This window comes from Platalea leucorodia (genome assembly GCF_965183815.1).
Source record: "Platalea leucorodia genome assembly, chromosome: Z".
In the NCBI taxonomy this organism is placed as follows: Eukaryota; Metazoa; Chordata; class Aves; order Pelecaniformes; family Threskiornithidae; genus Platalea; species Platalea leucorodia.
The window spans coordinates 46,451,161-46,595,339 of NC_138858.1; the positions used below are offsets into that span (position 1 = coordinate 46,451,161).

Here is a 144,179-nt window from a genome sequence, read left to right on the forward strand (position 1 = left end):
CGCTGAGGTTTGCAATGCAGCAAGTGACTTGAAACAGATGTTGCCACCGCCAACCTCCACCCCGCTGCCCGCAGCAGCCTCCCCTCCTTCCCAAGCAGCACCTGCACGGGCACCGGTGCCCTGGCCTGCAGTCAGCAGCACGCCTCCCGGGAGGAGTTTTGTCCAGAGCCTCCTTTCTTAGGGAGCGCTGTAGTTTCCAGAACTCCGCATTTATTTTTTGTTCCGCAAAGTGGGAAAAACAGACTATTTCTCTAATCCAATTCAGGGAGCAACCACAGAGATGGAAAAAGACAAAGGATTTCCTCCCGCTTCTGAGCAGAAATAACTTGTACATAAACGGCTTTACCCAAGGGTTCAAAGTCTACACAAAATGTTTCGTTCAGAGAGAGAATGAAAGGTATAATCTGGTCCTAAACCTATCCCCCGAGACATTAACAAGGGCAACAGAATCAACGGAGAAGCACCAGCGTGTTACAATTTAGACAGGATTTTAGAACTGGCTCCTGCTCCAAAATGGGCAATCTGAATCTCCCAAACATCCCAAATACTGAAACATCCCAAATTCATGCTCCAAATCCGAGTGATTGCATGGTTGTACCCATGCAGCTGACCAGTAGTACATAAAGAAGCATTCTATAAACAACCAAATCCGTAACCAATAAGTTATAATATTTTTTATTCATGTTAGAATTTCTATCAGTGTTTGAACATTAATATTTAGAGAGTTTGTACAATTTCCATTCAAAGTTTAAAATGAGAACCACACTAGATCACAAATGGTAACTAAAACACAGTTCAGAATTGTATGAATACTCACACTCTCTTTCTCTCTTAACACTGTTAAACACTTTCTTTTCTGCCAGGGGGTTTACAAGGAAAAGTGTGCACCGTAATCATATCTCAGCAGTGTTCCAAAACATAATGGTATCATCATTACATATAAACTCTTTAAAAATATACTTCTGTCAAAAGACTTGATGACTACTATGTACACTACAAAAATAAATTTTCATATAAATAAATTATATGGCATAATTTTATCTTTGTAACTGAAATGACACAAACCCACTCCTACCAAAACAGGCAGGCAATGAGACCCAGTTTGAATATTTTTTTCCTTTTAACTCCTTACACTAAAAGCTACGACGAGTCCTTAATGTAAATGTTATATACTCTTTCCTATTTAACATTAGTAAGCACTCTATACAAATAAAAATCCATTAAACAGTAAAAACATAGCTGTAATAGTGTTTCCAATAGAAATAAAATCCCTGCATCTTGTTTGTTATAAACTGGCATGACAAATACTGTAAGAAAACATTCTTATGATACAAAAATATAAATATCACCCATGATTAAAAGTTAAAAAACAAAACCAAAACAAAATAAACGTTGCCAGCCACTGAGTTCTCCCCTTGCCAATGTGACCATCGGAGAAGGCGGCCTACACTGTGCACGAAGCAGCAGGCAGCTCACCCGCACGCAAGCACGCAGGAGGACCCGGGCAGGGGCAGGTGGGAGACGCCACGGCTGGCCCCGGCCCCCTTCCCTCCCGAGGAAGAGGAGGGCGCGAGGCAGCCGGCCGCGGCGGCGGTGTCAGCGGGAGCCCCGCCGACCTCTGACACGGGAGCGCACACGCTTGGCGGTTGAAGGTAGCTTCCAATTAGTATCATACAGTTTCGTTGCAGAGTTTGTATGATCTGAGGTCACTATGCGGCTAGTGCTAAATTGGGGCCCCTCGTCTTTTTGTCATTAAGAGTTTTCATGTTAAACAGTGAACTGGACCAGTAGGCAGTTGCGACATTAACCCTTAGTGTGCATTGAAACAGTAGCTTATGTATCACGGGCATGACACCAGGCTCTCGCCACCTGCTCTTCGAGCGTTCACATTGGAGATCTGTAAACAAGTGCCTCATATCAAAGTGTTTTCAAGTGAGCAAAAAAGGCATGGAAATTTGTGCATTCTAATTATCCCCATTTGTTATGCTGGCAAGGTCTGTGGGCAAAGATAGACTCCCTGAAGCCACTGGAGAAAAACACTTTCCCATCAAAGACTTGGCCGCTGCGGTTCAGGCATCGTACTTAAAGAAAAGCCCCACCACTGCTGTGTTTAGAAACTGAACACTGGTTGTGCTCGTTTGGCTCTGAATACACAACTGAACATCCACCTGCTCTAAAAAAACAGCTTGGACAAGGGCAGAAAAAAGAGGAAGAAAGAGGAGCATAGAGATAATAGAAAAATTTTGTTCTATTATTTTAAGTTAAGGTTCTCCACTCTTAGGGCTCGTTTCCAACTGGAACACAGACTGTAGTGTTTTTTTCAGACCCTTCACCTGCAGCAATCCCCTTTAGTTTACAAATAATAATACAAAAAGCTAAATTAGTTTCGCAAAGAGATCCCAGTTTAGCTGTTTTAATTAAAAGTGCCAATGCAGCATGGGAAAACACGAACAATAGAGAAAATAACATCCCAGGCCTCACATGTCATTAGTCCTGGACCCATCAGAAAGCCATTTATATTTAAAAAGTGAAAATAGATTTTTTTTAATCCTTCCATTTGATTTTTATCACTTACTATTAACTTCCTTCCTGCCATGAAAATAAGGTGACCAAAGATACTGTTTTCAATGCTGTAAGGATACAGCTGAGCTGTGGCTCACCATCAAACCACTCAGTTATCCAGCTTCTAATGCCACTCATAGTTAACAGTATCGATATGAAATTAGGCATATGCTCATTGAATTTCTATAACCACCAGCACCTCTCAATATCCAGCACCTTTGGAAGTGAAAAAATAATGGTTATAGTGTTTGCACTTACCTGGCACCTTTTGCAAAAAAAAAAAAAAAAAAAAAAATCAAAGCACTACATGAACAGTAATTAAGCCTCACAACATTCCTGGGAGGTAGGTAAGTGTAATTATACCCATTTTACAGAATGAGAAACTGAGGCATGGGGCAGTTAAGTGACTTGACCGAAGTCATGTGAACCAAGTCCTTAAGAGTGTGGGAAACTGAACCACAAGCCCAAACCTCGACTCCCTGTCTTATCTTCTATTTCAGTTGGGCCTTTGATGATGGCAGTCTATGGTATATGTTGGTAAACACCAACTCAGTTTTCACTAGTGCCTACTAACAGGGAAAGCCAGACTCGCATCAGCATCAGTGGGTTTATAAGCCCACTAAGTGTTACCATACAGTAAAAGAGAAACTACAGTACACCAGGAACATACACACAAAAGCATGCACACTTCCAGATGCACACATGGATACACACAGCAAAACAAAACCTGCACATAGCTAAATCTATTTAAGCCTCCCAGATTAACTTGCTTTTCTTCATATCTGCTTATTTTAAAAATTATCACGCATAGCGTGTTCGAAAGTTAACAGTAACATTTCATACTACCACAGGGTTGTGATACGCAAATTTAAAATATTTTAAACAGACATGTACCTTTAAAAAAAAATCCTATTACATAAGCAATATTTGCATAGAATTATACAAGTAAATTATACAATATTTAAGCAGCAGCAACTTATGCTGAAATTTAAAACTAGATTAAGCTTAGTTGTGGCACAGAGATCAATGTACAAAAGTACAAAGCGCACACAATATTGTCCCCATTCTATTGCCCAGAGGCAAATGACTCCAGATTATACTACTTTACATTGTTCTTTTGTATATTACATATGTGTACATCTTTTAAATACTTAAAGAAATATTTAACAAAATAATACAATAGGTTACAGTAACAGTGAACTGTTGTCCTGATGCAGCATGTCCTCTTCTACAACTTCAAGCAGTTCTTCTCTTCAAGCAGTTCTGGAAATACAGTTTTCCATCTTTGGCCTCTTCTTTGCTTCAGTTATTACCCTTTACAAATAAAAAGAGAAGGAAAACAAACATTCATTAAAGTTCAAGGAAAACAAACAAATCAAGCTAACCCAAAACTCATTTCATGATTCTTGTGGTTACAGTTAGCAGTCAGGAAACATGGACTCCGCTTTCATCTCAGTCATGAATTTCCTGGTAAAGATATACTGATGCCAATTAAAAAAATGTGGATGCTTTAATTTCTGAGTTTCCAGCTTTGCATACCTGCTACAAATTCAGTCAAGATCAATGAACACTTCAAGGAGAAATAAGCTACATCAAACACTGTGCACAGTCAAGAATCTCCTATTACCATGCAGTTCAGCTTGAAAAAGCTGAGCCCAAGTATTTCCTTATTCGGAGGACACTATTACTTGCCATATTTCTAGACTGCAACGCTAAAGGTATTCGTGTCTATTTGCACTTTGAGATGTTTGGAGAAACATTTTACAAATCAGAAGGTAATTTTATTATGAGTTATCAAAAAACCTCTCCATGTGCGTATGTGTGCACGCGCATGTGTGTGCGTGCATGCATACATGTCAAATAGTTCTACAACCAAAATAAAATGGTTTGCTCTAGTCAAACTGTTACTGAAAAGCTCTGAGAAGCAAAGAGAGAAAACAGGGATCCACAGCTAAGTAACTATTTTACACTTCCTCTTTCCTCCAAAAGAGAAAAACAGAGTTAAAATAGTGAGAAATGGTTTTTCAGGCACAAGCCCCAAGAAGCTTTCAGGGTAAAAACTCAATTGGTTTCTCCCCTTCAAAGTATTCCCTGTAAAAGTAATGGAAGATTTTCAAGAAAATGAACAGCTTTATTCTTCCCCAAACATCTGCTAAAATATCCTGTCTGTTCTAAACAGCACTGTTTCCTGTGACCTTCTTCTTGCCAGCCTAAAGACAGACAACGATTTAGGTATCAAGTCTCACAAGTTCTTGGTTGTATCTGTTGTTTCACAGGAACACACTAAATGCCCTGCTAGGTCAGCTCTACCCCATGCAAATCCGCAGCAGTCACTGTGGCTGCCGCTGGCAAGGGAGAGACTGGCCCAAGGACTCCTCCAGCACGCGAGTTCGCTGGGTGGGTCTCTGAACGCCCCCCGAAGCGCAGGGGACACCCTGCCACGCAGCAGCGCACTAGGGGCGGTGGGGCCTTACCACCTCTCACTCAGCCCATCTTCCAGGGGGATTCAGTCCTCACTACGGACTTCAAATTCTTTCACGGAGTTTTACTCAAGAGAGGACAACTCTTAAAGTAGCTGGCAATTTTACACTCTGCTAGGCAGCGTCGTTCTGTATGATGTTTTAGAACGTGCTTGGTTCAGGGATCAGAAGACAGGACCTATCAGCAGTAAATGCAGTTGCACAGCTTTGAAGATGTTACGCAACATCTCTGCTTCACTCTCCTCATCTGGTAAACTGGGATTGTACAACGTACTTACCCACTTTGCAAGGCTCTTGGAAGTAGTTCATGTCTGAACCTGCTATAACTTCTCGGTGTTGGAAAGTACTATCTTATCCAACCTGATTTCTAGTGCAAAATGTACTATATTCACAGTCAGAAGGTTTAAGATGATCAGGGACCACTAAATAAACCTACCTGAAGGAAAGGTACCTCAAAGAAATTTTATCTTTCCCTTTTCTTTTGATCACAGCATTGCCTGGCACAGGCAAAGCTTGCAGCTACAGGAGACGGACCTACCTTACTGTGAGCTGTTGCCAGGTATCCTTTCTTCACATTCAACATCTTGCAGTTCTATAACTTCTACTTTAGAATTTCTTCTTTCACACCGCACATTAAAAGGCACATGGGGGTCCTCAAATGGCCCATGGTCAGCTTCATGGTATCCCTCGTAGGACGGAAAGCTCCCTCCCCGAGAGCTGTGGCTGTGCACTGCAGGGTGGACAGCAACAGTCACTGAAGCTGAGGCAGTCACAGTAGTGATAGGCTGGCAGTACGCTGGTCCCACGGCGCCCATGGCGCCGAACGCCGGGCTTCTCATGTTATGAGAGCGAGCCCTGTGGCCCAAGCGATCCCTATTACTAGGTCCTGAATGCCCTTCAGTAGAAATTTCAAAAGCGTCCCTGCGAGGGCGGTAAGGAGGTGGTCGCAGCCCTTCCCTCGCTTCCCGTTTGGGTTGCCTGCCCTGGCGCCACGCCTGCTGCGTGCTGGACTCTGGATTCGACTGTAATCTGGGACTCGACTGATGCCTTGTCTCTGGCTGTACCACCTGAAAGAGAGATGCACCGTCAGGCCTCTGACAAAGCAAGGCAAACAAATAGTACGCTCACTCACTGCTGAGAACAATTATAATAATGCTGTCCTGGCTCTAACTCTACAAAGGTAATGTTCTGGAGCCTGATAATTGTTGATTTTTCCAGATAGTTTTTGTCTGAAGTTATTAAAACCTAGAAAGGATGCCTTCAGAAAAACACAGGATGACAGCTGAAAACATTATTGTAAGATTCCTACATACGGGTCCATCTTTTCAAAGGGATGGGGACAAGCACTTGATCTTAACTCGTTCAACAAGCAGAGTTGCAGGCATTTGCAAAAGGCTCTATTCCATGCAGGGTACATACACAGGATGTTAGTAGGGTAGTTTGTATAGACTATAGGAATCTGTTTTCTGATTTCTGTAAAAAGCGTGAAGCGCAGCGGCCACATCAGTCAATAAACCGTGACCAACTTCAAATGTGGCTGTGCTTGTACCTATTTCTAGGCCTCTGCTGAACAAAAACAGATCCGCATTGCAGCTCAGCATGCAGCATCAGCAGGGGTAGGAGACAGAGCTTTTTCACTTTCCTTTGAAATGGCAGTTATGCCAACCCAATAGAAACATGCAACAGGCCCAAGATTTGGTACAACCCTGAAACTGTTCTACTCTGGCTCTATCAATCTTTCTCCCCAAAATGTGCTGTCAGAGAGAGGTGTATGAGATGGTGATCCACAAGAAGCTGTGTGGAAGAGGCCGGGATCTTTTAATCTCTCCCTGTTCTCTCTCTGAGAACAGTCATCAAACAGACTGAGAGCTCTCTCTTGTGGCTGGTGCCAATATGATGTAACAGCAATTATACATGCCAAAGACCTCTGTTTTTGGACCATCATTTTACCCCCAACTTGATTCTAAAGGAGAGGACGAGGAAAGTCCTCACTCAGTGCTTACAAGTTTTGGCACAAAGTCACAAAGCATAACCAGCCAGAAATATGAAAGAGCTTTCCACAAAACCAAATAGATTTAAATTTAAAAAAACCCAAACACTCTTCTTGCCCTCCTGTCAGTCAATATGCGAGCTACTTACAGTGGATCTTGCAAAGACAGGATTCTCAGTGGCTTCCACTATTACTTGATGGACTGGTGCCCCAGGGCCTTGGGTGGCCTCATACTGATGAAGCTCTTCACTGATGCCGGACACTGTGGTTTGAGAGCTGTACTCCGAATCAGAGGAATCTGACCCATTATTTGTGTGCCCGGGTGGCAGTGCAAACCTCACGATGCTGGGGGGCGGCTCAGGAGATGGTGTGGGCAATCTGTTTCGTCCATTGGCTGGAGAAACCTGGTAATGACAATACATTCAGTAACATCCAATAGCATTACCCTTTTAATCATTAGTGCTTGACACAAATGTTCTTCTGCCAAATACATCCTCCCATGCTACAGAGACCTTAGCACCAGTTTTCTGATGAACATTTATACTGAACTGAAAAAACTAATCAAAGAAAGAGAGACATGATCTCCATCTGTGGATATGTATGTAAACAACATTACACAGATTCTTCTGGGTATCGTCTCCAGAAGTGCATGTATGTGTGTGTGTGCATGCACTTGCACTTATAAATACAAAAATAATATGTGGACCTCCCCCTTCAGCATACATTAACAGTGATTTCATAAAATTACCTCAAATGTGTATGTATAGTATGGTTCTGGGTCTATTTGCAAAGCGAGATGGACACACACATAAAAGCAATGTCTGTGGTGATTACACATGCACATATACATTGCTTGAGTAAGGGTCAGGTCATGTATACTGTCAGGAATATAAGAGATTACACACTGTTGTTAAAACTGTTCTACTAATACTAAAAAAAAATACTTCTTGTACACACGCATACATATATATATATAGACACGTGAAGCATAGCATGCTGATTCTACTACGGTGTGATAAAGACAGCCCTACGTAACACAGTAATCGTGTTAACTATAGAGCAGGTAATGAATAATCAACAACCAAATACAAATTTGGTATCTATGAATCCTTTTCTGCTGGACTGGGGCTTTATACTGCAAAGTCATCAACATCTAAGTCAAGTGTCCCACCCATCAAAAATGTTGCTTGAGCCAAGAGCATACCGCAGCGGGGGACAACAGGATAGGGGGGACCTTCCGGCAGACCGGTCATGGTTATCAAGGTGTGGTCTGTGGACCACCACTGGTGTATGTTGGTCCACACAGGCCTTCCTGGTGGTCTGCTCAGTTAAATATTTTGAGGAAAGCAACAGAGGCAGTGAGGTAGGAAAGAAGGTATGTGTACAAAACAAACTGTCTTTTGCAAAATATTGGGGAAAATCCTTATTTTACAGACTAGTTTGCATATCACGTTATGCTTTTAAAACCATAAATAATCCTGCACTTGTAGTAAGTTTGCCAATTGCAGCCTCTAAAACAATACTTACAAAAAACTCTTTAAAATATAAGTAGAAGAATATCAACTAAATAACAAACAGCACATTTAATAAACATTAAAAAAAAACTAGAGCAAGAAACTTGAACACTAAAAAAATCCAAGAGAATTTAAAAAATAAAGAGTTTCTAAAAAGAGGGGTGATCGGGGGTGAGGGGCAGGGGTGCAGAGACAGTACTATTTCTTCTGTTCACCATTAATTTTACTGACCTCAGGGTACGGTCCAAAGAGTGAAAGAAGAACAGGAAGCAGCACCAATCCATTGAGAACTCCCAGAATGGTTAAGATTGCCAGAACAGCAAAGAAATACCTGACATACGGTTTAAGGTGTTTGGGGGAGAGAATAGCCACAAATATTGTTAAAAATAAGGGATTACAGATCACTCCTAAATATATTAAAATAATACATGTACCGAATTAAATCTAAAGTATTACTAACATTGTACTAAATAATTGTATCACTTTCCATATATAGATATAGGGTTTTTTACCTTTTGAATTAGAGAAGCTACATTCCACAACCCAAAGTGTTAGTTGATAAAGGAAAGAAAAAAAATTACATTTGTTAATTTCCCAGAATCTGGAAGCATGTAATGTTATTTATGAATGTGTTACACAAACACAAAAATATGGAATGTGCAGTGAATAGCTGAATGGAATGAAAGCACAAATACAATGAAAAGGGGCCCCCATTAGTGAAAACCCAGCAGAAGCAAACAAATGAAGTGAAGGGTGTAGAATTTAAACAATTTAGCCTAGAAGGAAAAGAAGCCCTCTTCTCCCAGCAGCTAATCCACTGTGAAATGCTTCTGCATCTTACAGCAGAATCTCTAATTAAATCTCCAGTGTATCAGGTAAGGGTTTCCCTTGCTGTTCATTAATCACAACTTTCCGCCTAGAATTCTGTGAGTTCCAGTTTTACCAAATAGCTCGAATTGCAACCTTTTTACAACACAGGAACCCGCTTTCTGCAAAGAAATGCTGCCCATTCTATAGTAAGCTTCAGCATTGTACTGAGTAAGAGCACTCCACAATGGCAGAGCTGCATTGCAGGCTAATCTTTTGTTGAACAATTTAGCATCTCTGAATACTCTTGTTTTGCGTCAGCCAATTCAAACATAAAGGCTGGAGTACTATGGAAGAAGAGGAAAGTGCACAAGTGGTTGTCCTTTCCCACCACTGAGGGCTAAGGTCTGGGATCCTTCATGAATACCAAGGTAAACCTGTCAGTAAAAGGAAAGCCTTGCTAGTTGGTATTCGGCACAGCTGGGGCTCAGACTAAACTTAGGGCTGCGTTGTAACTAATGATTTCAAGGACTCAGTCTTGGTAAATTCCTGGAGGAGAAGGCAAAGGAGAAGAACAGAGGGCACGTTTGCTACTAATGGGTCTGCTGATTACATTGTCTAGCTGGCAACAAACTTTACTGCCTCCCTGTTTCCACATCTGATCAAATATATCAGACTCCTGTAAAACTACAAATATCCTGCTATTGTAAACATTTGGGAATTTCTGATCTGCATTAGCAAAAATCAGCAAGCCAATCTACTCTGCTAACATAAACCACCAGAACTTTATACTGGGACAGAGATCAACAACAGGCATTAAAAACATTTGCATCTCATCCATCTAACACTAGGATAAACAGGAGGATTATAGCTCTGACCACTTGGTGTATACAATGTCTGTTAATTTACTTAATCTTCCACATTGTTGGACTAATCTATCGCTTTCCGGAAGTTTGGGATCTTCTTCACCCACTATAACAATGCTCAGGCTCCCATAGTTTATTTTATTTTATTTTTTAAACAAGGCAAACTAAAGTCAGATTGTGCTAGAAAATGAGAAACTGATGGCCAAAAAAAGGAAAATAACATAAGTTGAAAAGTTGAAAGGCTCATTTTATAAACTGAGAGAACATCCAATCCAAATTTGGTGAGAAGGGCTGCCTACAATCTTCCATTTGCTATGACACAAAAATATGCCTGCCAAAAATCTCATCTGTTAAGTAGGAAAGTAGCATACCAAATGTACCCCTGTAAATTTAGGTTAAAATCTGTAAGTAACCTATATGTCAAAGCGTTCCAACCCTTACAAGATCAGGTCCTAAAAGACTAATTCTACCTTAATTCTTCAACTCCAATAAAATAAAGTAAAAAATACTGACTTTGGAAAAAAAATACAAATTCTATTTCAGGACATGCAATATCTGTATAGTAATAATCCTCATATAGGTTTCATGAGGTCTAACTGCAAACTGCCTGCTTTCTTCAAATCTCTTACTCACATAAACAAAAAAATCTTAATGAGATTTGGCAGCCATTCTCTCAGTTCCTGCCTCTGACATTTTGTTGTTCTTGTTGTCAAATGGCTATCAGCTAAGCGTAGTAATCTATCCAGTTTATGTCTACCTAAGTAGTTAAGTCATCTTTCAGAGCATTTTTATTTGGCCCAGTTCTACCTCAGTTCCATTTTAGGGCTTGGATTATTTTTCTTTGTGCTGTAGTTTGCCACAAAGAACCTGTGTTACTTCTAAGATTAGCCATTTCGCAGAGCTCCACAGGTTGTTTGGAATAGAATAGGATCTGTTTCACTACACTTCTCAAATTCCCCTCAACGAAAAACTTGCTTTCCTCTCATACTTGACGAATTCACATTCTTAATTAAATTCACAAGAAACAGTCTGCCTGTAGTTCTAAACAGAAGGGCCTTCAGGCTTTGCTTTACAAAATTTTAATATGAAGTTCTGTGTTCATACTTATGGTTCCCCAGCTCCCCAACAGGGCTTTTTTCCTCTCCCTGTTACACATCGCTGTAAACCTCACATAACGATAGAAAGAGAAGGCCTGGAGAAAGTCACTTGCAGCACAGTTGCAGCATGTTTGTAGGTTCATGTGTCCTTTGCACGAAAATTGTTGTGCATACAAGAAGTTGGAGGACCTAAAGGTTAAAGGTCAAACCCAGCTAATACTGGACAATACCAGATGCTTTGAACTGACTCAAACCCAGAATTAGCAAAATTTGCTAAAGAGGGCCATTTTTGTGTTCTTTCATGCTGGGAGTCAGATTTTCCTGGAACAGATTTTAATACCAGCAATGGAAACACTACCGCGTCTAGCATGTAACAAGGAGTTAATAAAACAGAGGGAAAGCAGGACCATGACGTAAGCATGCTTGACACACCATGCATAGTAATAAAATGGCAGATACACTGAAGTGACTAAAAATTAAAAGCATACTTATTTTTATTTTAAAAAGAAAGTCAAGAGACACACAAATGCTTTACCTGACAATGAAATCAAACTCTGATCCTGCAAGCATTAACACTCCAAGCAGAGTGGACACGGCCCCATCCAGCACCGGTGCAAACATGTGTTCCAATGCAAGGACAGCCCTGTGGTTCCTGTCTCCTATGGCAGTTAAAAATGCCTGTAAAACAACAAAATCCATTTCATTAGACAGATGCATACAACCTTCCAAACAGCCTCTCCGATAGCATGCACAGCTTTTCACCAGTTCATTACTTCAAACTACAGTTTATGGAAGTATCTCTGTAGCTGGCTAACCCTCCAGAGAAGGCTGATTTTGCAGCCGTACCACATAGCTGCTGCTGAAGTCACACAACCAGAGTAAGCACTGATTACAGAGTCAAACCACAGGAATAATTTTGGAAACAATGCCTGCTTGCATCCGTAGGCTTCTGTCTCCAGCTTTGCTTACTATTTCCACCTGCAAAGAATTCATTTCACAGTGAAAGCACTTTGGGTGTCAAAATTACGGGGCTACTCCTCTCACTCTCATGGGGCCACAGCTTCCATGACCATCATGGGAAGTTTGCTGTAAAAATAGCCAATACTGATGCAGGCTTTCCCACACACTTGCCACAGACCAAGGACTGGTAGCTTCAGTTCAGGTACACGGTGTTACCCACAGCAGCATTTATTAGCACATCAGGTCCTCCTGTCCCTTTACAGAGAAGTGCCCATTGGTACAGTGCATTTCTTCTCACTGGTTCAAGGCTCCAGACCATCAGATGTTACACTCAGTAAGCTCCCAACTGATGGAAAGTTGTCAGCATACTCAACAGGACTGGTATGAAGTAATACTAGATTGTGTACTGCTTTTCTGTTTTTTTTAACACTTCTATTTCACTCAAAAGAAATGTTTTTGCAGCTTCTACTACTTCAAAGTTAACGGGCCTATACATATAACACTGCCTTAGGAATAGCGCTGAACACGGTAGTGCCTGAGCAACAGTGTGACTAGTGAAATGTCTTTCTCCCTCCAGCTCCTTAGGGAACACGCGGTACCAAGAACACCCAAATGCTGTTGTTTCGTATGAATTTGTCTCCTCTCTGTATGACTTAACGGTTTAAGAAGACGAGAACCTGCTTGATCTTCCTGTGATTCATAAGCGCTCTCTCTTTGGCAAATTCTCTACTGCCTATCAAGATATGAGCTCAAGCAGCTATCTTCCTCTTGGTCCTGGAATTTAGGTCTCTCTTCTCTAGCCGTTTATCTTCACTTATCTGACAAATCTGGGGTGAAATCAGGCAACACATTAAAAAGTTATTTGGTGGGACAAGCAGACCAAAAATGGGTATATGTGGAGTGAGATTCCCAACCCTCACTTCTGTAGGTAGCCAAACCATGTATTATTAATCTTTAGTACAAGATTAAAAGTGGTCTATGGAAAATTAATGTATCCAGGACATTTTACATTCCCATATACATAAATGGATAAAGAATCCTCCTTAGGGTAAAGGCAGCTGTCAATGAGAGAACTCACATGAATGGGAGCTACGGGATCTGATCCACAAACATATTAACAAGTTATATTAACACATATATATGTGTGTAATTAAACGATGCATAATACAAGAGTCTACTATCGATTCAGAATTTATTTGCAGAATTAAAAAAATGGGGTCACAATTCACAAGTGATACAGAGAACTGAGCCACAAGTGGATTGCGAATCACCTTAAACAAGTTCAATTAAGTTCTGTATCAACAGCTCCAGCATTGCCTGTTTAGTTTATGCAACACTGGTTTGACTGTTTATATGCAGTAAGTTCTGTGAAGGTCAGTACTGCTGCTATCATCAGAGGTCTACTAGGCATTCTTTTATTTAAAGCTTACGTTTGAAAGTTTCTGACTCCAGAGTCAATGTGAAAAAATGCAATTTTCAGTTTGCTTCACATTCTACCTTCAGCCACGGGTGACTTTCACTTTTTTTCTCTCTCTCTCTCTCCCCCTCCACTCCCCCATAAACTAGATTAGTTTCTTCCCATTTAGAAACAAATAAGTGTTTTGTCCTTTTTTTATTCCAGTTTTCCTATTTTAAATCTTCACTTCTAAGAAACTGTCCTCTCTTTCTTCCTCTTGTACACCATTAGTTTCTGACACTTCCAAAACTACTGCAAGTCCTAGCAATCAGGTTGACCTCCAGAAGCCTAGCTATCCATAGCAGTAGGGGAAAAAAAGATGTCACCACTTCAGGGATCCAGTTACTGCTCTTTAACCTTACTGCCCCTATGATTTTTCTTAAAATTATTCTTTCCATCCTGCCACTTTATGTGCCCCAACTTTGTACATCATCTAAAACATGTTCCCAGTATTTGGCCACCTCCGGCATGCTAAGATCCCTGTTAGTTCTCTCTTCTTCACTGTCACCAGATCCTCTTAGCAGTCTACCAGTCCTCCTTTTGAGTCTAAAAGGCCCATGACATTCCCATCCAATCTCACCACCACTTACCAGCCCCCTCCCTTCACTACTTTTTGGATTGCTACGGTACTAATATACTAGAGATTATAGCAGACTACAAGCACCTCCTCCCTGAAATTATATTACATTGACCACTCATCCTTTCCTACTTTTTAATACAGCAATATTCAAATCCATGAAGACAATGATATTCTTAAACTATTCTGAAGTATCAACTGGAATAGCCTTATAGGAAAATGACCTATGCTGAGTGTGCAAAATGTTGTAGAGATCAACGCTGACATTGTCAAATGTGAACACAGAAAAATAGCCCTTTATTCTTTGTCACCAAATAAAGCAAGATGAGTTTTACGTATCTTGAACACCCAAAACTGCCCCCTTACAAGCGCACTGTTTTTTCTACGCATTTTTGCACATCAGGTTGACTAAGCTGGGTGAGTAGGTGCACTCTAAATTTGGACCCTTAACTTTGAAAATCTTTATACAATTCCCCCTCTCTGCTCCTCCTCATCACATCGGAAAACTGTTTTCCTGCAGACTGCATGTTTGTGCCCACTATTAATAGCTGATGGGTTCTGAAAAGAAGGTGCAGATTTTTCAAGTGCAAAATGAATCCAAATATATTCCAATTTTAGTGGTCCAGACAGATCATATTATAGTATATGTCATTTTGAAAAACTCTTTTAAAGGCTTCTCTTCCACAAGATGCAGAATCTATACGCAAGAGCAAACCAACAGCTACAGAGCATTGAGGCAGCAACAGTGAGGCTGCAGACAAGGACCTGGAGAGTCTGGTCTGAAGTAAGGTGCATCAAAAGCTCTGCTTTGTCTATATATTTGCATCACTCGGACAACGAGATACCACAGGTAATGTATCCCCTCTTATCTCCTGGGAGATTGACTCAATAGTTAGGAACTACTTCATCAAGATCAACTCTGCTCTATTGAGACAAATCAAATGGCACCCAAAACTGTTACCAATTTCCTTCTGGGAATCACATCACCGACTTAGGATACTAAGTAAGGATTTGTGATCCTGACATTGCCACCATTTTATTTTAAAATGTTTTGAAAATGCTTCCTGATTTTACGTACCAAAGCAACGTGTACAGTGAATTCCACTCCAATGCCAACAGAAGCAATCAGGATAACCACAGGCACTGCGCTCAGCTTTATTCCAATTAGACCCATCATGCCAAACAGCTCCACAGTCATCAGAGCCAGCACCACCACCTAAATGATTTCAAACAGCTGTTAGCAACTTCTCATGCTCCAGACAAATGAAGAGAAAGATATTTCAAAACAACATGGTGACTATAACACATATTCCTCAAAGCCACCCTATATTCCCAAAGACAAGCCACTTTTCCTTGTTTCGTTGTGCTCAATGGCAATGACCTGCTAAAGAGCCACTTTCAATTATACTCATAAGGACCAGTTCACAGACCAAGCATCGATTTTGTATTTGTCACAATTTATCATAAAACCAATTTATTCTTCCTTATCATGGATACCCCCCAAAACACGCATGTTCTCTTTTTCACCTGTTTCTTGGACAATCCTTCCAGAAAAAGTAACTTTCAACTACCTGTATTGGAATTCTTTTTGTAGAACTGCAAATATAAGTGAGGATGACTTTTGAGTAGGTTTAAAGCCCCGAAGAAAGTCAATACCATAATCAGCTGATGAGTCTCAGGTTACAGGGGGGCTCTGAGCTTTTAAGATACTTGGAGGGATTGACATGGACAAAGTGAACAGTTAAATCTAATGGAAAGCTTTTATTTTTCTTTCATCTACCTTGTAAAAAAAAAATTGAGGAAAAGGGAGGGGAGGAAATCTGTAGAATCAACTTTAAAAGTTGCTAAAACCAAGCAGGAAAGAAAGATAGACATAAAAGCAATGGTGGACTCAAAAATAAACGCCTTTTCCAAGGGAAAAAGTATGCACTACAATAAATGATTTTATAAGCTAATGAATCAAGAGTAATAACATAAATTGCTTGATTAAGTGCTATGAAAAATATTCTAGACTAAACATTTACCTTTTAACATACCTGTCGTATAAACGTACATTACAAAAACTAGTAACTGTTTTACGCTTTTCTAGTTCTGGCATTTTATAAACCATAGGATAGTTTATGGAATTTAAACATAGGAACATCATCATTCAATTTAACTTGAATGTTTACTAAGAGGCTTATGGTGCCTTGCAGAAAGCATGGAGGAGTATTCTCTTCAGCTTATAATTTTATGGCTCTTTCTCCTTGATAGCTCAGTTATACTCTTTCCACAGTGTGTACCATACAACCTAACCATTTCAGTTTTTCCAGAAAGACTGCATTCAGAAATCAGTGGCAATATTTACAGGCAAGTTAGTCACAAGCAACTGCCTTGAAAAATAACGATGTCTGATAAAAGGGGAGAAAGAATAAATAACAGAAATAACTTTAATAAAGCTCTTAATTTTCCTCTGTGTCTTTATTTCTCATGTTAGGGTGCATCTGAGCAAGGGCAAAAGTTTATATACCTTTCTAAGAAACCTTTAAAGCTGCAAAAAAGGTGGCCAAAGGATTAAGGTTATTAAGGTTTGTACTTTTAGCATGAACCCTACCCCCTCAAGTTGAATAAATATGTAATGAATGATGCAATATACATACTCCACCAGAGGCCCAGACATAAACAAAACCTTCCCGACTACAGCAAGAGCTATGCTGAAAGGAATTTGACTTCAACAAAGACCCTTATAATAAACTTACAATGATCCCAGCCGTCCAGGGGTTTAGGAGGAAGAGGGCACACACCAGAAACGTGCAAGCCAAAACCACGCTAATGGATAAGAGGAGCCAGTGACGAAGCCCAATGTACTGCTCCCAAAACAGAAATGGGTAACCGTTTGGGTAGCTGGCGATCCCCAGGCTGGTGTAGTTACTACAGATAGCTCTCACTTTCTCGATAGCCTCCACAAAGTCAGAAGTTTCACGCAATCCGTTGAGGTAGAAAGGAAACTGAGCGTATTCTATGGGCTCAGCTGCTGGAACTGGGAAGAGGATAGCAGTGTTAAACCACATTTGGAAAGAAGAAGATACACAGAGAGCATGATTCACAAAACACTTTGTTCTCCACAGCAAAATGCTTAAAGGTGCTGAATTCAAATTTTACTTCTTTGGAAGAAGTGGCATTTTAAAAACTCCCCAATAAATTGAAAGCTGAAGCAGTACAGAGGATTACTATATTTTATCATGCAGGACAATGGGATGAACACAGTCTACATCAAGTTGCTAAACAATTCTATATAATTTAACAGATATATTTCAATATATGTATTTAAACCTCATCAGTGCTATAGTGGTTTTTACTGAACACCTGTCCAAAAATCCCTAACTGCTATATGAAGTAGAAGATCACATCATCTTAAACATTTTATCCAAATGCTCTTCTTTTATGCAAGTGCAGTTCCTTTGAAATCAAAGGTCATTTCCCTGAGATTAACTGAGGTCCACTGACACAAAACTAGAGAAAAATTATGCTCAATCAGGCTGGTTGGTTTTTAAGATTTCCACTGAATATTTTGAAAGTCAGATCCAGAAATCCATGTTCTGTTACTGATGCAAAAAACCAGGAAAAAAACCCTTAATATAAAAGTAATGGTTTCCTGAGGAAATAAATACATAACTTTTTATCCTTTAAAATTCAACAAACCAACACTTGCCATACTTCCTTTTGAGTGTAATGCTAAGTCTACTGTATGACAAGGAAAAAAAAGCCTCCACAACAAGCATTTTCTTACTGCCGTTGTGTGTTCCAGACCCTGCAGGGTCATTCAGTTGACTTGCTAAACATGATTTGCCCTATTATAATCTCAACTATAAATTTTCATTAAGACAAGACTTGGCTGACTGCCACAAAGCTCTAGGGTTCGGATACACTGAAGCACAGCTAGCTGGTTACCCAATCACATTTCCAAGCACAGTTGTCCTCCCCTATATGCCCTCTCCCCTTCCCCACTGGTGTCCAACTAGCAATCCTCCCAATAAATTGCAAGCTGAAGCAAAGCAATGCGAACTGGTGTTGGTGCTCAGGAAAACAGTGAATGGCACCAAATGGGACTGCTCCCCTACCTAACTAGCTCTTGTACCGTATCAGTGTTGGTAGCTTAGCATATAAGCTAACTTGATAAAACTCCCTTAGGTATTAAGAATTGCGGATGAACATGTTATAATCTTTGTGACGAAATTTCAGAATGACATAGGCAGGTATTTCATGCAATCTCCAGGTTCCTCTCACAGACGGAACTATTAGGTGACACTAAAAAGCAATGCTTACTCTAAGTTTTTAGAGCTTTAAACAGTTGTAAAACTCATTTTTCAGTATGATAAAACCCTGCAGTGGTGCCACATTTGCAACGGGGCATGGGTCTCCTGAGACTACAGAGTAACACAATATATTGTCCTGTTTATGCTCCTGAGCCCTGTGCAGCATCAGCCAACTACAGAGTTACCGGTTCTTGAAGGAAGGAGTGCGGGCACTTATATAAACTGTACGACATTAAGACAAAATGCTACGTACTTCTCAGCCTTGTTTCTGGCATATAGTCTGCTTTGTCGTGGACCCACTCCGGGCGGTGAGGCCGGATGTTGGCTTGCGAGGCGGCATAGGCCACAGGGTCATTGCTAACCCAGGCTGTCAGGTAGATGTAGAAAGCATTTGGGTTAATGATTCCATCCGCATCCACCAGACGCTGTTTAGTCAACTGCAAAATGGAAAGAATTAGAAGCCTTTCAGAATGAGTTTTGCTTTCGGGGCTCTTGCCGTAAAGCTTTCAACAAATGGCCTCGAGATGCAACACACATATAGGAGGGGAAAAGCAAAAGAGTATGAATCTTCACTTGAAGTCATTTATCGGTAAACTGTTGTTTGACAACGAAAAAAAAATGTAAAAAACTACAGGGACAGTAGAAAGTGGTTATTTATAAATTAGTACTTATATAATATTTACAATAACCACTAAATCAGCAGACGGTTCCAGAATAGACTGAACCAATTAAATCCGAATTCTGAAAGCCTGCAGCCAAGACTGAAAAACAACCAAGTTGGAGAACCATATTTAAAGAAAGGGAAAGAAAACCTGGCAAGAGTCCCTATACACGTCTGTGTGCAGTTAACCTCTGTTGTTAACACTGAAGGAAATGCCACCCAGTAAATGGAGGAGAGCTATAAAAATAAAACAACATCTGTATAAATTTTGCTAACACTTGCCTCCTATGACCTATGTATTCAGAAAATGCCCAGCGTCAAGAAAGCAGACGAGTGCCCTGTGTTATTTGGGTCACTGTGGGCAAATGCATCTGTGGGGTAAACAGCAGTGGTACACTTCTAGGGCTCTGTAGCCAAATCCTGCACAGCCAGAGCTCTGACAGAGGACTCTGTGGGTGAAAAGTATTACTGGGGTTTTTTGTTTTGTTTATTTAAAATTCTGGCTCAGCTCCAGTTTCAGGTCTTTTTAATGAAATGAAAAACAACAGTGACAGCCGTTAAAAAAAAAAAAAAAGCTGGATTCCAAGGATCTGGATTCAATTAGTCCACAGGATATGCAACAACTGTATGTCTTCAAGCTGTCTCTGGAACTGCACAGTACAGCGCTCAGCCCCTGTGGGTGCACCGCACTTTTCTCCCTCCCAGGCACAGGAAATTATATCAGCAGCTGCAGTCCAATCGCATTTGTTCCACAGCGTACCTGGTACACTCTGCTAAACAAAATCCCACTGAAGGTTTTCTCTTCAGCTCCCTTTCTTTGCTTAATTCATAGCTGAAGCTTCATTCAGACCTGACAGCATGCTGCATGTTGCTATACAGCAGTGTGTTTTACACACCATAGTAACTTTGAACAATGTACTCTGTAAATCTGTCACCTTTAATGCCAGGAAAAAAAGAAAGACAATAAGCAGATCTGCCAAGAAGCTCATTAGAAAGACTATTTTTCTGCCTGAAAGCACAGGGAGTCAATGATGACTCTAGGAGAGAAGTTAGGTTATTGCAGAATTTCTTCTTAGAGGTTTGAACTCTAATTTTAGTGTAAGGAGTCAAACCTAATGTGTTTCCACCTACCAATGGCTACAGCAAACGCAGGCATATGCGGTGATAACCTTGCAAAAGAACCTCAGACATATTTTACTTAGGCAGCTCAAAACAACTGCCATTCTTAGTTCTACAACATTATAGCTGTATTTAGTGATGATGGTACAAGAATATGATACAGCGTGTAACGATTTCAGTTCCCTTCCACTATCATTCATCAACATCTTTTTTTTTAAATGTTATGTTTTGCATAAATCAGTAGCAACTAACCAAATAATTGCAAATGCTAGATTCAAAGCCACAGCAGAAGGCTGAGCAAAGGTCAACCCTATGAGGCAATCTGATTCAAACCAGAAACAATGCCACTTAGGGCAACAAGTCTAACATCGGCTCTGTCTAGCACAGGAGCAGACTCCATCTACCTATGGATGCAGCAAAGCATTTTTCACAACAATTTCAGTGGAACCTGAGTGTGTCTGACACAGGAGCAGCACTGAACACATGCCAACCAGTCATAATCAAGGGCAAGCATTCCCAGTGTTGATTTTGAACACTTCGCAAGACAGGCCAGACTGCAGCTAACAAGCGGCTTCAGCAAAGTCAGTGAGGCCACGCAGTAAAGTGTAACTCAGGCACTCAATTAAGATAAAAAAGAAACTACGACATGCTCTTTGCATCTCCTCCCGCTCCTGACAACTTGTGTATTCCTGTATAAACCAGTATGGACTCTGATACAGTACCTGGTTGATGTCAATGGGCTTTGCTCGGTTGCCTGTTTGTACCAAGAGTTTGTAAGCCAAAACAGCATCATCAGATCCATTTTTGTAATTGTTGTAAGTGATCTTCCCCGTTTCCCAGTCGCTATCAAATGCATCCTGAAGCCCTGAAGAGTTAAGGGAGGTAAGGGGAAGAGAGAACAAGCAGGTAAGCAATCACTCTTAGAAACAAATTTCAGTAGGAAGAAGTAATGACTCTTTTTCATAGCTGCATCAGGAACAAAATTATCCACCTGCTGCTTCCTACATTTGGGGCTCCTCATTCCCTGTCAGTCTGTGGGAAGGTAAAGGAACCAGTTACATGTCCAGTATTTTGCCCAAAGGAAGGCAGAAGAAGCAAGAAGGTGCAAGGGAGAAGCCTCAAGAGTCTTCCCATGTTGTGCAGACCAGCAAAGCTGAGCTAGCGAGCTGCAGATGCAATGTGCACTAGTGTAAACCAGCTTCCCCTCAAGGGAAAGAATGGATCTTGCATGCAATTAGGACCTTCTGGTCCTGCAACCTTCTCAGAGCCTTTGAGAGCAACCTAGTGCTCTGCTTGGAAAAGTATATGGGAAAGAGTTAAGATTGTCCATAATAAAAAGTGGTTTTCCTCGTGAACCACAATTCCAGAATCATCACGCTCAAAACTCCATAAGTATATTTGCATTTATCACCTCTTTCATACACACTCTCCTCAAAACAAAGCTGAAGTCTTGCCCTGACCTGGATGGTGGCAGAATAGGAAAGGGCTGAGTTCAGCCCTGATCCAACTTCACCACCTACCACGGAGTTAAAACTGGAGGAGGCATTTAGTCCGTTATCTAGAAGGGAAACACTCTCCATGCTCCCCTCTGCCTCACCAAAACCCTGGCTGAGAGTACTGAGCCACAGAGGACACACACTGCTGTGATTAACTGCTCTGGGCTACTGCAGAGCACTGAGGCAATAGCTTCTACGATATAACCAGAAATTCCACTACAAGGGGAAAAAAAATCCACACTCAAACTTTCAACTTCAAACAGCAACTCAGCTGCTCCTCGAGCACAGTGTGAGTGAACACGATTTTGTCAATTTGTTCCATCTGTTCAACTTGTGCAGCTAATACAAGTCGTGGGATCTGCTGCCAGCACATGTAAAGATCACAGCCAACACCTATTCACTCTCAACTGTTATTTTCCTCTTTGCCACCCTTCAAGGGGGAGGGAATACCTCACAGCACAAATTTGGATCAGATTTAGTACAGGAAGCCACAGCCCAGTACAAGGAGGCTCTGTGCAAGCAGATGACAAACCGCATGTCCAGGGAAGGGAAGGAAGGGCCGGGGGAGCGGCGGTGGAGGAAATCGCTGACCCACCTTGAAGCTGTGCTGAGGAGCCGTAATGAAAACCGTCATTACAGGTCGGGTAGGTTAACTACAGCTGTACAGAGATAAGAGCGCTGGAAGAGAAAACACACCCAGCCAACACCACCTCTGGGCCAGAGTACCCACTCCCATTTACAAACTGATGCCCCCTCCGTTAGACAACTGCCTTCCATGTTGTCCTGCCAAATCGTACCCACTCGTGAAGCCAACAGGCTGAGAACCAAGCGATGAAAGAAACCTGCCAGATCTCCACATGCAGCACTCCAGCACCTGCCCAGGAGGACAATTTGCCATCATCTTCTCTGGCATCACCAAAGGACTTTGAGGCCCCCTTTAAAAAAGCACTGTTTGCTGGTGCCCTTGAACAAGGGAAAACATTGCTTCGGACACGCAAAAATACCAAGCTATTCCTCCTGTGCCAAGTTCAGCTCCATGTCAGCCTCTCAGAAAGTGGCCAGGTGAAACCATTTGTGCTATGGTACCAGTCACGTGAAAGACGACTTTGGGAGCTTAAGAAGGAGGCTATCAAAAAAAGCACGTGGGAAAGAAGGTGACCACCAAAGAACAGCTTAACTTACAGTAAAAATGACTCCCTGCAGCCGGAGGAGCACACAAATGGCAGGACAGACAGCACATGGGGGCAGAGCTTTCAGACTAACATCCAGCCCCTGTCAGGGGGCTCCACAGACACACAATAACAAATATACCCATTGGCATGTGACATTACCAGTTTGTGGTTGCAAGGTATGTCAAAAAAAGGCATGTACATTTAACGTTACTGCAGTGGGTGAAAACTCAGCTCTCTCACATCTCCCTCCCTCCCCTGTTCTCACAAGTTTGATCATCCCTCAAACCCTGCTCACTTTTGTATCTTTATTCCTCAGCTGGCTTAACCACTTTACTCTTTGGGTTATTTTACTACTGACCTTGCTGAAACTGAAAGGCTGTGGAAAGAACACCAAGAAACCACTATCAGTTGTGCTTAATTTCTAAAGAATGTAAAATTTCAAAACTTAAAATTTCCCGTAACACTTTGAAATTAATAGCAGAGTTGCTGCTTTCAAAGCAAACAGTACTTCAGCTATAAATTGTCCATACCAATGATTTTACAACACATTCAATCTTTTATAAAGGGGATTAATCAAATGTTTCTGGGCAGAAAGATAAAAGTAACTTGACCTCCTTCTGCAGAAAAGTTATAAGAATTAAGCGAATTTTTAAAATCTTATATATGGGATTTTTTTGTATCAGCAGTCACTTTTGCTTAATGCTTCAGAAGAAAGTGAAATCCTCCAAAACTAGGTGGGATGCAGGAATTGGGGTGAGGAAGGAACTCCTACTGACTCATGTGAACAGCTGGCACCATGAAACACCAGATAAGATTACCCTTTGCAAAAACAAGCCTAATTACAAGCCATCAGGGAATTCAAGCTACCTCATTTACATTCAGTCACTTACAAAAATAATGTTAACATTTCCAGTTTAAATGAATGATTAGTGTTAACTCTTCTTCTGTTGCATTTTCAGTAACAGAAAATATGCTAACATGATATGATACCAGAAAGCAAAATATAAGGGAACCTCTGAAAAAAGAAGCGCGTTAGGCTGCAGGCACTCCACTGCTCGTAAATGAGGATAAATGTACAGCTACGACCAAGGACACCTTCTTGATAAAAAATGCTTTTGTTCACATGCTGCTGCTTCCCTCATTCTGCCAGACAAATGTGTGCATGTCAGAAGGCCATCTCGAGCCATTCATCTCTAGCACTGAATTCCCAGTCAAGTCGGCAGGAACTAGCCATGAAGTTCAAAGTTGCCCCTACTTTGATGGCCCTGCTCCTCCAGCCTGGAAAAGTACGCCAGTAGAACTGTTCGCACCTCAGAGAGGATCCTCCCTGAATCCAGCCTAAAACTGTACCTTGTTTGTAAATTCTGTTTTCACCTTCCCTCCCCTTTACTCCCTCAGCACCAGCCCCAGGTGGTAATGATCAGGTATTATTCTATTAGTGTCTGCACCTTGAGATAATTCCCTAACTATGACAAGTGTGTCAGCTTTTAGTATAACAGTTTAGTTCCCCCCAGTTACATCAGTGCCCTGTACCATTTGAAAACATAACTTCTTTCTTTTGATACGTCTCAATATGCTTCTCCTTTACAACTTTGTGAATGCAGTATCACCCTCTGCAAAGACAGCCCTGTGCCTTTACAAAGCAGCTGGTTTGTATTAACTGTGCCCCTCTTGGGGAAGGTGCAGAGGAGGGGTAAGGACACAGACCTAAATGCTAATTAGTAATCATCATGATTAATTCTAAAGCTGTGGGTGATCAACAGGCCAAGCAACATGCCCTCTGTCACAGGGCCACCGCATCCACTCGATCCACTGCAAGTCACTGCTGCCTGGGAGTGTCCCTGGGCACCCCAGTATCACATTTTAGCTCCATGCACCCCGTCAGTATATCCAGGGTACCAGGAATACTCACAGCTCCTCTAGTTGAAGAAAAGTGGAAGACAAGGAAGAAGGACAGGCAGCCCAATGTGGGCTGGAAGGGGAAATGTAACCACGGGCAATAAGAAGAGAACAGGCACAACCCTAAGAGAAGAGCAGATCCGGAAAGGCCCCGTATGAGCATGGGCATACAGCACCGAGAAGCAGATGTGCGGGCCCTTGGCACTGGGCCAGGGCCACACAAACAGTCCTTAGCACAAGAAGGTGATTACAAAGAGGACAGGGAGGCATCCAAAGTGGAAGAGGTTCGGTAAAGTATGTGGTGGGCCTGAGAAAGGGGGAATGGGAATGCGAGCACCCCTGGGAGCAACACCAGGTGGGCTAGCCTCCAGCGTTTCACTTTGAGAAGGGAGCAGACCCAAGGGTACCTCTTCCCGACTTCACCGCTGGCAGACTACGCCGAGGTTCAGCGCTAACATGTGAAGATCCTGAACACGATCTCAGATTTCCGTCTCCCTCACAGGTTTGGGGGCAGGGGGGGAGGCAGAAGGGGGGACAACACACGCATTTTCTCCTACTGTTTTGGAACCACAACAAAAAATACCCACAAAAGAAATAAAACAAACAGCAGAGTTAAAAGAGAATTTGGAAAAGCATGTAGAAGGATGCTTGCTAGGAATCTAGAAAGTATAGTAAGGTTCCAATCCAGCAAAACATCTAAGCTATGTTGATTTTTCTTCCTGCCAGTAATACCTTCCCTTACAGCTCAATATGCTTATGTGAGCAAAATATTTTAAGTAAAACTTCCAGTAAGTAGACTGTAATGCATGGGTCCAATATATTTAAAAAACATTAAAAAAACAAAGCTAATAGCTGAAATACTGCTTTGTATGATTTATCAGTGCATTAAACACACAGGAAACTTGATGATTTTGTTTAGATGCGTCGCTTAGATGTATCCGCTTTCCTAATATTGTGCCCGACGGTATTTTCAGATGGAATAAAATACCCCAAATACTGGCAGTTACCTACGTGTTCTCTAAGAATCATTGGCTGCACTGGTTGTCTGTAAACAGTTAAGGTTAAAATTTACAGGCTCACTAGGTCAGCACAATTTATTTTTCTCTTGGCAAAAGCTTCCTGGAGATTCTCCCAACAGAAAGACAGAGGTGGGACAGAAGTGCTCCCAGGCAGAATATGTTTGCTCACAGCAGAAAGATGTTAAATTTGCTGAGATGTAACAGTGCTATTTATTTTAAATACAAAACAGTTATTTGTCTCAACATGTGTAATTATAATATCTTTAATAAGCCGACTTCAATATAATTATCGTCATAGTACCTGAAAAGCCATGCCTTCTCTTGTCTTCCCCCACCCCGTTACAATTCGGCACAGAAAAAGCAGCACCACAGAAAGAGTGAGGATACTTGACTGGAAATCTAGAATGTATAGTAAGTTCCCAACCCAATAAAACACATAAGCCACACAGAGTTTTCTTCATGCGAGCAGTCCCAGCTGAAGCCAAGAGGATCACTCATGTGGTAAAAGTTAAGCCTGTGCCAAAATACAGCGCTGGATGGGGACTTTTCATTTACTGTTCTCAAAACACTCAGCAAACATTTATTTTCCCAAGACAGTGGGCCATATTTGGCCATTAATTATAAAGAACTCCTCATCAGCTGCTTAGAAATTAATGGCATGAGATGGCCTCGCATGGATATTATCTCTTAAAGCTTCAAAAATGTCTTACTGGGAAGTAAACTTAGCCACAAAGAATTTAAGTGACCTGTTGGAGAAACAGTGAGTCAACGTGTGAGTTCGGATCAGCACCTAGCTGTTCTCCTTCCTGCTCGTAGTCTTTAACCGTGTGACTATGTTCAAACAGGGGAGCATTACTAGCGTGAACAGATGGTTACTACTGTAGAATTAAGAAAAGTTTATGCAACTTGTTCTTACCTTGCAGCCAGTCTCGAAAGTAGTGCAACCACATTTTGGGAAGCTGCCTGTCCTCTTCCAACAAAACATACGTCACATTGCTGAAACTTCTGTGAAGTTCATAAAGTAAATGCTGGACATTTGGATAGTCCGCTTTCTGTGTCACGATATACATGTTGTAGAATGAAAAGTACTTGAACTGTGCGGCAATAAAGTCATATTCCCGTGTTTCCCGTGGTACAATATCTGTGAGATCTAGTCCATCTCTCACCCGCGTAGTTCCATAAAGGCTGAGCCCAAGTAAACCCAGAAAAAGAAAAATAACCACAATCTGCAACAGAAAATGGAAATGCATTTGATTTTAGGTTTCTGAAGAAACTACCAATTCATAATGGCACACTACAAAGCCAGGTTCAAAATTAACACCCATCAGTCTACTTTAAAGCTTTTATTTCTTCTTTTTTTTTTTTTTCCAAACACATACACACTAGAAGGCTAAGCTAATTCGTGCTTTATTGAAGGGGCTCTGCATCATGGATGAGAAATTTATATCATAATAAGTTTAAAAGTGGCTTTAGTTTCACTATTCACAAGATTATGTTACTGAAAAAACAAAACCCTCACTCATAACTTACATTTGAAAAGTATGTCTCTACAGCACTCACAAGATAAAACTTTTAAACTATGAAATTAGCTGTAAAATTATTAAGAATTGTTATTTCAAAGGAGTTCTACTTATTCCTTCAATTTAATAACACTGCCAGGATAATTTTATTACTGGGCAAGGCAGAAATCTATTTTTGAAAAACAGGTAAATAGTTCCCTGATTACCTTAGCTTTTGGTTTTAGGAGGAACGGCGCATAATGTTTTTCTGCAAAAGATGACAGTGTCCACTTCGTACAGGGTGGCTCAAGGCAATGCATACTGGAGTCTGAGAATTGGGAAAGCAAATCCCTCGTTGAGCTTGTGCTTTCTGGGCTCTGGCAGCTAAGATTATCTTGCGTCACTGTCACTGGCTGCACAGATATTTCTGAGCGAGGCTCTGCTGTGGTGTAGTACACCTGCGTATGAGGATCGTATTCTGTGCGCAACTGCACTGTGGACTGCATTGTAATCTGAGTTTCATGTGCAAAACTGTGACTGCTGTATGGGGGTGGAGGACTGTAGCAAGTATTGTCATTCTCCGCATATGCTTGAGGCTCAATCTGAATCACTCTAGTGACACACGGACTGTAAGAGAAGAGAAAAACATCTGTTTGTATTTAGATGGACCTTTATTTTAATCGGACTAGATAGGATAACCTGCTTCCATCTGAGACTGCTTCTAATACTATTAGATTGTTTATATTAATTAAGTGTAACGCTTTGATGTGAATTTTATTCTGCACCTTTAGGAAACATTTCTCAGACATGGTTCAAAGTGTAGGCCTCTGATAACGTGCATGTTTCTTGAGCTCAGGAAAGAAGGAACCAGCATCTGTCTGAAGACACTGACATCTATCCACACCACTCCATTAATTACACACGCTAATCAGGTCAATACCCAGGTAGCTGCACACGGTCTGAATGTGCAATATGTGTGTGGGTTTGCATCTATGTGCCCTTGCTAAGAATTAAGCTATTTAGATCAAAATATAAACACATGACATACCTAGTTCTTCTGTTTAGAGCTATTGAAGTAACCGGTAAATAATATTTGGGCCTTCTGGATAAGATCTCAGACTTTTGCGAGGCAGGCTGAAACCACTTGCCATACACTGACTGAACATTTTAAAAATTAAGTAAACATATGCAAGGATTAATTCCCAGGAAGGATGGGCAACATGAAGAGACAAAATTACAGAAGTAATTGAAGCATTCCCTTTATTTTTGTCTACACAAGACCCTAAAAGATACCTAGTTTATAATAAAAAATTATCAGAAAGAAACCTCTTTCTGTAAATGAGAAATGACAAATTGATGACAGAAAACAGTATCAGACATTTTTCACCAAGTGGACGTATTGTACAAAAACAAGAGGAATTCAGAATGTTGCCTACCTAAACAAATCAAGCTCTCATTAACTGCATTTCTTAATAGGTAAATGGGCCCGAATTCTGATACATGTTTGGTGCAATTTTAGATGAGGGAATAAATGGAAGGTCTGACTGCCCTGAATTTCTGAGAATCAGGGCTCCAAAATTCAATCAGATTAGGCCATCCACTGAAACTCTGACTGAATCGGAAATAGAAAGTAGGAGTCCTGGCTTAGGATCAATGCCCTGTTCTAACCACTCCCTCAGAAACAAATTTAGGAAAGTGCTTTCTCTCTTTGACGTTAAAATTAAAATGTCAAACTATGTCAGCTCCTAGGTGGGTTAAAAAGGCTAAGATGACACAAGGTGGATTCTCCACATCCTGGTTATGACAGTAAGAGTACATGTGTAGAAATGTAGCTGATCCTCTTCATTGCAGACAAAAACAAAAACTAAGGTAGAAAACATGCTTAATTTCTAAGTAGTGGCTCCGCTGATGACAGTAGTCTCTTCCTAGCCCTGCTCTACGCTCAGAGCTGGCTGTGTATGAAGTAGAAGTCTGTATACACACTCTTTAGAATGGCAGTATTACCATTCTAAATTACTATTGCAGTGATAACGGAAACTTTATCAAGCATCATCCTGTAACGGTACTGATCATCCTGCATTCCTTATAGTCCTATGAAAAACTCAGCTAAGGGGAAGTAATTTTACAGTTTATACATGATGTTTATGTATTTAAGTTTAAATGCATAAAAAGCATAAAAATTAGCACATAGCGATTAACTTTAAGTAAGGCTTCTCAGTACCCTGAGTTAGGTACAGTCTTTCAAGATTACCCAATACTAGCACTGGGCACCTTGCAGTACCCTGTAACATTCTAGAAATACTTGAAGATATTCCTAACGTGTGGATCTTATTATCTGCTTTCAAAAAGTTGTCCTCCAACAGTCAAAATGAACATATGTATGAATGAAGGGGGGGGGGGGGGGGGCGGGGAGAGAGCGAGCAAGCGAGCACACGCTATTTTAAGTTTTCCCCTCAGTCAGGTAAAAATCAAGGTAGCAAATGTACATCAGTCACTCGCAATGAAATCGTAACAATAACATCCTGACCCTGCTGCAACGAAGAACTCTCACTCTTGACAAGGAATGGTAGCACTGATTGGTGACCACAAAAAGGACGCACCTCATACATCAATCACACATTCTTACCTTGTAAAACAGCAGAATATATCCAGTCTCCTGTCTTCCCGACGATAAAGGTCCATGCTCAGGATAGCAGGAAAAATCAGCAGAACCATAGCAAAGTTGAATACCACCACAACTGCTGCCTAGAGATCAATCACAGGAGAAGTGATGTCGTTACTAAGCTTCGTGTAGGGCATCAGCTTTACAAAGCATAAAACTTCCTTTCAGTTCTCATCCGTTCACCCATTTATCATGTCAACCTGTCAGATGCTTTCAAGGTTTTCCCTGAGGAAACTGGGAGATATACTTTTACATTCCCATTTCATCATGGTAGGCCTATTGTAGTTAATTAATTTATTTTAATAATAAACTTCATATTATTTTAATACATCTGTGCCTGGAGATGTGGTGATGATTTTTAAATGGAAAAACAGCATCAACAAATCATACTTTTGCATGAGATTCTGCCATATGTAGAGTCTCACAGTAAAAAAACAGAAGGAAGCAAAAGCAAACCTGGAACTAGAACTGAAGTTCTCACATTTAAGGGATCTGAAGTAATTTAAGCATCACGGTAACAATAAAACACATTATTAAATCAGAAATGAAATAAAGATTTAAGTAAATTTTAATGAAACTGTTCTATTTAGTAAAATACTATGCACATCAAGTACTTACTTAAAAGTCTACCCCAAAAGAGCAACATTTTGCATTTATCAGGGATTATTTTTAAAGGAGAATCAAAATTAGTCCAACACCACATAATAAATCTGCGTATTAATATGCTTGTGTTTAACAGAACTTGATTAATGAGCCAGTCTACTGAAATGAGCCTTAAATTGGAACAAGAATACATCTTAAATTGGAACAAGAATACTTGGTTTAATTTGTAAAGCGAACATTACGTAATGAAAAAGAACAACCTCCCCGCCCACCCCCTTTCAAACCGTACTTCAAACCCTTTCCCACACAGAGATTCCCAGAGAATCTCCATAAACATATGTGGTGCAGCATCTATCATTATTATTAATAGCATTTATTTGTAATGCAGAATTGTTAGGAGCACTAGTCATCACAAAGGGAAAGCCTGGGCACAGATGGGGCTGGAAGATTGTTATAAGAGTAGGAGAGACACTGGGAAAAATGGTTCAGCCATCAACAGGTGAAAAAAACCCTTGAAATCCTTATATTATACCGCTTAGATAAGCAGCAGCCATCTCAATAGCCCAGTTTTGTGTTAAGGAAATCATATAAACTATCAAGTGCCTCCACCTGTAACTTCTGAAGTAATGACCACTTGGGTTAAAACAGTCACAAAAAAGAACAAAAGTTGGGCTACAAAAATGAAGTCACTGACCTATAAACAGGCCCTCCTTTTTCCAAAACAAACAAATGCCTGCTTTTGATGTTGAAAAATCAGGCCTCAAAACGGGCAGCTCAAAACATGTGATATCCAAAATCCACGTTTTAAAAATTCTTGACTTACATGTCAAATAAAGAATATAAATTGCCTAAATAATTCAACTTTTATTTTTGTGTCCCTTTATTTGTGAAAATCAACATACTAACAAACACACTGAAAGATTTTTAGGATTTTGAAGCTGTCAAAGTATACTAAAAAGACTAAATATTGGTTTTACTTTTCTGACAATGACAGAATCAACTAGTTATGTAAATATTTTCTAGTCATTTCAATCATAAATATCTTGTATACAAAAGGGGTTTTTATTGGTGTTTCTCTTTTGTTGTTTCCAGCCTGCTTGAAGTAAGATTTTGGTCCTGCTGGTTGTCTGTAGACATAACTACTAAAACAGGTTTACCTAGTACTTAAAGCCAAATTAGCATTTAGCCACCTTTTAGACAAAAGATCCAATGACTATTACATGATTTATAAATATCCACACAGAAAGGTACGTAAGGTCATAGCCAAGACTTTAAAATGAAGTGATTTCCTTTTGATCCTCTCTAGAATTAACTGAAATCTGTCAGAAAAACAAATGGCTGCTGTTGCCATCAAGGTGTTTGTTGGACCTAGTTCATACAACTGCTTTCTTTATTGCTGCTAAACCAGAGAAGACTGAATCACCCATGTAACATGAATAATTAATTGTGTCTAACCAAGATCTTCTATCAAAGATCAGCTAATATTTACTGAAATTTGGAAAAAACAGCTGAGGCATGACTCAATAATTCTTACTCCTCCCAGCATGGCTGAAAAACTAACATAAGTCCTCTCCATAAACTGAAAATACTTCATGCTTTATCAGTTCCCTTTGTAGACCCCAACATCCTTGAATCTCAAATACCGCTAAACCTGAAAACTAGTACTTAAGTGTATGGTAGAGATGCCATTAAAGTTAGTTATATTAGCATTTGATTTTTTAAGAAGCATCAAAACTAATCCAACAACACATAGTAAATCTGCATATTAACATGGCATTTCTTTTTAGAACCAGATTTTCCACTGTGCCATCCTGGTGTTGATGTACTAAGCCTGCAAATAAAATATTTTTAAACGATCCTCTCTGTTCTGATTTGTACTTAAATAGATTCCTAGAGCTTAACACCACACTTCCTATATAACGCACAGTCTCTCCCTCACCCACCTCCCCAGCATTTCAAGGATGTAACAGTCCTCAGTTTCCACAATTAAATACAGAAAATACTTTTCTTGTATCGATTCTAATTTGTTGTACCATCAAAAAACACCCCGTGACTTGATAAAGGGAGGGAAGGAAGAACTGTTGAGCGGTGACTCCATCTCCAACCTGATGCATCAGCCACCACTTCCCCTCCCAACACCATTCAGACATCTGGTGGCTGGGAACAGGAACGTATGAGAAATGTGATCATGGCAATCCCTACAATCTGTAACAATTACATTGATTGGAAAAACACCAACCAAAAACTGTGGTAGCAGAGCTTCCAGAGTACAGGCAATCTGTTAGCAGCACCCAAGCTGAAAGCACGCTTAGGATTTTTGGGGACAGGGCAGAGACGAATGCTCAAATAGGACAGGAAAGGGCCTCAGACCTTTTCCTTGAGAAATCAACAAAGGTAAGATCAGTCCTAGAAGGGATAAAATGGGGCCTATTAAAGGGTGTAAAATGAAGGCATTCAGTGAAATGAGATCAGAGAGTAGTAAAAAAATTCCATTAATCAGAAAAAAATGTTGGTGACTTTCTGAGAAAAATGCTCCGCTTTTTGCATCTTTTCATAATGCACAGCCTAAAAATATTATTGCTGCTGCAACTGTTAACGTAGCCAGAAGAATGGCAGTCTGTGCTGGAGGCAGCAAGGGAGACGCGAGCCAGGCTGGTAGGCTGGGGCCCCACCGAAGGTATGTGCTGCTATGTGCCATTCCTGGCAGCCCACCCAAGGAGAACGGGTGTGCTGTATAGCCAGAGGTGATGAACAGACGAGGAGGTCTGTCAGGGAGACTTCCACCCTACTGCTGCCTATCTGCAACTCCCTCCTGACAGCGCACAGACTTGGGTCCCCCCCTTGCCCCCCCTTTTCCCTTAGGCTTTAAATTTCCTTGTTAAATTCTCGTGTCAGGAGCAGGGAAAACGTGAATGATGTGGGTAAAAGGAGGGGACAAACCACTTCAGCAGAGTGAGATAACTGAATGCGCTTAAAAACTTACGTTCTTTCTCCCCACAAACACACCACCACCACCTGGTAATGCACTTCTACATTTAGGAAAACAACTTGTCATTCTTATGGTGAGGGAAGGAGCTCCTGCTAAGGCTTAATGGGAAAAGTTCCCCCCCTGCTCATTAGTGAACCCACACCACTCCTCTGCTGTTAGGGGAGGAAGCTTCTGGTGTAAGCAAGAAGAGGTAGATGAATTTTTGTGAAGCTCTACCTCCTCTTTCCTGGGCAGAATTTGTTCCGTAACGGTGTCCCAATAGTCTGTCTGAGGAAAGAATTCAGCCCAGTGGTAGTCACGCTCTGCCTTCCCTTCCTTCATTTATACTCAAAACAAAGGGCCATGTTTAAGACATTCCTACTGCAAACTTCAAAACCTTTCAGTGGATTTCTCTGATAACCTCCCCTGCGTCACAATTTTAAGAAATGAAACACATCTGGAAACTCAGGATGTACTCCTTCGAAGTCCTGAGCACTCTTCCAGGTGATTCTTGTGACTGACTATTTGAGACATGTTCAACTTCTCAAAGCCCTAAAACTGCTTAAATAAGGGGATAACAAGATCAACAAATGAAAAAAATTAAAACAGTGAAAAAGCTAAAACAGTCCCTATCTGCATAATGGAATTAATTTTAAAAATCTCACTTTCAAAAGGACTGATGTCCATTTCATAAAACTTGGCAGGAGCTAACCCTAGCAAACTCCCAAGACAGCATCAGATCTGCAGTGTTTGAGTTCCATAAAGTAAATGAACAACTTAGAGGTATCAGTGACCTGCTTTAGCTGGTGGAACAGAACAGAAGTGGAGAAAGAAGAAAGCATTGATATGCAAAACGTGAGTTTCTAACGAAAAGTTGGGCTTGCAGACGCAGGAAACCATTTATTTTCCCTCAGCAGCTGGATTATTTTACAGATATTGGGCCTCAAAAGTTATGGAAACTTTGACAATTATCTTGCAATGTCTTAAGAAAAGTGAATGAAGAGCAAAACAAGGTCAAGAGCAATCCTTTTTTTAAGCCCATCCGTTAAAAATTCACTATCTAGATGAGAAGAAGGCAGCATCTGTGAAAAGTAAATGCAGTATTTCATTGCTTTCTAAGTCTTGCTAGGAAGCTATCAAAGACAGCAAGGACTTCTTGTTTAAACAAGCCTGAGTAAGAGGGAGAGGGAGGAAGAAGACTGTAAACAAAGAAATCCATATATAAATATAGACCACCCACGAAAATCTGCCATGGTTATCTGATTCTGAATGTTGTGATTAATGTATCACCTGATTTTGATTTTACCTGGTGAAGCCAGACAAAACAAGTAATAGATGTTACTTTCTAACAACAAAGGATGTTATTTTAGTGGTTCCTAACTTACATACATATCAGTTGTATATATTGCTCTAGCACCAATAAATCCTCGTTACAGGTCTCCAGCTGCCCTTTTTTTGCACGTTTTTCCATCTCTCTTATACATATAAGGGGTTACTATGTGCAAGCAAAGACAAATTACAGATGCATGTGAGAAAAGATTGAGCAACTCAAACATTAATTTCTGGACACTCAAACATTCCTACACATAGATTCCATATTAATCACTGCCTTAAAAAGCACTTTGAGCGTGATGTTTTTATTCTGAATAATATCAACATGTTCATACATGAATATGTTGAAATCGCACTGGAAACTTTTCGTTTGTCATTTTGCTATGCAGACTACGTTTTCTGAACTTTCAGTGACTCAGTCTACAGCGTGGCAGCAGGCAAAAAGAAAAGACTTTAGGGAAGATATATTTAACTTATACTCAGATTGCAGTAACAATTACAGCTGTTGCCTCCATGTAGGTTCCAAAGGCAAACTGTCATGTCCTGATGTGAAGAGTGAGAACAGAGAAAGGCTGAGGAAAATTTGATCAGATAAGAAAGAATTAATTTTCATGGCTCCCACTCAATAGGGCGATTAGGACAAAATGGCCCATCTCTGTTGAGTACTTTTTATGAGATGCATTTAGGCTGAAGTAACTTCTGTAAAGCACAGGTACTACAAAGCCTGACAAAACAAGACTTCTCTGATTCCTAGTGAAGATCTCCAGTACCCTGTTAGCTGCTTAAGGTACATGTTGAATGTTTGAAATTGGGCCACTGATTTAGGAGACATAGATAACATCTTCCAATAGAAGAAGTGTTACACTTCAAAAAATATTTCACACATTGACACTGGTCTTTGCCATAAAATAAAACAATTCACTGTCACATCACCTGCAAGAAGGGACATCTAGGTTTTGGCAAATCAGCAGAGCTAAATACTGCTAACCATTCCGGATGAAGGATCTAGTTTTAGTTGCCACAGACATCTGATAAACAATGCAGAACACCAATGAGACCTTCACCTTCTCTATTATTCACTACCAAATTGCCTATTGAGAAGGAAATGGCAAACAAATTATTAATACTTACTGGTAACGTAACTGCAATCGCAAACAGTTTACCATTTTACAGCTTAATGCAGGCATACTTAAATCTCTGAAAACAACAATAATTGCCACACGTATTAAGAAAAATTGCAGCCCTTGCTCCCTCTGGGTAGCCAACCAGGCTATAGCAGAAGAAAAATACTGAAAAAGTACAGTTTGCCTGTTGTGCACCAAGGCACCATAGTGCTATCAATTGCTTGTGTATTAAAGCAGTGTCAGGGCAGAAATTCCCAAAGCTTTCTTCAAAGGGCCCTTGCTTATAGCAGAAAACCTTCTCTAGCATCCTTAATATTTCATATTCCTGAAGGTATACTATCACAAACAAATACAGGAAGACAAAGAGAGAAAGGGAGAGCGAGCGATACATGGTTCAGCACATAAAATTCACATTTTCTCTCAAAGCAGTTGGAATGTAAAATTCTTGAAGTTTTCTTCAAGTTTGCTAAAATTACATTGGGAACAAGGCAGTACAAACTGCTGCAGTAATAATTAATATGGCAAATGCATATTCACTGCTGTCATTGCACTTTGGTTACAGTTTTTAAGAGCAGCAAATTGGACAAACGTGAATGACAGGATTAAAATCCTACTGAGGAATGTTACAGTACACACTACAGTACAGTCTACTCCTCTTGACTTAAGAATGCAAATCTTTCTGGAGACTTGTTTCTGCTTAGTTGCATACATCTTGGTTTTTGCACTCAACCCAGCTGTGATGGGGCAGGGTATTCTTTCACCTGCTAACAGGATGCGAGAGACTCCAGGCATGAAAAATGGGAGGAGCAGAATCAAGGGCAGACAGCAGTTGTTATTACCCAGATCTACGGTAAACAGTGATCACATATTGCTTCAGTGAACTGCAGCAGCACTGAACGCAGACTTTAACACTACCACTAACAGGTATCATCACTGGCCTTCCATGATGGGACCATGCATAAGAGCTAACAAAACAGCATATAAACTTACTTGGAGTGAAAATGCTCGTAAAGCAGGAATAGGGATTAAGGCAGCCATAAAGAAAGCAGTAACATTGCTGATAGATGTAAGGGCTACACTTGCTCCTGTTCGCTTCAAACATTCACCTGTTCTGTCCTGCAAAACAAATGATGTATCTTAAAAGTCAAGTGAATAAGGTGATGTCCTGCAAATGAAGGGGTCATCCTACAGATATAACACAGTAACAGTGAAAAGTTATTACAATGAAATTCTGAATACAAGTGTGCATTTGAGAGTATGTGAGAATAAACAATATACTAAGTATACCGTTCAGGAGAAAAGCAGATGACAAAAAAAGTGCTCATGTTTTTTGCGGATAGAAACCATTATCAAAGCTGATTCTAGCTTCAGAACACAAAACTAAATGCGCACTGACATGATATCAAATACATCTGTAATTAAGTAGGGTGTATTTTCTACCAGTGGAGTCGCTTGGTGTTCTCATTTTTTCAGACAAAATAAGCATGTATTAACAGTGTAGAGGCATAACACGGCTACACATCTTAAAGTATGTAACAAAACAAAAAAACCAACCCAAAATCCAGGGACCACACACAAAAAACACAAGAGAAATCAAGATAAACACATGACCCTTTCCCAACCCAACAGGCTATTTTGAAGCGTATGGAGGTTATAGTAGAGTGAGGTTGTAGTGCCTGCATGCCAAACCAGCTGGAAAGAGCACATGGAAGATACAAAACAGAACAGGCAAATACACATTGCTTTTAAATGGTTTGTACTTTGGATATGAAACTTTGGACTGAGGGTAAGAAGGTCAATAAAAGGAAAGTGATGACATCTTACATTTCATAACATTAATATGTTATGCTTTGAAATGTCATGGTCAATTATAAACATCAGAAAAGAAAAACAGAGAAAAATATACAGAATAACTCAAATTTAAGGCCATAACAAGTAAGTAAAGGTAACAGTTCATACAAATAAAAGAAACGTTTGTTTCCTACGCTGTCCTCCTTCTCCTTTTCACCTTAACATTTTTGTGTTCTTCCATTGAAAGCGTTCTATCATTCAGCTGTCAGACTCGTATTTGAATTTGTTCCTAAATTTACATCGACTTTCGCTGAAATTTTGGGCAAAATTTGGATTATGTAAATTAGCCTTTATGTGACAGCTACGAATTAAATTTTCAAGACAAAATAAATCTAAGACACTATTAAAAAAAAAAAAAAAAAGTGAACATTCCAAAACATTCTAGAATTACATGCATTGCCATCATTTCCTATTTTGACAGAAATAAGAATTTCCAGACCCTAGAAAAAGCTATTGAGAAAAAAACCAGGGTTTTTTAATAACTACTAATTAATTCTGGATACAGTTATCTTTTCCCATATGAAGCCTTTTGTTTTATCTTCCCCCAAATCCCCATTTTGTCATTACCTCGAATGGAATTCTCTTATTCTGCCCTGTTTCGCTAAATGCATGTGCCAGAAGGAAAACATCATCTACACCAACTCCAAGAGCAAGAAAAGGCAAAACCTTGGGGGAGAAACAAAACAAACAAAATCCAAGAAGGCTGTTTTATGATCTGCCATGCAGCTAGCCATTAAATGGCTAATTAAAGCAACTTCTACATTACACTGTACACAAATCCAAGGATAAAATGAAAATCAAAAGGATGCAATACAGCTATTAACTTTTATTCTGGAATACTGCTGAGAAACTTGCAGTATACCATTTACAGACACAAAATCTCACCAAAAGTAATTCAAGTTTAGGGTAGACAAAGAATATCTGATAATAATTCAAGTTATAGTAAAAATATTTTCAGAATTTGAACATCTTGATATATTCAGATGTAAAGACAAAACCTGCAGTTTCTTATGAACAACTGCATGCCTCCACTTGTATTGGGACACAGAAAAATCAAATAACCCAGAATCTAGTAATTATACGAACTACAGGATACCTGCTTTTTTCTTTAGTATCATTTGGCAGCATGATCACTTAATTTCTCACAGCATAAGCTATGAGACAGGAGAAAGGAACAAGTAAAAATCTAGAGCCAAAATACTTCTGCAGCTTTTTTCCCCTCAAAGATTCAGTTGTGTTCATTTACTAATAGAGTACTTGTAATTTAACAGCAGACTTGTGTCTCCTAAATACCTGAGTTGTGGCAGCATTAAAGGAAATTCCAATCAATGAGCACAGGCCCAATCCTGCAGCCACTGAGAGTGCAACCAACAAGACTCCTGCCAGCCCCACGGCACCCTGAGACTTGGCACAGTCCCACCGTAGCATTGTTAAACAGGCGTAGGCAAGCTAAAGCAAGGGGGAGGGAGGAGAAGGAGTTGGGGGAAAAAAGGCAAAATATTAGAATGGATCCTTCTCTAACAGCTCTCTCTCCCCACCCAAAATACACATCCTTACAAACATTTTACACAGAATAGACACATCACAAATGTTACACAGAGGAACAGGTGACAAGCCTGAGGAAAAGTTTACAAACTGTAGTTTTTATCATAAGTATGCCTAAAATGTTCTGGACTACTGACTGGTAACAATAAAGCAAATATTTAAGCCCTGCTCTACTACCAGAGAAAAATAAATAATTTTATTTTATTACCATTAGTAAGTAGCCACTGGCTACTCTGATAACACTGACATCAGAAAATGACTTTAGGATGTCATCCAGGGTGGTCGTAGTAAAGGAAAGCACCTTCTGAGTAGAGTTTTGTGCAACACTTTGATGAACAACCTATGACAAGAAAAATAAAACTTGGTGTGACTAAAGAAAAAAATTATTACCATCTTCTACAGCACACATCTGAAATCAACTACTTTTGCCTTAATGTTCCTGCGAAAGCCCACACCCTACACAGAGATTATGCTGATGCTACACAAATGTGTTTGGTAATTATTTCTTGCAAGCTACTGATTATCAGACAAGAATTTGCATCCTTCAGGAAAGGCTACTGCAGTCCCAGCCCATTCCAAACATTTAACTTCAATCCTCTCCCCGTAACTCCACCATGGATTTGCCACAGTACGAGTTTTGCGTTTAACCCAAGGCCAGCGATCTCTTCGGAGTGCTCCTCTTTCCCTCCTGCCTGGCCATTTGCAGAGGTCAGAAGCAGCGCAGCAGAGGTCAGAGCCTGGGACACAGAGGCCAGGCACTGTCACACAGCCTCCCCACCCGGGCTGCCGCTGGGAGAGCAGCCCATGGCTGGCTAATGTTTTCCAGACACCTTTAGAACAACCACGCCAACCAAAAGCTTATAAATTCCAGCTAGCTTTTTGATTCCTTCTCAGCCCCAGCAAAGCAAAAATGTCCCAGACAGGAAAAAGCAAAACCTTCATGGCTTCTCATATGTGAATAACCAAGCAGCTTCTTAGTTGGAAAAAAACCCAACCAAACAAACAAAAAACAAATGAAAAAACAGCCTAAAAACTGGGAGGCAATGAGTCAGTTCTGGTTTAAGCATCTTCCTTGAAGAAATACTGTAAAAAGCCATGACAGAAGGCAGTGGACCTCAGCAGGACTTTATAGTAGGATATCTAGGTTATTTTCAATATTACCTCAACATACATCCTCTGCCAGGCTTCCAGAATTGCTGCTGCCTTATCCTCGTTCCAGTTGATATGCGAAACATATTCATATCCCTTGAAGTGCTCATACATTTGCTTAGGAGTCATTAACTGAAACATGGTTTGCAAAGCCTGGGCACTGTGACATGGAGAGAAGGGAGAGGAGGAAGAAGCACAAAATGAGCATTTTTAGGAAATTATTTTCATGGCATCAAGTCCCAAATGAGACCCTAACAGGAGCTTGCATGAGTTCTTGATTTTATAGGGCACATGTTCGTATTAAAATTGAACAGAGTAGAATTATTCTACTGTGTATCTGGTGCAGCTGTATGGGCCTACACAGTATTGAGGCTAAATCTGGTTTCACTGAAGTTAATGAGAGTTTTGCCATTATTTTCAATAGGATCAGTTTCAGGAGCAAAGAATGTAACCCTACAAATCAGTTATAAAGATCATGATTGATAGACGGATTACTTTGAGGATGCCACGGGAACAGCTATTTCTGCGAGATCTTGTAAATGCTCTTGGCAATTTGTCATTTGAAGACCTTGGACTTTTTCATCCCTTGGAGAGAAATGCCAGATTAAACTCCTGGTGCCTGACAAGCTGCAAGGAGTACACAATGGCAGTAACTATTCATCCTGAATTTCCACAGTATGCAACTGTATCCAACAATTTTAGAAGCTTAAGGAACTGTTCTATTTTTTACTAAAAATATGTTCTTTGGCTACTTGTTGAAAGACTTATCAATGTCTAGTGTGAATGTAAAAAAGGTCAAAATTAACATTAAAAGTTCTAGTAAAAGTTCTCTGTATTAAATATGAAATAATTATGTGTCGTTTGGTTTAGTATGGCCTATCTTTTTCAGAACTATTTCTGAAATATATGTGTCGTTTGGTTTAGTATGGCCTATCTTTTTCAGAACTATTTCTGAAACAAGCCTATCTATTTCACAGGTTTTTCCCCCACTTAAGTCCAGTGTTCTATGACTTCTTCAAGAAGTCTGAAACAAAGGGGTTTGTTTTATCACTCAAAACTCTATTCACGGTGTGGGGACATAAAAATAGACTTTTCTCTATATTGATTCTGAACAACAAGTTCAGTGGAGATTTTGGAATTCTGACAGAAGTCAAATGAGTGAGCATATTATCAAAATTATTTTTTTCCCCTTTTGCCTGTGATCGTATTTCAAAACATGATCAAAGGTGTTCAGTGCTTTAAACACTGTTCAATGCTTTATACCTACATTCTAAACAACAAAGTTGCCAGGAAAAAGCTTTCTTTCTGAGCAAGGTACACTATCATTCTGAGGTCAGAAGCAGGAAGCAATGACGCCTCCTTAAATTTAAACAACTGTCTAATCACTCTTTTAAATTCTTTTCTCTTGAGGCATGTCCTCCTAAACCGGGATTCACAATACACATGAAGGGCAGTAGATTTTGCATGATCCTCCCCGTCCCAAAACCCAAACTCTAACAAAGAAAAACTTTTGACATTTTCTTTAAGTATTTGTTTACCTGACAAGTTTACCAGAACTGTTCTTGACTGTACCACCTATAATCAACTCCTCCTGCCAATGCATGTATTTTCTTGACAGTCCATAGCATCCACCACTCAAAACAAGGGCTATATCAAGAGGCTAGAAAAAGTTATAGAGAAGCAATTAATCAGTTTCATAACTTCAGACAAACTCATACCCTAATTCAACACCCAGTGTACTTAGAACAGACATTCAAGACAATCTAGGAGGTCTTCAGCAAATCAAGTTGAACAAATCAGCTGGATATGTGTTGACCAGACGGCAATTTCTCCAAAGCCTGATATGATTGATAAAGGGATATATAAAATTGGAGCCCGTGACTTCAAATTCTTCACAAAAATCAACAAAACTGGCCCTACCTGAAGGAAGGCTTTGCTGTGTGGTGTGAGTGTATAGTGGCAGCTGTATTCCAGCAGCGGCTACATCTGTCTGAGGCATCAGGTTTGCTCAAATGCCACATCACCGCACTGCCACACCCAGCCAGTAACTGACAACTGTATTCTCACTCTAAATATGAGGAATTAAGTACTACATCACAGAATGAGGGGAAGGTCGTGACTGTGGGCTAACAGCATACAGCATATAACAGGAACAGAAAAATGACATCACTCAAGAATACGAACTATATATTGCTTGGAAGAAAATGGTACCTTCTTCTCTCCTCTCTGACCTCCCCCCCTGACCCCAGCCTCCCTTGAAAAGATATGCACAAGGACAAGCAAACTTACTTTGGTGGAATTTTTATTGGGAGCTGTGATTGGGCAATCGGGATCAGCAGGATTCAGGCAGGGTCGATCCATATAACCATGACCAACCTCCGCTTTATTCAGCATTTCTTCCCAGCTCTCCACTTGGTAGTTTATTTTTTTTAACTCTTCCAAGAATTCTAAGGGGTCAAAGTTGATCCACTGCAAAGGGGGCTTTCCTCTGCAAGAGAAACCAGGAGAAAATGACACACACAAAAAAGACAAAAGAAGTACTGAAACAAACATACTTGTAAAATCCATATTTGCACAAATAATTGAGTTAGTTTCTGTTACAAGTTAAAACCTTTCCTGGTAAGGTTGTTTCATAAAATGTAAGGCATGTTTTAATTACATTTGTTTATGTACTTTTCTTGCAGCCCAGTTGTAATTTTAACAAAAATATTCAGTTCTTACAAAGTTATTGTAATAATGGAATGGAATAAATGGAATATTCACAGGTTAAAAACACTTCCATTTACAAGCAAAGCAAAACAAATCATCAAGCACCTAAATAACAAAAAAGCAGCCAACTGCTGCTTCAAAGAAGTAGGGGGGGAGGGGAGAGGGAGAGAAGAGAGGGGGCTGAGGAAAGAAAGCCTTTCTCATAGTATCAGATTACTTCTTGCTAGTCTAATAATCATCTTGCAAATGTAATCAATCAATATAGCTGATCTTTATTTATCTATAACAATACTGCGCTCCTTCAAATGCCCTGGCAGCTTGACTATCAACCATCAAGCTTTTCTGCTACCATGGCTGTCACCACTATCACTGTCACGTCTCCCACCCCCCACTTCTGAATTTGTGATGTTGCCAGACTAGAAAGGCTTTTGGCTGCCTTATTCTGTGGTTCAAACCACACTGTATCTGCTTAACCAGGCTTAAGTCATTATTCCGAATCTCCCAACCAGAAAACACAAACCCCCTTATTTCCCCATCTAAAACTGTACACTAAAGGTTAGGAGATGGCCATTGCAAATTGCTTTTACAGAGACATGCAAACCAGGACAGAAACAATAACTCAAATGCTAACTCTTGCATAATTAACAGAAAATGCCTGCACAGATTAACAATTAACTCTTTAAAGGATTCAGGGCATATAATATCACACTTGTAAACTGTGAGAAACCACCCATAAAAGATACTATATGGTTTCTTTAATGATCGCATGAGCAAAGGATTTGTTCTTTATTGCTTAGGAAGACTTGAAATTTAACTCAAGACATTTCTTAAGAATAAAGCTCCCAGCCAGTCAGTGTTTTTGTATTTTGTGGAAAAAAAAAAAGAAACAAACCCAAACAAAATGAAAAACACCAGAAACAAGGTTATTTCAGGAAGAAAAATAAAAGGCATAAAATTGTTAAAGCTTGAATTCAGAACTTACATTTTATTTTTGCATGCTGGGAAAAATAACATAGGATTTAAATCGATGCCTACAAATCACCTCTTAGAAACAAGAAAATCTTTGTTCAATAAAAAAAAAAATCCATGCATATTTTCTGTAGAGACACTACACTGTATCTTTTATGTTTCTGTTAAACCAGAATCTGAATAAACAATGGGAAAGCAACTGAAAAATCATACACAGTTATACAATTAAAATCAGTCAGACCAGAAAGTTAAAAAAAAACATGCTTACAATAGATAGGCAGTTCCTGATTGTAGCTTTGCTCCCTCCCAGAAGCAGTCCAAAGGAGTGATAATTAAGCAAGGATAAAGATATTCTATGATCTGTCAAAACCAGAAAGGGGAAAAACACAGTTGTAATAGAATATAATCAAAGCAGCACAAGCTGAATCATGACAATACACAAATCTTGTAACTAAATGGCTGCCTCACATACCTGGTCCATGTAGCCTGCTTCTGTGATGAGTTCTCCTGATTTATAACACAAATGTTCCAATTTCCACTGTCTGTAAGAAATATAAAGAATAATTTTTTTTCGTGTGCAATTACTGAAAAGTTATATTTAAAATGTAACAGACATTTAAAATTGCAACTTATATACACATATTGGCCTCAAGCAGCAAATCACTGAGAAAGGCAAGTATTATTCAGCATAGATATACTACACCTCACGAAAAAGCAAAGGCCTTTCTTTTTGTAGTTACAGACTAGACATTTGTTTCAGTTACTCTCACATTCTCTGTAAAACTCATTAAAGATAATGGAGCTGCTTTTGGATTAAGAGGCTAGTCAACACATGTTAAAGGGACAGAAATCCATCTTTGCATAAATGAGACCACCTGTGACTTAAGACATGACTCAGTGACATGAGCGAGGGAGAAGCCAGCTCCAGCTCAGAGGGCTACAATACTCCCAGCTGACCCACACATGCAGGAGAAAAGAAACAATTAGGATTTCTGCCTTCCTTTTTCAGCTATGTTACAACTTCCACTGCCATGACTTTTAATGCCTTAGACAAGGCAGGAGCTGGGTAGAAGATAATTGGAGCCTCGGCATTAGTTCACTGAGGCATCAGTTGGATGTGCTGAAAAGATGTGCTGAAAGACAGGGGGCTTCATGCCTCGCAGGCAGCACCCCTAGGCACTTCGTCATGTGAGTAGTAACCCTGGAGGAATCACTTTTTAGGGAGACATCTCACTAGCCCAAAGCTGGTACCTTCCTAAGGTGCACCTTTATTATTTTTTTGTTGGACAACACACATTTCCCAACCTTCAGTATGTGCACACAGACACTCTGAGGGCCAACTCTATTATGTCTATGTTACTAAACAGCTATTATTCCATCCACTGCCATTTCTCACACGTCTGTATTTCCCTTTATATCCAGCTACTGGAAGGATAGTAACCTGTGCCACGGTTCACAGTCATTATGTACCTCATGGTGGTGTCAGCAAGTGAATTCAACTCTAATATGGAAGGATTTTCCATGTTAGGGATCCCATCCATAAAGTCCTATGTTTAAGAGCACAGACATCACTCCTTTACCAAGATAAATGCTGGATACTGTAGCACTGCTCATAGGGGTACACTCTCAGAATCTCTTCCAACCCCATCTTATTTGTTAAAAGCCAACTTGTCACTGGTATCTTGCCACAACGTCAAGTATCAGCAACCAGCAACATTCAAATCAAAACATAGCCCTAAGGGAAAGGCTCTGAAGTGCTAACCATTTAAAAATATACGGAGGGAAGCACTTCCCCACTTTTTAGCTGTTACAGATGATCTAGAAAACGTTTGCTTTTCCCCTTACCTGTTGTACATATAGACGTGTACTCTGCTGGCCTGAAGCGCAGAGTCAAGGTGCTGCCGGAGTGCTTCTGTTGTTAGTACATTAGCACCATCTTCCTGTGGAGTCTGGATCATGAGCTGGGGGTTAAACATGGCCTCTTCTCCAATCTTCTGCCGTGTGTAATTTAACTCCCGACTCACTCGTCCACCAACTGATGGATAAATATCAACAGCTTTGTATTAGCCAGTAACTGCTTATTCTGGATTCACTCGATGAGCACTCTCCAGTCAGAAAAACTTGACCACATGCATGGACTATTCTGTCTCAAACTGATCACAGTGTAACTCTAATAACAACTTCATTTTAGTAACACTGGAACAAAACCCATATTCCTCATTAAAATACCATTGCCTCTACTGCACTAAAACATTGATGCGTAAACTGGAGCCTCAAACAGTTTTTTGGACATTATAACCAATATCCCATATGTAAAAATTAAAAAAGAAAGACAAAAAAACCCCACCTTTTCCTTGCAGACCAGACCAAATACTATGTTACAATTTCTTACACTTGTATAAACAGTCTGCTCCAATAGCACATTTCAAGATAAATGGCTTTAATTTACACTCTTCTCCTAAATAATTTGGCAAAGGCAGAAGGAGAATGTTTCTCTTCAGTTAAAAAAAGGAGGGAGGGAAAGAGTAAGTGAGCATGACTACTTCTTTCAGCCTTAAATAAAAAAAAGAAAAAATACCAAGTTCACATAAAGAGATGCGGTTTTGAGTGTAGCAGAAGGGATCGCCTACAGCTAATTTACCGCAGTGGTCCAGTACCTGCATAACACGCTGTGAGGCAGGAGATCATTCATGTGCAACATCTGTTTTTAAACCCACATGAGCTGAACAGTGTGCTCCGTATTAAAATATGGTGAAAAAAAAGAAGAAGAAAAAGGCAGAGGGAGACTGCAAAGTCAACAGGCTCTAGAGGGAGCCATCTTCAATTTGCCTTGCCAGAAAATATTACGTAAGAATGGAAAATTATCTTCCCTCTTACAAAAAAGCATTCAGCTAGAGTTCATATACTTTATATAACCTCCCCTGTAGTCTCTCTAGCAAACGCATGTGGGAGGCGGGGGTCAATTAATTCAGCCCATTAGCTGAATCAATACCACATCCAGATGAGGAGGACAAGAATACCACCAACATGTTGCTTCCATCCCTTACAATTTATTACCTTCATTGCTCTGCTAAGTCCAAGCTACAGACCTGGTCTAATTTGTTACCTTTTTTTCAGTCCTAGTCAGCTTGGCACTGGTGATCTGAATTACTGCCAAAGTTTAGTTCTGCAACAGTGTGAACAGAAATTAGGCAGGTACATCTATCTCTTCCTAGGACATGTTAACAGCAGACTGATCTGTAACCAGTTGGCAGTGTGGGACATGACATTCCCAAGCCTGAACAGAGACATACTTTTTCAATCACTTGGGCCCCTAACCCACCCGTAACCCTCCTGGGGCTAAAAGGACCACCAGGCAAGAAGCTGAGCCCCTGCATGGATAAAGCAGTCAGAATGAGACCCTCGACAATTAAACCATACAGTCATTCTGGCACGAAGCATTGCTTAATTTCTAGTTCAAGAATTCTTTGAAGTAATAAGTGCTTCCACAACACACTCCACTTTTTCAGTCTGTCACATGTGGCATTACCTCCTTCACATCAAGTAACAGTGACCAGCTCACAGTATGAAAAAAAAAAAAAATCAAAGTACATCTTCATTACCTAGAGTCCCTTTATAACTTCCTAACATCCCTCTTACTACACTGAGAGAACACACAATCATTGAGACTCCATATGCATGGTTACAAAAAGCTATCATTAATTTTTATCAAGAATTAAACCCTAAAAATACTTTCACTCATCAGGCTCATGTTCATGCTCCCTGCCGTCTTTCTCCACCAACCAGTAATCTACGACACGCTAATAAATTTTGCTTCATCTTACAGGAATATGGGGTGGGGATAAGAGAGCAGAGTTATCCTAATCTGTATGTCTTGGAACCAGAGCTTTCTTTTGCAGTCCTGTACACTGCAAGTGCTTCCAGAGACGAAATGTCTCTCTCCCTCTTTTGTGTCTCAATGCCGGCCAAGACAATAAAGCCCCAATTTTATGAGGTCTGTGGAGTCTACCATAAAATTCTACTCCCGGTACTATATTCTCTCCCATTCCACCCATGCTTTCCTTTTGAATTTAACCAGGACTTGAACCAACAAATCATACTTCACGCAAGACAAAGGGTGGCATTCCTATCTCTGCTGAAAGTGACCAACTGTTTACTATCAACAGAAATGATTGCTTCCTAATCAAGGTCCTGTCAAACCACATTAACTTCACTGAACAAGGCAGATTTAGCTAAGCAAAATTGCATCACACAAGTCAGTCATCAGAACAGAAGCCGTTTTTTTCCCCTGTTAACATTCAAAACAGGAACAGCAAAACCACCCAAGAAGGCGGGTGCATGTTCCAGAACCCAGCAACAGATCTGCTCCATGTTCTTCTTAAGGCATTACACCATTTAATTATTTCTTTGATGGATCTGTTATGTACATTTCTTCAGCCAAATAGAGTAAAGGTAACTACACAGGCACATGTAGATACTTTATACAATGTAACACTTAGGTACAAAGAAATTATACATGCAGATCGCAGAGGAAAATTCTGATTGCCAAAGTCACGTTATGTGAAAACATATGGACAGACCAGAAGCAAATGGATATATTGGTGGCCTTTCAACATATCAGAAGTAATAACGAGCAAAAGGGAAGGCAAAAAAAAAAAAATTTAAAAAGTTTCTACCAGTTACGTTTTCATTTATTTTAATTTAAAGTTTGCAAAGATCACTGGAGGCTGCCATACCCGGAGACCTTAAGGCTCCACAATCAGCACAATCAGCTGAATATGCACTTTTTAAAATCAAGCACTCTTATTGCCTTTTTTTTTCCCCCCAGACTATCCACCACTGGTGCAAAAACCCAGGAAAGAAACCACTAAAAATGTCAATGAAATGTACCTGAAGCCTCCGGCCTCATTGTGCTGAGGATACGAAACACTATGCTCAACACTTGCACACTCTGCAGAAAGTCATTCCTTAGGCTTGTAAGAAAAAAAAAAAAAAACACGCATAATAGTCACCATAGGAGTTCCACACTATAGGACAAATGATGTAATGGAAAATATGACCAATGAACAAAATGCTGGTGTTTTGTGGTTTTGCTTTATGGACTCTGTTTTCTTACATTTGGTGACAACAACATTTTACACTCAAAATGCTACTGACTTAAATTGTCTATATGGCACACAGTACCAACGCTTCCCATTTTATTCCATATCAGACAGAACTATTTCACTTTATTATTCTGGTGACAAAATCCACACATCGCTCTCTTTTTTTGATCTATCAAAAGTCACTTGATGGTATTCAAGTCCTTTATTACATGATTCCTTATGATCTAGCGCCTAGATGGCTGAGCTGGTGGCACAAATTCCCACAAGCCAAAATGCTGATTTAAATAACAGATCGGTACATGGTCTCACGGCCAGTGGTAACACAATGCAGCAGTTTGTACACTATCCTTCCAGCTGTGTCATCAGATTCTGGGTGTCTGCCTACTAGAAAGGAGATACTATGCCATCTGTACAATTTAGCTAACAAATTTTAAAAAAAGGGGGAAAAAATCACAACAAAGTAATAACACCAGTGTCCTGGCACTATTCCTCACTTAATGTATCAGTTTCTAATTCTCAAGAATGTGTTTGAAGGCCAGTGTTCAACATGCGGCAGTTGCACTGCCAGCATCTTTGTTGCTGAGTATTAGTTCTTGTTAAAAACTTTTTTTCCGGAGTAGAGGAAAGGATCTCCCCCTTCCCTCCCCCCCTCCCCGATATCCACAGGCTTCCCTCTTAGCTCTTTGCCAGAACACGGGACATCTGCCTTGGGCAAGTCAGCATCCCACACCATGAAACACACGGCTGCTCCTCGTGAACCTCCCCGACGACTTGAAGGGAAGCTGGTCAAGGTACTAAATTCTTTGCCCTTCAGAAGGGGCTGAAGAGAGCAGTAATTGTCAGTACGGACGCTGGCTTGCTAGGAGCTATGTAAGGACCACCGTGCCTCCCTCCCCCAAGAGCAATGAACAGCTGTCAGGTGGTAACAAGTTTTAGTCATCCTTAACTTGAGGCAGGCCTGAACCCATGACCTGTAGGTGAAAGGCTCTAGATGCCATTACCAAGCACTGAGGTCACAGTCCCAGTGTTTCAGTCATCATACATTAAAATGCTTCGGCGCATCTTAAGTGAGAAGCACCCAGAAAAACAAAACTGCTTGCCTCTAGTGTGCATACTACGTACTACTATACATACAACACTGATGCACCCTCCAATGACATAACCGTGAAACCGTGTTTGTTTTCACTGGCACAATTTCTGACAAATTTCCTTCCAGTGACTTACTAACAATTTCGAAGTTACTGGGTCATTCATCTCATGTGCTCATTTCCACTGCAAATGTCACTGTCTTACCTACACCTTTCTCACAATTAGCATCCAAAATGTACGTGGCATTACATTAACATGCTTATAAAGAATTCTGGAATCCAGCACCAGGACTGCAGTCCCTTCCACACTGAGCAGTCTCAGGAGTAAGTTTGACTTCTGCTATGCTAAGAGACTGATCCTAAATCAAGCCATGAGTGATAGCCAAAAATCACTGCTTGTTAATTTACTGTCCAGTTGCTCAAAAGGCATGAAATATTTATTTTTCAGAATATCTTACAATGTTCCACTTCAGGTTACTGGAATTGCATCATATAGCCTGAGGTTTTGTTATTTTTTTTCAGACATGAACACTACCTCTATTAACCATTCAATAGTTACCTTGTGCACAACTGTGCAACAAGTAGCTTAGTAGAGAGCAAGCTCTCTCTAGAAAAGAACATTCCTGAAAGCCAAACACTTGGGATAAAAATGTTTGCCTAGCAATGTGGAGGACAGACTTTGAGAAACCAAAGCCAAGATTTCAAGAAATACTGACTGGTTTTGGAGCCAAAGTTCTTCTGTGACAAGCCTGAGGTGCGTGAACAGAGCTAAATGTTCTGGAGAATTTCCCCTCTGAAGGATACGGGCCTTAACGTGTTTCCACCTGAGCACTTGTGGGTGAGCAGACGCACTTCTGCTTTGCTCGAGCAACACCACCTTTTTCATTTTTCCAGGACTGTAAATGTGGAGCATTAGAGCAATCCAGCCCAACCTTTTGACAGTGACAACTCAAAGCAATAAAATTGTACCTCTAGTAGTCATGGACACCTCACACAAACAATGTGTTCATTTCATCCCTCCAAAAGATGCTGACGCTTTTTGATAAATCAGACGTGTAGAACAGTACTCCTTACAATGCTTACATTACGGCGTGAGCAATAACCAATGCAGGCAACCTCTTCAATTTGCAATACCGGTCATCACCACAACAGGAACCAAAGAGAAACAGAAAATAAAAACCCTTCATGACTCAGTAACCATAACAAAACAAAGACTGAGAATAGTATCCCAATGTGTTCACCTGAAACTCAACCTTTACCAACCAACCCAAAAAGCAGCAGTGTGCAGAGAAAGACAAGAACAGCGCAGACTGGCAAGGAGACCAGACAGCCCCCCGCTACGGGACGCGCTCCACCCTGGGCGAGCACCAGTGCCGGGGAAAGCCGCAGGCGCCTTCCCTTCTCCCCCTCCAGCACCCTCTCCCTGCCGGGACGGGAACCAGGAAGGGTCTTTGTCGTCGCACCTCTCTCCTTGGCACCCTACGCAACCTATCTCCCTCAACTTTGACTGCTGTTAAGGGCTTCCTTCTGCTCCACCTCCTCACGCAGTCTCTCCTTCTGCTGTTCCCCTGTGCATTTCTATTACACACGTACACAGGCAGTACTCAAAACCTACGAAATGAAACTAGTTTCAGTCCATTACGATGGTACGCAGATAAGCCAGCCAGCCACAGCTTTGCCTCCCTGTCCTAATCACATACCAAGATCAGAAGTGTTCACACCTGCCACGTACCAGAAGGCAGTACCCAACGACACCCCTGACAGGTTTCCATTTTTGTTGATAAAGGAGCACAGACCTCATGTCAACGAAACACAGAAGCCAAGTACTACTCACACAGGATCGAAACCTCCTATAAAGAAACTGAGATAAAGAGCTGAAGTTCTCTGGCAGATATGAAGATTACCCTGCCTCTTACTGGGCACAGAAAAATAATGGCCTGTTGATTTAAAGCTTCCTGTTACTCTCTAGGGAGTTCCGTCTTCGTATTCTCTCGGATGTTTGAGCTTGTCTGAGCTGCTCTTTGTCAGCAACAGAATATAGTTTTTCTGCACACAGACAGCATTAGTTAGCATCCTGACAGAAAAGGAGGGAAGACAGCACCTTCCTCGGAATTATCACTCTCTAGGCCTGACTGGCAGAGTACAAGGGGTAAAACTGTTCACTGGGAGGACATGCAAAACACTTTCATTGGAAATTTAAATTTAGTCAGTACAAGAAATGGGACTGGTTGGCACATCCACGTCTCTAAACTTTTAAAATGCTGTCTACTTGTAGAGTCAGAACTGCTATTGGTTTACATGGCTGATCTCTGAATTTATTAACTACTGACTGTAAGACATTATCACGTATTTGATGTATCTGATATTCTAACGATGCTAAGGATGGCTCTCATAAGCCCATCAGGATTACGTTACAAAAAAGTTTTGGCTATCTGCAATGATTTTTTTCTGCTCATTGATTTAACTATGCAAAATAAAGACTTCATAGGGAGTGACTGAAACTGAGCTACCAAAAAAAAAAAGAAATCTGTTGAGAAATGATGAGCTTCCAAGAGCTAGAACACAGTGGTAAGCAATCAGCGTCTTAAAGAGATTACATGGTCATTCAATGGGCTGTGCAACAGCTCAATGAAAAATTATCATCTTTATCATGTAATTAGACATGATCTATGCCAGCACTGGACTACAGGCAGTCAGAAACTCCATGCTGTGTCTAGGTTTTCTCTCACAGCATTTACTCTGCTGAATACCCGTATCTGTGTTTGTATAGCTCACACGGAGTAGCAACAGTTGGGCCCGCCCAGGTTAAGACAGCCTGCACCCTGCCATCTCCCTTCCCAACGTCCAGGTGGGCGCTCTACACTTCTCCTTCTCCCCCATTGTAATGTCCAACAAAAGGACACCATCTGTCTAGAATACCGTCACATCCCAACATGAAGATTTAACTGACTTCAGTCTCTCTTTAGCACCACTGGCTTCTATGAAAACCTAGAAGCAATGTGACCATCTCAACCATTTATGGCACACTGAGATAACACTAGGTTCTTCGGTTTTGCTTAAAAAAGAAAAAAAAAAAAGAAAAAAAAAAGAAAAAGCAAAGATAAAAGACTTGTGGCCTACAAATGCAAAAACGTTACAGAAAAACCCCACAACAAAGCACTTCAAAAGACTGCTTTTTATCTCCCAAACCATCATATGATATGAGTTAAGTTACTCCTCACACATGCTGGGGATGACTCCAGTGTTGCTGTTACAAATTTCATTAATGCTGACATGATTACGAATAGCAAAAATAAAAACACACATCAAAGATAGCTTTTCATTCTGTCACAGTTTGACAAAGTTTAGAGCTGTGACAAGAATACAAAGCTCTCTGCATACTCAGGAAGACAGCCCAACAACAGCTGCCTCTGCTTGTAGTGGGAAACCTTCCCTGCAACTTTAGGAGCTAAAAACTTTTCTTTCTAAAAATCATGTAAAAGCTGGTTTTACATGTATGCATCTGCATTGCCCATAGACAGAAAAATATTATTTCTGATTGGGTAAAACAGACAGATTGCTAAAAAAAAATTAAGACCTTTTGTGACGCATTTCTTGCTTGGTGCCCCTCTGGGTTGAGAAACTGCAAAAGTGCAGTAAAAACCCAAACCAAACCAAAATGAACAAATTGAACAGTACAAACTGGAAAAAAAAAAAAGCAAGCAGCTTTGAAATGTACAATAATGTACAAAACTGGAACACGCAATTCAAATTTTCCAATTAAACATAAAACGCAGTAGCTGCTTACTGAGCTGCGACACATGTCCTTGGTAACAGGATATGAGCTGTTCACCTCTGGGTCACTGGTTCTAATCCAGCCAGGAACAATAGTGACCACAAGTTGTTTACCATCTGACAGCTGTTTGCTAGCTTATGTGAAATGAGTTGGTGGTCTCAGTCCATTTCCTAGCGGGCAGGTGTCCATATTCTAGAAAACCACCATCACAATTGGCAACCTTGTTGACCACCCCAACAAAGAGACTGAAGAATGAATGGGCATGGAGAGCGAACTATCCTTTCTTCCAAAGACATGGTCCCGTCAGGTCAGAGCTAAGCCACAGCTTTTGGTGGAGAAGCCCAACTACTGAGTTTTCTGGCTGAAGTAGCAAAGGAATGAAGGACTCCAGACTCTACGTTTTCCTACAAATGAGGGAGACAGCCTACAGTGAGGACAGGCGGCTAATACAGATTACTGCAGCTCTCCAACGGTTTATGGTCATGTAACAGTTTACACCCGCTGAGCAGCAAAGCTGAATTTTTATTTTTCAGTAATTTAAGAAAACACTTGAGCACACTTAGTAACAGGCCAAAATCCTCAACTGTACGTGAAAGTGACTGACTTTCCAGGAGTTCTGCTGAGAAGGGTATGCAAGGGGCTTCAAGGTCTAAACCTAAGGATTTCAAAACAGCTGAATATAGTTGTTTTAAGTTACTTTAACTTGAATGAGAGCTTCTGCTGGGTAATATGTTAAAAACAATTTGCTGTGTTGTTCCACAGCAGTCAGCTTTCCTCTAGGCCCGACTTTTCATTTAACCTCTCAGTGCCCTTTCCTCAAATATGTAATTGTTTTCCTGTGTGGTTAAAAGCAGCATTTTTAAGTCTTTTCATCTGTACTCCTGGGATAGCACAAATTTCATCTGTGCATCGAGTAGCACGAAATTTGAATGCAATTTTTTTAAAGAAGCGGCAAAACGGCAACAAAAAAACTCTTCATCCAGAACCTTTTAGGGGGTACCACTTCCTAAACAGTGCTTTCAGGAGACAGCAAAACGAACATATAGAAAAATGAAAGGAATGAACATGTTATGAAACGGGGTACAGTTTCTTTCAAGTATTCCCTACCAGCTGCTTGCTGTACCATCTGTTGTTGCCTAAGCAGCTTCCTCCTGAATGGCTTTGCACTGAAGCAGAACTGCTCTCGCTGTTGGACACAATCAGGTCAGGTCAGCACTCCCCCCAGCACCGAACCTGCTGCCTGTCACAGCTCCCCCCACCTCGATATTTCTTACTGGCCACCAGCTCCCAAGACAGTGCTGCATCTGTCAGGAGGCCCATTTTTCATAGTTTGCTTGCTATTCACACCAAGCAGTAAAGGGCACATTTCATTCTGTGCAGGACGCAATCAGAGATTCCCGTCAGATGCTCTGAGAGCGTGACCATATGGCCGAGCGTCTTCTGAAGCAGAAAGGGGCTGGGAAAGAAAGTGACGCAAACGGCCCAACGCACCCCACAACACCACCTTTAGTTTCTACTTTTGGCTAGTCTGATCACGCGGGTAACTCCACCTCGCCACCAAGCCCCCCAGACTACAAGAAGGGTCTGTTCTCCCTTTGAACCAGCGAGGACGGGTGGCTCTGGGAAGGGAAGAGAAGGGAAGGGAAGGGAAGGGAAGGGAAGGGCGGGGACACACCCCCGCCCCAGCCGCCGCTCCTCGGAGACGGTGCGGCCGGCCGGCACCTCCTCCCGCCCGCCGCCCCCGGCACGACGGGGACCCCTTCCCCCCTTCCCCCGGCCCGGCTCCGGCGGCGGGCCGCTCCCTCCCCGCACCGGCCCCGCAGAGGGGCAGCCCCGGCCCCGAGGGCCGGCCCGCCGCCGCGCTTCCAACGCCGCTCCTTCCCGCCGCATCTGTGCAGGGAAACACACATCGCTGGGAGCCACTTTCATGATTTTGTTGCGAGCGGGATTAGCTGGATTAGGGGCTGATTCATAAGGACCCCCTGCGGCTGCGAGGAAGTTTCATCGCAAGGTCAGTGTGGTGTGAACTATATTCTGTCAACACCACCACTCCTTATAGCCGACTACAAAAAATACAAAAGGGAAAAAAGTGAAATATATGAATGAACAGTTTACGGCAAGAAAGAGGTTTACATATTTCCCCATCAGCTGTTTAAAAAGATGCGTACCCATCGACGCTGTGCTCCTTTAAAACGAGAAACCTGTATTAGTCATTTTTAATTTATAAAGAATTTAGTGGTTTAGGAGGTGGGAGGAACCTGGGGAATACGTGTAGCAACCCACACACAAAACCACAGAGGAACTTCTGGCACTTAGTCTAAAACCAAGTCATGCAGCTTGAAGATTGTTGCACTGTTGAGATTTTATTACATATAACGCTGTCACCTTCAAGACTATTTAATTCCTAGCCCCCTAAGTGCAGTAAGTAACAGAGACATTAAAAAAAAAAAAAAAAAGTGGGTTGGAATGCAGAAAGGAGAAAGCGAATTAAAGTTTTTTGTTTGTTTTTGCTCCTTAAAGCTTAATTACCAATCTCGTACTTCCCTCCCAAAGATTCCCCTCACCCCATCATCATGACATCGCTCAAAGACAGCAACACTTTTGTAGCCAGCACGATGCAAAATAAAATCTATAGCAAAAGAGGGGGACTTTTGTTTTGCATGTGCGTGCATAGTTTTTTGGGTTTGGCGGTTTTTTTGGTTGGTTTGTTTTGTGTGGTTTTTTTTTTTTTTTTTTTTTAAGAGCAGTCCCCCTTGCACAGAACCAGGCTGTTCAATCAAAGCCTTATCTGTTATATTTCTGTCCGTCTTTCTCTTCTGTTTAGCGCATTCACCAACAAGAGAAAAGGGGGTAAAGCAATGGAGGCTTTGACCTGCAGCTGTAACACAATACTTTCGCACAGCCCTGTCGACCCCTGACATAAATTTTACACCGCAGCTGGCATTTACACACTTAACATTACCATATGTATAGCCTACTCTGTGCTAATTATGCTAATCACCTGTCTAACTCTCTGCTGCGAAAAATGGTTGTATTTAGCAGTCCACTGCCTACCAATACAGCTTACTGTGTGGCTGAAATGTACATTCAGACGGCTCTGAATGGCAAGATTTTTCCACGTTGCTGGCTTCATTCAGACCACAGAAAAATTTATTCAAGTCAACTGGTTTCGGTCCGCAACAAAAAAGTTACGAGAAAAAAGTGAGTGTGTTCCTGCCCTAACATTCTAAGTCTGCTTGCAAGCAAAATGATAAATCAATTGGTGTGGGAAACAAAAAGGGAGAAAGATTTCTTTTGCAAGCCATGTGAAACTGTAGCCTATTTAAAAAAAAAAAAAAAAAAAAGGAGAAAAAAAAGAAAAAAAAAGAATAAAAAAGGTCATCCTATTTCCCCAAATCTCTAGAAAGAGCAGTTAATAGATGTTTACGCCTGATCACAATTCTCTCAAGTTGCTAGCTTTTATCTACAGTTGGAAGTCATACTAAACATGTTTTAGTTTTGTTTCTTGATCTTAATAATTTGCACTAGAATATAATATTTTCTATTATCTACCACTTCAACAGCATCAGCTTCTAAACAGCAAGGGCTTCTTTTCTGAGTATGTGGAACCCCTCAAGAAGTCAGTAGAGTAAGACTGGTGTAAACGAAATCAGAATCAGGCCCATGTCGAGAAGCAAACAAGATAAATGCACAGGAAATATTCTCCAGGAAAACTGGTGCAAGAAAGTATTTGAAGTACCTGTATACTTTTTCTACCATTACAGAACGGGTAACTTAGGAAGAAAAATGTAAAGTTGTAATGGATAGGGGGTTTTTTAATGTTATCATAGTGTCAGCAGGAAGGGAGAGGTTTAAATGAGTTCCTAAAGCTTATTTTTCTTCTGAGTATCTCACTGAGCAGATTACACTGAGATCTGCCTTGGGATTACATTCCTGGAGCTATTTAAATACAGTTTATCACATACAAATAAGTTCCTATAACCCCTTTCCCCTCTGCACACACCCAAGGAAGCTATGGCAATTCACAGATTTGTCAGATAACCCAAACGTAAATCTGATTACTGCATCACCCTTGGCAATTTCCTTTCAGGTCAGATTTGTGGAATCTCCTTTCAACTAGTTTTAACTGTTACGAAATTACATGGTCGTGCACAAAATGGAAAAATGTGCAAATAAACCTCCTATATCCACTACTGCATCTGAAGAAGATAAGCACACTGGAAGGTAAGTCATTGTCAATACACAGCAAAGGGTATTTAATTAAAACCAAGAACAGCTCAGCAATGTTTATACTCAGAAGGTGCAGTAACACACCCAGTCTTTCCATTACACAGCATGAGGTGGAGAAGAACCCTATGCCCCTGCCTTCCCTGCTTCCCATCCTTTGTCTGCTCTGCTTCCATGTGCACAAGACCGCTGTTCACAATAAGGTAAAGTAACAGGTTTTTGCCTGTCAGCAATGGCCTTTACTTTAATATTTTACTTATTACATGCCTGTTTGAATAAATTAAGTAGCATCAGCCAAGACACATCTTGCTTTCTAGCATCTCAGTTTCAGTTATTATCTGCCAGTTCAAAGCACTAATTTATGTGTTCTTTCAGCTCCAAAATACTGATCACACAGCCAAAAACACAAATAACACTACAACTACTGTGCTCATTTCAGAGCATGTGGATTTTTCCCTTTTCTCTCCCCACCCCCCCCCCCTTTTTTTTTAACTAGGAGATGGACCACCCTGCTCTCATGGCACAGAACACTATTTACATTGCAATACTTGACTGTGTAATACATCTGGCATTTTTGGGCAGGATTCCTGAGCTAGGGGCCAGAAGCCCTTAAGCAATGATTTAAGGGGGGGAAAAAAATCATACAACTTGACTTAACAGCGCTCATTTCTAGTTTGTTGCGCTTAGCTTTTGGTTACTGACTGAAAAGCAGAAATGCATCAGACTGGTAAACAAGAGAAGGCTGTTTCTTTTAAATTTATCTTACTGTTAGTAAATGAAGACTGTATTACAGTTTAAGGGCTCAGTTCCAGCTTCAGGTCTACGGGTGTACAACACTGCACATGTGCCTTAAAAATATCAGCTTTTTCTTGCACATGAGCGAAATACAGATGTTTCAAATATACAATGATTACTTGTATATTTGAAGCTGGAATTAAGTTCAGTACAATTCTCTAAAGGAGCAGCACCTTTGCAGAAAGAGTCAGGTTATGGTTCTGCTCATTCCCTTACCTCTTATATATTTTGCTCAAGGACTGAAATAACTAAGTTTTCCAAAACCAAGCAGAAGTTAAAGCCAAGATATTCATTCTAAAAACCAAGATTAAAATTCTCCATACATCAAAATGTCTATATGGTCAGCAGTTTCCATAAAGGTCTTTTTACCTCACGAAATTACTACTCCTGCCAAATTCAGAATGTTTATTGCAACTGAGGTGATACTGAATGAAAATAACGGAGAAAAAACAATCGCAAGTAAATTATATTTACAGATAGGAAACTAAGTTTACACAGCAAAAAAGGAATTAAGAAAAATAGATTTTATTTTTAAATTCTGAATTCACAGTTACTCCTTGCAACTCCACTCCACCTATTTCTAGTGCAAGGTACAATGAAAAATTATTACAAGTCAAAGTCACTCAGTTAACAGCAAGGATGAACATAGCTTATTGTATCCGGTATCCATTGGTCATATTCAGCACACTGTAGGTGGATAATAAAATAGCACAGATCATGCAAAACAAGAGCAAAACATCTTCCTGTTCTCAATTCACGGGCACAGAAATAAAGTGGTCATTATAAGATAGCATGCATTTTCAGTGCAGAAATCATACTTCAAAGTGCTGAGTTTTCTGTCATGACGCACCATCTCATGAATCTGTTGCCCCAGTAAAGCATCAACAGTAGAAAACCGTATAGTTTCTATAAGTAATAATTAAAGTTGTGTTTCTTCATTTTTCTGTACTCTGACAGGGGACTACACTTCTTATTGCAGAACTGTCACTTAGCCCTTAAGGACTTTTACTGATTTCTTCAGGTTTTTCCAGGTACAGTAACTCGCAAACACAAATGGGGAAAGACCTCCTGCATAATACAAGGCAGGAGAGATTAGAGAAATTAAAAGATCCAAACGCATACTTAAGATAAATAAGGATGATTGAGAAAATATATGTAACTGTACAGTTAACTGTACATTCATGAAGAATGAACTTCTTGGTAAAATTCTGCACTCCAGCTCCTGCTGAACTCCAAAAAGAGCAGCTAGAACCATGTATATCCATGCCATCATCTGTAGACAGAAAAAATACTGCGCAAAGGCTGGAAGACTGAACTTTATTCTATATACAGGAGAAAATGCCTGACAAAGAACAGCCCCACAAGGTCTATAACGAAAACGCAGTTTTAGCCCATCAGAATATTCTTAAAAAGCTAGCTGTGGGGCAGAAAACGTTACAACCATGGTTCTACCTAAGTGCTCATAAGTTGAAGCACGTAATTCACTGCTAAAAGGACTGTGCATAAAAGTCCATGAGTGTCAAAATGAGAACATGTTCCATTAGACAGCAAAAGGAAAGTAGTTGCAGACACATTAAAACTAGCATCCTAGTGGACACAGCTCCAACAGGTCATAGGGAGGTCAGCTTTGAAGGAGAAATCCAGATGAAATATAAACATGGCATTGTGGAAACCAGACAAATCTCCCATAGCTTTGTCCAGCCAGCACTAATCTAGGCATCAGCTGTGGTGCATAATCTAAACAAAGGGATCAGTCTGTTCATACATCTGGAAGCTGTCATATTTTGGAGCCTCCTAACAGTTATGTGTAACTGAAACATCCACTTGCATGTAGCAGCCTTTAAATTTGTTGAGTGGTCAAGAACTGCTAGATGCATACGCTATGTAGTATTACTACTTTCCGGGGAACCACCACAAATACTATTTAATAACAGGGCTTGGACCATCTCTTCCCATGGAAAAAATAAATCATGAAAATGGATGGAGTCAGGGTGAGGAGCTAGAGTTTTCCTTAATGCATTCTCTGTTGAAAGCAAGTTTGAGTACCCATGGCTTTTAGAGTTCACTCTTGTCTGAATCCAGTGTCTGCTGAGGAATAATGAGAAAGGAAGGCTCGTTCTCTACAAAAAAAAAAAGACAGTCCACTTAGCAGGTAACAGGAGCTGGTAGCAGACCTCAAACCACTCACCACCACCTCCACATAGCACCACAACTCCAGCAGCAGCCAGCCCTACAGCTGAGCTAGCTCTTCTGCTTACCTACATTCCCCCCATTACCGCTCAGGAGCAGTGGCATGGGGACCAACAATAAAGCAATATTGCTCTCAACTGTTCTGTTTCACTCCAGGATTTCTGTACTGAAATCTCTAGGCTCTCCAGAACTGCAGGAATGTCTTCACACCCTGTTCATAAGCAGCAAAATCCCCAGAGTGCAAGATGACACTCAAAGCTCAGAAGAGAGGAAGAGGGGGATGGTGCAGCCAAGGCACCGCCCTGTTTAAATACACATTTCAACAGAGAAGGAAACAGACCCTTCCAAACAAGGATCTGTAGGGCACATTCTGGCACAGACATTGGCGACAGTGTGTTAAGTTTGGAAATAATAATGAAGATTAATGTTCTGCAGCCTTGAGTAAATTAAATGCCTCTGAAGTCTGAAAGGCAGAAGGAACCATGCAACCATGCACTTACAGCTTAGAGAGATGCCAGTTCTACAGCAGGAGGTCCTCCTCCTGCCCTTCCCAGAAGGGGCAGAGCGGGGGCACGCTGTTAGTCCGCAGCGGTTTTGTACATGGGTAAAGGCCTGGCTACGCTAAAGTCATTCCAAGTTCCGCCACCACATTCAGCGAGTTCAGGATTTCACCCTTTACCTTCTCAGTGACCGAAGAATGGTCACATGCAATACCTTCATTAAAGCTCTTAAAGATCAAAGAGGAATTTTAAATGCTGAAGCTGGGGTGTTTTTTTGATGTACGAGCTTTTCAGCAATGAGCACCAACTCTCAGCAGTGATGGGGACACCTGTCAAGATGGAACTTAACAGAGACCTCCCGTGATTCTGAATTTAACAGCACGCCCTTGAAAGATGACAATCAAACATCCATATAACTAAAACCTTTAAACATCTTAACAACTTCCAGTACACAGAAGCAGAGGGAGTTCAACTTCACACGAATATAACACTCACTGTCCTGATGTTTTTATCCACAAACATCATGTAAAGCTTAAATATTAGAATTTAATGCTATTTTTCAAAACAGAAGCATGGACTGAAATACTCTTCCATTTTGACCAGCAAACCTTAAAAAGAGTACATTGCCCAGTTGACCATCCTTCAGCCATCACGAGGAAACATCACTGCTACTTTCCCACTTGAGAAACCACATAATAAATAATCACACTTAATTCAAACGAAACAGCGAACTTGGAAATTTTCCAGATAAACACCTTTCAATGAACTTTCAATAGGCACTGAGGGACGCAACACAGTGCAAGACAGTATTCGGAAGTAAGCAAGCTCCTACATCACCTCATCCATATGAAACTGATGGATTTGGTGATGTGATCAGAGACAAGCCCCCAGACTGTCACACAGCCTACCAACACCTCACCTCAGACCCACCAGCAGAGTAACTTCTGCTCTTCTGCCATCTGCTCTGCGTCGATGGTGGCGATGCATGTGCAAGCACATCTAAAACAGTACTATCCGCTGCGGGGCACAAATGTGCGCGTTTATGGGAGAAGTGAATTACACCTGAGTGGGTCAATTCGTGCTAACTGTATACACACCAAACATGTTCCTCCAGCCCACTCACATAAATTTGTCTCCTTGAAACAACAAATTCACAAAGATCTGTTCCTTTACTATTCTTTTTTGTTTCTCCAAAGAACACTAGTGTAAAGTTAACTGGTGCCTTAGGCGGAGCCTAAGATAACTTTCCTCTCCACCTGCACTTGATCTTGCTGGGTTAGGCAAACTGAGAATCTAAGGAAATAATACTGGTTCCTGCATCACTCACATGCTTTCCTCATTGTCACCTCATTCTTATGTTGCATGGGTAGATTCACGTATCTTAAGATGGGTCAGCTATAAATACTACAGTAGAGTAACTTGATTTTTGGCCCTTTAGAGCGAAAGGAAACAATACTACACATAGCTCAAATCTTTACTTACAGTTTCTGCCATACACACTCAGTCCTAATTCACTTACAATTGGAACATACTCACTTTGTTCCACCCACCAAAGTTGAACGAGGTGGCTACTGAGGCATTCTGTTTTCCCTGCTGGCTGTCCTACCCCAATCTGTATCACCCACCCTCTTCCTTCAAACTGGCTTAAAGAAGGGGCTCTACATGTGAAGAGCTTGGTTAGCTTTGTGAAGAGGGCTGCTTAAAGAGGGAAAGGTTCGACTGAGCTACAGCTAGTCCAAAAAGTGCAGAAAGCAAGAAAGGAAGGAAAGAACACCATGATCTTCAACCACTTAAAGAAGAAAAAGTAATGAAGAAAGTGAGGGGAAAAAAATCCCAAGGCAATGGCAACATGAAAGTTCCATACCAAGGAACAAGACTAGACCATCTCTCCCCTTAAGAGCTGCTCCAATTAACGCCATTCAAGGCGTTGCAGTAGCCAGATTTCAAGCTCCACTTAACAGAACCTTCTCTGGAGCCACAAAACTACCTTCTTTCAGAAGCAGAGGCTGTGAATTTACATGTGTGACTGCTGTTCTCACACAGGGTCTTAGAGTGCCTATTAGAGTGGTAGCAAAAAACATAACCAGTTATGAGCATGATTTCTTTTCCATCCAGAGTACTTTCTAGTTATGAATGGATGTTTCTGAAAGCACATCTGTGTTCAACAAAATTCAGTCACAGAGGAAATCAATGCAAAGCCCTTTTTGTTCTCTCAAGGGCGTATGATGTATAAAGATGCTAAACAGTCTCCACAACTCCAGTATGCATGGACACCCACATATAGCAGTTCAACTAAAGCTGAATGGCTGTGGATAACAGAACTGCCATTAAAATGCCAGTCCAGAATTTGTTTGCCCAAGAAACCGAAAACAAGCATCCCCCAGTAGCAAGGTATAGACATGGGGATGACAGACCTGCTGATGGGCTGAGGGGAAACAGGTATGTGTCCCAGTCAAAGATGCCAGAGAGCCAGACTGCAAGACAGGAGCACGGACTGAGAGCATACTGTGGGACACACAGTAATAACTGAAGTGCTCTGAACAGCAGCCAGAGAAGGATTGTGTATTAAAAAAAAAAAAAAAAAACACTAAAAAAAGCTACTCTACAACACTTAGTGCCAAGAAACAATCTGAGAGGAAAGCCACTTTGGTATCAGGAGGCTCACAGAAGGCCAAGAGTGCTGGCACAAATTCTGAAGGAGGAAGACTACTACAGGAAAACTGAAAGAATGATGTTTTAGAGATCTGTTTTTCTTTTTCTCTCTTTGAAAGTTTGCCTACCAGGTGGGTTTCTAAACTTCTTATGTAAATACTTCAGCCATAATAGCTTCAGGCCCAGACTACTAATCATTTATCTTGGAATGTGCATGGTCTTAAAACTCATTCAAACTTCACTTCACTATTTTTAATTAATTGTGTTATGGTTTTAAAGCAACCGTTTACTTCCAGCAAACTTCAGTGCTGTATTATGTTCCATGCTCCATGGCATTCAGAAATACACCATATAAAACCAGCCTCTTTATGTAAATACTGCCAATTTATTCAGCAGTAATGACTGTAAAAAGCTCCAGTAGCAAATCAAAACTGTTCCTTGAAATATATTGCAAGTAATCTACCATATTTGACCAACATTGCACAGTTGATTCAAACTCTTGGTAAACAAAAGGTAAAGGGAAAAATAAGACAGCTATTTTAATAAACAGGGCAATTCAGCCACTGCTTCTACTACAAGAAACCTTGATCTAAAAGGTCCCTTAGTATAATAACCGCCACGGAGCGTACTTTAAAGCTGTTAGGACCAGGTGCACACCAGTGCAGAAAAACGAGTTTGGTCACTGCTTTCCACTTCCGCATAGGAAGAACAGCATTTTCCAAACTCTCTCTTTCCATACCTGTTCATCTCAAATTCTCACTCTGAGCTTCTCTGTAGTTTAGCAACAGAAATACGCAATTGCTATTTGTTAGGTTTATTTGTACAAGACCCTGGTTCACGAGTGGAGCATTTACAGAGTCTCTACCAAGAAAGCACATTTGAGCAAGCCCTTTTGCATAGATGGTCACGTAGTGCTAGATCAGGAAGACTAGAAGTTAATTTAAATTACATCTAGAATATTTTATCTCATCTTAATCAGTCAGCCTTTTTTTGCAATCTAGAAATGCAAGGGTTTCTGAATGCAGAGTTTTAATACCTTTTTTTACATTACTTTATTCTGACATGAAAACTGAACTCAGTAGATGTGAAATTACATAGGTCAACTCTGTACAACCAGCTGCATTATGAACTCATCTTGGCCATAAAAACCTCAGAGATCAATTTCAACTAGATTTTATAGCAGGGACTTTCCTCCCCTCCCCCATCCACGAAGGAATAATGACATGAGAAGAGGACAGTGCAGCAACTGAACTAAGTGGCTATTTTGCAAATCGTATTTTTTCCTTGAGAACTGCATATTTACTGCTGGCCCAGGCATACGGGCATCGTCAGCAAGCAGTTTCTTGGTATTACATGGTTACGAAAATCACATGGCCTTAATGTGATGGGATCGCCCTTCCAAGTAAGTGAACCCCAGTAATATCATGATGATAAACTTCAGGGAAGCATGCTGGATGGAACTGCAATCACATATTATTTACCAACCACTTAAGAGAAAAGCAGAGACAAAACACACATGACCATAAATTGACAAAAGAAACTTTGCCACTAACAACCTCACAAGGACTTTGGGGGAAAAAAGAGTGCAGGAAAAAGAAGGATGTTCACAACTGTTTGCATCAGTATTTAAGGTACAGAGGACCTAGTGACCAGTACAGACTCTGAATGCACATCTCTGCCTACGGATGGGCTCCTGCAGCGCCTGCTCTGTTTCTCAGGGCTGTTGGCAGCAGATACCAACATATTCTGGGCTTCTGGACTACACGGACCAAAGAAAGTTCAGTCGGTAACACATTATTTCCCAAAACAGAAAAACCAATACTCACTAAACTACCCGTGAACCGCATCCTGACCCCAATATGCCTGTCATCTGCAAGGATGGAATCTAGTCCTATATGCTCTAATTCATCCACAGGGCGGGACAGACCACCTTCATAACAGCCGCTAACTTTGTTTGCGCTCAGCACCAGCTTTTCCACACACACACATACAGAGAGCTATTTAGTAACGATTATTCATGCAGCCCTCCATATTAACTTTTATAAGCCAAATTCTGCTGCAAGCGACTTTGACATAAACCCAGAGTAAGTGCTGCAGTCAAGGAACTCTGTTTTCACATCAACCCAGCTAACGGGGGGAATGTGATGCTAAGTAAACAATATTTTCCCCCCGGGGAAAAAAAAATAAATAAAGAAAAAAAATACAACACCAAAAAAAAAAAACCCCAAACCCAAAACCCCCGGCAGCCTGGAGCCGTGCCGCTCCGAGCGGGGTAACCCGCCCGCTCCCCGAAGGACAGAGGGGGCCTGCGAGGGGGGCGCTGGCCGCACCGCTCTGCTCACCCCGCACCCCCGTGCCTCCGCCCGGGGCGGGGTGCGGGCTCTGTTCGGAAAGGCAGCCCGCGAAGCCCCCACCCCCGGTCCCGCTCCTGTACCAAGCCTGCCTTCCTTACGCCGCCGCCTTCGGGCTGGGCCTGGGGCAGGCGCCCCCCGCCCCGGGCACTGCCCGCGGCCACCCCGCTCCCGGCGGCCGCGGCCGGACAGGCCCCGCTCCGCCTCGGCAGCCTTTTTTTTATTTTTTTCCGGTCCTCTCCCTCCTCTTTTTTATTTTTTTTTCCTTTTTTTTTTTTTTCCTTTTACCTTGAGACAAACGCTCCCCCCCACAGTTGAAAGCTGTCCAACAACAGGACCACACACAGGCACCCGCCCCGCCGCGCCGCGCTCCTCGCCGCCCGCCCCCTCCCCCCGCCACGGGCGCACGCACTCCCAAAATGGCGGAGGGGCGCATCCCGGCAGCGCCGCCGCCTCCCGCCGCCGCCGGGGGACGCGGAGACCGGTCGCCCGCCGCCCCGCCGCCCGGAGAGCCGGGGCGGAGGCGGGGGAGCGGGGTGGCAGGGGGCGGCCCGGCCCGGCGCCCCCCGCGGAGCGCACGGCCTGCCGCCGCGGCCCCCCGCGGGCGGGGAAGTGGTAGGCGCCGCCCGGGGCCGCGCGCCCCGGCCCCAGGCCCGCCGCCCGCCTCGACAACCGCCCGCCCAACCGCCCCGCGCTCCGCCGGCTTCCCCGCGGCAGCCCGGCCCCCGCCGGCGGCAGGCCCGCCTCGCCCTGCCCAGCGGCCCCCGCGCACAGCCGTACAGACGCAGGCGGGCAGGGCGGCCGCCGCCACCGCTCAAGCTGAGCGTACGCGGCCGGGCAGGCGGGGAGGGACGGGTCGGGGCGGCGGCGGAAGGAGGGGGACCCCGGACTTACCTTCCACCCACAGCTCCTCCACGTTGGTTTCGAGATTAGCTGCCCTTAATCCTACAGCGAAAGCCCCAAATATCAGGAGGCCGACAACCAAAAACTTCCCGCAGTTTCTCTGAATGTAACAGCCCAGTTTAAATAACAGTCTCTGAAACTTTGCTCGCAGCCACAGCGGCGCTTTCCGTCCCGTCGCCTTCCCCTGCAAGGCAAGAAGAGGTCAGTAGTTGAGGGGCTGCGGCAGGCCGCCGCGCCGGACGCGCGCCCCCGGCCCCGGGGCAGGCGGGGAGAGCGCCCCGGCCCCGCTGGCGGAGCACGGAGCCGGCACCGCGGGCGGCTCAGGCGGGCGTCCTTCCAGCAGGGCCCTGGCCCCGCCGCCCCCGGCCGCACGCACAGGCCCAGATGTACCTGCTGGTAGCCGCCCTCGCCCCGCGCCAACACGCGGGCCGGGGGCGACGCCACCGCATGGGAGCCCGGCGCCCTCGCCTACGCTGCCCGCCCGCCAGGCTCCTGGCGTGCCCCAGGCGCTGCCAGCAGCTCGGGCTGCAACGCGGTCGCGCCGGCAAGACCCCGCGGCGCCAGGGCAGAAGTAACCGCTGCCGATGCACCTCAACAGCCACAAGAAAGAAAAAAAGTCCCTTTTCCTGCTCTCCTTAGGCCTCTGAGGGGCTGGGGGGCGGGGGAGGGACGGTGGTGACGGAAAGCTAGTCAGTAGCCGTTTGCTGCCGTCTCCCCCGTTCCCAGCTCCTAGCAAGGGTTTGGTGCTGAGGCAGCACCCACGTGGTGAGCAGCGCCGTAAGATCAGAAGTAATTCATTTCCATAGAGTTTGGAGACGCTGTGTGATCTGAATTAGGAAGTAGAGCAGCCATCTGTAAGTTACGACAATATTTGTGAACGGAAGAGGGCAGCCACATGGATTTTTTTTTTTTTCCCTCCTCCTTTCCCCCTGCTTACAAAGCCTAGAAATCCGCTCCCCGAAGCGCAACCATCCCCGCAGCAAGGCGCAGCGTCTCGAGGTTGTTTACTTTTAACATTTTTTTTGGCCGGCGGAGAGCGGCGGCCGGGGCCGCCCCTCCGCCCCGCCCGGGCCGCGCCGGGCTTGCGGGGCGCCCCGGCACCTCCCGCCCTCCCCCGCCGGCCCCTCCGCCGCCGCTCCGCGGGCACCGGCGCGACCTGCGCGGCAGGGCCGGGGGCCGGGGGCGGACACACGATTTGTTTACGGCCCTCGCTTCCCCTCCGACCGCCGGGGGGGGTGGGGGGGGGGAGAAAGAAAACGGCTGCGAGCTCTCTCTGCTGGGGGACCCCTCTCCGAGGGCAGTCGCCGCGCCGGCGCTCGGCGGAGAGCTTGACAAAAGCACAGCTTCTGCCAAGAAAGCGGCCGCCCGCTTTCTCCCCCGTCCCGGCCGGCAGCGGGTGTTGCCGAGGCGGCTGGGCGCTACGAGGGGACGGCGAGGCCGAAAGGAAGCGGAGGGGGAGCGGGGGGAGGCCGGCAGCGAGCGCAGGCTGCCTCGGGAAATGGTTAAGAGAGGAGAGCTGCGGCTCGGCAGCGCAGGCGGGCACCGGGGCAGGCACAGGCGAGAAGGAAGGGAAGGAGGGCACTCTCTCCCGCACTGAAGAGTCACAGACGTCCCTCTCTTTTTCCCAGCATTTTATTGGTGGCTGTTTCATTTCCATCTCCTCCTTCCACCCCCGCGAGAAAACATACCACCTCCCTCCTCCTCCTCCTCCTCCTCCCCCGCCGAAAAACAGCACTAGCACTAGCGCGTATCTCTGGAAAAAAGAGTGAGAGATTGAATGCACCTTTGAGATCTGCTCCAGGGCGAAAGCCGCATCGCAGTAGCTTGGCCGCTGCAGATACTCCCGGTCGGGCGCCGCGGCGCGCCGATTCCCTCCGGTCCTTCGCCGCCTGCCGCCGCCGCCGCCGCCGCTCCTCGCCGCCCGGCCGGGGTGGCCGCCGCCGCCCGCGCTGCTGCTGGTCTCCGGCTCCGACGCGTTACCGGCCGAGGCCATGTTGCCGCCGCCGCCGGCGGGACGGGGGAGCTGCCGCTGGCGCTGCCGCCGCCGCGGCGGCGGGGCCCGGGGGCCCGGGGGCGCGGCGGGGCCGCGGGGGGCTGGCGGCGCTGCGGGCCGCGGGCTGCTGCTGCTGCTGCGGGGGCCGCCGCCGCCGCCGCTGCTGCTGCTGCTGCTGCTGGGGCTGCTGCGGCGCGGCCGCCTCACGCGGGGCGCGGGGCGGCGGCTGCCGCCGCGGCCGCTCCGGCCGAGTCGCTGCCCGCGCCTCCCATTGCCACATCGCGCGCGGACCCCGCGCTGCAGGCGGCCGCTCCCCGCGCCCGGCGAGGGCGGGCGGGCGGGCGGGCGCGACCCCCGGGCCCCCCCGGCCGCCGCCGCGCTTTCCTCCGCTCCCGTGGAAATCGCCTCCTCCGGCCGCCGCTGCCTCCGGGAAGCCGCTGTCCGCGGCGGCGCTCAGCGACGGCGGCGCGGCGGCGGCGCGGCGGGCCGCGGCGGCTGCTGCTGCTGCTGCTGCTGCTGCGCTGCCTGGCCGCGCTGCACCATCCTGCCTCAGCGCCGGGGTGCTTCCCGCGGGCCGCGGGGCCGGCGGGGCTCCGCGGTCGGCCCCGCCGCGGCGGCGGGCGGCCGGCTGCCTGGCGCTCTCCCCCGGCGTGTGCGCGGCAGCACCGAGCTGCAGCCCCTCGGCTCAAGAGATGAGATGAAGAAGAAAAAAAGGACTCTCTCCATTTGGATAAAGAGGAGGAGGGGTGGAGGGGGGGGGGAGTATGAGAGGAGAGAGAGCGAGAGAGGGAGAGGGAGGAAAAAAAAAAAAAAAAAAAAAAAAAAGAGCTGAAAGCCCGCCCCCGGGGCTGTCAGATGGCTTGGGTTTCTGCGAGGCGATTGGCTCGGGGAGGGCAGAAATTACTCAGCAAACATGACTATTATTAGCTGCTTAGCAACAGCTCACCAAAGTAGAGAGACCACCCAGGCCGGCAGCCCTTGTGTGTGCATCTCCAGCTTCAGGGGGAGCCTTAAAGAGATCCAGCCTTCTTTGCATGCAATACTTCCATTAAGGAATGCCTTCCCCCCCCCCGCTTTCTTCTTCGTTTTCTTTTCAAGAAAGTTTTCTCCCTTGTTTTTTCCGCCCGGGATGCTTGCGGACACATACACGCGCGCAACTTTCTCGCGATCGACGCGCAGAAATACATTTTTCCCTTCTAAGAAAGAGAAGGAAGCGGGGGGAAAAGCAGCATTAAACGATTTCTAAAGCCCTTAAAAGAAAATCCTTTTAGAGGCACCTTGGCCTCAAGCTGCAACAAATACTGGGAGGTCCGAGCTGAATTCCCAGGCTTGCAGAAATAATGACAGGGTGGTGGATACTGCGGTAGAAAGTGCCAGATTTTTCTCCCTCTCTCTTTCTTTTTTAACTAAAGAGGAGACTTAGTTCCTTGCAAGAAAACCACTCCGTCCAGTTAGAAAAACACAATGAAAACTTAACACTTGAGGGATTTAAAGCTGCGCGGTAGCTAGCCTGTTTCAACTTAGGGCTCATTCTTTAACTGAAACCTGAGGAAAGCCAATTTTAATATGTTTTTAGTGTAAAAGTCCATGAAACGCAGCCTGCCTGGCCGCGCTAAACACTTCTTGAACTATGCGCGATTGTTTACTTTTTTGGCACCGCTTCTCCCCGTCTCTGTTCATTGAGAATCAGCCATTAATCGCTGCCCTTACGGCTGCGCGCGTTCCCCCGGCCCCGCGGGCTGCGCGCCCCGGCCCCCAGCGCTGCTCCCCGCGGAGGCTCCGCGCCCCGCCCGACCTCCCGCCGCACCGGCGCGGAGGGCAGCGGGACACCGGCCCCGCCGCTCCGCCACCGGCCCGGCCCGCGGAGGCGCTTTTGGGGGGGCGCCGGGGGTGCTGCCGCCGGCAGGGCGGCTGCTGCGCGCCCGCGGAGGACCGCGGCTGTCAGGCGCGTTCGCTGGGGCGGAAAAAAGAAGTTTAGAGAAGAAGAGGGGAGCGCGGGGACCCGAGGTGCGAGGGGGACCCCGGGCAGCCCCCTGCCTGCTGCGGCGTCCCGCCCGCCGCGCCGCGGGCACCGCGCACCTCTCCCCTCGGCCCCGCCGCCCGCGCGCCCGGGGCGGCGGCCGTGGGCCAGCTCCCCTCGGCGGGGCCGGCGTGCGCCGGCGGCGGGGCCGCCCCTGCCGGGCGGCCAGACACACGGACCCGCCGCCGGCAGCGGGGGCGGGCAGCGCCCCGGGGCCGGGGCCGCCGGCGGGAGCGGGCTGCGCTCCGCTCCGCACCGCCCCGCCCGTGCGGAGGCTCCCTTCGTGAAACTGCCCAGGGGCACCCACGGACGGGGGCTTTCCAGGGTCACGGCCACCGGCGGGGGGGTCCCTTTTCCTTTCCGCTCCGTCCCACCTCCGTCTTTCCCACACTGGGAGACCTGCCTCCCTGAAGGCCCGGCCCTGTGCTCCGCAGGGGACTGTCCGCAGGAAAGCTGCTGGGAGCAGCACGCTGTCCGACACGCACCCGTAGGGGCCATAAATACGGCAGAGGGAAACCTAAAGGGCGCGGAGCTGGAGGCTGTTTTCTGTTGGAGGCTGAAACCCGCACCTGGGATGCAGTCGGCCACCTCTCATTCAAGTTTCTGCTTGGGAAAGTGACCGTCCGTCTGGCTAGGAACTGATGTGCCACTGCTGCTGCCCCTGCTCGGCCTCGGCGGCTCTGACGGGGTGGCAGGGCTGGGGGATGGAGAAGGACGGGACGGGCGGAGAAGCGCTTTGGCTCGGTCTCCCAGCAGGCTCCAAAAGCGGGGAAAGAGTGTCCCTTCAAGCACCTCGAGCCCCCAGAACTGCCCTGCCTGCCTCCTGCCTGCCTCCTGCCTGCCTCCTGCCTGCTCGGCTTCCCACAATAGCCCAGCACCCGTCAGTCCTTGCTCCTGGTTCCAAAACTCAGTCTTGAAGACTCAAATTTAACAAGCGCTATCTTAATCTCCCCTCTCTCCCTGTGGTCTGGAGGGATTTTTTTTTTTTTAAAGCATACACAAGAGATGAATTACTGCAGGGATCTAATTGGCCTTGTTTCTGGTTTTTTCTTTTTTTTTTTTTTTTTTTTCCTTAAGGAAGAAGTGTCAGTGTAAAAGTCTCCACTTGGGTGGTCAGAGCAGTGGCTGCCCCGAATTTGCCTCATAGCTGATGCCTGCGTGCTACATTCCTGGCGATAATGTTGTTCCTAATCAATCTGCCCTTATTTACATTTGTAAGCACTGCTGGCTGTGCTATGCATTCCCTGTGTGTGCAACTGCTCCTCCACACCAAGGGCTTTTCCCATCTTCAGCAACTTGCAGGGATCCCACGGATTTCTTATCTCAGACTTGCTCTGCGGCGAAGGCCTGGCAAGGTGTCTCCTTGCTTAGAGTGGCTGCAGTGTGCAACCTTTTATACCCGGTCCTCCTGGTTCCTGGACAGCCAAAGCTGGCGTACAAGAATCTCAGGGCTTTGGTCATATGTAGCGGCTTCATTCTGTAATGCTCTGCCTCTTACTCAGGTCACCTTTGTGCTCATAACCCCAAATACGGCAGAGCTTCACACCTCCTCCAGCCAGATGAGGGATCAAATCCAACAGAGGTTAATGATGGGTAACAGGTATTTACACTGATCTTACTTTAACGCATTTTTCCAGGTTGCTTGTGGCCTGCGGACACAGCACCAGGAGCGTTGCGCTGCTGGAGCATCTGATTACCTTAATAAAGAAATGACGCAGAAATGAAGCGCTGGCACCTGGGCTTCCTTTCGTAGGGGCTACGGGAGAGAGCTGACCATGGCAGAAGAAGGACTTGAGGGAAAATAACCTGATTTTGTCTATTCCCTCAGATTTCTGCCTCTTGCACACGTTCTCATTGTGCCAGGGCCCAGGTCTGCCCGGGCCCCAAGCTCCACGTGCACGCCTGACGCTGGCTTTGACATCAGGGAAGGCCACGGGGCAGAGCCTTCGCCGGGCGCCGCCAGGCAGCCTGTGGCCAGGAGCCGCTGCGCAGGCCAGCACCGCCGCGCAGTGCCCACGCCTGGGGAAGAAGGCGGCAGCACGAAGCTGGCCCTCTCCCCCTCCTCAGCCCTGGAAGAAAGGGAACTGCTCGAGCCAACTTGTCAAAATAATGCGGCTAATTACCCCTGATCTCCTTTAATGGAAAGCTGCTCTGCACGCCACAAAGGAGCAAATGAGGGATCTACAGCACCAACCCAGGAGCGCTGGCATTTTCTTCCGTGGAGGGCTGCGGGGAAATGTGCCTCCAGAGGAGCCTCCGAGGTTGCTGGGCTCCTCTGGCGCAGCAGCAGACTCCCAGGGGAGGACCGGAGCGCCCGGGGAGCTGCGGGGGACAGCGGCGGGAGCAGCCACCCTCTCCCTCCAAAAGCTGGAGGACATCCCAGCCCTAGCAGACCTTGTCATACTCCGCGAGGGGCTTTAGCTCTATAAGCCCAAGTCGTCTTCAAAACAGATCCTTTTCCTGGCAAAATGCCCTGCCACTTGCAGGACTTTAATGTGCATAGAGGGGGGAAAGTTACACTGAACAGTTTTTAGCCAGTCCGGACAACACCGGGTCTGTGTAACCATATAGCTCAAGTCTTGCATTTGGCAGAAGGCAGGGCATTCATTTTCATGATCTCTGCCACCGGGTCTTGCAGAAAAAAAAGCTGAGCGACACGATCTCTTTGACCCACTGCTGGAGCAACAAATTTATTAGAGATATAGGCGTGAGAAATGAAAAGGAAGTAAAACAATTCAGGCTCATTGTATGTCTTTCTTTCATACTGCTAATCCGGTTTACACATCACGCCTACATGTCTCAATAGGGCTTTATACACTGTGGCAAAGGCAGAACAAAATAAAAGGTGTGTGTGTGTGTGAGTGTGTGTGAGTGTGTGCATGTGTGTGCATGTGTGTGTGAAATAAGGATGAAAACAGAGAAGCCCAAGACATTTTAATTCAGAGCGGGCTGCCAGTTTTATATCTACCGGCTCTTGAAAGCAAATAGATTTTAAAGTATTCCTCCTCCTCCCCCTCCCTCCTCAGCCCTCACATTTCTCAACAATACTACCTCCTGTCCAGATACAGTGTCGGATTATAATCCAGACACACAATGACCCTAATAGCCCTAACCAGAAATTAGATACACCTATCAGACTGGTGCCAAAACAATGTGAGAGACCCTCTAACCAGAACTGGTAAATGCCGGCTGGGCAAGATACCCACCTTGCCCCGACGTGTCTTTTAAAACCACCCGATGACACCAGACGTCTCCCCCATTCCCCTCCCCTCCCCCCCCCCCCCCCCCCCCCCGCCTCCGATCTACCTCCCGTACGCGGGCTAAGGCGAGGGCCCGGGCAGATGTGCCACTGGACATCCTCCGGCCGCTGGGAGCAGTGGCACAACACGCCCAAGACCGATGACAGCAGCGCTGTACCCGTCCCGATGGTGCCAGGTACCAACCACGGGGAGAGCCCGGTACTACAGCCGGAGGCTGAAGCCACCGTTCCACTTAACCTAAGGCGCACCACGTATCTCACTGCTGTAGTCGGGGAGTGACTGTCCCTCCTTTTCCGTACAGCCATCTGTTCGCAGCAGCTCCCACTGACTGCGGGCATTCCGCCTGAGTCGCAACGGGAGGGGAAGGGCTCCTCAGTGCACCTCGCTCTGTCGATGCAGCAGCCCTGTTTAGCTTCCCCGAGCAGAAAGAAGACGCGAACTGCATCCTCCCTGCGGCCTCGTCCCGCAGCGCCCGGCCCGGGCGGGGCCCCTGCTCCCCGCACGCCGCGTTGTTCGCGCCGCGGCTCACGCAGGTGCCGCGGTGCCGAGACGGGGGACCCGGCCGCAGTCCTCCGCGGGAGGGCAGGGAGCCACGGCGGCAGCGCCCTCCCGCCAGCGGCGGGCCCCCCCGCGCCCCCGCCCCGGCAGCGCCCGGCCCCAGCACCGCCGGGCCCGGGAGCCGGCCCGGCCGGGGGCAGAGCAGCGCCCGGCCCCGGGGGAGCGCCGCCGCCCCCCGGCCCCGCCGCCGGGGCCCGCACCGGCCCCCGCCCCGCCCTGCCCGCCCCGCTCGGGCTGGACCCGGCGGCCGGGACCCGCAGCCCCGGGCCCCGCTGCCCCGCCACGGCGGAGGCCCCGGGCCCCCGGCGGCTGGAGGGAGGCTCCCCCCGCCCCCTCCGCCAGCCCCGGCCCCGGCCGCCCGCGGCCCCGGCCAGGGCCCGCACAGCCCCTCCAGCACCGCCCCGGCCCCGGCCCCGGCCCCCGGCCCTGTCCGCTGGGTGCCGCGGCCCCCGGCCCCGCTGCCGCCGCGGCGGGGCCCCCCGGGGCTGCACCTACCATCGCTGCCCTTGCCGGAGCCGCTCCTGGGGAGCCGTGCTGGAGGGCTGGGTGCGCCCTCATCCACTGGCACTGGCGGCTTCAGGGGGACATCAGTGTCTTCTTCCTCTGCCCTTCTCCCTTTTATCTTCCTTTCTTTCCTCCTTCCTTCCTTTCTTTCCTCCTTTCTTTCTGTCCTTCCTTTCTTTCTTTCTTTCCGTCTTTCTGTCTTTTTTTCTTTCTGTCTTTTCTTTCTTTCTTTTTCTTTCTCTTTCTTTTAGTTCCTCTTTTCCTTCCTTCCTTCCTTCCTTCCTTCCTTCCTTCCTTCTTTTCTTCCTTCCTTCCTTCTTTCCTTCCTTCCTTCCTTCCTTCCTTCCCTCTCTTCTCCTTCTCCTCCTCTTCCTTCTTTTTTTTTTTTTCCCCCCAAAGGAACTGAAAGTGTAAAAAAATAACCCTCCTAGGTTGCAGGCATTCTGCAGAGTGCTGGAAAGCCTCACAATTACATGCCTGTTTCTATTAAGCAGCTCCATCGTCCTCCATGTGGGTGGTCTGGCTCTCAATAGGCAGGACCTGTCAGGGTCACGTGACGAAACCCGCAAACGTTACCCCTTTACAATAAACTTTAGGGGAAAAAAAAAGAAGCGAAGGAAGGGAGAGCCCCGCGCCGCCGCCCCGGCCCCGCCGCGCCCCGGCCCCGGCCCCGGCCCCGGCTCCGGCCCCGGCCCCGGCCCCGGCCCCGCCGCTCCCCCGCAGCACCGCGGAGCTCGCGGGTCTCCTTCAACCCCCGCCTTCGCTCCCTGCTCCCACCTTGGGTTTCAAGGGGAGGGGGAGCGTGAGAGGGGCCAGGTGGCGGACGGCGGTTTCCCCGTCAAAAGAAAGACATAGCTGGATGTGTAGGGAGAGGAGAGGGAAGCGGAGCTTTCTTCTGGCTGCTGGGCGCCCTGCGCTGCACCTGATTTAGTATGTTTGGTTCTGAAAGGTTTATGCCTGTCCTGCTCATTTTTGCTAGAGGTCACTAGAAAGTCAGCTTTCAGGTGGGGAAATAGCGCAAAGCAAGGAAGTTAGCTCCAGTGAATAATACCTGAATGTCACTGGGGAAGAGGACGGCGATTTTCTTTTTTAAAAGCAACATTTCCTTCAATAGTTACAAACAAGATATTAACACTGCAGAAATTTACTCCTACCTTTTCAGGATCTTGTGGTGGCTGAGTATCATTACTGCATCTGAGAGAAGTGATGTTAAGTGTTCCTCCCAGATTAGGGCACTTTGCAAGAAATAAATGGTGTGCGGTGGAAGATACGTTACTAATTGTTTATGGAAGATCCTTTTCCTCTAGTCAGTCACATTTGATTTGCTATCACATTTGGTATATCCACAACGTATTTTGAGAATAAAATATATTCCATATTGCCAAAGTCGTGTGTCCAAGTTGCCCAGATATTTCTGTTTGCGATACATTTAGAAAACATACTTCATGGTTGGCTTCAGTGATTTCACACAACTTTTTTGGATACCCTTTAGCCATGTTTTATCTATATCGCCCCTGTTAGAGAATTCCACTAATAGAAAATAATGTGCATTTTACAGTCCTATGTTCACTATCAAGAATATAAAAACATTATATAGGACATCTCATGATCAGATTGCATTAAACAGCCTAACTTCATACATACTCTTACCTAGAGTAAAACCAGGCTAGGCATCAAAACAATGAGAAAGAAGGATATTTTTCCTACAAAAAAGTTATGTTTTTTACATGACAGAGGGGCTTGTGTCAAGGATAAAGAGTTGGCAGACCATGGGAAAAGACATTTTACAGGATTTTTAAAGAGTACATGAAAAACATACATCACTTTTTATGGCCTCACTGATCAATCACAGGGTTAGATTACTGAAGCAAAAGACAGACAGCAAGGGTAGAGGGTGCATAAATGTTATGGTTGTGATGCTCCAGTCTGTCTTCCCACCCAACACATTCAATCTTAAATTTTCCAGAGAAACTCATCATAATTCCTGATAATAAGTTCCAGTGGTTTCGGGCTCCACATGTTGGACAGGATAGTGTCCACAGTGCCTAGCCTAACCATGCCATGTAGCCACAGTACTGTTATTTAAGCTGGTAGGAGGCAGAACAGCAGAATAGTCACATGAAGAATGAGCAATTATCCTTCTAGGGGAGAGAAGTGGGGTAAAGCAATGCAATATGTTAACTGTGCAGTTTTAGAAAGAGGTGTGCAGAACAGGCAAAGAATTAGAAACAACACAAGAATTGGGATGTTAGTGCAAGCTGGGAAGTATCAGAGAAAATAACCTGAGAAATATAAGACTCCTCACTTGTTCAACATCAAAAGTACATCAGTGGTAAATATCGTAGCTTTCATTGCCTCTTTCTTTTGCCAGTCTAATTCCTCCAGTTACTTCTGTACTACCCAGTAAACCTGAGTCTTCGGCACCCCATAGCACTAAAGTTCCTAATGTGTTCAGAAAAAATAGCATAATCAGACATGAACTGACCAGACATGTGGCACAAAGGAAATAAGAAAAGAGACATGTATGGGGATCACCAAGAATATTTCAGAACAGGAGGGCAGAGGTAACAGTGCCAGTTTCTTCATTCTCTAATGCAGCTATTTAATCAAAGATGTTACATATAGCTGAGAGATTAAACAAGGGAAAAATTACTTCATGACCATCCTGTTTTCTATACTATTTCCCTAAGCACCTCCTACTAGACTCTGTTGGAGGCAGCATGCTGGTCGGGCTGGGGCTTCACATGACACAGTGGTTTTATTTATGGTCTTATATAGCAAATAGTTCGGTATTTTGTCTGTAACTTCACTAAATTATTATTTGCTAACAGTAGCTATTACTAAATGGTAAGTAGCAATTTACATCTGTATATGTATACCTAATGGAACTCCTGGGGAAGAAAATAGATCAGTTACTGTGCAACCTATACTCTCAGCAGAAGTAATGATTACAGTCCATTGACAGGAACCTTTGAAAACAATGGGGAGTAAAATTCATAGCCTGGCAAACATGAACCATCATGCTGTCCTCAACAAGGAGAAATCACGGTGTGCGCTCCCATTCGCAGATTTAATTGTTAGGAAGTGGTTACTCAAGTGTGAAAGCTCAGAGGCTTCTGGTAGGTAGTTCCCCATGGCATCTCTCACACAGCTTCCTAGCACAGACAGGTAACCCTACAGTGGCCAGTGCTGCCACATTTACTCCACTGATAATTACAAATAATAATCTGGAAGTTCGTTCTGGTTCTGCTTGGATGTCAACGCTTCACAAGGGAAGGGAAAGTGAAAAAATTAAGTTAAAGCTGATTTTGCTGCTGAAAGCCAGACATCCTTTCTCTAAACAGGATCCTGCTGCAGTCCTACTGTCCCTTGTCCTATTTTATTTCCCTTTGGTCATATACTAGTAAAGCCCATATTTCAATCTCATTCTGTACTTTCCTTCTGAGGCCACTGTTGAGAGTCTCCAGTTCAAGCTATCTTGGTTGTAACTATAGGTGGTGCTGCCAAGAAAACCATTCTGAACACATGACAAGGCCACAACGTCAATGACCATGTGTCACACATCCATTGGAGACACAACTAAGGCAGAGAGCTAGCTAAGATTAAGAGAGTTGTCTCCTAGTCTTGCTGTGTTCAGGGCAGCCTCATGCCTGGATGAGTGAACCTGGTGCCCAGTACCTGCAGGTCTGATGCTAAAGTGAAGCATGTTTCCAACAATTTTTTTTTACGAAAAGACACGCTTATTACTTCAGTGCTGAACCTTATTATCAAGAAAATGTCCCATGGTTTTCAGGCCTGAGTGTGTTCATCTCTGGAGCAGAGAAAGGAGAAAGGAGAGAGGGAAAAGGAAGACACTGACTGCTTTGCTTTCATTTGTTATAGAGATGGGAAGAACAGCTGTGGATATAAGTCTGGTAGTGCTTTGCTACTTGTATCATGAGTATCTTGCAGGCAGTTGGTGATTTATGAAAGCCTAGGAGAAGAGATGTTCCTCATGATGATCCACAGCTGGTCCAAATAGTGTGGAATCAAGGCTCATGCACAGCACCTCTCCCTACAGACCCTAATGTGGAGTTTGCCTTATTTGACAGTGGCATTTTTTTCCTCATGCTTAGCATAGAATCCATTATAATCCCCAGACCCTTTTCTGCATTATCCTTCCCCAAAGCCTTCACTTTAAGCATGTCTATATGTCACTGGAAAACAGTTCTATTCCACCTTTTTGTATCATACTCAGCTGTTACGAAATCTCACGATTTTCTTAGGCATTTTACTTTAGTATCATATTGCAATACAGTAAACTTTCCAGTAAAGTTTGCCCATTATCAATGAAAACATGAAATGTTTTACCTTACCTCCGTTGGGCCTTGTTAGAAAAAATATGCTTGTTAATCTTGCAAGTGAACCCAAAATTCACTGACTTAATTAAAAGATATTGCTAAAATTTTTTTTGATTAAGAGTAGTCCAAGAATTTATAAGTGTGGGAGTTCAGCTGCTGGGAATTAGCCCATCTTCCATAAGCCATCAACAGTATATGATTTACATTGCTAATTAATTGACTAACTAAAACTGATGACTTAGTTTCAGAATGTCACATGAAGGGTACAAGACCCAATGTCATATCAAGGATTCCCACCGTACTAACAGAAATGTAGAACTGAGGGAAGCTCTTCGCAGAAAACGAATAAGTGGTCTCCAGGCTGCACCCTCAGTCCATCCCTGGCTTGATACTAGCTCAATAAACCTGAGAAATGTCTTAGGCCATCCCTGCGCTAAGACGCTTCTCAGGTTTATCTCAGGTTTTTACCTAGCACACAAGGTTTCTGGTGTGTTCATGCAGGAAGCACAGCAGACTCTCAGAAAGAATGCAAGTGACAGAAGGCAAAAGAGAGGCACATCTTCTGCATGGTCTCTTACAGCAGCCTCCAAGCTGGATCTGTGAAGTTTCATGTGAGTGTGCGAGTGTATGTGGCCTTTTGCTAATCCTACAAGTCAGTCTAAAGATATGGTGCAAATCGTCTCCGTGGGACCAAAGATTTCATGTGGTGCAGAAAAGCAAGAGAAGCAGCACCATGGATCTGAGTGGTTGTCAGGAATTTGTCTGGATCCAAGAGATGGATTCACACCTTGCACCTACTGAAACTGTGGTGATAAATGAGGGTTTGGGAGGTATGGTTAGGAGGACGTGTCAAAGAGTGTGTTGGTCTGTGAACATCCTGTTTCTGCTCCAGCATTTCCCAGATCCACACCTCTCCATGGAGAGGAAGGGACCACTCTTCCAAGAGGGATTTACAATTTGGTGAACCCTGGGAACAGTAATGGTCTCCATAAGTTGTGGGACTCTGCTAGGGTTTTCCTGACAGGTCATTCCTACCTGTCTGCCACATGAAGAAGTGTTATGCAAGGGCTAAGCAATCTGCTCTTCTCCCTGTAGTCCTTCCTAGGACACTGGTAGCCATCAGGAGCAAGGGGGTTTCCTATGCCATCATTTGCTATTAACTGTACTTTACATTCAAAATAGAGTGATGGTGGTGGTGGGATGTTGGGGTCATACGTGCTAACGATATACTCAAGGGCAGTTTTGTAAGTAGTGGTGAATTTTTTAAATTGGAACAAGTGGAATAGTTGGGAACCTAGGCAAACTCGTGCATACACAAGCCTTTCTTCAGCTCTGAAAGACTAGGAGCAAACTTCAAAGTTACGTGCAAGTTAGGAACAGTGCCTAATTATGCTGAGTTTAATTAGAAATGAGAGGAAAGGTATTTGGGCCTCTGCAGTAGAGAGGTGTTAAGAGGTGTTATCTGCTGAGATAGTTGAGAAACGGGTAATTTATTGCCTAGGGAACACACAGAAGTTTTTGGAGGGAGCTGGAGGAGAAAACGGAAGAGGGGGAAGTATGCCCTAAAACCACTAATGAATCCAGGATTTCTAGTGTCTGCTGTGGTTATGAGTTTCAGTTCCCAGGTGCATCTTTTGAAGGGAGTTTTTAATAACAGAAGGGTTTGTGTGCCCAAAAGCTATCCTTTTCCCTCCAGCTGTACAATTTGGACTAATAAAAGATATTATCTCTACCTACACATCTTCTCATTTTAACAAACTGGCAGCTCAGCTACAGAGAAGTCCAGTGTGTCTGAATGCCAAAAACTGTTCAGAAGAAAGCCTAACTTTCCTATCCTCTTGAGGTTTTTAGTTGTTCAACTATAGATGGCAGGACAGAAATGTGCTTTGTCCTTTGCTGGTGTGTTTAGGCCCTGAAGCATAAGAACTGAAAGGCTGCTCTTGGCATTTCATCCCAGCTAAGTTAGCTGTAGAGTTTTTCTCCGCAGATAAATGCCAGCTATTTGCCTCAGTAACATTATGAAGTTGTGTTTTGCATGGTTTCTTTGCTTTTTCATTTTGTCAAGTACTTTCATGTTCCAGTGGGGGAAGAGCAGCCAGTTAGTCTTCTCTACAATATTTAACGAGTCTGGGTAAAAATACTGTGTTATAAATTGTAACCCAAGACACTCTTGTGGTAGAGTATTTCCTCTTAAATAACAATGGAAAAATTTCGCCTTTTATTTTGTAAAGTGGGGAAGGAATGCACAGAGCAACTCTCTCCCGCTTCCCCCAAGAATCATGCATCACAATACACTTTCTACGTTTATTTTGGCAGTTTCATTTTCCTTATTAATGATATTATTTAATCTACTAGCAAATGATTAAATGAAGTCTTAGCACTCATTATGCTATTACACTAATACAAAAGTACATTGTAATGCTCTGCTACTAAATCTTTGCTAAATGTGAAACTTAAGAAAGCATCCATATTATTGAAGTTCAATGACATATGCTATTGAGGATTCTGTACTCATCTGTAACAAATTGTATGGACAAGTAGGCTAGGATTCACGACTCAAAGGCACATGCATAAATGTTTATGAATCTATTTTTAATGTTTACTCATGTTTCCATACCTCATCATTATTGCTACTATTGCAATTGAGCTTTGTTTGGAAAAAAGTTATTTTTGTCTCTGGACAGGTGGCTGGAGCTTCTGCCACTTTGCAAATGGCTATTTCCAGCTTGCACTGGTAGTAGTGATAGCGGTTCTTCCAGGTCGTTGCTGGCCTATGACTTTTATACTCTTTTTGCACACCATGTTCTTGATTTTGGGAAGCGCTTGATTTCCTCCACTTTGGAGACAGCCAGGAGCCCCTCTGCAAATAAATAAACAAACAAACAAGAATCTGGTTAAATACATGAGTGTTCATATACTGGTAAAATTTATGCTTCTAAAAGACCTGTGGTAGTACCTTTTTGAGCAATAATTCGGTTGCAAGCTGAGGCTAAGTGATATCTGGATGGAAGAGCTTAGAAAAACACAGCCTTTTAGAACCATGGGCTTATTTCCAGCTGTGTTGACTTCACTGAGAATTAATTGCTCTTGAATGAAGTAGTGCTGTTGATTTACTCAGCAGAACTCTTCCATCTGTGTGAGTCCTAGTATTATGAGCTAGTTAAAGAGTTCATTGCTATTTTCAAAACCAGTAAAGCTGCTCATTTTGACCTGTTCATGGGTTACGTAAGAAATAGTCTCAGTTCAGAATCTGTGAACACTCAGAAATATCTTTTTTTTCTTCTGTTCTTTATAAAGAATATCTTTGCAAGCCAGGTGCCTGTATGCTACCAACAGAAGATATCTGCCTAGAGTGAAGATTCATGAAACATAGCAAATAAAGGAGAGCAATATTTTCAAATCTCCAGCTAGCAGCCATTCTAGCCTTTATGTTGTTTGAATATCCTATATAAAAGTTGTGTGGGCTGAGTGACACAAGGTTAAATTTTAAGCCACTATACAATAAATTGTACTGAACTGTAGTTTGAAAACTGTCCTTGTCTGCTGACCTACATAATGTCGTTAAAGATTCTAACCCATATTTTCGTGGCGTATTACTTCAAAAGAACGCTTTAGAACATGAATTGCTTTACATAATTAAAGAGAAATGAAATTGCCTTTTGGCATACTGCCACAGAGTACAGCTTTGGTTACAGGAAATAAATTCCATTCTCAGAATTGACATTTTTTATTATTGCTGCCATTGATTTGATAGTGCCATGGCCTAGAATACATGTCACAGAAAGGCTGACAAAATTAGAGAATGTGAAGAAATGCCTCTTGCAATGTGACATCAAGAGGAAAATGTACACTTTGATTAACGTTATCATTACCGGCACCAAGGAGCTTTGTAGGTGAGGATCACTGTGATAATAGAAATGGGGGAATCAGACCCATTAGGTGTAATGAAGCCTGTACAGTCCTATGGGTACTAAGTGTCTTTTGATTTGAGATTGTAACAACTTGATATCAAAGTCTGCGCAGCTGCTGTAGGTTAAAAAAACAAACAACCCCCTCCCCGATTTTGTCATTAGGAAATACCTCTGGAGAGCAAACAAAAGAGTGGTGTCTCATTAGCGGTAGATGTCAGGAAACCACATTTTCTTTCGTTTTGTTGACACGTTGCTTTCTTAAAAGCAATCACCCTCAGTTATAATGGATTACTCCACCAGGAGGAAAACTAATCCTCCTCTTCAGCTGCCAATCAGGGCTGAAGAGTGTTCCAAGAATTCCACAAGATGACACTCTTAGCAAAATAAGAGTAGGTTGGGGAAATCCTTCGCCTTGGTTGCCTTGTGAGGGAGTCATGATTTACAGTGGTTTCACATTGCTCTGGAACTGTTACAGAGATTTCAGCACCTGCGTCATAACAGCAACTCTTTTTTTTCTTCTTTCATTAAGGAATACGCTGTTGACCTACAAACTGAGCATAAGTGTCGTGGAAGTTATATATGCATCACTAGGGAGTAATTGTTAACTCTTGCTATGTAATAAATGTCTTTTTGGAACAGGCTTTTCTTACAGGAAAAGAAAAGTAGGAAATACACCAAGTAAAAATGCATTCAAATCTAGAATTCCTAATACTTCATTCTTAGCAACCACAGTAGGTAGAACCACCCCCCTTGGCTGGTTGAATCACCCTGATATTTGTATGAGACAAAAAGGAAGCTGTTCTGAACTTCTGTTTTCTGATCTTAGTTGGATATAAAGAAAAAAAAAACCCAAAAACAATAAAAAAGCAAATGTATAATAATCAATATTTGTCTTCCACAATACCTGAGAAATGTGGATACCACAATATGTGGACCCAATCAGATGAAGAAAAATTTAGTGATCATAACTTGTTACCCGAACTGTATAATCAAAGTTTTTACTCTTCGAAGTATAAGTGTGTTAAGGGCAGGATGCCATCATCTTCTCTCACAGAAAACCTTGGAAATACTGAATTGATTGGAGCAACTTGCAGAACAGGGTGCTCCTTTAGCTCACAGTGAAAACTGAAATTTAAAAATCAAGGGCTGGTTTGGTTGCTGTAGTTTTGGTTTTGAATGCTAAGGGTAACAAGATCTTCTTTTGCCCTGACAGGCATAGGTGGGAGATGGGACAGGAGCTTTTAAAACAGTTTTGTCACTGAAGCCAGCATCTTTTGACATTATCACGAGTAGCCTCCAGGGCACCCAAACCTACATGTGATTCCTTTTTACATTTCTTCGTCTCGTGCCCATTCCCCACATGTCTCTTTCAGCTTGCTGCTGGAGGGAAAAAAAAAAAAAGAGCAAAAAGAAACGGGGGTGGAAGAGTGACAAAATATCCATGAGTATACCTGAGCCTTCTCAAACCCTCCAAACCAGTTCCTCAGTTTTGTTCTTTCAGTTTTTGCTGAGCTTCAGTTTGAAACCTGATCTGTTGAAACCTGATTTTCCTTGCGCCGACAAATTTCTCAAAAGGCAGGGAGATTTTGCTGAAAATGAATTTCTTCAGTAAAATGCTGATGACCTGTCGTAAAAGATACTAGCTACAAATAACTTTTACAAGTTGAAGTTTTGAGATCATATAAACAGCTAAATTCTCTGACAAACTCAATTCCAATAAAGTCAGTGACACTGCATAGAATTTAATACTAAGGCTGAGTTCAGTGTGGCATATCAGTCTTCAGAGGACATTATATGGATCTATGCTATGGGGAAGGAATTTAAGACCCTGAGAGCTCTTGTGGTAATCTGATGGGCAAAGGGTGGTTAAGTGAAAAATGTTTAGTTTTCATGTGTTTCAGGAGACTGGTTTGAACAAACATCTTTGTGTTTAGGTACTAAATTAAGTATAGGATAGGGACTACCTTTTAGGGGTTTGATAACACTTGAAAGTGAATTCAGATGAAAGGGTCTGAATTTATGGCATTCCAGCTATTTCTGGCTTACTTCAGCTGCGTACAATCTCACTGGAGAGCAAAGGGACTGTGCTCCCTTTTAGTTTACACATTTTTGGGATGAATTAAGATATCTTACAACACAGTGTTCTTGCTTGACAATGAGCTGGAAGCTATTTGTGGATAGCTTTCCTACTCTACATCTAATCAAGCTTTTTTCTTGTACCTACTTTAAGAGGGTTATGATCCCATCTAACGCTTTTTTTAAGCTGTCACAGTACAAATGACACAGCACACCTTTAATAAAGTCCATTGCTAATCTGAAGGTTGAAAAAGAAAGACTCTTTTGCACTCTGCCTAACCTTGTGGGACCTCTTCTTCTTGCCACAGCATAAATTAAAAAAAACCCAATAATTATCAATTGATGTGTGGATGTTGATCTGCAACCTCAACTGTACTCTTCCGTTTGTACAACTGCGCTGAAAACCTCATGTATGCAAGGGTCCTCATGAGATTTCTAGTGCTTCTGAGCTGGCAAACAGTCCTCTGTAAACAGCTTTTTTTACGGCATTTCCCCACTTCCACTTCCAGTCCCTGCAGGAATCAGAACATACAGCGCTAGGCCAAAAAAAAAAAAAACCAAGAAAAAAAGGAGGAAAACAATGGAATAAAGTAATTAAACTCTTTCAAACTGCCAGCAATGCCTGCTTTGAGCTTGTTCTGAACTGATCCCTCCAGCTCTGCTTACAATTTTGGGTGTGACACGACTGAGGGAGAGGGGGAGAGACATCGATTGTTTTCTGTGGTGAAGAAGGCAGTAGATTCCAAGGGGAAAAAACACCAAAACAAAGTAGAGGCTTCTTGGGGATCACATTAGGGATTAGGTCCTAACTTTAAGAGGCAAATAGTGCTGATCAATGGTTATATTTGGCTAGCACTGGTTGAGTGATTTTCAATGGTTGCCTCTGCTTAGCGCTTCATGAAACTAAGCTGCAGCTTTGTAATGTAAAGGCTGCATTTAAAATAACAGTCAGTAAACATAAAGCACTACAGAAGGAAGAGTTCTTTACAATGAATTTGGGACTCATGGAACATTTTTGAAATTGTTCTAAGACTTTTCTTAAAAAAACTTGTGTTTGAAAAGGAAAAATAATTTTTTTTGTCTATGTTGAAGAAGTTCATATATAGGAAGATTTGCTCTTCGACTGTAGTCAACGGTATGGAAAAAGTAGGCATGATGTACAGCATAGCAAGTACTGGGGTTTTTATTCTTTAACAACGAAGACCAATCTTCTTAATAAAAGTCTATACTGAAGTCCGTTATGGAAAGGCCTTTCTTTGCATGCAAGGCTTTAAATGATTGTACTTATTAAATGCACTTTCAAGATTGCTAGCAGCTTCCATGCTGCTGTGTAGAGCTCAGATTGGTATGTGCTTAGCCTTAGTACCTAAATCTATACCTATACAGTTAGACTAAAGTCTGCATTTTCAAAGATTTGAACTCTCTGCAGTTCTTTCTGCCTGATCATTCAACCTAATGTGGGAACCACCCAATGCAGCACTGGGTGGTTAGCACTTTTGAAACTCTGGGAAGCCGCTTCCAGCTAAGATTTTTAAACATAAAGGGAAACTTTGAAAAGATGCACAATCATGGTGGAATCTGAGCATTTAACTCTAATTTCTTTTTAAGTAAAAATGTGGCCTCCCAGGTCACCTTAGTGGAATTCGATTTTATTCAGTTAGACTGAGGGCATGCAAGATGTGTTTAATCTGAGAAATTTCTTCCAAATCTAAAACAAAATGGAAAGCTCTGAATGTCGAAATTTCTAACTCATTCAGTTTTATCTTCCTAATACTTGCTAGAGATTTCCTCTTAAATCATCAACCCGGTGCTTAACTTAAGCTTATGACGATGCTCTTTCAAGGAAGCAGGTTTTGGCTACATAACACTATCAGAAGCGTGTGGGCAGACCCTGACACCCACAAAAAGCCTCCATCTATTCTGGTGTTCCACCTAAACCCTTATAATATGGGGATGACTCTCAGTTGCAGGGCTTTAAATAGCAAATTTAAGGGTGAAACCCTGGAATAACTTTTATCAATAGCAACTAATTCACAACTATGTAAAATAGTATTTGTCACCCTCTACCTCCTTAAAATTAAAGTAATGATTGTGATATATATGAAATGTTATTCAAACGCTATTCGTAATGTTATAATACATTAAATTTATTCAGAATTAGAAAATGTTGAGAAATACTTTGCTTTATTACTTGAAAAATGAAACTACATTTGAATCATAGTTTGTGCATACTTAAATGTCAAGAATGAAGCTTGAAAATTTGCACTTAATTTTGGCATTTCCTGGTCTTACAGTGCTCAATGGCGTGCCTCTAAGATTCTTTTAATATAGTTTCAAAATGATATTTCTTTTTATGTTCATACAGTGGCATGAACATCTTACCATTCTGCAGGATATCTGAACACTGAAATTGAATAAACACTGTGTTGCAATACAGCTGCAAAAAGAGGTTTGTAGCCTACCAGCACTGTATTCTAGAAAATAGCCTCCCTCATAAGATAAAATAGAGCTAAGAAGAAGTAATAAAGTCTCTATCGACATCCTTGTAATCGGTTTCTTCCTCTCAAAAACCACTGGTGGAAAAGTCATTTCACTAGGATACTGAAGGAAAGATAGAAGTGCAAGGGGTTGTGTTCAAAAGGAGACAATGAACAAGAAATGTTTGGAAAATAATAAATGTTTGTGTGACTAACAGTTGCAGCTCTTGTAGTCCCATAGTACACGAGTCAGTCCAAGGCCATTATCTCATTGCTATGCATTGCTTAAAGCAAAGTAACCAGCAAGGTGGTAGGACTGTGTAGCATTTAAACCAGATCAGGGCTGAGAACTGGTGACAGCAAGCCAGCCGAAGAAAAGTTCTTGAAGACTGATAACCAGTCTCTTCTTTTTTGTTGCAATTACCTTTCAGTCAGATCAGTTTCTTAATCTATTTCACCACGCAACCATATAGGCACCAGAGCTGGCACAACAAATGGCCCAGAGCAAGGGAGAAGCACGGGGGTGGCCCCATGACAGCAGCCCACACCAGGAGCCTGCGTCATGACAAACAGCTGCAGATGAGAATCTAAAGATTCGAAAGGGTGATACGAAGTCAGAGGAGCAAGAAATGTGGCCTTCATCATCTGTAATAAACAGTTGAGGCATTCCTGTTGTCCTTAAAGTACTGTTGCTGTTTTGCAGTGTAGACCAACTAATCATGTGGATTGTGTCCAGAAATGGCAAAAGAGCTGCATAAAATTCTGCTGTTTTAAATGTCGGGACTGCATAAGCAATCCATTGCTTTTCGCTAAGGACCCATTTTCAGGTCAAATCATTGTTGAAAACTTCAGTATCCCCTAATATTACTTCACCTGTAATATAATTTAGAATTGAATCATTCCTCTTCTGAGATTTATGAATTATTCATTAATATTAGCTACTGCACTTCAAAGATCACCCAAATGCTAATGCAGAGAACCTATTATGTTCTGCTCACTCGTATCAGCATGTCTGTCACTAGCCAAGGGAAGCAGGGAGACCATGTGAAAATCAACACCTTTCCACTCCGACCCCAGGAGATAGCAGGGCATGTAGGTAGAGCATTTTCACTCTTGGGTGGCATGGCACTGCAACCAGTAACATCATGACTTAGAAAGAGCATCAAAGGTGAGGAGAATCATCCCATAGAAAAAGTATAGAAAATAGTAGTTGTCATCATATCTGACAGAACAGAAAAACAGTGCAAGTAGCATAATGAAGTAAATCAACAAGCAACTTTTCAGATTTTTCTGAGTCCTTGATCAGAACAAGTAGTTACAAGCTACTGTTATTAACTTTAAAAAAAATGAAATTAGATATAGTCTGTTTATTTACCATCCACAGAATGGGTAGTGTAGCCCATGTAAAGGCTATGTTGCCTTCCCTATGCTTTTTCAGAGTCTCAGTCTCTCTCTGCAGTTGAGAAGCAAAACTTCTCCATGTCTCTCTTCTGACTGTGTCAGGTAGGATGACAAAAGAAGCAGTGCCTTTGCATATGGAAACAAACAAACAAACAAGTTGTTTTATTCAAACAAGCACTAATGACTCTTGGTTTCCTGGACATATTTCAGCCCTTTGCAATACTTCGTGAAACCTACCTCAAATCTGGTTAAAATTAGTGAACAGCCAGACTACATAATTCTGTACTTCCCATTTCCTCAGAAAACCAAGCTAAAATTGTGCAGTCATCTGCTTTAAGAGACAGGACCGAAGCATGCTTTGTAGGTACAACATTAGTTTTGAGCAATTTGGTCTCTGCCAAGAAAGACTAATCAGTAGATCCATTGTTTGTGCAGAATTTTATTTATCCTTCTTGCATTCACTTCCCCTTAGCTGTGACAGCCTAACTCCGTGTTATTCAACAATGTGCATGGTTATATGTCCTTTTGCAGGCAATTCGTACAGTCAAAAGTACTGTTACTCACTAATTCCTCCTTCTCCAGCTACCAGAGATGTAACCTACTGGAGGTATATGTGGTACATTAGTCAGTAACTGTCTGATTCAAAAAGAAGGTGCATACACTGAAAAAGCTGGAGTATTTTATTGTGTGATAGCTGGCTGCTGTCAATGGGGATTTCAGAGGTGTTTGTAACTGTGATGTGCCAGTGCCAAAAGCCTCTGGATGTTTGTTCTTGATCCCCTGTTTCTGAGCATTTATTCTCCCAAATACCACAATGTACTCTGGTAGCAAGTCACAGATGGCAGACAGGACTGGAGTGTATATCTTAGAGTAACCAGAGGTCTCAGAACAGTTCAATGGACAGAATTACATTTTATGTAAGCACGCAAACAACACTCAGGTGCAGATCTTGCCAGAGGATGCTTCTTTATATTTCTGGATGGCTCTCCACTTCACAAGCTGCCTTATTGCAGAAGGCTCTGCATGTCTTCCCAACAGCTAAGGCTGTGTTGATGGCTGCTCATCCAAATAATGAAGTGGGCCGAAATAGCCCCATCTTGCCTGAGTCATAGCCTATTATTTTTTTCCATGACTATCTCCACATAATGTGAGTTGAAAAAATCCAGTTAGGAGATGGAAAGTATTGTGGGCAGACTTGAGGAGCAAGACGATTTGTTGTTGTGAAGTAAATATGGAAGAGTGTGGTTAAAAATAAACAAAATAGAAAGCTAAAACAGGGTGATACTTAGGTTTCTTCCAAGCTGTCTCTCTGTTAAAACTCACACATTCATCACTGAAAATCTCTGCTGTGACTGATTTGGTTTTTAAGCAAACCCTCAGTAGTAAATCCCTCAAGTATTACTCTTTGGCCAGATTACTCTAAAGTGATTTAACCCACTCTTTTCCGAAAATTGCCTTAGCGTTCCTTGCCTCCATGTACTTGATCTTCAGACCTGGCATCCTGGACCTCAAAAAATACTGTCCCAGTGCAGCCTGCAAGTGAACGCTGGGCTAAATCCTCAAGACCTGACACTTCACATCATTCTATGTGGATGTAAAAATATCCAGATTTGAACATGGGGCAGGAAAGTCTCTAATCAAGCTGACTTTCAGACAACATTGCAGAATACAGATATAAAGAATATATTTCACCCTCCCCTCCCTGTCTTGCCTTTTGTAATTGATGCAGCCTGCCAGCTTCACTTCCTGAGGCTGTACAAACCTCTGCTGACTCTTTTCTGTCTCTGACTTTACATCTACCAACGACTATTTTCTTCCTGTCTGTCCACTCAAAATGGGACTTTAAAAAAGCAGAGGTTATCTGCTCCTAAAACCTCTCTAATGAGGGATCTGTAAGTTTTCTGATGAAGAACAGCAGCTTGTCATCCACTCATTACTCTGGCGTGTAAATACACTGAGGGTGACCAAGGGGACAGGGAGCTTGCTGCCACCAGGCTTCCCGTCGTGCTTGCTGGAGGCACAACACACTCACTGATGTGCCCGCACGGAGAGCACAGGGTGAAATACACCAACGCATGCAAGGGTGACTGTGAGGGAAGGATGCCTTTTACATACAGTTGGTGAAAGTCCTCAGGCCTAATTGTTCAAAAATGTGATGAAAACTGACAGCAAAGTGTTTATGATGATTTCTTCCTGAATTTCTACACAGAGGAGGTTAATTGGTAAGACTTGCTGAAGTCACATGTGTCCGTGAGGTGCAAACTACTAGTATTTGCAGACCACCTGATGCGTGCCTATACTCAGTCTACGATCAGCTACAAGATGCAAATATGGATTTAGAGTGTTAGAGAACTCAAAGTTAACTTGAGAGTGTGGCATAACATAACCAAGCTGCCTGTACCAGAAATTTAGTGAGGTTTTGGTGCAGTCAGAAACTGCTGTTTCTTTTGCTTTCCTCTTCCCTCCGCCACGGAGGGCTTTGTGCCTCTGCAGTAGTGCAGGATGCCGTTACACTTGGCTACTCAAGCTGCACAATGGTTATAGAAATTAGGCACAGTGCTTATCGATCTCCTGTTTGCCCACAGACTCCTGTTCTGCTGACCACAGAACTTCACAGTAGGTGTGCTACCTGTGCCAGGATTTACAGGTGTGCCTGACTGCCGGTTTGCTTCAGACCTGGGCTAATTTGTTCTGTATTGGCCTACATGGGGTATTGAAGGGTTTCAGAAGTTAATAAGCCCAGAGGAAATAGGCAGGCTCAAGGAATTAGGTTGTGAATGTAGCACTACTTGAATCACTCCATTTCAGCACTCTTATAACACTCATTTTCTTGTCAAGGAGTTTGAAAGAATTTAATCAACATGTATTTCTGCTCCCATTTAGGGAGCTGCTCAGCCAGTGCACTTACTGTGTGATGAATGCTAAAACACTAATGCACTAATCACAAAGAGAATATGCAAAAGAGAAAGCAAGAATTGCTTGTGAAAACATTTTTTCTCCAAGATAGACATAGTGAAGACACTCATTTTTTTAGAGCTATGCAAAGAAATAAAAATAATTTAAAAAAAATCACCTTCACAACTCATCGTCTGTTAATAGCCTCTGATTTCCAGTGTATTACAGGCTTTGTAGCACAAGTTTCTACCTTATCAGACTGATTTGCTAACCTTGAAAGTGTTTCTTCAGTCGCCACCTAAATCAAATTTTAAATTTCTTTTAGCCTCTCTAAATGTATCACTCTGGGAAACTTCTTGGTTAGGAGGAATAAGAGAATTCACAATATGGAAAGAAAATATCATTGACTGTTCCCAGAGGAATCACAAGACAAATACCCATGGGCTGATTGCCTTCTCTACACTAAGGGCATGCTTTACACCTGCCTGTTTTTCAGTGGTAGGGTCGTGTAAGTGGCTTCCACCTGCCCATTTTTTGTCCTCTCAGTGGTGTCAGTGCAAGGGTTCATGAAGCCACAAGATGAAGTAATCAGGGAATATATCCAGGTTAAAAATACTGTCTTTTTTTTTTCAAGGGTAATTTCCAGCTTGACTCACTCATTGACCCAGTTACCATAGGGTCCCACAAACAGTAGTACCAGCTTAACCTGTGCCAGGCAGGAGGGAGGGAGGGGGAGGAACCTCTCCAGGTGCCAAAGGAAACATGCGTAGGGTCCATCGCCTCCCGTCGCCCCCTCCCCGGGTCACTGGAGCAGTGCAAAGTGACTTTGTTCCTTTTAAAGTCCCAGAACAGTGTAAGGGGCAGTGGGGTTTCTTTGAATGAAAATCCAGTGCAGAAAAGAATGGCCCTTCTGATTAAACACACCGACAGGCACTGCTCATCTGCTGCAGTGTGCGTTACGTGCCAGAGCATTCACCTCTCCGAGCCTGCAGCTGTCTGGCGGAGGATTTTTTAAAGCAGAAGGTTGACAGAGAACCCCGTACTCAGAACCAAATGCTTTCCCAAATACTAAGTGCTATACATGGCAGTTGTTCGTGGCAGCTACATTTTTATGCATTTGCAGAAATAATGTAGTAAGCATAATGTAAACATGCATCACTCTTTTGGCTCAGCATTCATTCATGACTACTCTCGTTGCAGTTGTAGAGCTCCAAAGCGGTGCCTGGTTTTCTCTTACAGACACCTCCACAGTAATTTCCTTAGGAAGTAAGCTCACTCTCCCCCATGGAAGGGCTTTCAGAAAACGGGGGAACTCCTTTCAGTGCCAGCCACTGAAGACTGGGCTGGAGTGCACACGCTTTTAATTTATTTATTTATTTTAAACACCAAAGTATTTCTCTGTAACAACTTGTCAGCTAATGAGTTCTTTTTAAACATGGCTCCTAAATAGCGTACACAGTATTGTTTTACTAATAGTCTCCAATTAATAGACATTATAAAAATATAAACAGCAGGAATGGAAAAATCATTAAAAGAGTGGCTTTTGGCTTCTTTCATTCGGCTGAAATAAATGGGTTATATTGCTGCTGTTATTACCGATACTAGACATAAAACAGATTAAAACAACATATGTTTTCAGTACTAAACTCTGACTTGAGATGGGCACAGATGCAGACTCAAAGCAGAACAAATACGTTGCTGTCCATTTGAGAAAACAGCAGCTCATTCGACTGCCCTTTCCCTGTACATCAGAAAAATCAGGGGACACCGTGCCCTGAGGACTACACAAACGATGATCAGGGAGCTGCAAGAGAGGTGTAACTTAAGAAGTTGTAAAGACTGACGTAGTCATTCCGTTCCCCCAAATATTTTGGCTCCATCTGTGCCATCTATTTAAATAACCTTTTCCTCAAAGCAGAAGTAAACAGTGCTGCACCTCCTAAAGAGCATTTATTTACACAGTGATGTGTATCTGCAGTTACCAGGCGAGGTGAATGCTTCATTCAGGCCAGCACTAGTACCTTAGCTACAGAGCCACTTGTGCACAAACTGCCCTGCTCAGTAAGTTTATCATACCAGGGTAGCCTGAAAATAGGTTATTAAGCACACCGGTGTCTTTCATGACAGCTTCAAGATCTCTGGGGTATGCTAAGGGGGGAAAAAAACCCCAAACCTTCCCCAGCCCACAGGATGCCACCTCAAAGGCAGTAACACTGGTGGGAAGTCTCAGAGAGGTATCCCGAGCAGGGCACACTGACCTCAGACATGATTTGGTAACCACATGGAATTCAAAGGATTTGTCTCAGAGAAACGACTTCAAAGGAGTGAGTTTAGGAGAATTTTACTCTGAGTCTTAAAGCAGTAGTAGAGCTAGTAATTTCAGAGCAATACAAATAATGCATAACCAACTGTGTCACCCCCCTCTCAAGACATATGCCTTAATAAATGCTTCCAAGCTAAATCACAGAGAAAGCTAAAACACCTAGAGATGCTGCTTCCAGAGGTTAAGGGTTGTTAAGTGCTGGCCAGCCTCTTAGCAAGGCCTGACTCGAATTCAGAGGTTAAGTCTCCAAAAGAAAAAGGTCAAAAGAGAAGATATAATGCATTTGCTATCAGAAGAACACACAACTGGGAAAGAGCTCTCCTGTCACTACCTCCCTCATCCTGCAGATAAACTGCTTGGCTACAAATGGCAAAGGTGATATAGAAGAAATGGTAGAAGAAATGGTAATTTCTGCAATCAGGCAGGAGCTATCTGGGCTGATTCTAGGGCTTGAAAGTCTTCTCGCCCCACTTACGTCTGATCTTTTCTTGCCCACAATCACTTTCTTGGTGCCCATTTCTCATTAGCATAATTTCTTTCCTTAGCTTATGCTAATTTACACCTGTAAAATAAAGCCCATTGAAAGTTTGCAGGCAGGTCACAATTGCAAGGAAAAAAGTTTACTTCGACAAGAATAGGTATCTTTTCCAGCCCTAAGTTTACTGCTTCCTAAATTCATGAGAGATATATAACTTCATTGCTCTTACTGGAATGACAGTGTCTGGGTAAAGCTGGGAACTTAGCTGATGAGGGTGTGCATATGTAACTGCAGCTTCAGTAAACAGGGACTGCTTTTATTCATGGACGGATGTTTTCAGGAGAATAAAATCAGCGTTATATGGACCATTTGAGATCTTTAAACAGATCTTGAAATTTCAAGGCTAAAAATGGCTGTGCTAAGGGAATGGCTCAGGTTTATGTTCCTAAAATTCACAAAGCTCGTATAGTATATTTTATTTAACTACCTTTTTGGTCACAAATATTTTAACCTAAGTTATTCAGCCACAGTCTTGCTTTGACACTATAAACAGAATAAAATGTAGATGGCATTTATGTAAGTGTATATATGAATATATAAGTATATAAAAGTAATAGTATTAAACAGTAAATACTGCTATCAGAAAAATTCATTATTAAAATATAAACCTGATAGCCACTTGAACTTATAATATGACCTATAACTATCTTTTGAAGCCTAAAGCTTGTAAATGCCTATGTTTTTAATTACTTAATGTATGAATATTTAGAAATTAAATTAATGAATTAATTATTATTTTTCACATTGTGTTTTTTAAGATTCTGATTTATAGAAATACATTCCCTCACAAGCATCTGCAGTCTTAAGCAGAATGAAAAAACACGGTACCATTTTAAAAGAATAAACTACAGTGAGGAAGTTACTTGTAGAACAGCAGCATTTCAGTGTGAAACTGCCAACACATTTACTGCCTAATGCCTATATTTAATTAAACCAGCCTGTGAGCATAACAGAGAATGCAACTTCTATGTTTTTGAAGATGGTCCAGGGTGCATTCCACATGGACCGTGTGTGTGGTCTTTTCATGGTCAGAAAACAATATTCTTCTCATGTCCCATGTTTTCTGTGGTAATCTTAGTTGGCTGTGTACTCCATCCAAATGCTGAACAGTTATTTGCTTGCAGATTCACAATGAAACCCTACAGTGTCCAGCATTGCACGTAATAAATACTCTACGCTTGGTATTATACTGTAACTGACTGTGAAAGATCTGTAGACGAGCTTGTCATATCCACCCTTTAACATTAGTGGTTTTATTTTGGTTTAGGGGGAAAAGTGGAGTTAGTAATGATTTACATTTTCATATATGCGCTCTAAATCCTACATTTATGCTAAGTTAAAATGGTTTGCTCATTAGCTCTTTCAGTCTATTTGTGACAACGCTGGTTACGAGAAGAGCCCAGGGGGGCTAACAGGAGGTTCTGCACCACCAGAGAAGGAATTTAAAAGTTCAAGAACATTGTTAAGCCAGGCAAAATTTTCCAGAGTACTGAAGAACCAGAAAATCTGAAAACAGACTGAGTAAGCTCTTAGAAGACTGACAACTCATAAATAATATCAGTTTTATTACCAGCTTACTTATATAGTTGTTTCTTGAGAAGTTAAGTTGGGATCTTTGACATTTGTGTATTGTAAGACTTTATGATATCTTCAGATGATCTTTAAAGTTTCAGTGAAAGATACCTGGGCTGGGGGGGTCTCAATTTAACACCACTCCACCCCTCCCGCCTCCCTACCCCCCCACCTTCAAAAGGAATTTAATTTTGCTTAAAAAATATACAAGAAAATTACAAGCAGAAATAGCTTTTCAGTGAATATGGGACACAAACTGACAGCTATGTGCTTCTTGTGCCATTAGGAGGCCTAAATTTCCATTATACACTGACTTGGCTGATATCCTGGTTTCAGCCACGGCTCCCTTTCACAGGGGGAAGAGTGTGGAAGAATGGAAAGATACTTGAAGATGCAGCTCTGGCCTTTCTGGACAGTCAAGACAGAGAGTGATAGCTGGGTATTCATAACTCTGGAGAGTGGTTCATCCCTGATTCATACAAGCTGTTCCCTTCAATGAAACAGGAAGAAGCCAGCACAATAGAGGTTTTTCAGAGTGAAGAAACAGGGAAGGACTTAGCATCACAAGGCAATAAACTGCTGTTATTATGAAAGATGTTATGAAATAGTTTGTGGTTCTAAGATTAATTTTAGCTTAAGCTTCAACTTCAGAGCAATTGCCAGTTGCTGATTCTCAACCCCTGGTTCTCTCAGTCACAAAATGGGGGACAAGCAGAGTATAAAAAACCCCATCTACAAGCAGCTGCCCTCCTGCCCACCTACACCATGACCCCACTGAATCTCAGGGGTCAAATGTGCAAAGGTTCTTGAGACTCCTTTCACCAAACCTGGACACTACGTATTCAAGATAATACAGGACTTTTCATAGTTTACAGTCAATTCCCAGTCCAACATGAAAAGTGCATAGGATGCAGCTCCTTCCACTACTTTTGTGGCAGATGGACATGTTAGTCCCGGTTTTCAGTCATCTGAAAGAAACATCTACTGTGAAGGCACAGGAAAATTGTAATGTGTATTTTTTTATTAGGCCTTTGGCTATAGTCCTAACTCTAGCTGTAGCGTGGGTGAATGTAGCACGGATACACTTGTCCACTCTCACAAGACAAAAAAGACAGGTAAACTGCCAAACCACCAATGCACTCAAATGCATTTTTATAAATATGGGACAATTGTTAATTTGATTTCTCGTCCATTCTTAAAGAATAATACTAAAAAAATATTGTAGAGGTATAACCTAAAATTGTTGTAGAAATTTTCTGATATGACAAACTTCATTCTGTCCCTAACTGCAGTCTTGGTCTTGGGTCTTCATAGTCCATCTGTCCTATTAGACAGAAGTATTTTTTGGTGTAAATAGCAGATTTTGTACATCATGCCTTGGTAACGCTTTCCAACCTTTTTGGTATCCAAAGCAAGCTACCTTTAAGTGTTGCAGCAGCCTGAAAAGAATGCAGCATGATTAAAACTGTGGCTGTTTCGTCTTGTAACCATTCCACTTTTTCTGCCCCTCCCCCAAATTCTTTTTGATAGGGAAACAATAGAATGAGCCATTCTCCATAGGCAGCGTCTCATTGCCAGAAAGAAACAGTCTAAGGAGTAACATTCATGCTAGATAAATATGCTTGTGGCTGCACAGACCAAGGAAAAAACAGTATGAAGTTGAGACCCTCAACATCTTGTTTGCTGTCAACGAGGAAAAATCTGTTTTACAGAAAGGTCGTGTAGGAGCTAAAAGATAATTGGGTGTAAACAACTGTACTCTGAATCCAGACCCAAAAGTTAGAGAAGCAGGCAGGTGGTACACAATGATAACGGTAGCAGAGAATGACGGTTCAGAGAAAGCTTAAAAACTGCAGGAGGGATAACTATTTTCTGTCTGCGTGCATCCTTGCCATGAGATGCGGGAGCAAGCGGTGACATTTCACAGGAATGCCTTCACAGACTGCTCAAGGGAAAAAACTCAGAGGAGTCAATACTTCCAGAGTACCAAATCCTCATTGCTACCTGTTATGTCTCACCTGCCATTAGAAGGAGAGCCAGTGGGTAACACAAAGGCTGTGATCTGCTGAATAACCATGGCAAGCTCTGCTACTCTCCTGAAGGTCCTGGGGTACCTACCACTTCATTGGGCCACATCCTTGTGGCAGGGCAGGTGTGATGCATCAGTGCTCCTCAGTCCCTGATCCTCGAAACCAGAGGAACCCCAGCAGTGAATCAGGGCTCCTCCCAGCCTACGGTTTTCCTTCCAAAGAAAGCCAGAGAGCGAGCACTGTGTGGCAGCAATGCATTCAGATCTCAAAGCAACGTGAAGCTAGGAGGCAAATGGGAGGTGTGCCTCTGGGCAAGGGTTACCATATACAGTGTGGGTGCACCTGCTTTACACTATCTACAGCTGCTCTACATATCAAGTTTATATGATGATTTTTGCATTGAAAAACATTAAATACCCTCCTCCTCCCCCCCAATAGAAGAAACACTGTATAAACAAAGAGCCAAATCTTCACATGCAGTACAAATGACCCCATTCAAAGCTCTGCAGCTGAATTTTGCATATCCCAGAAGTAATTCAAAATACATGTTATAATTGCAAAATCACAGCAGATCTACACTGTCTACCTGAAATTCTCTACACTGCAATATTTTTGGTTCAGATGTGCATTGCCTATATGTAATCTGGCAATGGTTTGGTAACTGAGTTTGCACAGATGGTGAGGTATCCATCAGCAAAGCATTTAGACTATGTCATAAAGCCTCTGGGGAAAGTACCACCTTTTAAATCAGTGTTTATATAATGCCCTGCACAATGGCAAGCCAAATCCTCTTTGAATTCCTAGATGCCATCAAAACATGCCTGTAAGTGTGTATATATTACACACACATTATTTATGCATTACAGAAGGACTGAATGACTAATAAGTAAAAGCCAGATTCCTTGCCCCTGTTTACTTAGGGGGGGATTTTTGAAAAGTGCTGGGTCTCTTTCTGAAATTCTATTCTAAATGGATAATCTATTAGACAATGGATATATGAGAGCAAATTTTATGGAGGAAGAGAGTTGGTTTTGTACAACGATGCCTATCCACCTGTAGCTATGCCCTCGGCTAGGGTAAGGTCACCAGCTCTGCTGCAAGGCTTCCAGAAAGCCCTTAAGTCAATAATATGTGTGGATTTGTAAACTGACCATTATAAATCTCAGACTGAGATGGAACGATTTTCTTTGTAAGTCCCTCAGATGATATTTGGGTGCATCTCTGATGCCAGCACAACTTACGTGGAGCTATGAAAGAAGGCAAGGGTGTTGCAGCACAGAGTCTCTCAGTGTACTTTGCTGAGTGGACAGATTTCTTTGGATTAAGGCTTTTGGGAACTAGATCTGTGGTCTGATCCCAAGGGACTACAGATTAAGTCTCAAAGATGAACGATCCACACAATAAAGATCATGAAGTCTTTTATCTTGGAAGTGGTGCTTTAAATGGTAAGTCCTGGGGCAGTAATAAAGACAATAACAAACGTAGTAAAATCCCTTTAACTATACAGACTCTTAGCAATAAAAGAATAGTTTTGTTTCCCTTCTTACTTGATGTATATGCGTAGATGTATATGTATGTGTATATGTACATATGCATATATACACAAATGTATGTATTTTTCAAATGTATACAGCCTTTAAGCAAACCAAACCTTTCTTCCTTGGGCCAGTTTCCTAACTCCTATTGCAGTCCAGTGTCTGAGGTTACTGTGAAGGATGCTGTGATAGCTGTCAGAATGACCGGTATTTAACAAAGACTGTCTTCACCAGCCATTTCTTGTGTACTAAAATGGAGCACATTATGGTAGGGGCCACCCTGGTTTTATTGAACTCAAAACCACTACAGGGACTGAAAGTGACTCTGAAGCTGTGAGCATAAACCTCCTTTGTTGTGTATGTGTGTGTTAGCATGTCATCTTTTGGGATAATCATCCAAATGTGGTGCCTATGGAGATGTGGCTGATTCAATACTTGTGCTCCCGGGTGGTCAGCCTGTAATTTAAAGATTCACTGGCCTCATGAAGATAGCCACAAATGGAACAGTAACCATAATTACAAGAGGCTGTTCCACTAATCCATGGTTAACAAATGTTAGTTAAAAGATAAATAAGTCTTACGCAAGCATTTCCTGGAGGTGTATGAGCCTTGTGTTTTCATTTGTTCTGGCTTCCCTCTTCTTTAGAGAGGGGATACAAGAAAATAAAAAAGATTTTGTAATCTAATTTTGTTTCAACTGTTAGAAATCACAGGAAGTCTTTGAAGTTGAATTATCTTTTAAAAAAACCTCAACTATTACTTTTTATTTATGATACTGAGAAACAGTGTAATTCTTTTCCAGGCTGAGTTTCTATTAACAAATGCATTGTTTGTTCTACTGTTTATCTTATTTCTAATCATCTCCAGTGTTTATAGAAGGGAACAAGAGGCTTTTAGAATTTAACACCAATCAAAAAAATAAATCTGAAGGACTGATTTTCCTTTGCAAAAATGGGAGTATTTGCTGTGCTTTCAGTATACTTATCACATTCATTCTTGCCACTTTTTCTGCAGGGTACCTTATTGCTTTAGTTGTTCTGAACTGTAACAGTTTTTCAAGAAACAATTGCATCCATTTTCTTTTAGGTGACAAATTGTTGTCCAACATTAGTGGAACTAAAGCAGGCCTGATGATTACACAGCAATGATGGAATATAAGAATTGTGTTACTAGCTCAGCAGGCTAGTCCCATAACTCTGCTGTAACCTACTTACTGGTAAAAGTCTCTACATAGCTCCTAGCTGGATCGTTGTTGTTTTCAGAATTTAAGAATTGAGATTTATTCCTTTAAATTTTATGCTGTTTAATGTAACTTTGGATGATCTCATTACCCATACAAATGTATAATCCTTTCTTGAATCCTGCTAAGCTCTTGGCCTCACACACAATTGGTATTCTGCCATATCCAAACATTGCTTATACCACCAAGGAACTATGCAGTGGTGCAGGAGGGATAGAGAATCAAAGATTTTGCCTGTGAAAAGCATCTAAAAGCAAATAAAGGGGTGTAATTTATTGAAACTAGTCAGTTGTTTAGGTCTTCTCTCTTAAACTTATAAACATTTAAAAATGTTGATATAAACTGTATACGCTAAAGATAAGTCTAGTCAATATACTCTGTTTATTCTTAACATAGAGGGATCCTTTGTTCATAGAAGACTATGGGAAGAGGTCGTATCTTATTAGATGAGATGCGACAGGTGGAAAAAGCAGACAAAGCCTTCAGATGCAGCATTTCCCCAACAAGTCTGAAAAGAAGCAGGAAAATCTAACCTAAACACAAGTTAGGTGTAATTGCTCTTAGTTAACTGTGGTGATGTTGCTTGATTAGAACACCTGAGCAAGAAAGGCCATTAATAGCACTGAGCAAGAGATGCTTGCAACAGGGACACACAGACTATAGGACAGTAGAGAGATATAATGGAATGGAGGGAAAAAAGATGTTAATGCATGTGCAGTGGGCAAGAAGCAGAAAGACTGTGAAATGCCACAAAATCAGTACCTCTATTGAATAGGTGCCATTTTCCAGCAAAACTATAAGCTTTTTAAACCTTCTTTGAGAGACAGGAGTGGAACTATGATTATGAAAATTGTTCTCTTATTGGTATGTGGTTGTTTTCATTCACTGTTACTCATCCTGGTTGAATGATATTTGCTTCATCTACTTCCTTTCCATCAGATCACTTAATGTGCTATTCATATTCTTGTCTGAATAGGTCTGGGATCCACACAGAATGTGGTATGTCTGCATATTTTATTTGAGTGGTAGAATCAGAGATATGATCTGTTTCTCTGAACATGAATGCTTGCCATGTGAAGATCATCTTTAGGCTATGGTAGCAGATACCCTGCATGTTCTTCTCAAAACAAACACAGTGGTATTTGAAAGCTTAGCTGCATGCTGTGGATTTGAGAGACATTTGGTGATTTCTGGGAATAAATCTATTGGCCTGTGCATTTTGTGAGCACTGGTCTGGTCCCCTTACCTTATTTTCTGTTTTCCTTGAAGTTTCTTTATAGGAAAGAGTGGTCAAAAGCAGCTTTACCTTTGTGGTGAAAAGATTCTTTGAGACTAGGCAAAAAAAAAAAAAAATCTAAAACCCAACAAACGGCAGCAAACCACTCCCTCTTCTGTCTACCACATAGGATCCAATATTCATGAAGGAAATATTTCTTCTCTGGGCTGGTCCAGGATAGATATTGCCGTTTGAAGATAAAATAGCTTAAGTTGTCTGTGATCAGCAACAGGGCATAGGGATTTCCATCCGTTTTCTTCTAGCGTCCAAGTTAAAAATGTGGAATTACTCTTAGAAGGGCTTAAGAGACTTACAAAAGACTTAGAACACGCTAGGAGAAATTTTCTAGTGGTAAGGCTAATGACATACTAGAACAAATCAAAATAAGCAGTTTGTGGGGTGTCTAGTGTTGAAGAGGCATAATTCATCCTACATTGACCATGGCTAACAAGGTAGTCTAAATGATATTTTGTGGTGCCTTACAGATATGCAATCTGTACAATACTGAGGTCCAGGCTGAGAATTTTTCACACTTTGTGAACAATATAAATGAAAAAACAATTTAAATTTAACTGTTATTAGGATGGTATTTCTGTTGCTGACCTTTAGTTACATTCCCAGACAGAAGCTCTACAGCTGCAGCAATACTGATTTAACCATAAAAGTAAGAATACAGTTCAACTCTTTGTTGAAATATAATGAAGTCAAATGATCACACATAGGTGACAGTCTGGTTGCACTTGGAAATCGATCTTACAGAGGTCTTGCTGTCATAATTTAAACCTGTCTATAAACAGCACCTGTATCAGTAGTTTCATTATTTCTGATATGACTGAATTAACAAAAATTGAAAAAAATCAGTTCCATTTTTAAAATCTCTTTGAAAACAATTCTAAACACAAAACTTGAGTAGGTGTAATGAACATGTCAAAGTGTATGAATTAATTTACTGACTGATCTTTATTACAGATTTAAAAAAATCTTTCTTTTCCAGGCACTCTCTATTTAATCGTGAGATTTTCTGAAGAGCAAGTTAGTTACAAGCAAATACTTAAACATGCTGAGTGCTTTCAGGGATGAACCTGGGGCTTCACTGTAAGACTAGCTGTTTATTCAGGGTTTTCAAGAACATTTGCAGTGATACAGACAGGTTTGAGGTGCAGATGACAAATTATATCATCCTCGGACTGTTCAGTACACACACACACACTTCACTGTGAATTGTGCGCTTGAGCTCCAGCTCTGGAGAAAGACAGGCTAGCCTGTCCCTCTCAGTCTTTTCCAGTGGGGCTGGAAAGCTGAGAGGTTTGTTGTTTTAGTCTGGGTTTTGAAAAGTTATGGCCACCAAAAGTTTTAGCCACACAACAGTTTCAATGAATGTCCCTGGTAAGCATGGGTGCTTCTTTGTTACATTGCTATTCAGGTACCATTTTTCCAATGGGAAGACAAGAACTCTTGGGGAACTGGCACCAGGGATGGCTTGACCTTAGAGCAAGGCAGGAGGATCTGTCACCACATTTTTTCTCTCAAGGATCACCTATTGGTAGGATGCAATGATCTTTCTTGCTGGAGCGGATAATAGCAGCAGGAAGGATAACAACCTCATTCAAGTGTCCTTCATATGAGGGCAAAACATTGTTCCCAGTTAAATGAGCAAGAATACCCAATAAAGTCCAGAAAATGAGGAAATGAGGACATTCCTGACTGCAGTCTGAGTCAACCAAAATAGCAAACATACATTTCCTTAAACCTTTTTTTAAACAGCAATAATTCATAATTTTGAAAACTGTAAAACCCTCTGAGTTTCTGACGCTGAGCTTCCCCTCCTTACGCATATATTTCTGAATGCTTCACCTGCCATTTTTTAGATTAACTCAGCTAGGCTGTTCTCCTCTTTTATTAACTCATGTGCATCAGTACAGGTGGGATATGCAGAGGTACTGCAGCAGGTAAGAGTGGGAAGGATAACAATTCTGTATAGCTGCCAGCTGGGCAGAGTCCCTGCTGTACGTGGCCGTGAGTGGGGACTGGCCAGCTTCATTTCTGGAGATTCTGGTTAAACCAGAATCTGATGTATGGAGTGTATTAAGGACCCTGATTTACCACCAAGTCTCCTATGTATTAGTTGCCCTCCAAAATACTGGCAGAATGCCACACTGTGAAAAGATAGCCATTTTTTTGCACCCACTCTGCTAATAAATTTGTGATCTACAGCATCAATGTGTTTCCAGCCCTGGGCCTCTCAGAAACAGAAATTGTGCTGAATTGTGCCAAATTCTGTGGTGGTTTTGTGATGTGGACAACTGCCAATTGGTGCTATGAGCCTTTTTTATTATTCTCATCCAAACAACATGAAGACAAGGAAAAGCTTAAGTGTTTGGTTACCCTTATTTTTCTTGCCTGCTCATACTTTCCCTACACAACCCTACTCCATTTGTCTTTTCTGACTGACTTACAAAGCTGGGAGATCATGTACATAACATCAGAAAAAACTCCAGCTGTTAAAGCTGTGGTTGGAAGGTCAGGTGGATTGAGCAAAACACTTGGGCAGAAAATCTATAAGACAGATTTAGTTATGGCCCAGTTTTTTAAGTCTGTATGATGGAAAACATGAAAAATATTCATAATAATAGTGGAATATCTAGAGTGGTTTTTCTGTTTTGTTCTTGTCAGGCTAGTATTTTCATGTTCCAGACACACTTTCATTTTGAAAGGAATCTAATTCTGCATTATCCTGCATTTAGAATTTTGTGAGAAAAAACTTAAGAATATCCTCCCTTTCTGTTATCTATTCAGCACTTAATTCTGTTGTTTTCCTTGTCCCTACTTATGAGAGAAACCCCAGGGCCTCCATGAGACTAGACATTATTTCAATTAAAAGTCCTCTAAATTCTGAAGCATCCTATTAGCTGTACATACTTTTCAATAGTTTGCTATATTTTAGATGAATGTAAGCCAGGGTAATTTACATTTTACTGCTGTACTTTGAAAGGAATGTTTTTTTTTTACAGAGCATAGAAAAAGTGGGAGAATATTGAGTACTGTATATGGAATAATGGAAAGCATGGCACAGGCTTTTGCAATTTCCAATTGCATTATACGTTTAAAACAGTTTATTTCAATGTGTAATTATAATATACCTACAATAAAAGACATGATAACTGAGGTTACAGAGATTAAAGGCACAACAGCTATCTGGCCTTTGTTGAAAATTTTCATAGGAATTGACTGTTTTTTAACTATAAAAGGAATACTATTTTTCTCCTACTGTATTTATCTCATGAAAACTAGGACATATGTGTTATGACATCAAACACAAGTCAAAGTATATCAGTATTTTCTGATACTGTCCAAAAGTGACAGTGAAGCTAAACAATGGTAAGCAAAGCTTGCATCATGTTTTCAGTGAGGGCGGGTAAAATCAATGCTCATTGATCCTGTTTTATATATTTGCTTACCATCTTCATTAGCCTAGAAGGATGAACATGAATGAAGAAGCATTTAAGCAGAATAACAAAAAGCTATTCTTGCTAGACTTCCTATTACTAATGGCCATTACTAAGGAAATTGCCACTCATGCCCATTTTGTGGGCATGATTAAAGATTCAGAAGAGGATTTGCAGTTCAAATCCATTTCTAACTCAAATTGTATTGGTAAAGCAGTTAGAGAAAAAAATTAAACAACAAAGGGAGAGAGGGGACCTAAAAAAGAAAACATTCTTACAAGGGAACTCAGATTCTTCACCCAGTCAGAACTAGAGAGGTACTGACTTCTTACTATGAAAATAAGTCTTCAGAGGCTAGGAAGTTGCTAAATGGATTAATGAATTACCCTTGACATGGAGTATTATTAATTTCACTTAATGTTTCTAAAAGATTATGTACTTTTTTGTCTAATTTTGGCTATGGAACACCGTAATACAATGACAATTATAAGATGCAAAATGTATTGTTTGACCTATAGAATGTACAATTCTATAGATCAAGAGATGGAGCTTTCTGTTCTTGCTTCACCATTAATTAATCGATTTTTAAAAAATATTGCTCTGAGCAGATGAGGGGCTGGGGCAGAAGAAATTTGCAAAGCATTCCAAGGAAGATGTCCATAAAAGGTTATTTTTCTTTTATTATTGCTAGACCCATGCAAAATGCTTTTAATGTATAATGCTTTTAGAGGAGTAGAGGTGTTAACATAAGGAATAGTCAGTACTTTAGCATAATCTCTATACACTCAAAACTATAATATCGTTGCTACTATTATTAGTTTGCAGCCATAAATAAGTTTTAACTTTTACATACTTTTAAAAAATAATCATTGCATATGCAATTGCAAATCACACATCTGCTTCTAAAATTGTTCAGCTCATCTGCACTATCTGCAGGTAAGAAAAGTACTGTGCATATTTTGGGTGCAATAATTTCTTTCCTTCTTGGGAGTGTAATTTTAATGCACGCTACTCAAGAAAGAAATCATATGGTCAGATTTTAAAAAGAATTCAAATACATCTGCGTGTATATTGATTTAATTTTACTTGGAAGTATTTCATGTTGATCATATTTAAAAGTATAATCAGAGTCACAAAAATGCCAGCTGTGGATCACCATTTAGATTGCATGGATTGTAACAAAATGTGTAGAGACACCATCCTGGGGGAATTGTGGCACCAACTGGTACTTAAAAGACAGAGTCTATCCAGAAGGAAGTGGGATTTAAGAAGGTAAAAGCCCCAGAGGTTGCCTGTGAAGGGGAAGTGAAGAATATAAATAGAGAACAAGCAGAACGAATAAATGCAAATGCAGCCTTTTTCCACTCAAAGATGCAAAATTATATTGCTTCCATCTTTTAAGGGAGCTGCTAAAATGACTTGTTGACATGGGTGTCCAAATGGATGTTACACCTACTACCACTGAGTTCAAGAAAGTTCTGCTTGCGCAGTTCAGGTCTGTGCCTTGTCCTAGTCTTTTGCCATAGTATCAGCAGCTGTTAAGATCCTTCTGGAGAGCCCATGAGCATGTGTTCAGATCTGACCTGGTTCGGTGGCCAGCCTGAATTTCTCTGTGTGATTATGGGGAGCAAAAGCGAGCTGGGTGTTGTACCTTTCTATTTTGACTTTCCACTAGGCAAGAGTGGTGTAACTATCTGCTTAGCCACTGTAGCTCACCAGCCATCTTCAGCTTTGATTTATCTACCCCAAAGGCTTTTCAATGCACTATAACAATGATAGCACAATTCCCCTGTGCACAGATTGGTCTTAACTGTGGCTGAATGTTTACCTGTCGAGTGTAGTGGTTTCCTCAGCCAGCCTAATTATGCTGAAAATGTACCTAGTAAATTAGGAGAAAAATGGTTTGGCATGGCTTGTAGGAAAATGGAAAAAGAGAAAGTTTGGTAAGACAAATCATATTAACTATAATATCAGCAACAGCAATTTATTTTGTTGAATCTCATTGTCACTCTTTTATATTATCTCTTTAAACTTCAGAGTGATTCTTTCTCTTTACAGCGCAGCCCTAGTATTTAGCTAGGTAATGGGATTTATGATTTTGTGTACATCAGTTACCATGGAGACCCACCATAAAAGATCGGTTGCCTGGCAACTCGGTATTGTGGAGCGGCAATGGAGGGAGGAATTTTTTGTCTCTCTGAAGGGAGGGCTTAAGGAATAATGAAAACTTCTGCTCATACTTCTCATGAATGCTTTATTTTCAAGGTCAACCAAATGTTTTTTCAGTAAAGACTAATGCACTTTTCTTCAAAAGATGCACCGTAAAATGTTTCTCAAAGATTATCCTGTCTCAGAGAGAAGGACAACCAGCTTAAGAAGTTTTTATTCTCTCCATGCTGTTGCAAAATAAGGTTTAGAGCAACTGTGGGGCAGCCATAATGAAGCAGGTCTCTTATTTACTGGCCATTCTGCATTCATTAACAAATGAACTACTGTATATTCAAAGCTATCTCTGAGCCCAGAAACTACAATCATTTTTTCTTCACTGAATTCATAGTTAGATTTTTGGTCACTGTAGATTTATCTCTCATTTAATTATATCATCTTTTTTTCCCCCAACATTTAACTTACAGTGCAATTAAAAACTGAGAAATTGGGATCTTATTATTCTAACATATGGGTAAACTTCAGAAAGAAAACTACTTTAAAAGAGTTTTGCAAGATTGACTTGTAGCTTTAAATGTTTCATAGGTACTTGAATGTATGTGGTATTACTATGTCTCATTCAATATGAGATGTGACTTTATATGAGATATGTATATTGTATATCTTATTTAATTATTAAATCAGCTTTGGGTGAGGGCGTTGGTGGGCACAAAATTAAGCTTGTGCAGGTATAATCTGAAACTCAGGTTTTGGGATCTTTTGAAATAATTATCTGCCTAGCATCTTTTATGGTATGTTGTATCTGGTTTTAAACAAACTTCTTTCTTGAAATCCTCTCCGGCTTATTCTGAGATTGCAATGTTTTCTCCTTAATATTACTGTTTCAGAACTGAATCGGTATTTTCATTATAGACTAGCTCAATGTTTTTGAGGTTTGAATGCTGATGAAGTACTATTGATAAATCTACAATGTCTTTGTGACAGTGTGTATTATAGAGAACCATCTAATTTCTCAGTCACGTGGTGAAGCCTGACTCCTATTCACATTGTGAAACATCAGAGTCTTTTGGGTTGGAGAGATTTGGTCCATACAGTATCCTTGTGGGAGCACATAGAGACAGACTCTTCTGCCATGAACCCTGCTCCAGCTCACGTGGCTCACGTATACTCCACAACTACTTTAGAATATTTTACATAAACCCTGAAGATAGCTATTCAATATTTTCTTTTTATCCAGGGCATAGCTGTATCACTGCTTGCTGCTGCTGCTCATTCTCACAAGGCTAAGAGCCTGGAGGAAAAGTGCTGCACCATCCCAATTATGGGATCAACAAGATGGACAGTGCTTGGGATCATGACCAACCAGACTGCAATAGCTATTTTTGTAGGCTTTCTTAAGATTGGAAAGATGTGGAAGTGGAAAAGCAATTTGGAGCATAAGCAATGACATTGCTTTGTCAGCTGAGAGACACAGAAGTGATGCATGCCTGTAAGAGCATCTTGGTAGCAATTTTAATTCTTGGCTAAATAATCATAGCATGGTCTCTCACATAAAAATTATGAGAGAGGTGCTGCTACAGATAGTTACTCAGAAGAGGGGAAATTATGTATATGACTCTGGAAACTGCTGTGAGCAGTATGCATTTTACATTATTTGACAGTCCTTTGAACTTTTCATTCATGAAAGTCTCTATGCAGAGAATCAAATTTTTATTACTAGGATCTAAAGGGCAGTGGAAAGAAAATGACACCTGATTTGTATTGCATTGCTTTTAATCACTATAGAGGCATCGAAAACTGTTGCTAATACCAAGGACACAGAACAGATGTGGAGCTTAGAACAATTGCCAGAATGCTGCTAATACTCTAGTTCCACGTAAACCCAATATTGCATACCTCAGTATCTTTTACACAGTATGGAAGTCCTATGCCATTAAAAATCTACTTCATCCTGGACATTATTCTTGAAAATCAGCAAAGCCTCAGCACTATGACAGGAGTGTGGTTAAATTCTATTACTGTTCTGGAATGGGAAGAGTGTTCTGGTGCAAACACCATGCATATCTCCCACAAATGCAAATAGCAGAAATGTCTGGAGTATGATACAGATAGACATCCATGCCATGAGGTCTGTAAGCCCCTGTGTCTCCATGAGAAGGCTTTACAAGGATGAACTGTGCTTTTTTTAAGCTTGCACTTCAATAGATTTCTCTTACGGAAGGAGCAGATGAACATCATTCTGCAGTGTTATCTTGTAATGAACCAGGGCTTTGTGAATTGAAGAATAAGAAAAAAAGGCAGCAGCCTACTGCAGCAGATTGCAAAGAGCACCAGAACAGTCATTTAGCCTATTTCCAAGTCTTGGAAAGTTAATTTGACACTGCCATGGCCTCAAGAGAGGCCTGACTCTATGGAACACAGCTCCACAGGATACTGGTCACACTTTCTGAAAGACCATTCAAGGAACTTCATCCTTCCCATCTTTCTCATCCCAAGAGCAGCCACTCAGCTCTCCATGGTTTTCTCTCAGCTTCATTTCTCCCCTCACCAGCCTTTGGCGTAAGGAGGTTCATCTTAACTTTCACTCTTGGTTTCAATATTACATTTTGCCTGCACGATTGCATCTCTAGCCAAGATGCACTTGCAGCATCCTTGGTTAGACGCGTAGTTAGTAGTTGTGCAGTGAGTCCAGATTCCAGAGTACGAATTGCTCCTGTCGTGTGAGAGACTATAAGGGTATAGTATTTTCCACTGATTAGACTATTCCTGTCATTTACTATTATGAAACAGTGGCCAGAATTTGGCTAGAGATTTGTGACATTTCTTCAGACTTCAATGCTCCCTGAAGTTGTTGGTAAGATGCTTACTATGTGCTAGATTTGGGCTGGTCTTCTTCCCCGGTACTGATACTCTCCTAGTGTTCAAAACGCATGTATTTATTTTTAAGATTGACGAAAAAGAATGATTGAGCAATTTTTTCCTTTACTCCCTTAATTTTATCAGGGTCATTACAGATTTTCCCACAATTAAGTTCTGAGTGTGCCTTGTGTTACTAAGTGGAGAAAACAAAAATCAAGTAGTGTAAAATTCACTGTGAGTTGCCAGTGTTGCATTTGTTATACAGTCATACACACGGACAGACTTCTGGTCACATAGATCCATCTGGGTAGTCTAGCTAGATGTCCTCCTTGTATCAAAACACCCCAAGTGGAGACTGAATTCTGAATGAAATTCTTTTGTCACTTCACTTAGTGACTGATGTTTGTAGACTTTGGCTACTTTTTTAAAGAATAAGAATATTAAAAGGGAAAGCCTGCTTCTTAAAGCAAAGAATGCTTCCAGAATTATGGAGGATGAAATTCTGCCACTTCTTAAAGCCATTTTTAAAGTGAGAAAATAAAACCAAATGTTGAAATGATTCTATACTTTTTAAAAGCAAAACTAATATGTGTAGGTGTTGCTAGGCCCCTATTGTGATAAGTTTTATTGCTATTTCACAAGAGTTAAAGTAGTAAAATTACATATTTCAATTCCTCTAATCTCTGTCGACATTTATATTATTTTTATTGAGTTTGGAGCCTTATGCATTCCTTAACTTTCTGGCAGCATTCTTCTTTTTTTCTTCTCTTGGTGGTCTCCATCAGCCTTTCATTGAGAGTGTAACTGCAATCACAATAGGTGAATAAAGTCCAGCTATGGTCACCTTCACAGCATCTTTTATCTTTCATCACCTTTTTCTGTGCCACACAAAAACTTAGTATGCTTAGTAATTTTAAACTACCTACTTTATTCAAAAACAGGTCATTAGTCTGTGATGACTAACCAAAGCACTTACAGTTTCACTGTCTCAACTGGCAGATCTATTTTTAGGAAGTAGCTCTCTGAAAAGTAGCTGTTGCCAGACATTTTGGCGATGTAAGGTGATGCTGCTCTTGCCTGGGTGCAGAACTTCACATCAGCTTTTCTGTGTTCAGAACTGCAGGGTCCCATTTACCAAATGACCTAACGTCTTTAATATAATTTGGATTTTATGATTACAATATTTCTTTAAAATGAGTAAAAAGGTGGTTGTGTGTTTTCTTTCTGAAATTAAGGAAGGAAAAATTTCCTTCTTAATTTCTCAGCTCTGCTTCTAATAAAAGTACTTCAGGAAATACATACTTGCTTTTCTGAGGAGACCATTCCCTCTTACATTTTACTCCAGTTAGCACTGTGGCATCAACACAGATAGGGTTTTTTTGGTTATGCATTAGCAACACGTTTGCTAAGCCAGCCACCTTACACTGGATTTCAGTCAGCACAGGGACCCAAGTTTTGCACGTAGAATTTTTGTGACCAGTGATCACTCTTAAAGGCAGTGAGAGAGAAGCTGAAAAATAGTTTTAAACTGGTCTGAAGACAGAATCTACTAATATGATCCTAGCTTGAAATGTACATTGATATAGATCCAACATAAACATTGGTCACTAATCACCTATGAAAAAAGATATCCTCCCTGAGAATTATATGCTGTCTGGCCTTTTTCATTTTTACTTAAGTAACACATTTTCTGCTTCCCTTAAATATCTCTCTTTTACACACATGCATACACACAAATATATATATATATAATACCCCCTTGTAATTAATTTCTTTAAATATTGGAAGATAGATTTCAGAGCAAAAGAGAACTGTTTTTTTCCTTCTTTCTTTCTTTTTTTTTTTTTTTTTTGCCACAGAAAGGACGGTTATAGCATACCCTTTTGTCTTTACCACGCTTCAGAAACAGACTGACCCAAGGGAGGGCTTAGTGTATTGTAAATCAGATATTTATAAGTAAATATGCCAGAGAGGACAAACTGCAGGGGCCCTCCTCCCTCTAGGGCTTCAACTAAACCTCCTTTCCAATACCCACAGACTTCTTTCTTGGTTTAATTTTCAGACCTCCTTCATAACTTCCTGTTGTTCTGTTTTTCAGAGTGGGCTGAAAAAGGATTTATTTTGTTGTTTTTTCTTTTTCAGTCATCAGGTGAAACCTCTTTATCAAACATCAAATTGGGCTATTTACAGCTATTTTAAAAGTTTGCTGAACTTGTGCATATAAATGTACCCAACAAATCCCACCTGGAATGTCTTTGCTGCTGGCAATTTCTTGCCCCTCCACTACCTATTCATAGTTAAATATTAGTGTTTCTGCACTGCGATGGACCAACACTCTCAGTCTTTATAATATAATAATGCATCAATGTATACTGTTCCTACATGGTATTTTTAATTTTCACTGGTTTGAAAGTTCTTCCTTAATACCACCTCAGTTACACAGTCTTTATTCTGTTTATTTCTGAAGACCTAACACTCAAGTCTTTGTCTCCCGTGAAACACTTAATGATACCGCTAGTGATGACAATAGAGGAAATATTGAATCCTAAAATGGGACGTTGGCAAATGCATCAAAATAGGACAGCTTAAAAAACTCACAATGTTTAGTTTAAGACTGTATGTGCTGGCAATTTTTCAGCCTCCACTTCTGAAGAAGAGAGGTCTCCAAGACCTTGTATGCTCAAAAAAGACAGTTTTCTACTAAATAAATATATTCACCTTCTTGCTGTTAGCAACTGCTATTCCAGATTTTCTCCTCTGAGCAAAGGATCTGACAGAGAATAGTGTGGGTAAAAATATCCCAGGTTGGCTGAAGTTCCTACTTCTTTTCCACTGATCACTCTGCAGTTATACGTAGACTCACGTGTACCAGTTCACAATCCACCAGTTGAAAATCCACCTAAGACTAGGACACACCAGGTCTCCTGGAAGTCTTTAAGGACTGGAGGTTTGATCTGAAGAGAATGGAGCAGAACTTATTTCCACAGTAGATTCTGAATTTCATTACACCTACCTATACCCTCTCACTGGGGGATCTAGCATTGTTACTGATGGGTGGTTTTGGTAGCAGGACAGCAGAATTTAATCTGTCAGTTTTCAATGGCATAGCCTTACACAAATCTCTAGAGCAGCAAGTCAAGTAAATATGTTAAGAGTAGAATACATGCATCTTGAGAAAAAAATGGGTACTCGGTCTTACAAGAAGAGTAATGGTGGATTTCTGGGTACCAAGCCCAAGGGAGTCTTGTTGACCACAAGTGCTGCCTTCTGTGAACTACTTATGAGAGAAAACAACAAGGGATCATCAAGATACTGCAAGCATTTTGAGAGAGTAGGCAACCAGGAAGAAATGCAATTTCAGGGCAAGTGAGTGGAATGAAATCAATATGATGAAGACAAGCCAAAGGGAAGGAGAGAAAGAAAGAAAACCTCCTAACAGTGCAATCTGCTTGGGTATGGAATGGCACCTCCAGGAGACAAGTGGGACACCTACCAGATAAAAGTAGGTGTTGCAGTTTTATTAATGAAGGTACTGTATGGGATAATCCTGCATATGCATAGCAAACACGTGCCTGTGGCGTTTGTCTTCTTTATGGCTATTACTCTGTGGCCATTGCTATTGTCATTGTTACCTACAGAGGGAGGTATGTGGGGGGACTTTGCACCATGCACAGAGCCAAAAAATTTAAAGCCGAAGCCAAGATGTATGTATTTCAGAAAAAAAGATGCAACTTCCCCTCCCTGTCTAACCCGGTTAAATTGCCAACCCACATGCAGTCAAAGCCGGAACATTTTGAGAATCTGATACCAGCAAACAAACCCCAGACAGAGCTGTTCTTATTAGTTTTAACTTCTAGGAAGCTGAAGCTCCTACTATAAAAAATTACTAAATTGCATTTGAAAGCTAAGGTAGCTGGTGGGAAGGGAAGAAGAGAAGGGAAGGGAAGGGAAGGGAAGGGAAGGGAAGGGAAGGGAAGGGAAGGGAAGGGAAGGGAAGGGAAGGGAAGGGAAGGGAAGGGAAGGGAAGGGAAGGGAAGGGAAGGGAAGGGAAGGGAAGGGAAGGGAAGGGAAGGGAAGGGAAGGGAAGGGAAGGGAAGGGAAGGGAAGGGAAGGGAAGGGAAGGGAAGGGAAAAGGAAAGAAAAAAGGAAAGAAAAGGCAAGAAAAGAGGAAAGAAAAGAAAAAAAGAAAGAAGCCCTCATTCCCTCTGTGGGATGACAAATTCAACTATGGCTGCAGTCCTGATGTCCTGGAGGTGGATTTTCTTCTGTCTCTTCTGTTCTCTACAGAATTGAACTTTTCTCAGTGTCAGAATTTATATACCAGTGTGTCACGACTGTACTCTGCTTTTCCCAGAAGGATGACTGGGGTTTGTTTCCAAAGCGTATTAAAAGGGTACTGACCAATCAAGTATGTAAAAATTTATTACAGAGTAAATTCTTACCCAGCCCTTATTCTTTGTCCCTCCTATGAGTCATACTTCAAGAAAACTACCTTTGATGGGGGGCTGTGGCTGGAGGATATCTTAGTCTCATCAGCATGGATATGCTATCAACAAAAGAGTGCTGGTTCACTTCCTTTCTTCATGCCTAACTAGCCAGAGAAAAACTATTCAAAGAAACCCAATAGGAGCTGCTTTTATGAGGAATCTGAGAACAGTTTTGTCATTTGCTTTTTTTTTTGTGAAGAAATACATAGTTTCACTGAGACTTTCTGCCTCCCCCCTTTTTCTTGGAAGGAGTATATGACGAAAAGTTAACAACTTGTAAACACTGCGAAATGTGTTAGCCCTGGAAACAACTCCTCTAGCCTTTCTAACTTAAAACTTTGCAAATGTATTTTAAGATAATAGGAAACTTCCCCACCCCCGCCCCATTTCTTCTATTTTTGTACCGAGTTGCACTGTAGTTATTTTGGTAATTGCAACAATTTTTAATAACTCACACTTTTTGTCAGCAGTTCGTCAAACAGTAGTAGAGGAAAGATCTCCAAATGTCACGTATGACGTGACTTTGACATGTAGCTTTTTTCCCGTAAGGTTTGTTTCCAGAGGTGTGCTCCCTGTCCCACTAAGCTGGTTGTACCTTCTCATCTGGCTTCCAGCAGTTGGCATTCCTGGTGTTGTTGTCTCTCGGCCAGCACACATAAACATTTCGGGACCGCCCACCCACATTCGCTGTGAACACCGGTTTCAGACATTCACTGGGACTCAGCTGGATTTTCTTAGCAGCTTTTTCTTAACATTTGCTAAAAATGAATGCGATCTGCCTAATCATAATCAAATGTCCCACTATCTATTCATCTGTATGTTGCACATAATTACAAACACAGTGGTGCGTGCTGTGTGTGTATGCGCTATGGGGCCAGATTTTTGAGCATGCGGTGCCGACAGCTGGGGTCAGATACCCTAAAGTGCTCAGCTCCCATTCAGGCAACTGAACTGGGATATCTTTCAAAAGAACTACATCGGGTAACTTGGAGCCGAGCCCTTTAAGAAACATGGTTCCGAACCTGGATACTAAATTATTTTGAAAATCTAGGCCTGTGTATCAGTGTATGTTTGTATAGACACATCATAGCATTGGCAACACCTACTGTACACACTACAACCCTTTGGAGCTTTTCTAAATTCAAACCTATGTTTTCATCCCAGCCACTCCTTTAAAATCCCTCATGAGGTAGCCTGTTTCTCTCCCAGCGCCCCCCCCCCCCCCCCCCCCCCGGCCCTGTTCTAGCTAAAACAGAACTCTAAAAACAATTACGTCCTTTACAAAATTTTGAAAGCATAACTTTATTCTGTGCTCTCTGTAGCTGTAGATAACAACACAGCCACCATAAATGACATTCATTTACTGTTTCTGGCATGCATCATTGGCACATGTGGAATATGCTTCTGGGAGCTCTGCAAGTAATTCTTGTGACGGGAACAAACTGGACTCTAATTTTTTTCATTCCAGATCTGTAAAGTGGAAAGCATAAAATTACTATATCACAACAACACATCGCATAAAATGTTTGTGTTTTGCAGCTGTAATACAAAGGCTACCTATTGGCTTCCACCGAGGTTGAAAACATGCAGTAACTTCCACTGCAATTTTGCATGCTCTTACTTCCAGTCAAATTATGACTTGGAAACTTCTTATGCTTTCCCTGAAGATGATTTTTTTTCTTTACTTGTAAAAACTTAAACTGCCTGGTAAATATATATTTTTGTAAAAATTAGACAACGGAAATGCAAAGTGTTACTAAACAGTGTCATGCTTTACCTTGTTTGAAACAAAATGAGACAAAAGCAATTCAAAACAAGCAATACTCCTTTATTCTATTAAGAATCAGCTGACAAAGGCAAACTAAGTGTATATCATAGCCTCTTTGTGCAATGTTATGTAAGGAGATGAATTTTGCAGGTAGCATATGCCCAATTTAAAAGAAATGCTCCTGAAAGCTGCAAGGTGGAGTCACTTTTGCCCAAGGAGGATGTGACTGAACAGACAGGAGCACAGATCAGATGTAACATCCGCAGGACGTGCACATGAAATTGTGATGATGACAACCAATAATGATGAGGTGCCGTCAGCACAAATATCTTTAGAAGTTATTTTCCTTTCTTAAAGAGTTTTTAACAGCATCTTCTAGACAGCTGATTCTTTGTAGGCAGATCTTGCAAAATTATCCAATGAAACAAAGTGTTATTCAATCCACACTGAAACATGGGAGTGTGGTGATTTGGAAGGCAGCCCATTGAAACAGAACAGAATAAACAAGTGTGAAATATTTCAGAAGTTTGAAGAGAATATTTTCATTTTTTTTAACAGAAACTGGAAAGCCCATTTGAAAAAGACTTTATCAACTAAGCTAGAAAATAGAAGAAAAATATAAAAATTAAGACGGGATATTTTGGTACCCTCTGAAAGTAATACTGCAAGATTGAAATTATTTACTGAAATTCTGTTTTTGTAAGAACTTTCTAAATATAACACACTGATCTGAGTTAAAATGAAAACAAATTTTGAAATAACCTAATTTCCAGTTCCCACACAGCTCCTCTTTGAAGTCTTCAGCTGTGAAGTCAATTAATGACATAGATAAATACCAGATGGCTTTTGCCAAGTGGATGTTCTAGGAACTGAAATTATTTTTTCTCTTTCCCTTTCTATTTTTGCTTTATTTCTGTAAAAGTAGGAGATCAAATTCAAGTAAAGCAACTATTGGTATGCATATCAGTAAAAGAAATGGATGTAAAGATTCAAGAGGAAACCCTAGATTTCCTCCTAGGTTATGGTGTCTAACCTTCATCAGAGTCTGGGCACTGAAGATGGAAGAGAAGCATAAAGTCTTTAAACTATGAGATGCTGAGTGACCAGATCCATCCCTATTGCAACTCTGAGCAATCATGGGCCTCCCAGAGACCCCAAAAGTTCTACTTTGATCTTGTGCCCAGTGACACCAAAGCTGGGTTCCCAGTCTCAGTCTTCAGCCCTCCCAGGAACTCCTCTGTCTTACTGATAACCCACTGAGGCTGGGAGAACCCATGGCTTTCTCCCGTCATCAGATGTATCCTGAAACCAACTAACTGCTTGCTCAGAAATATTCAGGAAATTCAAATGATCAGAAGTCTGCTAAATATCATAATTCTACTGATTCTGACATGATAGCAGTTTGGGATCAGCTGGGATTAACTGTTTACAGCACTGTTGATTTCCCTGTAGCCATGATGTTTTTAAACAATTTGATAGTCTGATATACAATTATACTGTATCAGAATGGCAGCTTGTCATACAGATCTCCAGTCTCTAGGGGAAGGCTGATTTGGGGGTTGTGATAAACCATATTCTCCAAAATTCTCCATTATGTCTTCATCTCTCTGTGTGAATTAGTTTCTGTATCACTATAGGAGTGTGAGCTGTATGATTCTAGATAAGGTTGAACACAGACTTAATCTGATTTTTTCAGATGTTAAGGATTCACTGACAAGTAATATCTCTTTTCACGTGTTTTTTTTTTTTTTTTTAAGTCTTCATTTAGTTTCCTAGATACCAGGTTATTTTTCACTTAAGACACTATAAACATCTATTTAACATTATCATACTTGTAATGTAAATTTTACATTTGAATTTTCCTTCTGCTTAGTATATCCAACAAGTGCCTAGTTCATTTTAATGTCTAAAATTTCTCTCTGGCTTGGAAAGCTCATAAGTTTTGATGGCTAGGAGTCATGTCTTATTTGGAGAACCTCGCAGGAATTCCTCCAAACTCTTTCTAGGCTTCCAGTCTCTGACTACCTAGCTTCCAGGGGTTAAGACTACACAAGCCGTTGACCTTATGATAGACTGCTATTCCTCAGATTGAAAAGGGGAGCAATGATGCTGCTTCCCATTGCCTTCCAGAGCTGCAGTCCAAACCTAACACCTAAATATGGTTTTAACTTTCAGTTTCTGAGTTGTTCTGTTGAAATGTTCACATGTTCACATGTTTAAAGTTAAGTGAGTTTGTAACACTCATGTTCAAGTTATTTGCTGCATGCTCAAATTAGAAGCAGTTTTGGGGATGCTTTTAAGAATGTTTCACCCTTCAAAATGGTTACTGTGAAATCCACAAGGAATGGAGTATGCAAAAGCAAAAAGTCGAATTTGGCTAAAAAGGCAGCTTCAAACATAAATACTTTTCAAAGAACAAAACTTTGCTGCTGACAAAAACAGTTTGGAACGAAAAATGTTTTGCTGTAAAATTGTCTTCTGCCTTAGCATAGTTTTGATGGAGGTTATTGCTTCTTCATTTGCACATTCACAGAATCACAGAATCATTCAGGTTGGAAGGGACCTCTGGAGGTCATCCAGTCCAGCCTGCCCAAAGCAAGTGTCATATGGCTTTGCCGAGATTTATTTTCCTTGTTTATTTTTGCACTGCTAAAGTAGCTGCTTCTGTAGCTTGTCACCTCTTGCCAGTTACATCTCTACAGCTCAACTCTGAGCTTTGGCTCATAATCAGGTGTAACACCATCCCTGTATGCCCCAGGCAAGGTTCCTATATTGGCTCCTCTTTTGTAGCCTGTCCTTATACATAGTTTTGAATTCTAAGAATAAGGAGTAACTGTTTCCAAGATAGCCATACAGTTCTACAGAACTGAAATTAATGGATGAATACAAAAACATGCAATGCCTGCTTTAGTTTTATATTATCTCGCCTTCACATGTATTGACCTTCTATTACCACCCAGGCGACTATTTTATACTGGCCCAAAAAGATTAATTTAAGAGTCCCATTCATAACTATTCATGGAGATGAACATTTAAATGAGAAATTTTAAGTATTCTGCCCTGAAATATCGTTGCATACTCACGAAATCTGGGATGAGCAACAATGTGATACGAATTAGCTGAAACTAACCAGAACAGAAGAAATAACACAGCTCTTTTAGTGTGTGATTCAATACTGAACAGCTAAAATACTCAATTGCTCTCAATTAATACATATTTTGTAAAATAGTTTAATGCTGTGAAAAAAAACCCCAAGGATTTTAGAAAATAATTAGAAGAGCAAAAGACACTTAAACTATGAATAAAATGTTAGTTGTGGCTATTCATACATTGTGCAATCAGGAGCAACAGTTTAACACTACTCAGGAAGCTTGCTCTATTGGATATTATTTATGTTTACATTATGTAAAAAAAAAATGGTTATGATAACCCAAGTTAAACATACATTTATCTTACTTTCCATTTGCCGAGTTACTGTAGTGTCTGTCATTATTTACACAGCATAGCAGTAACACAGGAACTATCATTTTTACTAAGCAATGTATGTCTTCTATGAGACAGAAAAACATTAGATTGGCCAGAGGAATGCATCATTCTGGGATTTTGCATTCATAACATTTTTGTATAAACACGTAAAAAGTCCTCTTTTTCTTATTTCTTAGTTGAATATTCATTACACAAATAACTGTTCTAGCTGACAATAATAATAATCTCCAATTTTTCGTCACCATCTATTGTCCAGGTTTTCATAAACTGGTGAGTTAAGCTGATTTTGCCCAGAGTAGATTAAGGACAGTTTACCATTTGCCAGGTCTCATAAATTCTGGCAAAGAAATGGCAGCAAAAAAAAAAAAAAAAAAAAGGAGGGGATATCATCTTTAACTTGCACTACTGGATCTGGCAGAGACTATCCATGGGCTTAATCTGAAATAACTTCTCAAAATATACTTCATTACATTTGAAATAGATAATCTTGAAAATATTAAATTGCATTTATTAGCCTGCAAAGGGAGCAGAAATATAAAATAAAGGCATGTATTTGCACATGGAGATAATTATGATTTTGGTTCCACTTCTTTCGGCTTGGAAATAAGACAAGACTGAAAAATGAATATCAGTGGAAATTAAAATTAGAGCATCAGAAGCAGGTAGAATTGCAATACTTAGTGACTTGAGATTCACAGGAAAATATATGCTTATTCAGTTGATAGACAATAAACAATTGGCCTTTTTTGCTTTTGGCTCACCATTTCCAGGAAATTTCAATTTTTTTTCCCTTGCAGTGCTTTAGATTTTTTTCATTAAGACTTACAAATCTATTTTTGATAAGGTGTTCTTGAAGGACTGACATCTGTCCCTGCCTAAGCAAGCAGCCAACTGTGACCCAGTGACTGCAGAAACCAAAACTAACTTTGTGCAAAACTGAGTGCACTGTACCTTTGCCATGTTCTTTTCTCCTCCCTCCTCATGACAATGCAAAACAGGGTTAAAAATTACCATCATCTTCAAAAACTTCTTGTTTCTTTAGAGATTTCAGTGTAATGGAGCCCTCTTTCTGTGTTCTGAAGCATTATTGCAATAGAAACTAACTTATTTTACTTAATAAAATAGGTACCAGACTGCTGAGCACTCATTTCTGAGTTCTGAAGGAAGGGGTACTTTGTGAGTTAAGTAGAGAGAGGAAATCAGAGGAAGGATGTTACTGGTATTACCAAATAAGTGTTTACCTGCTCTGGAAATTATATGATAATTAAACTATATTTTTATGTAAGTATATAATTTTAGTATGCTAACTAGGAAAGAGCACATCCGTCATAAGCAGCAGGGTGTCTTGATAAATTCTGAATGACATATTAAATAAAAGGACATTACCAGATGACACTGCCAGATTTATTAAGTGTGGAAAAGATTTAAGAATCTCCATAAAGATTATCACCTCCGCAGTCCCCTCCAACCATTCCAAGTTTTGACTCTCTTTTCACAGCCAGGAAGAAATTTTGGCAAGAGGCAGCAGACACTAAATAAAATGGACAGGGTTGTCTGGAGTAAGCTAGTAATGGACACATTCTTACCTCTCCTGAAGGGAATTTTTCTTTTGATTCCAGCGGAAGTGATTCTTTTTCCTAAAAAAGATTTATCTCGTTGATAAGCAAAAGGACTGTTCAAAAGGATTGCTGATATGATTAACCATTTAAAATCAGTACAAAATGATATGCTTTATTCATTCTCCAGGAAAGGTCCCGCTGAATAGACCCATTTCTCTGTGAATTTAGTTAGGGTTTTTGCCCTTCCTGAAGTAGTGACTTGAAGATCAAGCCCAGTATTCCCATTATTTACTTCCCACTTTACAGACTTCAGTGGGAGCTCTGAGACTGCAGTGAAGGCAGATTCTAGTTTTAAAATACACTGCAACCATTATTTGAATTACATCTTCTTTCAAATTCATTATTTCTTACTTGAGTCACATGCTATATGTGTCTCACTCCTTGGATTTGCTGTGTCCTCTGAAGAAAGGCTGCCTCTTACTTGTAGTGCAAGAAGGTCATGCATTTCAATCAGTCTACAGTTGTGAACAGAAATCATGGCTTGGTGACATTTACTCTTTTTAGTTTTGACTGCAGTCCTTGAATAGTGCGTTAGCATGGAATACCATGTTTTTTTCATGGTAATGCATAACCACATACCTTTAGTCTGAGATAATTTCCTCTAATCAGTAAAATAAAAGGTTAATGAAGAGCTATTGATTAAATCTCAAACTAAAAATGAACTTTCAGGCTCTTTTCTTTCAAAGCAAGTGATTTCTCTTGTTCTTCTGGTAACAGAAGAAAAGTCCTGGCTCCTTAAACATCATAAATGTAATCAAGCTGTCATCCTACTACTCGTGGTAACAAACACAGAAAATGCAATAGAGACAGCATTGCACTGCAGATTAGCGGGGTCCAGACTAAAGTCTGAAAGGCCATTTGTACAAATCCCAGCTGAAGCGTAAGGCATCTGGGAAATGTGTTTACAGTGACTTGAGGATCCTTCTTTTCTCACTGACTTCTTGTGAAAGCTCTAGATGGATCACAGGCTGCAGTCTCACTTGAACCCAAGAAAATACTCTTTTTGAAAAAAGAAGAGTTAATTGCTCACTCAGTTTGAAGGCCAACATGGGAAGATCAGTGTTTAATTAATTATTGGGTATCTTATCTTGGAAATACCCACAGAACTGTACAACTTTTGTTGTTCTCAGGGGACTTTTTTGTCATCTGAACAGGAGGAAAAACCTCAGCTTCAGGTTAGAGCTCTGCCTGTGGTCTACTGCTGTGACAGGCGACCCCACGAGAGTATCAGATTAGCTAGGTCCAGGGAAGACGATTGCCTGGTGAAGGACAAACATCCCATATTGTTCTCCAAGAAGCAAAACTGGCTGCAGGAGACAGCAAGCTGTCGGCGATAATGGCTGCATAATGACATTTAGCCCTTCCTGGCCATCATGTCCTGCCTACGAGTTGCTCTCGCATGGACCCAATGGCGCTGCTCCCAGTGTACATCAGGCCTTAGCACGGGCTATGTGTTACCCAAAACCTGAACAGGAGTTGAGTAACAGTCACAGACAGCCTACTTCAAGAAGACAAGAATACAACTATTCCAAACTTTGTAATTTTGCCAGGTGGCCTTGGACAAACCATAGCACTTTCCTTGTCCACTTATAAAATATAGAATGGGGGATGTTCTCCTACTAAAACATGCAATGGTGTCTACTGGAGGGAGCTTCACATCCAAGTGGCTCCACCAGGTGCTAGTACAATGAAAGTAATAACTTGTTATAAACAGTAATTGCATTTGCAGTGGCAGCCACTTTGATGCTCTGCAAATCATTAGACCAAATTCAGCCATGGTGTAAGTGGGAACAATGCCTCTTGATTTCAGTGGAATTTGAATGTTTATGCTAGGGCTGGATTTGACTTCTGTTCATAACCAAGTAAAACACTGACTGAGATTTTTTATAACTGGAGCTATAGTTTGATGCTAGAAAAGAATCTTAATTATATAAACAACACAGTAAACTTTGTTATACTTTCTCTGGGGTCTCTGCTGCCCTTAGATCAATTCAGTACTTACGCTTCTATAAACTGTTCTCAATCAGTGCTTGAGGTAGGACTCTGCGTAAAATAGATATATTTATCTTGGAACAGCAACACACCCATGAGGCTCTCAAAGATTTCATATTTTGTGGTCTTTGCTTTGGCACAGCATCTCTGATGCAAACGCAGAAGGAAAAAAACAGAGACACAAGCATATGATGAAATTCAGAGTTCACAATTTTCTTAAAATTACATAAGTATTCAGCCCACACTGCTTGGCAAAAAGACTTCTGCTGACACCAGCACCTGGGTGGCTCTGAAGGCAGTGCCCCCACTCTCCTCTCAAGATCCTAACAATCTAGCTTCCCAACTTTTGTCATGTAAAAGGTAAAACAAAGGTAATCTCAAGGTGTACAGGCATACAGACACCCTGTGCACTGCTAAGCTGAGAGAAAATGCTATAGCATCTCCCAGTCAGTCAGCTGAACCATACCCCCCAGCCGCACTGAACATGACTGCAGCACCTGCGTTTCACATCCAGGGACTACATAAGGCAAGACTCTGGGTAGTTTGGGCTTTTCCAAAATCTTTTCCAAACCCAGTTCCTTGATCTTACCAACTGTCTAGTTACTTAATGAAGGATGAGAAGGATGGGGCTGAAACCAATTGCCACAACTGGCAAACTTCTTGTGGTTTCCACCTTGGCAGCAAAGCTGGAGGCAATTCCTCTTACCCGCTACTAAATAGGAATTAAATATCTGGGCCTGGCTTTCTCTTCAGCTCAGCAGCAGCTGTGGTGGGTGGGAGAGAATCCAGACCTCAGGGATCTGATGTAGGCTATGACCTGACTTCTCCTCAGCCTGCACAACAAGAAAAGGTATGAGGCATTTTGTCCCACTTCTTCAGTAAAATTCTCTTCTTGTTCTGCGAGGATGTCTTGTGCCTCGGCAGAGCAACTTTCGATTTACAAGAAGGCAATCTTTCAAACAAAGTGGCCATAATGTAATTTGTTATCATAACTAATCTATCTGTCCATCATTCTGTCCATATACCTCCCTACCTCTCTTCTCCTCTCCTCTCCCTTATATGCTGAGCTTTTCTAAGTCAGGATTTGTATTTTCTTCACATTACGGTACATTGTATATCTCTGTGCAATGAGACTATACTTCCAACTAAAAAATTGACTTTCAGCTGTGATCCACTGGTGCTATTCCTTGTCGGATATGTGAAGCCTAGGGAAGGAATCAAAAAGTGTTAGTTTTCTTCCTGTGGTAAATTCTTCATGTCTTCAAGTCTTGGCAAGATGGTTGTCAACTCCTGAACCAGATGCTGCCAGACAAACTCAGTCCTGGTGTCACCCTAATTACTCCACTGGAATTATGCCAGAACCAATTTCTCCCTTTATACTTGAAGATTTACTGCTGCGAAGTATATAGCAGATATGTGTCTTATAGATAGAAAGACGGTATATTTGTAATACTATAAAATAGCAAGAAGCTTTTTTACTGTGCACTGCATGCATATGAACATGATAAAACCTTACAGCAAAGGGTATATTCACCATTGCCTTTGACTGCAAAGGGATCACGATTTCTCCCACAATGTTCCAGTGGAAATAAAATGGCTGCACAAAAATAAGTGATAAGATGGAGGAGAGTATGAGAAAGAAACAAATATCTAATGAAATCCTTAGAAGCTGTTGACTGAATTATTGGTTTTATTAATCTGAAACAATATGGGCACTTTTTTATCTTACTGGAGAACATTTTCATCTCTGTTTCTATACTCTGTTGTAAGATGAAAGACAATAAAGCTTAATGAAGATGATTACTAGAGACTTTTGCCACTGGCAACTGGGAGGAAAGGTGACTTAAGGCAGGCTTACAGCCCAAGCTACTTGGTAATGAAGAGCCACCTAAATTGGTATAATAGTTTTTCACGTTGAAAAAATACAGAGCGGTAACAGAGTTCCTGTCCTTACCCTGAGCCAGAAGCTGCAGCTCTCTGTGGGAGGCACATATGTAGCCGTTGGAAAATGGCTCTACTGTTTTCTTTTGAATAGCTTTTCACCAGGTGCAGATGCCAGATGCACGACCTTCTGCACTACAGAAAGCTCTGGATCGCTTCTGTCACACAGGGACTTTTACCCATTAATATCAATATTCAAAGTAGATCTCAGTGTTTCAGCTCTCACTAGGAAATAAAGTCTGTGAGTGCTCCGGTGAAAAAGGAAGAAGCAAGAAGAGGGACACTGCAGAAGGTCTGCGAGATCATATTTCACTGTTAATTTGGAAGATAGTCTGTTAATAGTGATGGCTGGACTGAGCGATGTGATTTAATGGTCTGAGCGCAGGACTAGAAACTATAAATCTCTGATTTGGCCCTGATACATCATTTTCTTGTGGTCTGAGCCAAGTTACTTAATCTTTCTTCACCTGTAAAATGGTGATACTAGTATATATTTTGCAGAGCTTATATATTTTGGAGGGCTTATGAGCTTAAGTTTCTAAGGTATTTCACAGATAAAAGATTGGAAGATATGCTTTAAAAATATAGACAGATGCTTCAGTTCAGGTGAGGTCTTGAAATTTCGATGCTTTACCTACATTTATCTACATTTCAGTTGAAAGTTATCAATCTTACTAAATTTAATGAAAAAGGTTATTTGAAAATTGTATTAAAAAGTCTGCCAGATTCCTTTCCAATACAATGATGTATTTTCTTTCCTCCAAATGTATCATGGATCCTGTTCTTTTTGACTTTGGCTGCTGACATTTGTTATTTATTCAACCACCTATATTTTTCCCGAGACTCTCATTTTTTCAGCAGAATTTTTCCTTTCCTCTTTTTATATTTTTGTAAAAGATTGTCATATGTATAATTTTTTACTTAGATCAAAATGGAGCTGACTTCAGTTTCACACTGTCCAGGATATGTACAGCTCAGGCAAGCCTCAATACACCTGACAGCCCTGATTATAGTTCTTACAGTCTTGTGAGCAATTACCTTGACAAATACTGTCAAATCACTCAAAATCATATACAAGATTAAGAGCTGTAACAACTGTCAGAGAGGCCTGTTGAATATTAGAAGGGATTTTGGAATCAATAGGGTGCAATGACTTCAATCAAAAACAACTTCTAAAAATCAAACCTGGTTTGAGGATGGAAACAAGATTTGGTCTTAAATTTATTTTTCTACAGTTATTCACTGCTTTTAACTTTAAGGAAAAAGGTAGTAACTTGTTGCTGTATTTCCATTGAAATAGGTGGAGATTTCATTAAAGAGGTAGCTGCCACATCAGTCATTTAGATTTAGAGCATACAAGGTTGGAAAACAGAAGGCTACAGTAACATCTCAATATTCATGAATAAGAGTAGAGAATGGGAAGAGGCTTCAGGTTAGATGTTTTTATACTGCCTTATTTGCCTGACATGGAAAACACTTTAAGAATAACCTTTTAAGAGTGAAAATAGTATAGAACCAAAAATTCTTATGCAAAGCAAGATTCAATTCACGTACATACTGCCATGTAATTAATAGGAATATCCCCGATTATCCCTACTCTAGTAACATTCTTCAAATGCTCAATGTTATAATTTCCCCTTAGTCCTCTCAAATACTTTTAATACAAGATCTGAAATATAATAATGACTTTCTTACAAACTGTAAGGTAAGCATTTGGGAAGGTGTATAATAATTTACATATACTGGGCTACATTTGCTTTCTACTGTGGCCAGTGGCAAAACTTCTATTTAATCTCAGTAAGAGGAGGATTCAGTCCATACCCTTGCTAAACAGCAAATGAAAGTGCTCATGTTCATTTATTTAATTTGTATCAGTTTTTCATCTGAGCTATTGACGTCTTGTTCTGCTGCAGGAAAAATACCAGATTCTGTTTTAATAGAAGGCTGCATCCAAGTGGAATTCTGTTTAAAAGGTGTCAGAATCAGAAATCCTATTTTAAATAGGGGCATGAAGCAGGTCTGTTAAGTCTTCTAGAGAACAAATTAACAAGTGGGAATGATTAAGCCAGAAATGACTTGGTGTTCTAATTGAAGAAGTCATGCAGCATGATGTCACCCCCTGTTATTAGTATTTAATTGCTTTCAGAGAGAGCTCAGTGTGCCTCTCTTCTCTCTCCCACAAGAAAACACTCGCAGCATTTAAAATGCATCAAGTTATAGAAGAATGTTGCTGTTTGCACACACTTGGTCTGTTTTAAGTTCATGTAATTAAATTAGCTAAATAAAAAACACGGAGCTGTTTATAGGCTCAGCTTTGGATTTTTTTGTTTTATGCATCCAGGTCTGTTTCCAGTCTCATTGGCTGGTTTTAGGACTATTTTTGCAGTGCGTCTAACAAAGAATAGTCACATCCTGTGACTGCACCTGGTTTACTGAACGGGCTATTTGATTTTTTTCGGCAAAGTGTCAGTGTAGAAGGGTCATTATGTTATAGAAACTGAGAGGAAGAGGAGGGCACTGTGCTTGTTACTTATCCATACATATGAGGTATTCAAAGTCTTTTTGTCATCAAAGTGTTGGGACAGATGAATTCAACTTTTACATTAAAGCCAAGCAAAAGCTTTACTGTGTGTTTCTATCAATTGCAGATCACTTAACCTGCATCAAATTATCTGAATAGAACTATATATACACCACAAAGAAAGACTTAAATATATGCCATTTGAAAGCAGAGCATTACACACTGCAGACTAGTTTCTACTTCTTGCTCATGCAGGTAACCCCCGTCATGGCAGCAGCAGTACTGAAGCATCATTACTCTCAGAATTGCATCTGGCTTGTTTTCTACATCTCTGATCACTCTTTCATACACATAGCATACACATTTAACATTTTAACTAATTCAATAATGCTATTGTTCAAGAAAGAAATTTTAAATAGTGAGATTTGACACAATTTTGATGGACTTGATTTCTTCATCACTATGTCTCTCTCCAGATGCTTGCAAAATGGTGATCCTGGGAAACATGTACTCTCAGGACCTCTTCCTGATCATTTTGAAAAGCATGTCCAGCTTGTATGTTTTCTACTGGACTATTTTCAAGGTTGAAAAATAGATGTCTTAAACACTGCTGTAAGGGACAGGACTCTGTGGTTTTTGTCCACCTTTTTCTAGCTACGCTCCAGCTTCAGAAAGGGGGGGGGGAAACCCTCATTTGGGCCTTCTGAGAGAAAAGATATGCATGAGGGTTTCTCTCTCTCTTATATCCAACAGATGAAATATGAGGGAGGGGATAAAAAGTTCTCTTTCTCCAGACATGGGGATTGCTGTCCCACCTTGGGGCAGCCTCACACAGAGTTTTTTCTGTCTGACAATTATCCTTCTTGCTACCTAACAGGCCTCAGTTGAAAAGGAGGAAGAGGTAAACATCAAAAGTGTGAGAAAAGAAACCTTTGTTTCCTGCTCTCATGTCCAGGCAATGGCTCCAAAAGTAAATTCCCTATCCCACGGCAGGGGCCAATTCCTTCCAACCATAGTCATTGTCTTGGTTTCTCTTGGTTCTGCCAAATGAAAACAGAATACAATGTACCTCAAATGAATGTGCACCAAGTAAGACATTAAAAACTCACTGAACCAGAACTGCTTTTTGGTTACTCTTCCAGTTCTGGACCTCAAAACACTTTGTTAGGTAGTTGCTTGTCCTTAGGTATGTTTATGCTACATCACCACGAAGTTACAAAGTGGGAGATATGGCTGAATAAGTTCTCAGAAAAAGATACATAAAAATATAAGTTATGAAGTTCATGAAAAGAAAGGAAAGTCTTTTTCCTAGAGGAACATGACGTGAATCCAAAAGCTTTGCTGGGGCCCAGTGTCCTAGTTATTTTACCTTCCCTATGGGTTTGGCTGCCTGTGCTCAGCCTAGTTCTGATAGGGTGCAGCTGTGTAACCTGGCATCAGGATGCTGTGAAACGTGCTGTAAAAGAGCAGCGAGAAGAAACACTGGGGCTCCCTGCTTTGCTTGGGAGCTGCAGATAAAGCCAGGCAGTGGGTCTTTGAACTATACTGCAGCTGTTGCAGTGCCTGGCCATAACTTTGCTGATTCAGTCCCTGACCAGACTTGCCTTCATGGTTTGACTTCAGACCTGTCTGATCACTGTGACCTTACCTGGTGATCACTGGACTTGTGGCCAATGAGGTTAGCAGCATCAGACCTGCTCTGCTCTTCTTGTTCTGGGCCCTTGCCTGTAAAGTCACCACCCTGCTGTTGCTCTCAGCTCCGGGCTTGCCTTCCCATATGGAGATGCCCAGTCCTGCTGCTCTCTGCCAAGCTGTTTGCTCTTGTTAGGCAGGCAGGCATTTTTCTTTTAATTCTTCTATGATGAAGGGAATAAAATAAGCTCAAAAGAAAACTTAAGCCAAGAAGTCAGATAAACTGTTTATCTGTATTGTAAGGATGCCTCTGACTGCTGTAAAGAGCAGTGGTATTATAATATTACTTGTATGCATAACTTTTTTATCCAGCCAATACAGTCCCTCATGAAAACGCAGCTTTTCTGGAAAAAAAAAACCAAAAAACAAACAACAAAAAAACCCCAAACCCAAACCACCAAACCATTTATTCAGTAAAATTTTTGTGTACATAAATACCTTGTTTCTGTCTTTTGGCCTTTTCCCTCACCTTCCTTCAGACTTAGAACTTCACTGTTTGCCATTCAAATCCAGCTCTGGTTATACCACACTTCATCCACCCTGCATGGAGATTAATTCAACTGCCTTGTGCTATGATTTTTTATGTTACATTTCCACGCAATTTATGGTACATGAAGCTTTGTCTTCAAAGAATGAGGTTTATAATATTTATGAGAAAAAAACATCACAGGTTAGAAGAACATTTCCATTTTAAGATTTTTTTTGACCCTTTCTTTTTTTCCTAGAGAAATCCTAGTGTCATAGGCTTTTTTTTTTTCCCCAGATGATGTGACATCCTCAAGATCCTTACCAAAATGTTTGAAGGCAATTGGTTAAATCTTTTATACTAGTGAGAAGGACTAGATCTACTCTCAAGAGGTCTATTTTTGCACAGAAGTGTTTCAAATAGTTTAAGAGTTTTCCATATTGTTTTTTATTATTAAATAAAATAATGGTGCAAATATTGTTTTAATTAAGCATCGCTTTCAGAAGTGAGTCCTATTACTGTTTTATGTTTGTTACACGATGGAGACATGAAGACATTCTGTACTTTTAACAGCAGGACTATAAAAGATCAGGGCTTCACTGGCTGTCCTGTTTCCTATCATCGTGAAAGTGGACACTTCAAGAGCTGACTGTGGATGTGGTGTATTACTGTTATGGAGACATTTTCTAACATAACATACTATGCATAATGAGAGACCAGAGAAGCCGGGCAAGAATGAGATAAGGGGGAGTAGAATATTTAAAAAAAAAAAAAAAAAAAAAAAAAAAAAAGAAAGAAAGGACTTGGCTTTTCTTTTATATGGTAAAGTACCATTTTATACTTTTTGCCACAGCCTTGTTAAAAATTCGTTGAACAATGTGGGCAAGATATATAATAGACAACATTAATTTGGTAGCAGAGACTGGACATTAGAGATAAAGAAAGGAAGGCTGAAATCTGAATTATTAAGTAATGTTAAACCACTCTTCTCTTTAAATTTATGAACACAGCAACAAAGCTTTTAGTATCATTAGTACAGGAGAAACATCTGACAGTCATTAAAAGTCTACACAAATATAGTACATTAACAAATGTTCAACCTCCATGGAAATATACCAGTGTGAATGAACTGGTCACAGTCTTTGGGAGCTACACATAGATGATGGCAAAACATGATTTCTTCAGTACAAAAATGATATTCAGAAAACATATTCAAACAACTTCATCAGTAGGAGGCATAGGACATGCAGGGCAGCAAGCAGCATTACAGGAAGAAGACAGCATATCCCTTTACAGCTGGATAAAAGGCACACCAAGATAGGCACCATGAGTCATGAAACAGTGAAAGCTGCTGTCAGTAAGAGCTACGTTCTTTACTGGTTGGTTCCCAAATTTTAAACCACCACTTCTGGAGCTGTTCTTTTAATTTTTCCAAAGCTCTCACTTTGGAGGCAAGTGATTACTAAAGAGGTAGCTGAAGCAACATCTTGGAAAACTGGTTTATTTTGCATGAACATAACAGTTTTCTGCATTCAAGAGATAATGATGAAAAAACATGGAAACCTCCAAGAATGGATAAATAACTGAGTAATACAACAAATGAGTCATATACAAGCAAAACCTAACAATTTCCTCTGAATTTTTCATTAGAATGAGTGACCTGTACGTGTTAAGATATATACTAGTGTGATCTATATATATGTGACAAACATTACTTGGTTTGCTGATAAGCCTTTGCATTATGTCCTTAACAATATTCTAAATTTCACCACTGAAACCAAGATTCTCTTCAAACCTATTCAGGTCAGCTAATCCTTCAACTCAAATGCAATGGTTTTTTTACCTCATTTTTTTTTAAGGTCCCTCTGTTTATTGGAGGAATCACCTGCATGCCTTGAGTGTCTAGCAAATCTGGTTCTACTAGATGAGTGATAGTGACAAAGTGAGGTCTTTAAATAAAAGATCCTGTACTGGCGATCTGAGAGAAGAAAATATGAGGTATTTTATTCGGTGATCCTAAGAAAAAAATTTTCCTGCTGCAAGAATATCCAAATTTTGGAAATCATTGATGCCGATTGTCATCTCGGAAACTATACTGTACGTTCTTTTGATACCATACAGTGCTGAGCATACCACCTGTTCCATGCATGCATGGAAACCACAGAAGCAAGCTAGCCATTATAAAAGTAAGGAACCAGCAAATGCATCAAACCTTTCTACTAACTGTCTGGAAGAAAGAAAACCCAGAGAGTGAAATAGCTACTTCTATTTTCAAATATTGTGATGACTGAGGCTCATAAATACCTACAACTAGAAGGAGAGATAAATGAGGTATTACAACACACCCTACTTAGAGTGGAAAGCATTGTTCAGTGACAGCAGAATTCAGCAGTTGCTGTCAACCGCAAACTAATTTCACTTTACTACTTTGTACACTCGTACACAAACCTTACCCATTACTGAAATTCCTACATGAATCCTATCCTACTGCATTGGATTTTTAACTTCTCAGTGGTAGTTCTTGAGCTCTCTGGGACATGAGTTCCCTTACACCAAAAAAACGCCTCAGATGCTCAGAGCTTTATTGGTGAAAAGGGGCAAACCTCTGCTGCAGGTTCTTGGTACATGTGAGGCAGGACCCATGGTATTCTTGAGTCCTAGAGAGAACCCCCTCCCTCCTTAAACCAAAAGGTAGTACTGTCAAATCCTTGTCCTTCATATGCAATAAGATATCATTGCAGTAATCAGCATTAGTAAACTAATGATTTCATATTTTTGAGATGGCTTTCTACCAGTAAACAGGTTGCTATTTTACAATAAAGTTCTCATTGACTTTTTGGAAAATGGGAATGCTAGTATGTTCAGTTCTCCTTCAGCATCTGTACTAATTTCACTACCTTTTCCTTTTACTTAAGATTCTGAAAATTTAGGGAGGGAAGTAATTTCTACATCGTATCGAAGTAATGGATATCTTCTGTTACTTTACACAGCTTTTTTTCTTATAACTTTCTCTTCGGCTTACATGACATTTACCTTCCCATGCAGGCTAATTTGAAGTGAACAATTTGTATGCCACATCCTCTCTCACAAGGGGCTGTTGTGCTTTGTGTGACATCTCTCATTGGCTTCCTGCATTCAGCAAAGAGCACCCCAGCTCCCTGGCTTAGAGAAACTATGCAGTTTGGCATGGCATAACATATCTCCTGTGCTACAAGAAGACAGAGAAATTCTGTTTATTTTACCTCTGGCTTCAAGTCTTATTTGATTATTTTACCTAACACTGGAGCAGCTTTAGCAGGAAGCATGGAAAGTCCCATTCTCTGTACTGCATGCTTTCTCTCTTCTTTTGGGCATTGTCTTAGGAAACCCAGATACCCAAAATCAGGACAACAAGTTCCAAGAGTTGGCAAGGTACTTAAAAATTAAGCGCTGCAGCAGTCAGTGTGCTGTGGACCTACGTCTCTGATCCTGCCAGGAACCTCAGTGTGAGAGGGCATTTACTCTTTCCACAGGCTGGTGAAACTGTTGTGTTTCGTTGCATGCACAGCTCTGCTGAATTTTGACTGCATCAGGCAAGATGTCCTCTGGAATTCCACTTTGGTTATGATTCCTCTGCCCTATCCCTTTCAGTTCAGCCCATAGCAAACCACATGACAAGACCGCATTGAGTCTGGTGAGAGATTTGCTTGACTAAGAAGTTTTCTAAGAGTGCTAAACGTTTTGTGGGTTCTGCTTTGTTTTTTCATGCAAACATTTTGAAGGGAAAAAAAAGGTGTTGCTTGTTGGTGTTCTCAGTAAAGGTTTTTGCTGTGAAAATTATTATATTTTTCTTTTTGAGGGTTTGGATATGCATGAGTAGTATGTTTCATAGTCTTTGAAAATTCAGTAAAATCAAAAGAGAAAAACGCAAAAGAAAACACACCACCTAATCAGATCTGTGTAGAAGCCAAATCTATTTGTGCAAGGAAAAAGAAAAGAGTTACAAGAAATGATCTTTTTTGTCTTTTGATACAAGTCAGTGTCTTGTAAATACATAATCTTTCTGTGGCAGTTTTCTTCTAACTTGAAGGACCACCAGCAGTATGTGCTTTGCTAACACTACTTTCTACATATGGTAAAACCATGTTCATCAGCTCTTAACCACTTTTAGCTGCTGGTGACCAACGAGCACTTCCCTTTTTAGAAAGCTGATCAGGCCAGCAGGTGTTACATGGTGTTAATGTGGAAAAGAAAATCTCCTTCTTCTGCTGACATATTTTTGGGAAGTAGGTTGATTTGTGCTTGTGGGCGATGCCTGACTTTTTGCCAGAGAGTGACAGTTGATAATTGCACTTTTCCTGGAATCATCTCATTCATCCAATAAAGGATGAGACACTTTTCCAACATGTGCTAAACCAGATACCATCCACTCAAAATATATATAATGCATATGGTGTTCTCAGTAAACGTTTACTGAGAGGGATATAGGAAAAAGTATCTCTATACACTTTTATATTCCTCCATCCCCTGTATTTATATAGAACTTTACTCTTGCCTTGAAAACGAAATTATGTATGTTGGCATTGCAGGCAACTTGTATGTATATGAGGTGCATGTATATGTCTGTAATATCTGTCCATACAGCTTACAAATGCTCACTAAAATCACCCTTTAAGTAAGTCCAACATAAAATACTTAGCAGTAGTTACGGATTACAGCAAACCATCTCCTCAAACCTCTGGCACCACATAGACATAAATCTATGCATGGGTTTTGAGATCCCATTCAAACTGAAGCTATTGAAATTTAGCTGACTATTAAGTCATTTTAATAACTTTCCTGTGAAATGAACATGAAATATGAAAGTAATTCATCCTGACTATGAGGTAAGGATGTTTCTCTGGATAGGAATTATAAACAGCATAGTCCAAAAGTCTGAGACAAATATGACCGTAGCAATTAAATTGGTTTGAAACTTTGGTTTAAACAGTCTACCTCCCCGTAATTTTGTGGGGGTGTTTTTCCCATTTCAGTTTCATAATAAGAGTCCTTCCACTTTGTGACAGTTAGCTACATGAGAGGTCTGGTCTGAAAACAGTTGAACCATACACACACAAACCCATACAGTCACTCACATACTCTGAGATGTGTGTTACCCCATAGATCTGGAGTGTCTGCAAAAGTTCGTGGGTAACACCAGTGAACTCCACAGCTTCTATTCCATTGCAAGTTTCCTTTTTTTCCCAAATTCATTTGGAAGGGATGACTAGGATGTTACCATACTGGTTACATTAGTTAGGCTTCAGATCAGACTAGGAACAAACTGAGCTGACAGAAAACCCTTTTCTTCTTTAGGGGAAGAAAAGCATCTCTGTGCTCAAATTACCATATTTCCTTGGCCTTTGACACTGTTGATTATATGGTGCTTATGAGACAAATGGGACAAAAAAGAAAATTTACCTGGTAGATCATTCCATTCCTATGCAACAGATGTCCATTGTCATGGAAGATACTTGTTCATGACCAAATATCTAGGCTGGAGACCAGAAGCAGTCTAACCAGAGAAAAACAGAATAGGTACTCTGCTGAGCTGAAACTCGCCAAGATAGACAAGACTCTAAGCCTAGGCCACAGGTGGTATCTGAACAGTGTGAGTCCTTACAGCGTCAAGAAAAGATATTAACAAAGTCTTGAGAACCAGATGACATGGACAATGTGAACTGGAGCTAGATTGCATCCAACATCTCCGATACCTCATTAAAACTCTGCCTGAGGATGCCTGCACTATGTTGTGGACTACTACACACACAGTGATACCTCTGCTTCCAATACGGTTCACGCTGTCTCCTCTTTCTTTTGACTTTTTTGTGACATTGCAGCTGGAAACCACCAGCAGTTGGAGGCTCTTGTGCCATCACCATGGACATGTAACTAAGTGTCCTGTTCTCTCAAGTTGACAGTCACCTACTACATGCAGCTTGCCTTCACGTACAATGCGGCTCCTGCACGGGGCACAGACAGTAACTGCCATGCTGTATTGCTGGATATGCCTCAGCCTTTCCAGGTAATTGCCTGGCCCTGCACGTCATGAGTTTGCAGAGGCACCGTAATTCCTGCTACGACCCATGATTTTTCCACACAACTTTTTTCCTTTCTTTTGAGCCAAGCAAAGTAAAACAGTAGCCATATGAACTGCTGGGAGATTTCCCAGTGGCAAGGCTCCAACTGCAACGCCTTGCAGAAATAATGCAGACTCAAGCTAGAATCGCTGCATTTAAGACCAACTCTAGTGATACATATTTTTTGTTCAGAATTATTTCAACAGAGACAACATTAATTTTCTCCCCTGCCTCTGACACAGCACACAGAAGTCCTCATGAATTGTTAGATGCAGGCATCCCTTCTCAGTGAGAGCTGTTTTACATTTTTGCTATGAGCCTTCAGTTTTCAGTTCAGAGGACACTTAGCATCTGTGTTAGACATGAAAGGGACATCTTAGACATCAGTATTTTAGATCAAGGTACACTTGCAATGACAATAGGTGGCAACTTCTAACTCACAACTTCTGCTTTTAATTTTCTCTACTTCTTCATTACATTTCGTAGCTGGTTTGTGAACAGGAGTGCTTAAAATACTCTGCCTGGCTAAGCAAAAGTTTGTCATACTGAGAACTACAAAAATGGCGGTCTCACTCACAAGTTTCAAAAGAGTGACGAGTGCTGCCTGATGAGGGGCAATGGTGATTTATAACCGATTTTTAAGGGAATGCATACAGAAACTTTTCCCTGTGTAAACACCAACAGTGACAGTCTTATTTTAGCCTGTGTACGTAAGCACACGACTCTCTGATCTTATTCCATGGATGACTCCGGCACAGCAGGTGGAGCGTGCCACTGGATTCCCTGAGGCTGGAGTGGAATGGCAGGTCTCATAGCTTTTTGAAAACATCCCAAAACCTTTTCAACACACAAACAGTTGGTGATTTCCCGGCTGATAGCATGCTGGTTCTTGTGTTCATAGCAAACCCATCTTTACTGGCTGGTAAAACAGCACTGTGTTGTCTGGATTCAAAATTATCAGACAGGGGGACTTTGCCTTCTCTGCAGACACTGCTGACCCTGCAAGATGGTCTCTAATGCTTTTTTCCCACCAAGTACTAACAATTTGATTTTCTCGAGGTGACTGACTATGACACAGGCTCGCTCATGAGCAAAACATAAAGTTGTATTATATGAGGTGTGTCCAGGATCTGTCATGCTTTTTTTTCTAGACATTTCTGGGCCTTTCTAGGTAATGACCTTGCCCTGCGTTTTTTAAGTGTGCAGAGACACAGTAACTCAGTGTAGTTCTTCTCCACACTGCCTTTTTCCTTTCCTCTGAATGAAGAAAGCAAAACACTGCAGCATGAAGCCTGTAAGTTACTTTCATCCTGAACTGTTCTCAAATTCTTCTGGACGCATGAGGCTGTTTTTATTCAATTTTTACGGGTGAAGTTGCTGTCCCATATTAGAAAGATGTCTTACTTTGAAATGGTCAGTTTGTGGGCTTTTAGGAATTAAATAAAAATAATCCTTGAAGGAAAGAAAGAGTTTCAAGCAACCACAACATGGACTGTGAACCTGAATGCCAGTTGAACCTAATCCTCAGCAGTATTCACACTGCAGTAATAACAGACAGTAAACAGAAATGGCTCCAAAGGAGGAGGCCCCCAACCCACTTTAAACAGCTAGAAATAGAATCACAAGCTTTAATCTCTTTTCGTTTGGGTCACAAAACTAAGAGCCAATGTTAAAGCTTTACGAAACCAGCTCATGAACTGTCCATACATTGCACAATCTGCTAGGAAACTAACTTGACATTTAAAAGCCAAACTCAGACTTAGTTAAGCATTTTCAACTGCACTGATGAGTGGAAAAGGAGAAAATAGGAAAATATGCAGAATGACTGGTGTATTAAAGCATTCTTTGCTAATTCTTTCCTAGTTATTTCCATGTTAAACTTAGATTACAAATTAAAATGTTTATCCTGACTTTCAACATTGCAAAACAACTTGACAACTTCACAGCAGAATATTCTGCCACTGGCACCATCATTAATAAAAATCCACTCTGTAGTTAGACCTCAGGTAACATGTTATTGTTGCTTAAGGCAAAGGGTTATCTATCCATCTTGATGCCTAGCATTATAGAGCCAGTACCAGTTTAATCAGTGGTAAAAAATCTGGGAAATTCAGAAAATTCATTTACATTTACCATCGATTTTATATGCAATGCAAACACTTTTGTCTGCTTTCCGTTTTGCAGAGAAAATTCAAGTGGCTTTGTTTTCTGTTATAAAAGGAGAATTTTCTAAGGGGAGGTCTGTATGGTAGTTTTATGAACAGAAGAATATTAATTTAATCCATGTAATATTTATTTCTTGTTTTGCATATCTTGCAATCATATACCCAGAAAGGCAGGATGTGTTTCTCAATTGTTGAGAATTTTATTAATTTAATTAATATTAATTAATTTATTGTAAAATTAAGTGGCTTTAACTTCAAGGAAGTACTTAAAGTGTGTCAGTATACATTGATGTATTCACTGCTCTAAGAAGTGACTTTTCAAGGTTATAAAAAGCCCGTATAAGATGGTGAATGGCAAAGTCAGTGGTGTTTATTTGGTATTATAGTGGGAACCATTTATAACCATTTTGCTTACCAATCACTTTAGTCACTGGAACCCCCTTGCCAAGATAAAGTACCTAAGTATAACTCTAGGATCTTCCCAAAATTTTAGGGTCAGATGCATATTGACGTATAGTATTATTTACTTTCCAAATTGAGAACATGACTTGCAACAGAAGGAAAAATCTGGTTCATAGTAATGGTGAAGTGAAGGATTTTATTTGTGATTTGTGTACAGCTAGTAGTGAGAGCACTGTAGTCTAAACAGAAAACAAAATTAATTTTGTCCTGTAAAGAAAAAAAAAATAAAATATTTTCCTGCTGCAATCTTTTTTGAAGAACATTTACAAAACACCTCTAAAAGAAGATGCAAGTGCTTTCTGTATGCTTGTTAAGTATGACATTCCGAGCTTTCTTGGTTTTGTTAAGTAACATTTGTCACTTTTAAAGATGTCAAACAAATCACCTCTTTTAAACACATTGTTGTGAGTTTACTGCAGCAGGTCATCTATTGATGTAGCTGTCTTTGTTTAGGCCAGACAGTTTAGTGGAACATATTACTGATTACCTATCACAATTACATTGCTATGGGTTCATCACAGAATAAAAGAATACAGATTTCAACTTTCTATTGAGTTGCACCAAAAATACCAAGTGGGCAACACCATATGCTTATACACACAAAATTAGAGACTGAAAGCAGTCACCAAGGCATCAGCAGTCATTGTCCCAGGGCCACCATTTTATTTTTTTATTCCAGCACTTCTATTCACACCCTTTCGCAATGATGTCAAATGTTTTACCATGCAAATTTTTTTAAGGGTCCTTCCCTCTGTATTTTGTGTTTCCTTGCTCAACTCAGCCATTTACATTAGGAAACATAAGCAGAATAAAATATCTGGGAATTAAATAATCTTTTTCAGATATTCTCATCTATCAATATTGTCTATAGTGTAATGGATTTCTTTGTGTATCATAACAACATAAAGAATTGTATCAAGTGCAAAGAGGGAAATTTTAAAGAGCTTGAGTCTTGATTATGTTGCACCTTAACAATTGCAATGATGATATTAGAATAAAAATGTTTATTTTCATAGTACCTTACACTCATTGTTCAAAGGTTTAAGAAATTCAGGTAATGAAAGATCCAGGTTGATCTCAATGTTAATTATGGAATTAGTAACAGGGACATGGAGAACATACTGGCTACACAACTGCTATTAAAGTTACTTGTAGACCTTACACTGATAGTGGAGTTAGGTAGAGCTGCAGAGAGTATCTCACAGCATAGAAAAAAACCTGAACTAGTGATTTTGTTCTTATGATGGTTGATGCAGTAAAGAGTTGAAATTCAAGTGTTCTTATTAATTATTGCTTACGTGTCTTGGATGATTGCTCATTCTTGGACCTTAGAGAAAAGTCTGTGTTCAAACAAAAACAAGAGAGCATCTACCACTTCCTTATAAATCATGGCAATTTAGCCATTAAACATAAGTTCAGAGATTAAAACACATTCTATAGAATGATTCGTTTCTCTATGGATTATTCGAATGATGGTGATGTAGGATAAATATATAGTAACTGAATATAACTCTTTTTGCTTCATGTTCAAAGCTATTTGAGCCACATAATTATAATGAAAATCCCAATATTCATCCTTGGCCTTGCTTTTATTCATCCAAAAGTTATTCCAAAGAATAAAGATGTCTTGAAATCATCAAGAAGAATGGAGCACATAAAATCCCTTTAATTCCTTTAAAATCCTGTCACCTTTGGCCACTCTAAATGGCCAGATTCATCATCTTTTTTTCCCTGGTAAACATACACAAAAATTGCATTCTTCTATGGTTAAGGCTCTAGAATAGCATGATATAATTCCCCATGGCAAAGTTTTCATAGTAGAATTGCAGTCTACGCAAATTAATGACAAGCAGCAAAATGCTCCTGGGATGTAGCGTAATTATTCTCGTGATAACCCCCACTCTCTATTTGCTTTATTCCCTCTGTCTCTCATCTAAATTGTATTTTTACAAAGAACTGTTCAGACTATCATTAAAACATGAAGGTTTACAGAAGGACTTTCAAAAGGCTTAAACTTAATTGATGTCCAAACCCTCTCAGTCTGCAAATCAGTAACAAAAGACGTTTTGCCTCCTTTTTGCAAACAGAGCAGACGTCTAAGTAAAATATCACCTCTGGAACAGAAGCAACTGACTTTTATGTTCTCATCACAAAAATGGAAGCTCTCCACTGGTGGTCTTTCTTATTTACACCACACACATGGCAATCTTTGACATTCATTTCCTTGAATAGAAACAGAAGATACAGCCTCCCTCTCCTGAAGTTAATGAATTGAATGATAAGGTCTTTCCATATACCCCCTTAATTCAAATGCCTAATGACTCTATAGTACTTGCAGAGTTCTGAAAAGAAAGTGCATTAAAATTAACTTTAGATTTCAGGATAAAATAGAAGATTGGTGAAATAGTACTTTTCCGCTTACTATAAAGGGACTTGTTCACATACAGCCTTAAGCCAAATCAGATAGATACACCAATTTTAATACTGGCTAAAAATAGGTTTTCATTTGACTAAAAGCCAATTGAAATGACTGGAGCATGAGGGTAAAAGTTTTATACCTAATCTAGTGGATCCTTTAACATGGACAGGATACCTAATGAAAGACATTAACAATATCAAGACTCAACAGACATCAATCAATAGATTGAAAAGTTTAGATAAAACATACAGTCATTAGAACTAGTCAGATGTTTTCAGGTGAGCTGTTTTGTCTTAAAAAAAATTACAAGACATGAAACTTTCAAATATATGCCAGTTTTGACAAAAAAGAGGAATATCAAGTCACACAGAAATGCACTACTGGAGAAAAATGTTCGGGAAACTTGGCTCTGTCTGAGTCTCCTGAGCTAAGCAACTCTTCTGGTGTAAAAACATCTGGGTTTTTTTTTACATTCTGTTTTCATGGAAAATACCTGAAGTTCCTGAGAAAATGTGCATAATATTTGTTTGTCCTACTGTGAAAGAATAATTTTTCTTTTTTTAAATTTTGAAAAAGTGAGAACACAGCTTCTTGTCCATCTCTGATATTATCCTGTGCTGAACTACTGTTTATGAGACTTGCTTGGTGTGCATTGCTGACTTAGCATTCTGTTTTC

At 41.4% G+C, this 144,179-nt stretch overlaps 1 protein-coding gene across 7 annotated transcripts; it reads right to left on the minus strand.

Moving 5' to 3' along the window:
• Positions 1-766: 766 nt before the first annotated feature.
• On the minus strand, positions 767-69,974 carry PTCH1 (patched 1). 7 transcript variants are annotated; one of them, XM_082335540.1, is made up of 24 exons: positions 69,751-69,974; positions 67,959-68,151; positions 46,227-46,416; positions 44,854-44,923; positions 44,650-44,741; positions 42,993-43,191; positions 42,242-42,363; positions 40,716-40,863; positions 39,763-39,894; positions 39,303-39,458; positions 38,577-38,675; positions 37,149-37,274; positions 30,096-30,214; positions 27,697-28,096; positions 26,887-27,196; positions 21,107-21,249; positions 18,858-19,041; positions 17,048-17,328; positions 15,388-15,525; positions 11,852-11,994; positions 8,778-8,877; positions 7,182-7,436; positions 5,581-6,109; positions 769-3,876 (listed from the first exon to the last, which is right to left on the minus strand). In XM_082335540.1, exons 1-23 carry the CDS (start codon positions 69,958-69,960, stop codon positions 5,582-5,584), a joined length of 4,338 nt encoding a protein of 1,445 aa, XP_082191666.1. In that variant the 5' UTR covers positions 69,961-69,974; the 3' UTR covers positions 769-3,876; position 5,581. The 7 variants fall into 7 exon arrangements, with proteins under 7 accessions (XP_082191668.1, XP_082191669.1, XP_082191667.1 ...); XM_082335545.1 differs by lacking the exon at positions 69,751-69,974 and adding an exon at positions 68,905-68,958; XM_082335541.1 differs by lacking the exon at positions 37,149-37,274 and having other exon boundaries at positions 768-3,876.
• Between the last annotated feature and the right edge of the window lie 74,205 nt (positions 69,975-144,179).

Coding starts and splice junctions, on each gene's coding strand:
- PTCH1 (XM_082335540.1), bottom strand. CDS start 69,960: ATGGCCTCGGCCGGTAACGCGTCGGAGCCGGAGACCAGCAGCAGCGCG. Junction 28,097..30,095: donor ATATTCTGCTGTTTTACAAG/GTAAGAATGTGT, acceptor CTTCTCTTACAG/TCCGTGTGTCACTAGAGTGA. Junction 15,526..17,047: donor CCTGGACGGCTGGGATCATT/GTAAGTTTATTA, acceptor GAAATCATTTAG/GTGGTGGTGCTGGCTCTGAT.